The following is a 137,297-nucleotide window of genomic DNA, read 5'->3' as shown; positions in this document are numbered from 1 at the left end:
CCTGTGCCATCAGAATGTCTCATAAATTGGACCAGTGAATGACTTTAAGTATAATCATGGTGTTGTCTCCGGCCTCTCACCTGGGAACGAACCCCGGACATTATCAAATCTTCTGGCTCACGCTTCTCTGCAGCAGTGTGTAAAAGATGATAGGCACGACAGATTTCCAATCTTCATGTGTGTCTCCCTCTGGTAGGCCTCTGATCCTGATGTTATACCTTCTCGCTCTATTATCTAGTCCTGTGAGATGCATAATGAGAGTTGTTAGTGTCTGCTGCTGGGTATATAGCTTATCTTCCATGCTTTTCAATGCTTTGTGGAGATTTGCTTGATCTTCCTCCAGAACGTTAATCCACTGGCCCTGTTGGACCAGGTCAGATTTTAAGGACACAGCCCACTTATTTGTTTTTTTCTGGTTTTCCTAATAATCATAATTTAATAAATGGAGTTTGAAAACCCATCTTAGATTTATGTAATTTATTGTGGGGCTAATAGTCACCTGTTTGTATGCTTTCCTTTTTATTTTAGTCCATCTAGTACCTGAAATTTGCTGTGTATTTGCCCACTAGATGGTGCTATATCATAGTAGTTTTCACTTTTTGTCCAAAGTATAATTTGAGTTGTCCTGAATTTCACATGCTCCTATAATGTGTCCACGAAAAAAGAAATGACTGACATGGACATCCCTATGTGCGCACCTTTAAAGAGGTCCGTATTAAAGCATAGGTACAATTTTGCTATGCAAATCTAAATGCAGAGCAGAATAGCTGCTGAACCTTGGACAAAATATGTGCACAAAATACTCAACCAAGCCAATAAGGGTTTTCAACATAATTTATCTAATTAGGAATATCTTGGAAACATTGACATCGATATAGATGTGCCTTTACCAAACCTTACGTTGTAACTATTTGGATACTATTTAATACCCTGTAAGTGGAAGTTTACAGGATAGGTGCATCGGCAACTCAATGACGTCATTATACCCCTGAGCAATTCCTCGTATGCATGCATAATACATAGTAAAACAGTGAGAATTTTTGAAAGCCACTTCATTTAATGAACGCTGCATTATGCAGGACCTACTCTAGGAGAAACCTGGTAGAATGGACCTTTTTTAGTAATTAAGTTCTCCTTCAAATTCCTTGTGAAGGGCTGCTTTAGCAAGTAAGCCCTCATGGCTGTAAGACGGCTACATTGCATTTTTCTACTAGACTGGCTGGAAGCTGCTATGCATTGAGAAGTAAAGGCTAAATCCTTCTTCCAAAAATGGTCTTCCTTTATTGCGGTTATGGACGAATCCATTAAGCTGTCCCTCCACAATACGTTTTGCTCCACTAGTTGGTTCTGCCTTCAAACGCTAAAGGGGTAACTGGATTTTCACATGGTTGCTTGTATTTTTTTAGATGTCCTATCCACTTTTCGCGCCTTCTGTACCGACGCTACTTCTATATTTTGCTCCCCTACTACCATCGGGGCTGCCGGTATGTGTGCCTTCTATGTTGGCTCCTCTTGTATGTCTTTTTTATGCATGCGTCACATATGTCTTCCTTACTATCAATATGTACCTCTCAGGACTCCTATGATACTAATGCATACTTATTGTCCTTGTATGCTGTATTTTGGTTTGCCCTTATTTCCTTTTCTGTCCTGTACTTTACATGTGCAATAACCTCTTTGAATAAATTGTTGAAAAGGAAGTAAGCCCTATGGTGAAGAAATGATAAAATCTTTGGGTATTTTTTAAGGATCAGAAGCCACTTATTGTGCACCTACTTCATGCTATTACTTTCGTAATGTACTGCACTTTTGCAGCTCCCTTTTATTGTACTGTAAACTACAAAGCGTTGCGTGTGTCTACTGGAGTGGTTAATATAAAAATATACCTACATTGACATATATAAATCTCTTTATTGCCACATACAGATCTGTGACAACAAACTCACGCAAGTTTTGTTTCCTTCAGCAATTTAAACAATAGTCATAACATAGCACTTGAGGCCCAGTAAACATTAGGTGTTTGGCTAATTACCTACAGTATAACGAATATCCTGCTGTCACTCAAAGACTCACCTTTGTCTAGGCACTGGGGGCTAGACAGGAATGTTGCCAGGGAACATTAGTCTGTCCCACCCTCATGGATTGTCGCACAAAATAACCAATTAGTTGGAAACTACAAGAATGTGAAACAAAAATACAAAAGCCAGATGATACCCGAATACATGGGTGGATTGTATTCTCGGCTGCATTTAATTGATTTCACTGGATATAAAGGGACAAAATTAAAATTTGTCCCCTCTGTACCCAAGGGAATAAAAAGTTTAACAGTCTCCCGGGAATAATCACCCTCTTGGCATGGGATGGTGCGTCACTCTGTCAGGCCAGTTCAGATGATGTGTGGACTATTGCCACAATATAGTCCTCACTCCTTTTTATGGAGATTATGCAAACAGAAGATTGTTTGCAAATGATCATATCTCCATTGCCCTGCTAGTATTCACGTTAGGAGAGTATTAATCCTGCATCAGATGACCCTGGTTGTGGATTCCCGGGAGGAATGCAGTCAGACATGTTAAACATAAGCTGACATTGAGTTGTAAATGGATGTAAATGGACCTGGCATGTTTGTTGATGGCTTTGTATAGCTCATGAAGCCAGGATGAAAGATACCTGGTGAGCAGTGACAGTCGTATCATATGTGCTCTGGTCATTTTTGCATATATTGGTTATCAAGTGAATCTTCAACCCAAATAATTTCACCAGAAGTTTTACCAATACATCGACTGCCTGTACAACTGGAGAATTGGTGTTTTAGCAAAAAAAAACTCACAGTTTTTTGTTAATAAGTTTTCTTTTGGGCTTAATGGGCGGATGTCACATCTCTTTCCCCCACACACAAGGTTAGATTTTGCTAGCACTTTTGTATAAACACCTCACCCTCTATGTAAAGATAACAACGCACTTTCACCAAGTATATTCAATTTTGTACGTGACAATCTAAACATTTTGTTCTATTTAATGTCTTTTATTGAGCATTGTGACAAGAATTACAGGTTTATATAGAAGCACCGGAATGCTCGATTCATGTACATTTTTATGTACCAGCTATCCACCTATTCTCTTTTTGTGACACATACGTCATATGTATATGACTTCTGTACTGTTTTGCTAAAAGGCTTTAAACAAAATGAAACAAAAACATTAAATATTATATAACATTTCAAATAACTTATAAGATTTTGCTATGAAGTATTAAAGTTCCTGTAAAATGATTTTCAGAAAAATACTGTATGCAGAGTATGGATAGTTTATATATTTCCATTTACATGTAATGTATGACCATTGTTGGTTTGAAGGTTTACATTTTTATTAAATAAGGATATTTTGTCCACTAGGTTGCTTTGACTCCCAACACCATCTATCAAGCATAATTCAATATGTAAAGAGACTTTGAAGAAATTTCATTAAATGAAATATACATTATACAAAGCCAGCCAAGCTCTTCCTGCAGCAGAAGCTCACTGGGGCTGAATCTTCATTATATATATATATATATATATATATATAGAGAGAGAGAGAGAGAGAGAGAGAGAGAGAGAGAGAGAGAGAGAGAGAGAGAGAGAGAGAGAGAGAGAGAGAGAGAGAGAGAGAGAGAGAGAGAGAGAGAGAGAGTAGAGTCCTGCAAACTCTCCTGTTGACTCTCCCTTTTGTGAATAAACCAATCTTTCATTTTTCAGTATTTCATTCCATGACTAGGAGAATGTACAAAATGGGCAAAAGCTGGGAAATAAACATCTCTATATATAGTACATAACCTACTGTTATAAAAATTACACCTTTCACTAGTTTTGGCCACTAGCTTTTCTCAATGATGTTTTTTTTTCCCACAAAACAATATGGGAAAGCAAAGGTTGTTTTTTTTTATGCGTGTAGCCTATATTTTAAAACACCATAATTTTTTTTTTAAAAGGTCATACATGAAAAGGATATTTCGAGGTGGTGGCATAAGCTAAACAATTCTTGCACACAAACATTTTTATGAGCCTTTAAACTATATAGGAAGTTTTATATGTTCCAACAAAAAAAGTTAAATGTGCCATACTAGTCAAGTGCTAAATATTTTTTTTTTGTAATTATTTCCTTATTTAAATGTCCATGCTCACAGAGAAACACACTTCAACACATGATCTTATAATTATGGACATTGCATTTCTGCGAATGGTAATTAGGTTTATTCACTAAAATATGAGTTTAAAAACTTTCATTCAGGATGTGTGAGTGTATGCGAGTCAAAAGAAGTAGGCAGTTTACAAATAAAACAAAAATGAAATAGTCCATTGCCCCCTTTCTTCACCCACCCTATAGGCTGCAGTGTCAGATAGACATGTGCCTGGAGGCCTCCGATCCCTGCAGGGGGCTGCTCAATAATAGATAATTTGGCTGCTGCAGGAACACCGGCTGTATACCAAAAGCAAAACTGTACGGGGTACTGTAGCTGGGAACCATGCACTAGCACAGCAAATCCCACTGTGTGAACTGAAAACAGAAGTCATGCCTGAGACTGCATTTGTTTTATAAATGCCCTTCTACTGCATTATGTGGGGTGTTAAGCACATTGGGAGAGCATGTAAATACGCAAAACATCTAAAAGCTGAGAAAAGGCTGAATCAGACTGGATTCATCTTGCTCACCGTCTGAGAGAAGTCATGTTCATGACTGGAAAGATGCTAATAGGACCGACTAGCACTGTGTAGTTCTTGGTTCATGTGATCGGCTGCCCGAAATTTTAGGAATGTTATATGACTTGTCATGCCCGTTTACAACATTGTTCCAAAGCATGGGCATGGCCATCTTTTGTTACAGACATACCTGGGAACTTTCCAGGTTTGACCCAGAGTCCACGAATAAAGTGTTGCGTCCCAGGGTCTCTAGTCACACACATTCCCTGCCCACTTGCCCTACTACCTAATGGTATCTGGGGCTTGCCCTGCCCTTATGTGCGGCTAGCCTCACTTACACTGCTGCCTAGCTCTGACTTTCACAAGAATCCTTCCCAAGAACAGGGAAAGGTGAATAGCACATGAATAGCATTGCATTTTTGCTGCATTCTAACCAATAGGTCTTAGTAAAAACCCAAATAAAGATTATAACACCATGTGGTATACATGACGTAATACATTAAGTAATACATTAGACCCATGTACTTCTGCCCATGTCTTACATACTGCAGATATTTTGTGGTTAGTGTTGATGTTGATTTGATAAAGAGAAGTTGAAGCTTTTTGTAAAAGCAAACAAAAAAGTATTCAAAAAGAAGTATTCAAATGTATCCAAGGCCAGTGTTAAGTCTATATGATTGTCCATGATATTGTATAAAATACAATTTGACTCTGACCTTTCTATTACATGTGTATTGGTCATGGATTCTATCTGATGAGTCTAATGGAATGGAAACCTATGGAATGCAGCTAATATTATTCAGGTTCTAAAATAATGTATTCTGTCATAATCTGTTATAAACCCATGAGAAAATCACTTTTGAACAGAAAACTGAACAGACAAATAGAAAATGTAAACACTTTGGCTATGGTTCTTGAGAGTTGTTATTTAATAAAAGCTGTTTGATAAATAAATCTGTTTGGGACATTGGACAAGTGTGAGGTGTGTGATTCACTGGATTGTATAAGGGATGTTCAATGGACAGGTTGACAACAGGCAAATTATTGCCTTGGATATTCACTAAAAGTAACCCAAACCTAACTTTAACTTTAACGGGAACCTATTAGAAAGCCTTCTTACTCACTGTTATTCCTAAATAGAAAGAGTTCCAGTAGCTTCCAGATTTTCCTAGGGGATGGAACTAGACGAGAATGGGAGACAGTTGTGCCTTGCTGTGCAGTCAAACTGGCTATCACTGCACAATTTCTGTAACAATAATTATTTTTCTAGTGCTCCTGCCCTTTAACTGAATTCGAAATCACCAACAGGCCAGAAATGTAATGATAATGGGGCTCTGGGAACCTCCACAGCCCCCCTGTAATGGGCCCCAAAAGTGCACACAGCAATAGAGCCCCTACTACCTCCTCATCCCAGTTGTACAAGCTGCTGACTAGCCCAGCAGCATTTAAAGAATAAAAAGTGCTCGAATGTGTTGGCACAGGTGTTCTCACCAATCCTCCCTTGCGCAATAAGCATTCTGGGGGTGCTGAGCAGTGGGAAATAATCAATTTCTTCCTTAAATGGAGCAGCTGTTGTGGGACCCAAAAGAGGATGTGCTTCAACTGACACCAAGTTAGCTGCTAATTTGTTGGCCACATAAATACTCTATTTTTGAAGGAGATATTGCTTCATGGGCCATGAGGTTCTATTGACCTGCGCTGTATTCAATTAGGGTCGGGATGGTCCAAGAATGCAGACAAGGGTAAATATTTCAGTTGAGCTGAAATTGTGAGTTACCAATGGTATCTACAAACAGTGTCAAGTTTATTAAAAACTTTCTTGGATTCATCCAAGTCAAAAGTTGCTAAGCATCCATTGTTCTGCTATGTAACCCTTAGGCATGTGGAGTTCCCCTACTGTACTTGACAGACCAGTTCTATTGCTCAGAAGTATTTTGTTCCTATCTACTTATCTTGGCTGCATCAAAATGAAACGGAACAAAATCACAACCAAGGCTGATGAATAATGGTACAACTGAACAAACAGGTTGTAGACAGTAGAAACATTTCATAAAAAAATGAAAATGCCCAACCTTGTACAGTGCATAGTGTGGAAAGCTGGCCAATCTTACGTAAAAGCCTGTTGACTTATTAACAAAATGATCTTTATCTTTTCTGCGGGTGGAGACACAGTACAGGGGACCCAGATGTCAAGTCTGAAACAAATGACAATGTCCTCAAGAATGTAATGCTTCAGCAAAAAACAGAAATGAAAATATCTGAGAATAACCATGCTTATATTTAAAGTAGGTTTAATGAAGTCGCCTATTTCATCAACATCTCTATCAGCCAGCTCAACCTTATGTTTTAGGTACTTCAACACCATTACATGAATTTTACATCTATACTTGCCTGCTGTTTTAACTTTTTCTTTTCCTGTTCTGAGCTTTTGGCTGGGCAGGTTATACAAACAGTTTGTTGTAGTTTTCTCCCTAAAGTACTATTTTAAAAACTTTGGGCTCAGATTAATATAAGCACCACATGTACTAAGGTAGTATAATTTTAGTATAAATTAAGGTTAATAATAAGACTATAATAAGTATATAAAAATAACACAAGTGTTGTTCTATATTATTAATCATCTCCATAAAATTAAAACAATAAAATGTCACTGTTATTAAATAAATATTATCTTTTTTTAATATTGAATCCAATTTGTCAGAATGTTTTGGGATGATTTTGCCTTTTGATTACCTCTCCCGAGCTACTTTGTTGCATTATACACATTTTATGAAATAATATAAGCAATGCTAGTGATACAAATTGGCAGCAGATAAGCACCATTCAACCGATCTAGTCAGGCTGTTTTTCTTTCTTTTAAAGCTCAAACCTTCATCAGTCCTTGTCATAGATTCAGGATAGCCATATGACTATCCCATTCATCTTTAATTTCCCTTGCTGTGATAATCACTATTTCTACTGGTAGTCTGTTTCATGTATCTATCACCCTCTGAGTAAAGTAAAACTTACTAACATTTACATACAAGCATTTAAATGTTTCTGAATCATACATGTAAAGAATACATAAAAAACAAATAGAAGAACATGCATTGTATCGTATCCGTATTACTTAAGCTATGTGTAATCAAATACCTTGGGATATATTATTTAATAAAACACTCTATTCTTTCTTTTTTGCGTTGCGTCTCCCAACATCTGCATAGCATTTCTATATGAAACACTCTGAATGAACCAAAGCACTACCCTTTTTTTTTACCTTGAAGGTGCATTAGCACATATAATAGACTAACATATCAGTGGTACATTGCAGGATGATTTGATCTGAAACCCTTTCTGCTAAGAAAGTGGGTGCACGGAAGTATCCAGAATACATATGTATCTGGCACATATGTCAGCCAAAACAGAGATGCAATTATATCTTTCTAACTTCTGCACTGACAGATACATTTACAGTTTCTGTTTACATGCATTGGGTTTTTTAAGATAATAATGAAACTATTTTGAAACATTTTACTGCACCATAAACCCAAGTAAACGAATTGATTAAACGTGTATTTTTTATGTATTGGTACATTATATCTGATGGATATTTGTCTGTGAATTCAAAGAGGGCCATGTAGTCAATGGTATGTGTGTTTTTTCCAATGCTGGTTTTGTATCACTCTCCCTTACTGTATAATTATGTTATATTTATAAAATGATGTAATATGTAATATAATAGTATAAAATATGCTTATCTGTATTTATAGTATCTTCTATTTTCCTTAAAAATTATCAGCAGGTTACCTCTTCACCACTAGGGCCAGACTGTGGAGGACAAGCTGGCCCTGGATATGTGTATCCGTGAATTTCTATGTTCATGTAGCATGCTGCTGGCCATATCCCAATGTGTCACTGAAGCAGCAGATCAAGAGAGTAAAGGGTACAGTTTGCCAGCAGAGCACCAAGCATTTGCCTGTGTGCCAGATAGCCAGCCAAGGCTTCTTTACAACAATGTAATGGGATAAAGAATCAAGGCACTGTATGTGTCCAGTAAAAATAACACAGACAGAACATGCACAATATACAATTGTCTGAAAACATTATATTATGTAAAAACTAAAACTCCTTAAAGACTTTTGGGGATGACCACTCTTTTGCAAAGGCTTCAATGGCTTTCCACAAGATTTTGCTGTGTTTCTGTGGGAAATTTTGCCCATTCGTCCAGTAGAGCATTTGTGTGATCAGGCACTGATGTTGGACGCGAAGGACTGGCTCACAGTTGAGGTCAGGGCTGTGGGCAAGCCAGTCAAGTTCTTCCACACCAAACTTATCCCACCATGTGTTTATGGGCCTTGCTTTGTGCAGTGGGCATTGCATTGTCCAAAATGTCTTGGTATGACCCCTTGAGCATTCCAAAACATTTTGGGCAATGCTATGTTTTCAACAGTTTGGTCAAACCTTCCCACAGAAACACTCCAAAATCTTGTGGAAAGCCTTCCCAAAAGAGTGGGATAGCTGCAAAATACTTTTGTCCATATAGTGTATGTTGTCTTCCTGCAATGACCAGCTACACAACTGAAAGTGTCAAGTGCATCTATTAGACTGATGTCACATGGGTGTAACATGAGGAAAAATTACCCACAACAAAACTTTCTGGAAAGGATTAGCGAACAATAAGTCTCTTGATTGACATTTGGCTAATTAACACTACATCATTTATTTTAAATGCCCTTTTCATTACTGACCCACCACTCCCTACTCCCTCTCTTTCACACTATAGAACTGATGGGAAGGGAATGTGAAAATGTTGTTTTTTTTTTCACTTTGCCAGCATCTGCAATCCTACCATATAAGCTTGTTTATTATTGTGTTTCGGCTTTTAAAATCCTCTTTGAGAACAGTAATTTTTAAACAAGTTACCCAACCCAGTATTATTTGCTGGTCTGTTTATTCATCCATTGAATGAATAAATACCATGTAATTATAGAAACCTAAGTTGTAGCTTCTGTAAACTGAGTTATTTAATTAAAATAGTCCGTTAGGGAATTTGTGGGCTGGCATACTGTTACATCTATTTGACAGCCACCCATAGAAACTCCTAATATCTTCTTTAATTACCTTTCTTCCTGTTTGTTCTCATATATGTAGTAAATTATTCATCAGAATTAAAACATTAGGTCAATGGTCAAACCCCTAAGGACCTACTTAACATGGCCCTTTAACACTTAATGTATAGTAGCAGATTTAGAATAAAATGAATACTGTATATTTCAATTTTTTATATATTTTATATATGTAAAAAAATGTCACAATTTGTATTCTTAGTGTAATCATATGACGATGATGTGAGCAGTGGAAAACTTTACTCCAGCTATAAATAGAATGGTAGAAAACAATGTGTCCCTTTTGTCAGAAACAGACACATGTACATTCAATGCCACTCAGGTACAGAGGAACAAGGAAATTCTTGTAAAAAAAAACATTTTACAAACGCCTCAATGAGCTGAATACATTTTGAAAGGCACGTTGCCTACAATGGGAAATTGAAACTAATATGGTGTTAGAACGAAATGTAGTTTGAGCAAAAGCAATTCTTTGTTTTTTCCGGTTATACTGTAATTGTTGCCATTCATGGAAGTATTGCTCTTTTGTGTCGTGGGCACAATATATTACAAAATAAAATATCTTTACTAATAATTAAATGATTAAAAGGGAACAAGAAAAGTAGAGTCCTTATAGTGGACAATGGGTACAGTGGTTTCATAGTATGAAAATCAGTTCCAGAAGTACAACATAAGAGACATCTTCACCCCAACACAACTATATGCTTATTAATTTATCTTGTATCCAAATCCTATATATCTTGCTATAGTGCATTATAGTCCCTGACCCATGTTAACAAACAAAAGGAGAGGCGTCAGCTATGCCTAAATTTTAAAAGCAGCCTTTTGTGTTTTTTTCCTTAGTACTGTATGTAAATGGATCATAAAAGTATATCTGCTGAAACATAAGGGATATATTAGGTTGCCAGCTGTACTGTTTATATGTTTCAATTTTTTTGCCTGTTTCATGTTATATACAGATGTTTTTCCCAGTTTGTTTGTGTTATTTATCATAAAGCTCTAACAAACGAAGGAAACCATACCCAGCCAAACATTGCAGGTAAACTACAATGGATAGTGTGACGTTACCCAGCACAGTGCCACACGCTGTATGGGCATAAAAACGTCACTTGGGCCATTTGACAACCACTGACCTTAAAGTGCTAGGGCCACTTAGCCATTTGGCCCTGAGGACTGCTCTAGTAGTTTATGTAATACACATACAGTATATGTTTCATCAAAAGCAGCCCAATACACAGGGTCAGTGATAACATAGATAAAGGAAGGAACAGCACAGTTTAGTACCTTGAAACTAATGTAGTATAGATAGTTAGACATTTTCTGGCTACTCCGCCATTATCTATCTTATTTCAATAAGAATAATCTATAATACTCTATCTATACAATATATATATATTGTGGCGAAACCAGCTGGTGTTTTCAATCATAAACGGGCTTCATACATACCCAACATGTTGCTGTAAATTCACTTGCTGTGCAGTTACTGGGAAGTCACAGTGAGGAACCACCGAGCCCTACATTCTTAGTGTTTCTCTCCTGGTGGTGTCGTTATGCCATCACCCATGGGGGGCCCACAAAAGTCAAGTTGCCCTGAGCCCTGCAACCAACTGGAGACGGCCCTGATCATGAACAATACATCAAAAGGTAAACAAGAATACTTACTAAAATAAATTAAAGGTTGGTCACTATGGCACCTTATGCCAAATAACAACACTTTTTACTTAATAAAGAAGGTTGGAAATTACCATTAAAAATAATTATCAGATAAAAATACACTTACAGGGTATTGTCCTAATTTCTAACAGTTCTACTTTTGAGTACTATAATGTTTTCAGACAGCTACACATTAGTCATTTTGTGTCCTAGCTATGTTATTTTAGCCCACTCTACTACACAAACACCCTGAATGAATCACAATGTCTACGTAGAAAATGATTCCATTGTTCAAGCAGGACCTTTTTGCTTTTGTTATAAAAAATGAGCTTAGTGTGGTGTTTAAGGAAGGAAAGTTAGCCAAAATATCAAAAGCAAATGCTAAAACGCAAGGGATTATTTAGTGTGGAAGATCAGGATAGATCAGTATAGATCATACATTATTTGTCACCAATTTCAATTTTTCTAATCCATTTTGATGAAACGATGTGTTCAATTTGTTGACCCCCCCCCCTACTAGATATAATTAACACTGTTCACTTGTTCTAAGATAACTGGTCACATAGCTGTCAATCTGTCAATCTTACTTATGGCAGCTAGCCCACAAAATCTCATAAATCACATTCTGCAAGTGTGCTTAAAGTGTGCTATTTATAGAACATTGCCTAATGCCCTTTTAAATATTTGAAGAAAGAACCAGTCAGGGTTTAACATCCTTGTTATGCTAAACACTAGGGCAGCTATAAAGCAAAAATAAAGTATAGAAAGTGGCCATAAACCCCCAAATAAAAATAACCCAAGCCCATGCAAAACCCTTCGATACAGTGGCAAATAAGTCACTAATGAACTTTAGGGGAAGAAGCATTAAATTGTTAAAACAGGGGTCAGATGTGAAAATCGGAAGAGTAGACAGTAGCCAATTAAGTATTAGAGACCACAACGTTATGAGACCACAAAGCCATATGTGAAATAACTGAAATAAATACATTTTAAAAAATGCATATGTTTTGGTTTACAGCACATTTGCTCTGTATAGCATTTTCTCCCTTTAGTAAAATTCCAAAAACTGTTATTTTAACAAAGATTCCTACAACTGTTAGAAAAGTAAATATTACACCCACACAACAATGCCCACACAACAATGCCCACACAACAATGCCCTTTCTTCTAATTCTATTGTGCTTAGGAAAACAAAACATACATAATGGTTATGCACAAATGGTTTTCACATCTTTATTTCTCTTCAGTTCTGATGCAATGTTCCTTAGACTGCATTCTCGGGTAAATCTACTTTACATGAAGAATTTGTAGGTACGGACAACTAACTTATATTATAAGTTATAAAATAACCTATAAGGAAGTAAAACAGACATATATTTTAGCACACTATTTATGGTTTAGGCTGTGATCCTGTTTTTGATAAATAGTCCGTTGCTAACAAGATGTCACATCATACTACAATAGCTCAAAAGCAGGAAATAAACTTTCCATTTAGTCTGTCCAGGTTAAAATATGATTGACAGGCAATGTAATTTTAATGATTAATCACCCGGAAACAAAATAATTAAAATATTTCTGTTGTCCAAGAGTCAGACACAAGAGCAGAGGGGTAAATAGATTTTGCACAAACGTCATAATTTCTATGTTTGTTATAAGTGTATTATTCTAAAATAATTTCCCGTCTGCTATAGCTTCCTTATTGGTAACATTATGATTGATTACTAACGCTAACTGTGAAACTGCATGCAAGGTGAACACGCTTTAGTGCAGACAGGCATTGTGGCAATAGAATACCTGAAAAAAGGGTATATATATACACAGCGCTCTACCCACTCACCAGCTGCCATGTGAACCGGTGTAACCCCTAATGTCACTAATAAATGAATAGTCAAGAAACAAAAGAAAGTGGTTCATGTGCTGATGGTGAAAAAAAGTGACACAAAGTATCTTATAGACACAAACTGTAACAAAAATAAATAAATATCTAAATGTGAGGATTGACCTGTCACTGTATCAAACTTCACACTCCGGGACAAGTCCTCCGAATAATTAAAGTAGAAAAAAAAGAAAAAAGAAAGAAAAAATATAGAGTGTAGTAATTTTGGCATTCTTTTTTCTGATAAATAAGCATCAATTTATATGTAGTTCCAAAAGGATGAGAGGACTTTTCTCTCAATATCGTGCCAAAAAACAATCAAAGTTTATTTTAGGCATCCACAAGAAAAATAAAATAACATAAATAAATAAAATAAAGTTACTAAAAAACATTCATTAAATAAAATCCTTCGGTCTCCAAGAAAGTTCAGTATACCGTCGCAATGCGTTTCGCTCTGTGTAGGCTTCTACCAGGGGTATACTGAGCTATTCCATGATCTTCTTTATAGTTACCATCCTAATTAAGGTACTTCCGAGTTCTTAATAACGGAATGCTTTGACGTGATCATGTTACCAATTGGATGCTTTTAAGTATCTTTCTCAAAAAAGGGACTTGTGTAATCATTAAGAACATATATGTAGATGATGAATCAATAAATATTAAAAAAAATGTAATAGATATTAAATATAACAATGTGCACATACATTTAAAAACAGTCAGCAATAAAACCACAAATAATTTGTGTTACAACATCTATATATAAAGTTCAGAATGCATACATCTGTACACGATAATGTAATCTTAGTATATTTATACATTATAAAAAATTCAATAAATCAGCATTTAACCCCTTAGGTTGTAAGGTCTCAAGATCAAAAACCCATTTAATTTCTCTTTTTCCCATATCCTATAAATTGTTACCTCCTCGCCAATGTTTTCTTTTGCTTTTTTCAAAAGCACAAAAATAATATTATTTGGATTGTGGCAATCTAGTTTTTGAATAACGAGTGCTCTGTGAAACCCTTCTTGAAATGTTTCTGAAATGTTCATATAATGTTTGTTTCAGTGTTCTTGAAGTGCGTCCTATATGTTGGTATCCACAAGGACAGTCTAACATGTTAATCACATTTGTAGTGTTACATGTTAGAAAGTGTTGTATTTTAAAATATTTGCCGCTGGTGTGTCAAAAAATTTCTGTAATTGGATATTTTCTATTTTTTACTAACTTGCATGCGTACACACTTTACATCCGTAAGGATGTAAGGAAGGGACTTTTATATTTATTGCTATTTATTGTTTTAGTGTAACTTTTAGTCAATTTCCATTTTATATTTGGTTCCCCTCTGAACACGACCATAGGGTTTTCAGGTAAAATGGATTTTAGAGTATCATCATTTACTAGTATCCTCCAATGTCCTCTCCCCTGTACTCATCCCCAGAGTCCCTTTGTCCCTCATTCACTAAGCCATACCTCTCCTTTACTTAATCCCCGCAGTTCAGGTATAGATCAAATAAACACATGTCAACAGCAAGACATAAAAACTCTGTATTTGCAGGTACACATAAATAATGTATGGAAACATAGCATAGCAGATATAGATCAACAGAATAACACAAAAAACAGCTTTGCAGGTACAGATCAATTGGAATTCACACAAAATCTCCTCATTAAAGGTATAGATAAAACTCCCTAAATTTCAGGCATAGCTCACAGGTTGGACATCCCAAAGCCAGCCCTGGCATCCACACTGCCCACATAGAACCTGACCAGCACGCAGATAACACACATAGGATTTGCAATCTTTGTTCCCAAACAGCCCAGCATATGACATCTTTGTCTCCAAATGGCCCACCCTGTGCCATCTTTGTCCCATAAACACGCTACCTGTGCCACCTTTTATCCCATAAACACCCTGTCCATGCCATCTTTGCCTTTCCAAAAATTAATTATTATTGCATCTATAATACACACAGACACTTTTACAGTCACTCACTAATTCACACAATCATTAATTCTCTCACTCTTTCACACAATTTAGTTACACATATTTATTAATGCATTCTCACAAATTCATTAATTCTTTCACTTATTCACACAATTCTTCCACACATTCATTCATTTATTCTCTAACTCTTTTACACAATTCATACACAAATTTGTTCATTCTCTCACTCATTCTGACTTTATTTCAATATTCTTATTACCTTCTTTTGTCACTACCCCTCCCCCTTCTCACTATCTACCCCTCTCCCCTTCTCACTATCTACCCCTCCCCCCTTTTCTCACTATCTAACCCCTATCCCCGTCCTTCTTACTATCAACCCCCCTCTCCCCCTCCTTCTTACTATCTACCCTCTCCCTCTCTCCCCTTTGTAGTTCATCTACCTTCAGATGTCCTGTGGTGGGAGCGCAAGGCTTCTGTCTTCAGTGTCTTCGTTGTGGTGCGCACTGCTTCACTGCTGAGCGCCGGAATATGACATCATATTCCAGTGCTCAGCATGAAACGCCGGCACCGCTACAAAGACACTGAAGATAGAAGCCTTGTGGAGGAGAGTGAGGGGCGCCGATCGGTTGCTGAAAACTTGAGCGACCTCTTGATGCCCCTCTCTCTCCTCCGCGTCTAGCGCTTCCTCCGGGCTGCAAAATAACCCCCAACAAAAACCGGCGTTTTAATTGGGGGGGCAAGCATGATGTAGGGCGGCCATGGCCCCCCCTGCCGACGCCATTGACAGGATGCGAGTATTTGCATAACGTCCTTTATTCTCACCAAAACTGCTTAACATAAGAGAGCAATAACTGTGAAGAAAGGTGTTACAGGGTCACCGTACCCAAGGCTGGGTACCCCTGTTTAAGGGCTGAGGAATCACCAGTCAGTACCCTCATACGGATAGCTCCTGCTATCCACGGATCAGTCTGACCACCATTCGTGCAGTAAAACAAGAACAACCTTTATTTCAAACACACAGAACTTAGAATATAGATTCTATCAATGTTCCTTTACCAGAAGTTGTCAATACACACAGAGCCCACCCCAAATCCTATCAGCTGGGGGAGTACATAGGTAATGGATAAGGTGAAGGGATTAAGGGATACAATGGTTTGCCCTGCCTGTGTTATCCCCCCCTGCATTGAGTCTGCCGTCTGGACAAACAGGGCTGTGCAGGCCGATTAAGAGCCAGGTTACAAGATTGTCCCTTTGAAGGGCTGGAGCTGCAGCCACATTCAGTCTCTGGGGCCGGTTATAAAATAAAACACATTATAAAATATTATTGGGTCATGGGATCAGAAACAGGACACAGACACGCTCCATGACCCGGCTAAACCGCACACAAATCCCCATCAAAGACCTCCAAAACACCCTCACACAATAAAACCCCCAGACAACCCAATTCAGAGTTCCACCAGAATGTCTGTCTCTGCCCAGGGACAGGAGGTCCGTGGGCAACTCCAGTTAACCTGGCCCTGTCACAAAAGGGACGAGCGTACAGAGGACGTGCGTGCCAGGTAAGAACGAATGCACCTGGCCACACACAACTTAGAGAGACAGCTGTCGAAATTGAGTCTGCCATCGGACTCTAGAACGAAGTCTGGCTGAAATAAACATAGCAAAGCCACCATCGAAGCTCCTGACGCGCTTCCTCCATCAGACGTACCGGATAATCGTACGATAGAGCCCTCCTGAGGTGTTGAGCTTTGAGGCGTTGCATTGCGCGATAATGAAACAGGCATGGGAAGACTGCCTGAATAGCGAGGAGGCCCACCATTCGAGCAAGACTTCAGAGAGGACAAACTTCCTTGCGGATCTCTTTCTTGACAGCGGAGATCTTGGAAGCTGGGAAAAACAGCATGGAATCCAGAAATTGGATCTTCTGACGTGGAATGAATTCTGATTTGGCGGAGTTGACCACGAACCCCAGTTTATGAAGTGAACGGACGACAAAGTCCGTCTTTTCCAGAAGCGTGGCCCTCTCTTGAGCGAACAGGAGGAAGTCGTGGAGGTAGACGGTAGACTGAATGCCTTGCACCCGGAAAAAGGCCAAGACCGGCTTGAGGAGCTTGGTAAACCGCCAAGGGGTGGAACTGAGACCAAAGGGAAGAGCCTTGAACTGCCAAACGTGACCTTGCCAGAGGAACTGGAGAAATCTCCGATGATCCCAATGGATGGGGACTGCTAGGTAGGCGTCTTTCAGGTCCAATCTGATAAACCAATCTCTGGCCATCAGCCAGATTGATGCCCTCCATCTTGAAATGGCACTACGCCACAAATGTGTTAAACGCCCTGAGGTTGAAAACCGGGCGGAACTCTCCTGACCACTTCCTTACCAGAAATATGGAACTGATAAACCCCGGAGGGCCGGTGGCCCTCTGAATCACACCTTTCTCGAGAAGGCTACGAAGCGCCTTGTCTACCAGATCCAGGTCTGCGCGACTCAGTAGAGGAGGTTGTGCCTGAAAGGTGGAAAGAGACAAAGTATATCTGGAAACCCCTTACCGCTTGGAGGATCCAAGGATCTGATGTAATCCACTCCCAGTTTTGGAAAAATGGAGATCCTGCCAGCAACCTGCGGGAGAGAAGAATGAAAAGAAACAGTAGTACTCACTATTGTGGGATCGTCCCCTCTGAAATGGTGCAGCTTCTCTGCCACGTGAGAAAGACGTGCGTTGACCAAAGGAAGCTCTAAAGGCGAGCGCCTGTTGCCCGAAGTTCCTGGAGCCTGGTGGTTGGTAGCGGCTGGAGACCAGGCCCCGCAGTCGTCCTGCCGTGGTGGAAAAACATGGGGCCTCTTGGAATACACGTCTCATAGAGGACTTGGCCTTGTTCCATGACATCAGCTGGAGACAGCAGCTGGAGGACGTTTTGGCCAAACTCTGGGGTGACTGCAAACTTATCTTTATATAATTGGCATTTTAAATTTTATATATTATTTATAAAACATTTACTCTGCACTATTTTAGGGTTGTGACTTTTAGGGCTGTAGAACAATTTACCCTCGTTCCCACAGTGAGGCTCTCCCTTTAAATTAAGACATTACATACTTGACTGACATTTCAGTTTGTGCAACCTTGAAAGCCTCACTTAAATTATCTGTAGATTCTATATCTAAAATTATTTTATTAATAGAAAATATTGATTTCTTATTAGAAAATTCACTTTAGGGAAAAATGACTTACTGAAAATCCATTACATCTAAGTAAATGTTGAGCAAGTTATCATCATTTTCTACATCCTAAAAGGTGAAGTTGTCACACTAAAATAACATTTTAAAGTCAAGGTGGGGTAGAAGGAATGCTGTCTAAGAAAACAATGTTACTGATCTTTTGCATGCTTGAAAATAAACTCAGGTTGCCATTAGTTATGGCATATTCTGCTGTAACACCCCTGTTTTTCACCTGGTATGGTAATTTCATAACTTCTTATCTACCCCTGAACCCCCTCATCTTCTGCTGTAACACCCCTGTTTTTCACCTGGTATGGTAATTTCATAACTTCTGATCTACCCCTGAACCCCCTCATCTTCTGCTGTAACACCCCTGTTTTTCACCTGGTATGATAATTTCATAACCTTGGTGTTCCTCAAGGCTCAGTTCTTGGGCCTCTGCTATGCTCCATCTACACTTCCTCCCTCGGAAAACGTATTTCTTCCTTTGGTTTCCAGTACCACCTATATGCAGATGACACCCTACTCTATATTTCTGCTCCTGAGCTTTCCCCCTCTCTTCTAACTCGCCTCACTAACTGTCTATCAGGAATTGCATCATGGATGGCGTCCCGTTACCTACAGCTCAACGTCTTTAAGACCGAACTCATGGTAATCCCACCATCTGCTATGTCCACTTTTCCTGACATCTCTATTACTGTTGATAACTCCACTATCCAACCAACAGACCAGATTCGCTGCCTTGGTGTCACCCTTGACTCTGCTCTCGCCTTCATCCCTCACATCTGGTCCCTCACCAAATCCTGCCGCCTCCACCTGAAAAACATCTCCCAAATCCGCCCTTTCCTCACACAAGATACCACCAAGTTACTAATCCGCTCCCTTATGATATTCCGCCAGGATTATTGCAACTGCCTACTAACCGGTCTCCCCCTCTCCCGCCTTTCACCGCTTCAATCCATCCCCAACATTGCAGCTAGATTAATCTTTCTCTGCCGCCGCTCCTCATCCGCTGCTCCACTATGCCAATCACTTCATTGGCTCCCCTTACCCTTCAGAATCAAATTTAAACTTCTAACCCTGACCTATAGAGCCCTCAACACTCAGGATTTCACCCGTGCCGCTCCCCTCCTGTGGAATTCCCTTCCCCGTTACGTCAGACTTTCTGCCTCGTACGTGACTTTCAAAACCTCTCTGAATACCCACCTGTTCAGGGAAGCGTACAACATTCCTTCCCAGTACTCCCAACCATCATCACAATCAACAGCTTCAACACATCATCGGAACCAGATGAACTCATCCCCATCCAAGCAGTCCTCTCCTATGGTCTCCCTGCCCTCAACCACCGACTAGATTGTAAGCTCGCAAGAGCAGGGCCCTCTTCTCCTTAGCACCAGTTTGTTATCGTATGTGTTTATAAATTGTTCTACTGAATGTTACAGCGCTGTGGAATTGGTCGGTGCTTTATAAATAAATGTAATGTAATGTATATGAATATGGTGGACTACAGAGATTCTATGGAAAAATAATTAAAAGTAAAAATGTAAAATATATAATTTTTGCTTGGAGCAACCAACTCCAAACACATTGCCACTTTCTTTGTATAATCCATTTCTAAATGCATTAGGGTTGGGAGAGGTCTGGCACCTTTGGGTCCGGTGGGGCAGATGAAGCCAAGTGTATGCAGCCATGTTTTTACCCCATGGTCATGGTTCACATGATCCTGCCTTGTTCTTGCCTCCATTTGTGTGTCAGTCCAAGTCACATCAGCCATGGGTTCAATGTGAACAAGACCTTATACAAACTGCTGGGTAAACTTTTTATTTCTCAACTGTTGTCAATTAATTTAGGAAGGCGTTTATCTGAGTGGTCATATCATTGGGCATTAATGTAATTCCTGGTATTTAAATGCAGTTCATAGATGCTATGCCCAATCAGATCACTATCGCAATTATAGGACAAATGATAAACAAAAATCAGACGTGGTTGCATTTTTCACAGAGGTTGCTGGAAACGAAGACATCAGAATTTTGTTAATTTAGTAATATATATATATATGCAGTGTGCACAGCAAGCACTCCCAAAGCTGACTTAGCAACGCACAGAAGGTACAGAAAATACTATAGGGGTACAACTGCTTGTTTTGGTTTATCCATGCTTTTTTCCCAATGCATAATAAAGTCTTAATACATTGCTGTGCATGAACATCTCTATTTTTAGTGGCACTCAAGTGGTGTGTCCTGGTGAGAGGAGCATTATGGAAAAATGTAATGGCTCCTTGTTTCCATGGTAAGAGCCATGAAATCTACAGTTTTGCTATGGGCCTTTTCAATTTAGGAACATGGTGTTTTAACTCAAGAATGCAACAATAACTACATGTAGCATGAAGGGTGAACATTGTTTTGTAGAATTTAGGAGTCAAAATGGAACGTTTAGGATCCAGCTTGCAATTTTTTTATGTGTCATGAACAGACACTAACTGCCTAAACGGCATACAGTCAGGTTTTGCAGAACCAAGTTTAGAATATATAAATGTTTGAATTGGGTAAACTTGTTAAAGGGAGCAGGGCTTCCTTTTTATTGAAGCCAAACCAAAATGTTTTAATTGTGATTTTTAAACAAGATGTCCTAGTCCCCTGGATATTCGCCCCTCTGGAGGCGGACTATACCTTCCCTGCATGCATGAGATAAGGTTAACCTAAACATAAGATAAGACCAAGGGCCAAGATTTGAGGTCTTAAAGCAGGGAAAGTGAGTGGGCCATGTGGCTCAGCTGTCGATTCAAACTCATATAGAGTCATTATCTATTTCGTGTAACTGAAATAACTAGAAGGTATCCTACTGCAAAGTGCAGATAATTCACAAACTGGATAGGAAAGACAGTCTGAAAAGGCCAGTAAAATTTGCTCATCGAAACAACCCGTGGCTATGTTTGAGGTTTAGTATCTGCTAACAATGGTCCACCTGTACACAGAAGGGAGTATGTAAGCTGTCAGAATGGAATGTACGACTACTTGAAGGCAGGCAAATGTTTACAGCCTCGACAAGTTTTGAATAGCTGTTCCTTTTTCTTCCTCAACATTTGCAAAGGCCCTAGAATTTATGAACTTAATCTATGCAATTTATTCCAAATTGAAGATTAAACCTTTAAGGCCTGGTCTGTCCCTTTACAATACACAAAGGCAACCATCAGGACTTCCTGCATTCCACCACCATTTTTGGCCTTTCATTGTGCCACATAATTAGGGAAACTCTGAAGGTGACAGGAATAACACTCCACCAGTCCCAATATAAGATGACAATGTTTCCTAACAATCACTCATCCTTTACCCTTTGGCGCCCAGTTGTTGAAATGAATACAGGCTTATTTGGAGTTGTTGGTATTTAAGATTATTTTCTCTGAATCAGGGGCTTTGACAGTTGCTAAATCGGAAATTGACATACGAAAGTTAAACTTTGGCTTTACATCTAACTCTAACATATCAAATACCTATAAATAAACATATCCCCTAACAAGTCCTGTATATTTTCCAGACACTATCTATTTACCTGGTCAACGCTGACTTCCATACTTTCAAAGAAGACTAGACATGTTCTTTTCGTTCAACAAGAGATATTGGATAGTGAGAGCTATCATATTTTGCCTTAGTTATTAGCATGTCATAAATGTTGCCCAACAGACAATAAGAACTGAGCAAACTCCCATTTTAGCTTTTTTGAAAAGCTACATTAAAATGAAGTTAAACAGATTTATATTCATTTTTGTATCAGCAGCTTCTGCTGAAATCCTATACATCAGTTACATTCCAAGTTGCTAAGTCAGAGGCAGACCTGCTGTGTGCTCTTGATGATGTTGAGTGGTTTGTGACCTCCTCCGAGTTAGCCCCCAATATTCAGAATATTAACAAAAGATCATTCCATTTGTTAGATCTTTGTTAGATCAGAAATAGATCAACTGTGTTTTTGTTAGTAAATATACAATATTAACACTCTTTTTCAACAAAAATGTAAACAAACTGTTACTGATTACGATAGCTCCGTGTTAGATCAGACATTTTTTTTTAGATCTAGTCTAATTACTGAGATATTGCATATTTAATGAAGGGAGTGGAAATACATACGGGTTGCCCCCCCCAACTGAATTTTTTTTTATTGATTTTGGTAGCTATTCGTTAGATCCTGTAAGATCAACTGTTTTTTTCATTAGATCTATTATGCAGGAGGGAGTATTCACAATCATATTTTGTGTGTGAGGGGTGGAAATACATATGGGTTGGCCCCCCTCAACTGAAAGTTGGATTTTTTAAAATTGATGTTGTTAGATATGCATTAGATCAGGTTAGATCAACTGTTTTTTTCATTAGATCTATCACGCAGGAGGGGGTATTCACAATCCTATTTTGTGTGCGAAGGGTGGAAATACATACGGGCTCAACTGACATTTTAATTTAATTTTAATGATTTTGGTAGATATTTGTTAGCATTGGTAAGACGGTATTCACAATCCTATTTTGTGTGTGGGAGATGGGAATATATACGGGATTGCTCCCCTTAACGGAAAGTTGGATTTTTTTTTATTGATTTTGGTAGATATTTATTAGATCCGGTAAGATCAACTGTTTTTTTTCTTTAGATTTATCATGCAGGAGGCGGTATTCACAATCCTATTTTGTGCGTGGGGGATGGGAATACATATGGGTTGGCTCCCCTCAACTGAAATTTGGAATTTTTGTCCCGCTGAGCTCTACCTCTGTTCCGAATCCTGCAGTCCTGATTGAGTTCTGTGAGTATTCGCTGGAGCATGTCCTGGGTGTGAATTCTGAGTGCTGGGTGTGCAATCTGGGTGCTCTGGCAAGACCTGTGGGTGCCATGGGTTCAAAGTGGTGCTGTGGCAATTAATATGGTGCAATTAGGCACTATGGGTGCAAGGAATGTGGGGGCAATAATGAAAGGAGGGCAGGAGAAATAGAGTGAATGGGGGCAAGTAACTATAAACAAGGATTCTATTTTTATCTGAAAAATTATCTGAAAACTATACCTTGCCACTACCTGTGACAGGTAAACTGGGGGGAGCACCACAGTGGTGGCCCGCACAGGGCGCCTGAATATCTAAGGCCAGACCTAGGAACGCTATACAAAGCTAAAAGATAGGAAATAAAGCATATAGAGAAATAAAAACCTATCCCTCCCACACAAAATAGGATTGTGAATAAAACCTCTTGTGTGATAGATCTTACGAAATCTTACCGGATCTAAAAAATAGCTAAATAAATAGAATTCCAAATTTCAGTTGATGGGGGGCCAACCCATATCTATTCCCATCCCCCGCACAAAAAATTTCAGTTGGGGTGCCAGACACCCTCATTAAATATGCAATATCTCAGTAATTAAACTAGATCTAATAAAAAATTTGTCTGATCAAACCTAATCTAACCCGGAGCTATCATAATCAATCATTTTTGTTGAGGGGGGCTGGCTACGGGTTTGCCCCCTGAAAAAGATTGTTAATATTACATATTTTAGAGTAGATCTAAGGAAAAAAAAAACTGTTGATCTAACCTGATCTAACAAAGATCTAACAAATGGAATGATCTTTTGTTAAAATTCTTAATATGGGGGGGCTAACCTGGGGGAGGTCTGTTTGTGTGATAAACAGGCACACAAAATGCCACTATTCTGTATACTGCTCCAGCTATGAGGTGTCATATTGGCCTGACCACCACAGATCTATGTTGGAGGACGTGTGGTCAAGAAGATATATGTATGTATTTGATGGCCTTGCCCTTGATTGCAGTCACCTTAACCTTTTTTCTAAACCAATTTATTTGTGCCCATGGACATTTCTTTTATTTTAACTATGTACAAATAAATAGAAAGGATCTTCTGTCACGGACATGCCTGGCAGCCACACACACTTTGGCAAAGGTCTGGTTGTAAATGGATCCAATTAACTTGACAATAGTCTGCCAAAACAGCGTGGACAACGTGAACATGGGAACATTGATGGTACTTGTCCACTAAACCTCCACTGCTTTCCAGAAAGCTTGGGCCCCATGGATTGATAAGTGGTCATTGAAGATGTTAATTTTCAGAATCCTCCTATGTATTGTGTTGACTCTACACACATTATTTCCCTTTCATTGTTAATTATATAGGAAAATGACTGTCTTTTTTTAAAGGTTGCTTTTTTCACTTTTGACCAGGCACCCCTCCAAATGGGATGGATGATGAAGGTCTCCAGTAGCAACCATTTGTCAAATAACACACTAAACGAGCACTATTCGGTCATGTCCAGAATACATTTCCAGAGATGAAAAGCATAGACAACACATAAAACAAACACAAAAAGGGTTCAGTCACTATGTAGATGCTGCCTGAAGTCCTCGTGACTGTATATAGCACAGCAAATAAAATACACAGTAAAAGCTTCAGGCAGTGGCCCTAAATTTTTCAGTTGGGACAGCTCTTGCCCTTGCCAGCCCTCCCATGCCTGGAGTATGAATTCAGTAATGTGAGTTTACATGTGGTCAGGAGTGGCAGGAATGGACTCTTTATCACTGACATTTAAAAGAAGGTATTTTAAGTTAAATCAACAAGCATTATAGTGTGACTTGTCTTTAAACCCAAGGAATGTTATTAAGATAAACTTGACATTTAGTAAACAAAAGTACCATATATATATATTGTTTGTGAAAACACAAGATAATAATATGTTTATTTCTCGTTTTTAGACACTTGTCATTTGTTTATACTAGCAGTCTCAAAACTTTTTGAAAGAGGAAAACTTTTGTCCTCAAAATTAATTTTCTTTTTGCAAGATAGCAAAGTAGAGAATGTAAAAATATTTTAAAAATACTTCAGCTTGATTTAGAATAGCCAGGAAAGGATACATTCATAAAAATTTCAAAAATTAAATGAAAATTTGGAAAAATTGAAAAAAATCTAGGAGCCCTCTTGTGATTTTACTCAAGCCTGCATCTCTATATACAGGATACTTGGTATACTCAGGGAATGACTGGCAAGGGGGGTTACCTAACAAAAGTGAGAATGCAAATGGGGACATCTTAAATTTAACACTGTCTTACAAATAATCCTTGTTTCATATGTGAGATATCTGTGTGAATGCATGTATCTGTGTATGTGCATGTATTTATGTGCATCACAGCTTTGTGCATATGACTGTAGCACCACGAGGACAGAAGCAGCTTCCATGACAAATGTCAACATTTATTTATTATACTGCCTTTTCACATGGGTAATTGGTTACGCATGCTAACTTGTCTCCCACCTCACTGTGCACTTTATGGTGAAGATGGCAATATGTATCAAAAAGTCCAACCAGCCAACAAAACATTGTTGATCTCTTTGAATCAAGGAAGAAATGCATTGGTATAGTCTGCAGGTATAAATACAAGACATCCCTGCTAGCACCCCATGCTCTTCCCACAACCCTACCCCATGCTTTTCACACCTGGGGCTATCAGGCCCTACAGTACAGAAAGATGACCTCAGGGCCCCAGTGTCAAGAAAAGGGCCACTTAAATCCCAAGGCCTGCAGGTACCTGATGCAGATAGTGGGCTGCGAGGACCCAGTCCAAGGTTTAGCTGTAGTGGGGAAGCTAAACCTTGGATATAGGGCAGGTGAGATCCAAAGGGTACTACTTATCCTAGATCATTTGTTTTGCTCATCCTGGCTACTCCAAAGCCATAATATTAGCACAAGGCAATTTTTATTCCAATGTGTACTTTTATTCAATGTAAAAATAATTATGCAAACTATAAAAATGTAAAAAAATAAATAGCATTTCCATTTATGTTGACCCATGAACGACCCATGACTCGCCCCTTTTTAACATGTTTAAAAACACAGGGATATTTTGAAAAATAATTTCCTTCCAGTGATTATACATCTTATGAATAAAGATGTGAGTCATGTATGGGGGGAAGCAGCACATATATTATACCCATACTGAAGAAACTCGAAAGGCATAATCATGTAATCTTTGCTCCAGGGGTGTAACTAGAAACCACAGGGCCTGATGTGAAAATATCCCTGGGTTCCCCCAACTTCACAAAGCAACATGTCCCATAGTGTCACCTTTATCCCCAAACAGCTTTTGAGTGCCACCTTTGCCCCCAACATCTCATCAGTACCATCCTAACCCCCAATACCTGTCATATTTGTCCCCTAATAGCTGATCTGCACCATCATTGCCCTCAAACAGCTTGTCTGTGCCTTCCTTGCCTCTTGCAACATACACTCTGACACACATACGTAACCCCACAAATTTACATCCCTCTCACACCACTTATATATACACATGCTCACACGCAAACACTACATATACACATCCATCCATTAGCTATCACAAACACTTACACACTCATGCTAACACACACTACATCTCACACCACTTACACATACATTCTCATACACAATTACACATACATATCCATGCTAACACACAAACACTTTATGCACGTACAACTCTTTCACATACAGATTCATGTTAACACATACTTTTACATACACATTCATGTTAATGTACACTTATACATAGGCATTAATGCTTACATGCCCTTATACATAGACATTCATGCTTGTATTTACATATACATAGACATTAATTCTCACATACACTCATACTCATGCTCACATACATGCGATCCCTGTAGTTATGCCACTGCTTTATGCCACTGCTTTGTTCTTTAGTAAACTTATCATGCTTTGATGGTATGATTGTTGTTTTTGGGGGTCAGAACACCAGTAAGGAGGCATCATTGATTGTGGCAAGTATATTAAGCGGCCTTCTGCTTCCTGTATATTCAGCATCAGTAAGGTTCTAGTTGAATGATGTGCCACTATATCCGTTGATGACTGCATGATATCCATATATACCATATGACATCTCATATGTTGCTGCTTAGACTTCCTAAACTAAACAAAATGCTGCTGTAACCTCAACTATGCCATCAATATATGTCTTCTAGATAACCAAAGCTATTGTCCTTTTTGTGGTATGCTTCCACCCTACCCACGTATTTACATAAAAACAGAAAAAAACCCAAAATATTCCAGTTGGAAACATACAGGAAACATACGCAGTGTCCACATAAGGGCATGTTACATATACATGACTCAGTCTGTCATGACCCTTATTATTCAAGGTTGAGCAGGAGAACAAACTTGGTTTTTATGGGAAACATTAGCAATTCATTGAAACTGGAAGAGTCTGAATACTTCGAATATTTTTGGCTTGGAGACACAAGCAAAGGTGATCTGAAAACATAAGGTATAATGAAAGGGATAGGCTAATGCTTTAAACATTAACCCCATAAAGACCAGGATTTTTTTATATACAAAAATAGATTTGCTAACTTGGCCTGATTTGGAAACCTATATTCCTATATAATTGTAATATTTATTTTTACATTATTTTCATTTTAATTTTTTTTAAAAAATATTTAACCCCTATCTAACTCTGAACCTAACTCTATTTAATTCCCAACAAACTAACTCCTGTCACCCCCGTAGAAGTTCTTCAGCCCTGAATCACCTAGCAAGAACTTGAGCTAAGAGGACAGGGGCTAAAATGAGAAGACACAGGTGTAGGCAGGTATTTTTTTTTAAGTTTTTTATTTTTATTTAAGTTTTCCTTTAAGCTAAATATGGTTTAAGTTGTCAGTAGACCACTACTTACTCTCATATCCTTTTAATTTTGCATCTTCCACAAGAAAGTTCTGTGTTTTTAAATCAAAATCCCATACACATACTATGAAAAATAAAGTATACTCAACTGGCATTGCTGCTAACATTTCAACACATTTCACAGCTCCACAAAAGCTATGAAACTGCCTTATGTAAATATATGCCTAATTACCCTGATGTATTTCACTGACGTGGGTGGAGGGCAAGGTTAATGTAAGTTACCATGTTCCTCCTCTTTTGAAGTAGTAAGGTAAAGTGAACAAAGTTGGCTGCATTTACCTGTTTTACGCTCAGTAGACAGCTTATCCTTGTAAACATGTGCTAACACAGAGTTGTATTAACAATTAAACTGTCGAATGGAGAAAATGCAGAGAATAACCTGGACCTGTTTGTTCTACATCCTGTTGGTCGGGAACGATGTACTGTCAGCAGGTAAAAACTATTTGATTATTAATTAACGACAATAACCAGGTATGTTTGATTAGGATTCTTTTACTTGTGGTACATCTTATGTCCAAACTTAAAATAGAGAAAATATTTTAACATTGTGTATTTTTTCATTAAGATACCTATATATACTGCAGGTATTTACTAAGAGGACAATGGTACATTACAATTATTCTCATAAACCTGCTTTTTAGTCAGGTTTTAGAAACTAAAACTTTGAACATTAATTGTTGTTCTAATGTTCTCTAGCCATCTTATGCACTTTAATGGATATGATAACTGAGTGATCCCTTTATACTTTCGTGGTGCCCCCCTTGCAACTGCATGGTGGGGAATTTGCATTTGCCCTTTTCCTGCCCCTTACTACTGTACTGTGTAAGTGCTTTACATGCCACAAGGATTCTGCCTGGGACACTGGAGTTTCCCCTTAAAGACCCAAATTATCTGCTTGTCTTCTGTAACCAAAACATAGCATTTTAAAAAAGCTGTGTAAGAAATGTGCCGTCCTGTTATTGAAAGAGTTTTAACTTTGGTCATTTACTGATTTGAGGGATTTCATTGTCACAAAGAGTTTGTATTTAAATTATGTAGCTTTGTTTTAATTTAAAATATACATGTTTATTTTATTAGATTGTGTAACTTTTTTGGAGATCTCTATGTTAGAATAGCTTAAGGCATGATTTATCGTTAAATCTGATAAAGCATCCTGTGCATTTGTATTGGTTACCAGGAAATTCATCAGTTTAAATGATCTTATTTAACAACCTTAGCCTAAGGCAACAACTAGTGCATGGAGTGTGTAGTGTGTAATGTATAGTGATGTATAGTAAAGTATATTGTATAATAATAATGTCATATAGTGTGTGTGTGATGTTTAGCTACTAAATTTATCATGATGGAGTGTCTATGAATGCCTAAACTGTCCATAATTACAAAGGAAAGAACATCCAGATGGCACAATCTAAAACTAGAGGGTCAGAGGCTTAGATGCAATGTAATATAAGGAAGCTTTACTGTACCGAGAGGGTGGTAGGTAAGTTGAAATGCCTCCCAGTAAAAGTGACAAAAGTCACATAGTCATATTGACAATGAGTTTTATGGTTGTGTTGCTGACCCATACCGCACCAAAGTATGGGAGAGTATATTGGATGACACGGGTAAAGGTATAGTTATATTTACAAAGTTTTCAAAGTGGTCTTGTTAATATAGCAACCAGTGAAATGGCCCAACCAGCAGCAACATTCTATTGTTCATTAAGGTGGTTTCCCTGCTTTTAAACTTTGCTCCAGAATCTCTATTCATACACAACTTCCTTAATGGTAGCGATGTAGTGGTATATTTCAACGGTTGTGGACACATTCACTGATACTTGCAGACTGACTGTAAAACTGCAAATGCTACTAATGAGGGAACTCTGGTGCAAGAATGTATGACGTGTTATTAGTCAATATGTGTTGTACTGGAATGGTTAGGGTGCAATGGGCATGTGATATGACACACAGGCCAGCCAGCCATACCAACAATCTGGTCGTTTGATCCATCACCCATGCTTTGGTCAATACTCATAAATTCTATTTAATAATGGTGTCCCATTACAGTGGGGTATCACAAGGGCAATGGAGTACTCAAGAACACCTGAATCCTAAATTGATTTTATCAGAAAAAGTAATTGCCTTATTACGTACTAGAGTAAGACATCCACTGAAGAATAAGTTGACCTGATGTCACCGATTTAAGGACACAGTGACCAGACTTATTTGTCCCCCGGATTGTCCCATGAATGCCTCTTTTTACACCTTAGGGTGAAGTTAATGCCAATAGTAAGAAGATTACAATAAATATAAAGCGCGCTCAGTATATATCTAATGATAAAAAAAAAATAAAAAAAAAAAAAATTGATATATATATATACACAACCTGTGTGTTATTATGTATGGTATCTTGGTATAGTATATCTTAAAATAAAACAGAAAACAGAAAACACATAATAGTGTAATATGTCAAGGAATAATATATTGATCAGACAACCATTGCACTCACATGCTTAATAGTAAAAGCAGGCTCCTCAAAGGGTCTTTTCCGGGGGTTTGGTCTCCAATGGATCGTGCAGGATCTGCAAACTCTGTCTCAAAGAGCAGGTTCCCGCATCTCCAGACCTCCGTGATAGAAATGAAAGAAAGACCGTACTCGGAAATAAAAGATAAATAAATATTTATTCCGATAATTAAAAAGTTATTTTTATCATTAGATATATACTGAGCGCGCTTTATATTTATTGTAATCTTCTGGCTGTGTGTAATTTTCCACATTTATATGTGGATGGGAAACCACATAATTAAGGTGCTGCTGGTATAAAAGGGAGAGCGCAGGAACAGTCACTTTGTGTTTTTTTTGTTTTTCTTTTGTGACATTAAATTACAAATGCCAATAGTAACTCTGACGTTTACTTTAAATGCTATACAATCACCAATGTCAAAATAAAAACTATACAATTATCTTATTGAACACCATCTTACAATAGTACATTAATTTTACACAATTTCAGAGTAAGTTTGAATTTCAACAAAAATTTGCTGCAGCTACCACGCCACTTTCTGTTCCAAGTGGCCAAGATGCATGCTGATGACTATATTTAGGTATAAATTGTAATAAATATGTTAATGTATTTTGGTTAAAAAGTCTCTTCAGTTTATAGCAGGGAAAATTATGCACATTTTTTTAGCAACAGTATTATGACCAGGGCCAATTTACTAATTTTTGCTACTAATGCCTCCAGCTATACGACCAAGCACCATGCTTGGGTTTTCTGATGCTTTGTTAAATTGCTTGTCCTCAGAAATAAAGCTGGAAATATAAAGACTAAATCAATTAATTGCAAAACGATTAAAATCACAAATCCTGATTTAAAGAGCATTAATCAAACCTTAAATTTTCTTATATTCTTCAGCATGACCATGGCATATGTCTTATGGTATGATTTTTATGTTATTATGTGCTTTAAATAAGAATTAGAAAACACTTATTTTTTTATGGTTATTATTATTATGGCATCTAATTTGAGATATTATTTTATAGTTAGACACAAATGCCAAAGTGACACTACTTTTCAGTTACTAGTTTTGTGTTTCGTTTCTGCTCCATTGATTTTAAGTGAAACTGACAAAATAAATAAAGCATTAAAAAAGACAGCTAATGGATGCAGTAACTCACATGGGGTGGGTAAGTGACATGCTAAACAAACCAGCTTTGCCACAACTAAGACATTCTAAGTCATGCTAGTTCATGTGAAAGTTAAACATTGGGGAGAAATTACTTGTAAAAAGGGAAACTAAAGTCACCCTTTATAATTTATGTCCCTTTGTGATGATTTTGACAGTATATATATATATATATATATATATATATATATATATAAATATACCACAACTACTATAGGTTGTACTTGATTGAAGAATAATAGAACACATTAGAACACACTCCAGTGAAAACAATGCTGTGATACATATTTCCTCCTTTGCTGTAATACATGTTGGCAGTACTAAGGTTTTTTTTAAACATCTACAGGCAGCTTCTAGAAAACATTCAAATGCAAATGTTTGTATGTCTGTTAATAGGAAATGGTGTATTTTGACAATATTGGGATATTCTTTGTGATTCTACTAAAAAAATAGTGGTTTTTTTTTGGGGGGGGGCTTGCAACTAACAATTTCAGTCCCTAATGGATAAGATGTAAGTGGGTGTAAATCTTTTTGGTTATAATGATGACATATATTATTTATTTCTCACTTGAGAGATATAATGTTCATGTGCAATATTCATGTATGTAGAACCACATACATTTGACAAATGTATTAATGGTGTCAATTTAAAAAAAAATGTAATTTCATTTTGTACCGTTGTATGATTAGCCTTAAACATTTACAGGTAGCTTAACTTGTCCTGAAGAGACCAATATCTAAGGTTTATGTAAAGTGTAAGTTGTTTAAAACTCTACATCTAGAAATAACATGAGCAAAACTACAAAAACTTCCCCAGCATCCTAGGGCAAAAAATATGTCTAGATCTAAAGTAGTGAAAGAGTAAATAAAGGAGCAGAGCAATCTGAAAAGTTTGCAAATTGTCGAAATAGAATATCACATTTTGTCTGATTTGTGGAATCATATGCTTTGCATGACTGTTATGAAAGTTTAAGGCAAAGTATACAACTTTTGGAAATGTATAGGGATGTATGAAAAAAGGACGTGGGACTGTTCATATTTGCCCTATAATTCTTGAAATTCTTGTCCTAGTACAAAGCAGCCACAGCCACATTTGGTCACATACAAGTTCAATGCACAGTCCTGCTGTGTCCAAAACACATTTGCAGATAGGGATTTAATTGAATATCCATAAAATATGCACAGATTGTGACATTGTCACTGCCTAAAGTCCTTGTCACGCTACGTACCCTAAGCTCTATTCAATGACCCGTCTACAGTCCCAGCCTGGCTTACTGGGAAAAGTTTGCATCCAGTGTGTGTATTTGTGTGTATTTTTAATCTCTTTAGGGCATGCTTTCCATATATGTGTGTGTTTGTGTGTAACTATTTAACCTATCCAATGCTGGATCATCAGCAGTATCCATGAAGCATTTACTGCATTTTTGTGACAAACTAAAGGGTAATACAACAGGTGATGTAAAACATCTATATAAAAATCTTTAGAAACATAGGACAGCACGTTCATATGACTTTGAAATTCTTTCAATATGTGTCTATTGAGAATAATGCTAGCTGTTATAGTAATAAGAATATTGTATATAAATGTACTGCTCACCCTATTCACTTTAAAACATACTAGTTTTCCAAAATGTGCTGCTAAGGGATATGTATATATTCCGGTAAGGTGAGATGACTTTTGATGATATGACATGGATATTAAGCATGTGTGTTGCTGAATATAGTATTTGTGGTTGAGATCGGTCTAGTGCCTGAAAATAATATATGTGTGGCTGAGAGTGATGTATGGGCATATCCAGGTGTGGGGGCAACCTCTCAAGAAAAATGGGTTGTGACCCTGCAATAGTAGACAGGCTGAAGTTTCACCAAGATTGTGTGAAGTGAATTGTGTGTGAGTGTGTGTCTGGGTATGTTAGTGTCTGGGTATGTTATGGTGTATGTGTGTGTCTTAGTATGTGTGGCTGAATGTGTTAGTGTGAGTATCTAGTTGTGTTAGTGTGTATGTCTAGGTGTGTTAGTGTGTTTGGATGTATCAGTGTGAGTATCTTGGTGTGTTAGTGTGTGTCTGGGTGTATGTGTGTCATCATGGGTGCCTGGGTGTGTTGGTGTGAATGTGTGTGAGTGTCTGTGCTAGTGTGAGTGTTCCTGGGTATGTATGTTAGTGTGAGTGTCTCTGTGTGTGTGTTAGTGTGAGTGTCTGGGTGTGCGTTTTAGTATGAATGCCCCTGCTGAAATCAGTCTCTGGATCTGCATCTAGAGTGATATGTGTGACTCATTTCTCAATTTGAGTTGGTGCTCAACTTCAAATTTGAGTTGGTTTTTGAGCTTTGTCTGGAATTGTTTAGACACATCTGCTGCTCACTAATATATTACTAAACGTATGTTCAAATATATCCTTTATCTCATCAGAAGTGCAATGCTTTGTTTTGATCTAGACATGCTAAACGTTTCCATGCATCTGGATGGTTAGCAATTGTTTTGTGGCTTTGTGTTAGTTAAATTGTTTACTAGTCTATACAATTTTCAGCTTCCATAAGGTTCTTCAACTTATTCTGAAATTTAGCAAAAAGGATTTAGCCCATACTTTTCTAGCATCTTTATTGCATGTTTAGGTTTTGAAAGTGTCTTTGGGTCAAGCCCCCTAACATATGGAAGCTCGGGGGTGGGCCTAAATCAGCTTTGCTGTCCCTCCCCTAAATAAATATACATTAAGATATTTCACATTAAGTGTGCAAATGGCCTAGACAGTTTACACATTTGTAACATACTTCATTCTGCTGCAGACCAATCTACAACTGAGCTAAGTTCAACACCAGAAGCAACAGAGGCAAGATCTACAGATGATACAGCATTAGACATAAGTACATCTGCAGCAACTGAACTCAACACAACTGCAAAAGGATCAACTTCAGAGATACAGTCTACTAAGGCACTTGAACCTAGTACAACTGAGGAGAAATCTACAGCTCAGACAAGTTCTACTGTGGCACCAGAACTAAGTGCAGGAGTAGAAACATCTGCAGAACCAAGTACAACAAGATGGGAATCTACAGTAGAGATAATGTCTACTAGGGCAGCTGAACCAAGTACACATGAGGCAGTATCAACATCTGAGGTATTTTCTACTGAACAAACTGAATCCAGTACAACTGTGAGGGAATCTACCGCTGAGATAAGTTCTTCACAAGAACTAAGTACCAGAGAGGTAACTTCTGTAGCACTGGAGCCCACAACAACAGGGGAAGGACCTACAACTGAGATAATGTCAACTAAGGCAGCTGAATCAAGTACACATGATGTAGTATCAACATCTGAGATAGTCTCTAATGTACAGACTGAAGCTAGTACAATTGCAACAGAATCTACAGCTGAGATAATTTCTTCACAAGAACCAGGTACCATAGAGATAACTTCTGTAGCAGTGGAACCCACAACAACAGGGGAGGAATCTATAAGTGAGATACTCTCTACAAGGGGACCTGAACCCAGTACAACAGAGGGGAAGTCTACAGCTCAGATAGATTCCACTGTGGCACCAGAATTTAGTACCACAGTAATAACATCTGCAGTACTTGAACCAAGTACAATAGGGGAATCTACAGTAGAGATAATATCTACTAGGGCAGCTGAACCAAGTACACATGAGGCAGTATCAACATCTGAGGTATTTTCTACTGAACAAACTGAATCCAGTACAACTGTGAGGGAATCTACCGCTGAGATAAGTTCTTCACAAGAACTAAGTACCAGAGAGGTAACCTCTGTAGCACTGGAGCCCACAACAACAGGGGAAGGACCTACAACTGAGATAATGTCAACTAAGGCAGCTGAGTCAAGTACACATGACGTAGTATCAACATCTGAGATAGTCTCTAATGTACAGACTGAAGCTAGTACAATTGTAACGGAATCTACAGCTGAGATAATTTCTTCACAAGAACCAGGTACCATAGAGATAACTTCTGTAGCACTGGAACCCACAACAACAGGGGAGGAATCTATAAGTGAGATACTCTCTACAAGGGCACCTGAACCAAGTACAACAGAGGGAAAGTCTACAGCTCAGATAGATTCTACTGTGGCACCAGAACTAAGTACCACAGTAGTAACATCTGCAGTACTTGAACCAAGTACAACAAGAGGGGAATCTACAATAGAGATAATGTCTACTAGGGCAGCTGAACCAAGTACACCTGAGGCAGTATCAACATCTGAGGTATTTTCTACTGAACAAACTGAATCCAGTACAACTGTGAGGGAATCTACAGCCGAGATAAGTTCTTCACAAGAACCAAGTACCGGAGAGATAACTTCTGTAGCACCGGAACCCACAACAACAGGGGAGGGATCTACAACTGAGATAATGTCAACGAGGGCAGCTGAATCAAGTACACATGACGTAGTATCAACATCTGAGATGGTCTCTAATGTACAGACTGGAGCTAGTACAATTGTAAGGGAATCTACAGCTGAGATAATTTCTTCACAAGAACCAGGTACCATAGAGATATCTTCTGTAGCAGTGGAACCCACAACAACAGGGGAGGAAACTATAAGTGAGATACTCTCTACAAGGGCACCTGAAACCAGTACAACAGAGGAGAAGTCTACAGCTCAGATAGATTCTACTGTGGCACCAGAACTAAGTACCACAGTAGTAACATCTGCAGTACTTGAACCAAGTACAACAAGAGAAGAATCTACAGTAGAGATAATGTCTACTAGGGCAGCTGAACCAAGTACACGTGAGGCAGTATCAACATCTGAGGTATTTTCTACTGAACAAACTGAATCCAGTACAACTGTGAGGGAATCTACAGCAGAGATAAGTCCTTCACAAGAACCAAGTACCAGAGAGATAACATCTGTAGCACTGGAACCCACAACAACAGGGGAGGGATCTACAACTGAGATAATGTCAACGAGGGCAGTTGAATCAAGTACACATGACGTAGTATCAACATCTGAGATAGTCTCTAATGTACAGACTGAAGCTAGTACAATTGTAAGGGAATCTACAGCTGAGATAATTTCTTCACAAGAACCAGGTACCATAGAGATAACTTCTGTAGCAGTGGAACCCACAACAACAGGGGAGGAATCTATAAGTGAGATACTCTCTACAAGGGCACCTGAACCCAGTACAACAGAGGGGAAGTCTACAGCTCAGATAGATTCTACTGTGGCACCAGAACTAAGTACCACAGTAGTAACATCTGCAGTACTTGAACCAAGTACAACAAGAGGGGAATCTACAGTAGAGATAATGTCTACTAGGGCAGCTGAACCAAGTACACGTGAGGCAGTATCAACATCTGAGGTATTTTCTACTGAACAAACTGAATCCAGTACAACTGTGAGGGAATCTACAGCAGAGATAAGTTCTTCACAAGAACCAAGTACCAGAGAGATAACTTCTGTACCACCGGAACCCCCAACAACAGGGGAGGGATCAACAACTGAGATAATGTCAACGAGGGCAGCTGAATCAAGTACACATGACGTAGTATCAACATCTGAGATAGTCTCTAATGTACAGACTGAAGCTAGTACAATTGTAAGGGAATCTACAGCTGAGATAATTTCTTCACAAGAACCAGGTACCATAGAGATAACTTCTGTAGCACTGGAACCCACAACAACAGGGGAGGAATCTATAAGTGAGATACTCTCTACAAGGGCACCTGAACCCAGTACAACAGAGGGGAAGTCTACAGCTCAGATTCGTTCTTCACAAGAACCAAGTACCAGAGAGATAACTTCTGTAGAAGTGGAACCCGCATCAACAGCAGGACCTGAACCCAGTACAAGAGAGGAAAGATCTACAGCTGATAACATTTCTACTGCAGCACCAGACCTAAGTACCAGAGAAGAAACATCTGCAGCAAATGAACTGAGCACAGCTGCACATGGATCAACAGCTGAGATACAATCTACTAAGGAACCTGAAACTAGCACAACTGAGGGGGAATCTACAGCTCAGATAAGCTCCACTGCGGCACCAGAACTAAGTACGAGACTAGTAACATCTGCAGAACTTGAACCAAGTACAACAAGAGTGGAATCGACAGTAGAGATAATCTCTACTAGGGCAGTTGAACCAAGTACACGTGAGGCAGTATCAACATCTGAGATACTTTCTACTGAACAAACTGAATCCAGTACAACTGTGAGGGAATCTACAGCCGAGATAAGTTCTTCACAAGAACCAAGTACCAGAGAAGCAACTTCTGTAGCAGTGGAATCCACAACAACAGGGGAAGGATCTACAACTGAGATAATTTCTACTGCAGGGCCTGAACCCAGTACAAATGAGGAAAGATCAACAGCTGATAAAATTTCTACTGCAGCACCAGACCTAAGTACCAGAGAAGAAACATCTGCAGCAACTGAACTGAGCACAGCTGCTCATGGATCAACAGCTGAGATACAGTCTACTAAGGAACCTGAAACTAGCACAACTGAGGGGGAATCTACAGCTCAGATAAGCTCCACTGCGGCACCAGAACTAAGTACGAGACTAGTAACATCTGCAGAACTTGAACCAAGTACAACAAGAGTGGAATCGACAGTAGAGATAATCTCTACTAGGGCAGCTGAACCAAGTACACGTGAGGCAGTGTCAACATCTGAGATATTTTCTACTGAACAAACTGAATCCAGTACAACTGTGAGGGAATCTACAGCCGAGATAAGTTCTTCACAAAAACCAAGTACCAGAGAAGCAACTTCTGTAGCAGTGGAATCCACAACAACAGGGGAAGCATCTACAACTGAGATAATTTCTACTGCAAGGCCTGAACCCAGTACAAATGAGGAAAGATCTACAGCTGATACAATTTCTACTGAAGCACCAGATCTAAGTACCAGAGAAGAAAAATCTGCAGCAACTGAACTGAGCACAGCTGCACATGGATCAACAGCTGAGGTACAATCTACTGAGACACCTGAAACTAGCACAACTGAGGGGGAATCTACAGCTCAGATAAGCTCCACTGCAGCACCAGAACTAAGTACGAGACTAGTGACATCTGCAGAACTTGAACCAAGTACAACAAGAGTGGAATCGACAGTAGAGATAATCTCTACTAGGGCAGCAGAACCAAGTACACATGAGGCAGTGTCAACATCTGAGATATTTTCTACTGAACAAACTGAATCCAGTACAACTGTGAGGGAATCTACAGCCGAGATAAGTTCTTCACAAGAACCAAGTACCAGAGAAGCAACTTCTGTAGCAGTGGAATCCACAACAACAGGGGAAGGATCTACAACTGAGATAATTTCTACTGCAGGGCCTGAACCCAGTACAAATGAGGAAAGATCTACAGCTGATACAATTTCTACCGCAGCACCAGACCTAAGTACCAGAGAAGAAAAATCTGCAGCGACTGAACTGAGCACAGCTGCACATGGATCAACAGCTGAGGTACAGTTTACTGAGGCACCTAATACTAGCACAACTGAGGGGGAATCTACAGCTCAGATAAGCTCTACGGTGGCACCAGAACTAAGTACGAGACTAGTAACATCTGCAGCACTTGAACCAAGTACAACAAGAGTGGAATCGACAGTAGAGATAATCTCTACTAGGGCAGCTGAACCAAGCACACGTGAGGCAGTATCAGCATCTGATATATCCTCTACTGTATTGACTGAATCTAGTACAACTGTGAGGGAATCTACAGCCGAGATGAGTTCTTCACATGAACCAAGTACCAGAGAAGTAACTTCTGTAGAAGTGGAACCCACATCAACAGCAGAAGGATCTACAACTGAGATAATGTCTACTTCAGGACCTGAACCCAGTACAATGGAAGAAAGATCTACAGCTGATAAAATTTCTACTGCAGCACCAGACCTAAGTACCAGAGAGGAAACATCTGCAGCAACTGAATTGAGCACGGCTGCACATGGATCAACAGCTGAGATACAGTCTACTAAGGCACCTGAAACTAGTACAACTGAGGGGGAATCTACAGCTCAGATAATTTCTACTGTGGCACCAGAACTAAGTACAAGAGTAGTAACATCTGCAGCATTTGAACTAAGTACAACAAGAGTGGAATCTACAGTAGAGATAATCTCTACTAGGGCTTCTGAACCAAGTACACGTGAGGCAGTATCAACATCTGAGATATCCTCTACTCTATGGACTGGATCCAGTACAACTGTGAGGGGATCTACAGCTGACATAAGTTCTTCACAAGTACCAAGTACCAGAGAGGTAACTTCTGTGGTACTGGAACCCACAACGACAGGGGAGGGATCTATAACTGAGATAATTTCTACTGCAGGACCTGAACCCAGTACAACAGAGGAAAGGTCTACAGTTGATACAATTTTTACCGCAGCACCAGACCTAAGTACCAGAGAGGAAACATCTGCAGCAACTGAACTGAGCACAGCTGCACATGGATCAACAGCTGAGAATCAGTCTACTAAGGCATCTGAACCTAGTATAACTGAGGGGGAATCTACAGCTCATATAAGTTCTACTGTGGCACCAGAACTAAGTACGAGAGAAATAACATCTGCAGCACTTGAACCAAGTACAACAAGAGCAGAATCTACAGTAGAGATAATCTCTACTAAGGCTACTGAACCAAGTACACACAAGGCAGTATCAACATCTGAGATATTTCCTACTGAACAAACTAAATCCAGTACAACTGTGAGAGAATATACAGCTGAGATCATTTCTACTCAAGAACCAAGTACCAGAGAGGTAACTTATGTATCACCGGAACCCAACACAGCAGGGGAGGGTTCTACAACTGAGATAATTTCTACAGCAGGACCTAAACCCAGTACAACTAAGGGAAGATCTACAGATGATTCATTTTTTACTGCAGCACCAGACCCAAGTACCAAAGAGAAAACATCTGCAGCAACTGAACTGGGCACAACTGCACAGAGATCAACAGCTGTGATGCAGTCTACTAAAGCACCTGAACCCAGTACAACTCAGGGGAAATCTACAGCCCAGGTAAGTTCTGCTGCAGCACCAGAACTAAGTACCAGAGAAGTCACATCTGCAACACTTGAACCCAGTACAGTTGCAGGAGGCTCTACAAATGGGGTCATCTCTACTGCACGAACTGAGAGAGGATCTACAGCTAAGATCATTTCAACTGAAGCACCAGAACCCAGTACAAAGGAGTTATCATCTACAGCACCTGAACCCAGTACAGCTGCAGAGGGTTCAACAGTTAAGATCATCTCTACTGCGCAATCTGAGCTCAGTACAACTGTGAGGTTACCTACAGTAGAGTCTACTAGAACACCTGCCTCAAGTACATCTGTGGGGGGATTTACTACTACTACTACTACCACTACTACTACTACTACTACTACTACTACTACTTCTTCTTCCAGAAATGCTACTACTGAAGGCTCTGTTTCCTCCATGCCGCTCACTGTTGTATCATCAACACCATCGCATCTTTTAAACACTTCAGCAAATAGAAATACAATAACACCACTTGACATCTTCAATACTACAACGTACTCTCCTGTAACCTCATCATCGTTACCAGTGAATTTTACAGCAACACAAGAAATCATTACTAGTACAATTACAAAGTACACATCTTTAGGACCAATGCATTCAACAACAATGCAATATACAAGCATTACAAGGCCTGGGATTTCCACTACTATCCAGGAATACACAACAGCCTTCAACAATACCACAAAGGGTAAGTACTCTATTTCATTACTCTAACAAGCTCTATTTTCATAAGGATAGGATATTGATTAGATATGTTAGTAACATGCTAATTGACACCTTATGCCACAGATCTCAGATATCTTAAAGTGAAATGCCTACTAACTTTTAAATAAGATATCCCCAAGCAAATTACACTGATGTGAAAATGTACACGTTGTGAAAGAAAAAGGGCCCTCTTTGGACACATTTTCTTAAGGTTGACTTGATTCCAAAAATTAATCATATGAAAAGTGTCTGAAGGTCTTAGCACTAGATAGTATTATAGGTCTTGGTACCCAAGTGTACCGCTAAAATTAGGTGTGAGTTCTATCCCTCAATGATCATCTGTAAATTAAACAAGCAGTTTATTTTGATCTAAAAGTTGTTTTTTTGTTTTTAAGCTCCTGTGCTCTGCAATCTGCTGTGCAATAACGGCAAGTGTTATATTAAGTCTGATACATCTACTCCTGTATGTACATGTAACAAGGGCTTCAAACCTGACCAGAATGAGAGATTATGCGTGGGTAAGTGCAGATATCTTACTGTAAAACATCATCTTATTTGCCCAAAGACCTTTGACCAATTCTTTTTTTTCTAGCACTACACTTGAAACATCTTACTTTAAGTTGAATGTTGTCGAACTCCAAGTTATTGATGTGTAAAACCTCGATGTTCTATTATGTTACAACATTGTGCAGCCCCCCAAATATCTAAGACCCATAGGCAACCCCATGAGAACACTGAATGTCAATATTTATATTTATACAAATCACTACATTATCAGTGTAAGTGCTGCAAATATATATGACATCACAAGGATCTTTTATCAAGACGGGGTCCGAATCATTGAGTTTCTGTTATGATACCCACTGTTATAAAATCAATGTCTTGCAGATATCAATGAATGCGATATGAGCATCTGCCAGCACCAATGCTTTAACACAATTGGAGGATACTCATGCTCCTGCAGGGATGGATATGAACTAGACAACAGCAACCTAAAAAATTGCATTGGTAAGAAGAAAATTGAATTTTTCTCTATATCCACCTTTCCGACACCATCATCAATTTATTATAACAATATTACTCCAGCATCAGAATTTTATATGTAAGCGCATAAAACTAGTGAATAAAAAGTTCTGGTGAATCTTCTAAAATCTATGATATACCTTATAATTTTGGGAGTCCTATTTTCTGAAATATACTGTACATGCCAAGTTGCATTATCTTAGTAGTAAATTGCATTTGTTTCCCCACTGCTAATAAAATAATTTATGATTACCTGCATAACAATAATTACATTTGTGAAATGTTTTGCAGAAATTGATCACTGTATTGGCTCTCCTTGCATCAATGGACAATGCAAAAATCATGTCTATGGCTATACATGTAAATGTAACACAGGTTGGGAGGGACAGAACTGTGAAAAAGGTAAGGTAAAGGTACATTTTTTAAAAGAAAGGACATATTCCGGTATCAAGTTAATGTTTAATAGTTGCTGCACAAAACACTAAAGTGACAGTTTACTGTTCCTGAGCTCTGTGCTCTGTGAGCACTTTAATGTGCATTCTTCAAAAAGCAAAAGGGCAGCTAGTCCAAGGATCCTTGCTACTGACTAGCTGCTTGAAGAGTTTAAGCAGTAGAAGAACTGAGTTGTGTTGTTGGTTTTTATTTCATCCAAACAATGTACGTTATATTTTTTATATAGCCCCATCAGATTCCGTAGAGCTGTTACAATCACACACAAACTGGTACAAAAGGAGAAGAGGGCCCTGCTCTTGTGAATTTATAATCTAGTTGGGGGTTAAGGGGGGAGTGAAACAGTAGGAGAAGACTGATACGATGGTGGCCAGTTGATAGGGTTCAGATCATCTGTTCAGAGGGGTTCAGAGGGGGATCAGTTTCAATAATAATATCATTCCAGGTGAAAGACAAAGGGTTAAAGCATGAGATGTGGAGTTCAGAGGGGGATCGGTTTCAATAGTAATATCTTACCTCTAAGAGAGGGAGATATGGTGGAGATTAACACAGATGGCCAGGTGTTTAGTTGAAAGAAGTCACTCCCTGAACCTTCACAAATTTATACTGTATATATACATCCATGATTTCCACACACAACAAAAAAACAAACAAACGATGATTAGCATGATCAAAAATGCCACAGGTTTTCTTTTCTTTTTAAAAGATGTGAACGAATGTTTGAGGAACAATCCTTGCACCTCCAAAGGGATCTGCAGCAATACACAGGGCTCGTTTACATGCAGCTGCAGACGAGGCTGGAAAGGAACAACTTGCTCTGAAGGTGAATATGATATAAGAGAATGATCTTGACATGACATGATATGCGTGAACTAACAATACCAGTGCTTTGTGGATATCATATAAGATTATTTAAAAACATATTAATATTATTATTACACATATGTTCTAAACACTAACATATTGGGTATGTGATAGCTTTAAATATTCCATCCAGGGAACTATATCAGTTTTGTCCGGTTCTACATACTGTGGGGGTCTAAGAAAAACTAGCATTATCTTAAACAGTTACTAATATAAGTATCATACTATACAAAGAGAATAGTTAATATATGTAATGTTTCTATTGCAGTATTTGTTGCATTTTGTAGTTTAACGCTTTAAAATTACCCTAACCTGTAGCATGTAAGTAAGCATTCAGATTGTTTATGTGGTTATACTTCATCTTTATCCCTGACTGGTAAGACTGTGGTTTTTTTTTTAAAATGTAGATATTGATGAATGTGCAAACAACGTTTGTAAGAACGGAGCTTGCAAGAACTCTGAAGGAAGCTATTCGTGTAGATGTGATAAAGGATACAGTGGTGACAATTGTGACATTGGTAAGCAGACATTATACGTAACATAATATTTTATATTTTTAATACGATCTGTGCTTCACCTATTTTCACAAATGTTTAGTTCTCATATGGCTATGTTTGTCATAAATTGAGAACAATAATATTAAATAGATAGAAAGTACATCAAAGAGACAGTAAAAACAAATCTGTAAATACCTATACACAGTACATGTTTCAAAAATGCATAACTGTGTGTATCAGAATTCCAAATGATAGTTTTGATACATGAAAAAATCTATGGTACAATCAGAAGGCAGGATTCATTGTCTTAAGAGAGAAAAACTAAAAACATAAACTTTAAATCACTAGTAGTGTTAACCTAAAATTAGTATTTTTGTATCCACCCATATATCTACAAAAAAGTATTGATAATACAAAAACACAAAATAAGCATTTATTTTTACATAGATAACTTTTTTCATTGGATAATCTCAGTGTCTAAGTGAAACACAATAACACCCACCCAGTTTTTGGTGGTGTACCGAACACAGACTTAGAAACATAGAATTCGATGACAGATAAGAACCATTTAGCCCATGTAGTAAGCAGATTTTTCCTGCTGTAAAGACTAAAACCTTAATCAGTCCTTGGTCTCATCTTTGTTTCAGAATAGCTTTATGCCTATCTAAGGCATGTTTAAACTCACTGACTATATTAGCCTCTACCACTTCTGCTGGAAGTCTGTTCCACTTACCTACCACTCTGTAAAATAAAAGACTTTGTCATTGGCTAGGTCGGTTAACATGAAACAAGTTTGATGTGTTATTGTATTGCAAATGGAGCACTTTGTCAGTTTGTAAAGAAAATGAAATGAATGATTAAACATTAAGCTTTAATATGTAACTAGCAGTCCAGTCTGCTATTGTGATTTCTGCTTTGCCAGATTCTTGTTTTTTTACTCTGTGTACGCGCCTTATTTTATTGAACATACTGTAAATTTTGAACTTCCGTTTAATACAGGCAAGTCCTTTCTTTTGAGTGATAACATCTTCTGTTCTAATACTTTCTGTTCCCGCAGATATTAATGAGTGTCTGAGCAACCCATGTCGAAACGGTGCCACCTGCAAAGATATGGTCGATGCGTTCTCATGCACTTGTCGGCCCGGTTACACCGGCAGGTTCTGTGAGACAGGTAAGTTATGCCAGATGAACATTACCATAATAAGAAAGCCAACAGAATATAGAAATGTCACAATAACATACATTTCACGATGTAACATCGGTGGATATGGGCCCAGACTGGCCATGTATATCATCTATCCATCCATCTATCCATCTATCTATCTATCTATCTATCTATCTATCTATCTATCTATCTATCTATCTATCTATCTATCTATCTATCGATGTGTGTAGATAGACACAAATTAATTACATGCATCTTTTTCAGATATAAATGACTGTACCAGCACCTCATGTTTCAATGGAGGAATCTGCATCGATCTAGTGAATGATTTTTCTTGTATATGTCCTTCAAATTATGAAGGGAAGAGGTGCACCAGTGGTAATACTTCTGTTATTTTACTTGTTTAAGGAATACAGTGAGGATTCAAACAATCCTTTGTTGTTGTTGTTTTGTTTTTAGCTATATATTATTATTATATGTATTATTATTAAGTACTTGCATGTACACCTACAGCACTAGTTGAACAGTGAGAAATTGTGTTTTTGCCTTAAATGAGAACATATGTCTTTCAGATGTCGATGAATGTGCAACAGGGCTCAGTCGCTGCAGCGTCAACGCTTATTGTACAAACACATATGGATCATATACCTGTACTTGCAAAACAGGATACAAGGGAAATGGATTTACTTGTAGAGGTAAAAGCTTCTTGTGGTGTAGTTATCAGCTAAAGCAGTGGTCTTTAATGATTTTTTCTATTGGTGATGAACATTTAGGTGCTGTTCTAGTGTCTGTACAAAGGCAATCTTTTTGATAGGATCCAGGACTCCATAATGTACCAGAAACCACCTCGGGTGGTGGCACATGACTGGGCTGGTGGCAACATGCATCCACTGTGGCCATACAGCAAAATGCTTTGGCAAGGAGGCCACTATTAACCATTTCCTGAATGTGCTGTCAGTTTATTGTTTAAATTCAATGTAATACTATATTTACCTAATTCTTAGTGGAGGGGTTTTCCATCACAATCTTTTCCCCACCATACCTAATTTGATTTGTATGAACCCTGGGATCCAGCCGCAATCCTTAAAGCCAGTATCACAATCTCATGCCAAAAAGTCTCATTAAGGATGAAGCAGCTGTCTATGAGTGGTAATCTGGCTACTGTACCTCTATCCCAGGCTTTGTTTAAAAGCTATCTAGAACAGCAGATATTTGCTCTAAAGCGAACCATGTATAACGTGGATATAGAGGCAAAAAAAGTGATCATTGTTAACCTTGTGTGCATATCCCTTCACAGAATCACTTGCAGTGGTTGCAGCACTATGAGATTTCTGCGGGAAAAACAAGTCTTCTGACTTGTCTGGTGGATGTAGACGAGTGTTTAATAATGCCTGCTATTTCCTATTGCAGGGGTTTCCGTCAAACTTTTTTCTCGTTCCATACCTAATTTGATTTATATTCAATATACGTGGCTACTATATACCGTATTGGCCCGAATATAGGCCGCACTTTTTTCCCCCACTTTAAGTCTTTAAAGTGGGGGTGCGGCCTATATTCGGGGTCTAGCGCCCGGGCAGGCAGCGGGGTTAGGATACAGATCCCCCGCAGCGGTGCAGGGGACCTGCATCCTACTGTCTGATACGCTCAGACAGCCTCCCGTGCCAGCACTTCCCACGGGGGGGAGTACCGGCACGGGAGGTTGTCTAAGCGCATCGCACGGACGTTCACCGGCAGTGGCGATGCGCCGTTGCCGGTGAACGTGCGCACGATGCATTCTAACCCCCCCGACTTACCAGGGCAGACTCCCGGGTGTCTTGCAGGGCCGGCGGAAGACATCTACGCAATACGCGTATACAACTTCCGGTGCCGGCACTTCCGCTGAGTGCCGGCACCGGGAGTTGTATACACGATGTGCATAGATGTCCCCCTCCGGCCCCGTAAGACACCCGGGAGTCTGCTCTGGTAAGTCGGGGGGGGGGGGAAGACAGAGTGGCAGCATAAGACAGAGTGGCAGAAAAAAACTTTTTCTTTAAAAAAGCACCAAACTTTTAGGGTGCGGCCTATATATGGGGGCGGCCTATATCCGAGCCAATACGGTAATACCTTTCCGCTTGCTTTATGACTGCATGCACAGTGCCTATAATCCTAAACCTACATCATCATGTCTTTTTGTTTTTCAGAGAAACGGCTTTTTGATTACAGATATAACAACAATTATATAATAACTCAGAGGTATAAGGACTTCACCTCTCCCTTGATCAATGTCCCCATTGGCTTTCCTTTTGGGTCTAAATTTTATAGTTCATTATATGTAAGTTACATATCACAAATATGTTTATATACTTTCCTGGAACCCAAGTGTACAACTATGTATTAAAAGATATTTAGTGAAGGACATAATGAAACACAATAACCATAATTATAACTTGACAATACAAGACTTGAGCAATACATTGGCCACATTGCCATTCTCTGTAGAAAACGCATTGTACAATAGCAATCAGGGACAAGGTACATATTTATAATACATGACTACAGTAATACATCTGTCTGGGCAAGTAGTAGAATGTACAAAACTAAACAAGACTCCAGATATGATATCGCAATGTGCATTATAATGTGGAAAGTAGCAGAATATATGTAGTATATATATAGCTTGGAGGAGGGAAAAGAGATGTGAGACTTTTAAATACAAAAGGGAATTTAACAATCTATAGCAAGGGGGTTTATTTGAAAGGAGAATGTTAGAACACTAAAGGGTCAGTAGATGTCATTTAAGAAAGTTTTTGTTTACTAAGAGGGTGGTAGATAAACGGAACAGCCTCTGAGAAAAGTGGTAGAGGCGCTAATACAGTAAGTGGATTTAAACATGCATAAGATAGACATATGGCTATCCTGAATCTAAGACGAGAACAAGGGCTGATAAAGGATTGAGTCTTTAAAGCAGGTAAATAACTGACCAACTAGATGGGCGGAATGGCTCTTACCTGCTGTCATTTTTATGTTTCTCATTTAATCACTCAGAATTGAAATGTAATTAACAAGTCAAGTTTGTGCTTTTATAAAGCACGTTTTTATACCTTTGTGGATTCAGCAAGTCACTCATTCTAAAATGGCTCAATGTCACAAGAAAAGCAACCCAGGGTGAAATAAGAACTGATTCCGAAAATGACTCATCAATGTTGTATGGAGTCTGATTTCACAGTCAATCTCTGCTCTTTCTTGTTTTGCAGTTCACAGACAATGGAGTGATCATTTTTCAACGTAATCCCTATTCTCCCATGTACACGTACAGTTATCCCTACAGCCGTTTCTACGACTATGACTACTATACACCTCCCATGATTGCTGTGTTCTGGGCAGATGCCGATTTTTCTCAATTTGGAAATGTATACTATAAGGTGAGGCCAGCTACTAAAAGACATTTCAACCTTACTATAAACAAAGTATATTTGAACCATTCATTTATTTTTCCTTATTAGCACATTTTGTTACCTAGAGTAACCTGAAATATAGCAACATATTAAAAATTATCTCATTTAGGAAATAAGAGACTTTATAAAACTGAACCGATACATTTACACAATTAAAATAACATCTCTTGACAAAGCCAGATTTGGCAAGCCATTTTCCCTTTTTTCTCTGCTTTCTGCCTCTTCCAGCCTTTTTCTTTTCTGTTTTATCATTTCTTCCCTTTTTGGCAATTTCTTACAATGTTCCAGTCACTTACAAATTCATAGTTTAGTGTTAAACACCATTGTGTAATGCTGTGTGAGTGTAGTTTCTGTTTTCTAACTGGAATAAAACCAAAAAGGCTGCCCTTTTGAATTTTTCATACGCATTGTACAGACTACTTTGGTGACACCGTACTTGCAAATAATGTGTATAAATAATAATAATAATAATTTTTGTGGTCTGAACATTTTTCTTAAATTGGGGAAATATTTACAATTTGTTTTGTTCTTCAGACATATGACTTCCTCAGCTCCCCTAATATGGATGTTAGTTTCAAAAATACTATTCAAAGTGAAGTAAAGAGTTACTTTAATATGGATTTTCAAGCAGCATGGGCGATAATGATCACATGGGAAGAAGCTCAACCCTATCCTGCACAATTCTTCTCTACTGCACAGGTAACCTTCCAAATCAATGTACAAATACAGTACATTGATGATACGTTGTGGGTCGGTCTGATACATGAAATAAATGTATTTCCTTTTGCTTGATATACTACTTACAGACAAACACTTTTCAAGCTGTACTGGTCACGGATGGAATCTATTCCTTTTGTTTAACACGCTTTGATGATGGAGGAATGAACTGGCCATACTATGCTCTACCTAGAAATTATCCACCAAAAATGGGCTATTTGAGGTATACGTTTGTCTTTTAATTGGATGATTTGGAAGTTAGTTCAATGAAATCAATGTTATTAATATGGAGGGCCATATTGTGCGTCATTGAGAGACTGGAGAATGATATGGATGTTATTAAATTCTAAGATGTAATACAACATAACCTAAATACATTTTTTTTTAACTAGTGATCCTACTTACTACAGTAATTCGCCTAATTTCCCGGCATTCAATGATCCTCAAACAGAACCATATGTTAATATCCAACAGAGATATACTCCAGACCAGTCTGTGGGATACAAAACCAGTAAGTAGAATAATTTGTTTTTGGAACCTATGACTTATCGCAATATATGCGTAACTGGTTGCAGTTGTCCTTCAACTTACATACTCTTGCCTGGAACTTACAAAATGTAACTCACATATAAGTGGAAATATGAGTTGTTTTTTAAGTGTTAACATACAAGGGTATGTAAACTCAATTGAGTGTGAACTTCATGAAAATGCCCAATTAAGTGTATTTGTATTCCTGTATCTACCAACCTCTGCACTATTATTCATGTATTTTAACTACTCATGTGAGCCTCTCCATATCATTCCGTGGCACAAAAAGAGCTGCCATTATCTATCACTCTCTGGAGTATGTTATAAAGATAGTTCATTTAAGTGAGAGGCTTAATGCCACTGGTATGTCAATTCTGTTTGCATGTGCTTGCATTACAAAACCCATCTAGCAATGTATATAGCCAGTAACAATCAAATTGCATTTGTAATTACATTTAGATTAACATTTAATTATTTCATTGCCTTTTAGGAATATTGATATGTTTCTTCATATTTCATTGCTTTATTTAGCAGGGACAAGATTCAAATAGTTGTCTGCACTGATTCAAAGGGTCCCCTGTATTGTAACCAGGGGATATCAGGGAATGTGTTAGCTCAGGAAGCAATACTAGTCAGTAGAGATGCTTTATAACCTGTTTAGGCATAGAGAGGGTCAGGGCCAGACTGAGAATAACTCAGACACCCTGGCACTATAAAGCCTGTGGCCGCCAAATTACTTGAATGCAACTGCAAGCTGGAATGGAGTGGCCAAACAATGTTTTACAGTATATGGCTGTGCATATACAGCGGTTAAGAGTGGGGTGCTATGAGCCAATAGCCTACTGGGATTTTGCCCGGTGTGCCAGATGCCCAATCCAGCCTTCACAGAGAAGAAGAAGACCTCTAACATAAACTAGCACTCACTATAGATTACAGTTGGCAGAAATTGTACCAGATTCCAGACACGTGGTTGCCCACAGTTGTTAAAATAAGACGAGCTTGAGTGGTATTTGCCTATTTATCATGTTTTCTTTTGAGTCTCATGGTTTTTATGCAGCAATGTATAAATGTAGTAAAGAAGGGTATGCTGCATGGTATGGATCAGAATTTATTTTTTGTTTTTTTCCTTTTTTTGCAGACAAGAAAGGCCACTGGGCTTATCGACTGGAGAATAATGCAGCAAACACTAAAAACCCTATCCAACAATGCCTGAAGTGGTACTACAATGAACCAGTGTGGTCCAACTATGTCAGACCTTGTCCTTGCTCCTCCTGGCAGGCTTTTTGGGATTCTTCATTCACACCTTCCAGCAGACTATGGTGGTATGATTTCCAACAGAAAAATCCAGGTCAGTAAGCATTTTTTTTTTTCAAAACATCACTTTTTTTTAAAAAAATTTAAGCTGTATCAAGATTTTAGAGTCCCTAAGTGAAATGAGTTTTGGGTTTCCATTAAAGCTATGGTAATTAAGTGTATGCAATCACAATGTAAATACAGATTTTTATCCTTGCATGGTCTATACAAAATCCCTTCCGAAGTACATATGGTCCTGCAGGAGACCAGTCAGACATCTATTGAAACATAATGATGAGCAAATGTTCTTTGACAGTGTGATGCCTGAGATATTGATAGGTAGATTCTTCATAGATCTATGATTTTTTTTTATTTCCACAGATATATATAATTCATACCAGAGCTCATCTCGTTCCTGGTTTGGAGGAGGCACTAGATGTTACTACAATATATGGGGAGGTCTTATGTATGGAGAGAAAGAACGATTCTTGCCAGCTCCTTGGGAATATGATAACTTATGGCTTCGATGGTGGAATCCAAACTCATATTATTATTATTATTATAATGTGCGACCAAATATTATGACAGCATTACAAAATGAATATAAAGGTACATTTATTCCAAAACCAGAGTAAACACTCTCCAAAATAATAGCCAATATGTTATATGTTAGATTTCTACTGCAATTAATGTAATCATAATAGGTACAGGTCATATAGAATTTTGTGAATACATTCTAAGCAGCTTTCATTTTCACCTTAATGTTTACAACTACCCTAAATTGAATCTATTTCCCATGTTCTTGTCTCATTTGGCATAGACATATGGTTTGCAAAATACTATATTGAAGTGTCTCTGGTTTCGTAACATAACACAATTTCCTTTGGCATTTTACTGAGACCTGTCTTTATTTTTCTTTTCACAGTTAATGAGGTAGATCCTTACAATAACTGTTGTAGGGATTCCGGTTCAGCAACCCTCTGCGCAATGTATAGACAGAAGAGACCCCTAGATTTCTGCTTTGGATACATCCCACCATTTATAGGTAAGCATCGGGACACCAAGAAGGGCATAAATGGCTGACATTTATAGGTAACCACATTTCTATGCAGAAAAGTGTTATATGTGCTCACAACTCACAACTCTGTTCCATTTTCTGTCTAAGGATTTTTTTTTGGAGACCCCCACATCACCACACTTGATGGACTGCGATACACCTTCAATGGCTTAGGAGAGTTTGTTTTGGTAAACGTGAAAGACGAGAATGGTACAGTGATTTTCAGACTACAGGGACGTACAGCTAGAGCTGGAAATGGAACATCGCAAGCAACCAACTTTATCGGTCTGGCTGCCATGATACAAAATGAGACCACGGTAAAGTTCAGTGCTTGATAAATATAAATACACAGCAAGCTGCGTATAATCAGTTTGACAACTTGTAAAAATATAAGCTACATCCCTTTTAAAACTTTTAATGCCACTGGGCTTGGTTTAAGGTATGGTCCTACCAGAGGGCACATGCTGCACTCTGATTGGTCCTTGTCTTATCCAACATTTTGATTCCCACTAGGACTAAGTATCCAGTGTTGCCTAGTGATGGTAAGTTCGGATCATTAAAGTGAATCGGATCATTTCGACTCGTTCATTGAAATGAGCCGAATCTTCGGATCATTCAGTATGACTCACAGGAGTTACTGTTTCCCAGTCCCTCCATGCAGTCACACTAACGATTGGCCCCGCCCCTTTCAGTACAGTCAATGAACCCTCCTGCCTGCCTACTCTAGTGATGTCACTGAAGGCAGAGAATCGTTCAAAGATTCGAATCTTACAGGGATCCGAATCTTACAGTGATCCGGATCTTACAGGGATTCGGATTTTACAGGGATTTGGATCTTACAGAGATTCGACTCATTCAAAGAATATCACTGACACCATACTTTTATAAATAAATACATTAATAATCTTCACTGCCCCCAGGATTTAGATTCCCTTTAGTTTGCCCCCCTTTACCTCTAACTGCACCTTAAGTTAACCCAGTCCTCAGCATTAAATTATCTCTAAACACCCCATCAACCATAACTGCCCCTAAATTAACCCTAAAGACCCCATTAACCACAACTGCCCCTAAATTAACCCTAAAAACCCCATCAACCATAACTGCCCCTAAATTAACCCTTAGCACCCCATCAACCATAACTGCCCCTAAAATTAACCCTAAAGACCCCATTAACCATAACTGCCCCTAAATTAACCCTAAACATCCCATCAACCATAACTGCCCCTAAATTAACCCTAAACACCCCGTTAACCATAACTGCCCCTAACTGAACCCTAAACACCCCATTAACCATAACCGCCCCTGCAATTTGGCTTGTTCCACCAGGAATGTGTACTGTATTGAAGACCTTTGTATCACCTGCAAAAAGACATACACAGATATGCTTCAAAAGCACAACCATATCTGTTCCTACAGATATATGTCACATAAACACATACATACATGATAATGTATGGCAGGGAATTTTGGTTGGCAGATTTCTCCAGCAAAAGACCAGAGGTAGCCCTGTATAATGTATAATACATTGGGAGATTTACATATGCACTTTCTAGGACCAGTCAAGAGCTTCTTGTAGGTGTAGCTCATTGGAATTTGATATTCATAATGCATATTGAAGTAAAGGTGCTAAAACCACATATTTCCTGTAAACTCTCAAGCCAATTCTCATTTTGGTGGACAAACTCCACAGACTTCCATAAACACAGATCCAAGACCTTGCACAGTACCTGCACAATACCTATTTTGTAATTGCAGCTTCCTAGCTCTGAGACCCTAAAACATAAATTCAAAGTCTATGCAACATCCAGCATTACTGAGTGCAACAAGTACCTAAAGGGACCCCTTCTGGGCTCACTCACCACCCAGTTTACCCATTTTGCCCCATTGTTAATATGCCCCTGCTGATTCACCATGATACATAAGGTCTGTGAATGGATGCAGACCTACATGAAAAAAGCAACCAACTTCCTGGTCCTCAATGTTTCACTCTCAATGCACAAAACCATAAAAAAAGCAGTCTATGAGCTTTTCACTCGACTATATTGTGATGTTTAAATATATCTTTTTTCTTTCCCAGATTGAGTGGAACCTGCGCAATGAAAATTCCACAACTGTGAAGATTAATGGGACTACATTTGAAATAGGAGGTAAAATGCAAAATTAGTATAATTTGAGAAATACATTAAAAGTTCTGGGGAATGTAATAACTGTTAAATTCTTGTCTGGGATTCTAATTACTAAAGATATCATCATGTTTGTCTTTTCCTGTTTGTTTTTTCCTGCTAACTAGAAAATGCCACCTATATCAACAAGTTCACTTTAGAGAAGACAAGCAAAAACGAGACCCAAGCCTCATTTGATGGTGGAATATCAGTCACAGTGTCTGCCAAACTGGGAGCTTTGAGCTTTGTCACATCATTAGATTCTTCATATCAGAAAAGGACAGAAGGACTTCTGGGTAAGGAAATTCTCGAAATTCTCTGAGCTGTCATCACTTTGTGGGATCTTCTGCTTGGCCAAAGAACATTGTGAAAGCATATTTTGTCTGGGTCTTTTTTACATTGTGTAACAATGGCATTGAAGGCAAATGGCTATTTGAACTGCAGACACTTACAGAACATGTATTCATTGTGTCATCTTTTAACAAATTCAGAATTATATTCCAAGCCAATTGTTTATTTTATGTTATTTCTATTAACATATGGTGTGTATAGTTATTTTTATTAACATGTGGTGTGTGTTTATATGTAATATTTCAGGTGTGTTCAATGGGAATAAAAGTGATGATTTAGTGGCTGCCAATGGAACTGAGTTGACATATAATGAAGAAAAAAGTCCCAATGATTCCCAGATTTTTGAAATTGGAATGACCTGTAAGTATTTGTGTCAAAGCTAACGTTAAATTTCTTTTTTCTACTTTTTTTGCTGTGCTAGTCTTTTTATCAGAATTTGCTTTACGTCTGATTATCCACAACGTTAACATGCTGTTGTTTTTTTAACAGGGAAAACAACTCCCCGAAATAGTATCTTTATCTACAACACCACAAATGGTGAATCCTGGTACACCTACAACAACAACAGCTTTGTGCCCTTGTTTTACGATGAGTTACTTTTAACCAAGAATCCTGATACTGTCAAGAAAGCAAATGAGACCTGCAAAGGAAATGATGAATGCATTTTTGACATCTTGAGTACGGGTGATTTTGCAGTGGGAGAAGCAACATTGGAGACATTCAACACAGTACAAGAACAGAACAACGCTATGAGTAAGAACTTTTAAATATGGCTTTCCCAGAGTCCTCATGAACTTACACAATAGTTTGGATTGTTTAGTCTGACAAAACATTATTTCTCATTTATGTAGCATCTGATCAAATTAAAAAATATGCTGTAGATTGTCTTTAAATGTGACTTAAGGTATGGAAAATGTGGTATTTCCTAATATATTACCTTTTACCATATTTAGTATGCATACATTAAGAAGTAATAAAGACATAAATATGGTCAGAGAAATGAAAATATACTGATACGGAGATTATGAACCATGTAGCATCTTTGGGGCTCAAAAAACTAATTCAACTAAAGAACAAATAATTACTTGTTTACAGTATCACCCCACATCATACAGTCAAATTTGGTCCATTGTTCGCTTTAGGAGGTAGGCGCTTGTATTCTGAACCAACTAATGGCTTTTACACCACATAAAAGCTTCAAACGCAAATTTGATCCATTTTTCTTGTCTGTAAACAAAATGTTGATTAAACTCACACAAGTAATAATTATCTTTACAGACAACTTTCCACCCAATATAACTGGACCATCCACCATTAGGACAGAACTCTACAAATCTGTGACGGTGAATTACACAGCCTCTGACCCAAACAATGACACAGTGACATTCTCCCTGTTAACAGATTCAAGCGATGTTTCCCTGGATGGTAAGGATATTAAATGGAATCTTAAATGATTCAGTGAAATGCTCCCCAATGTAATTACTGGTATTATAATGGTCAGTGCTTCTTTGTTAAATGTTATCCATTCAAGATGTTTGCCTGTTAATTTCTGATAGACTGTAATACCGGTATATCACATTTATTTATATAGTGCCTGCAGATTCCATAGCACTGGTACAATATTGGATAGTGAAAATATTTAACCAAGTCAATTTCAAATGCAGAAGGAGAAGAAGGCCCTACTCTTGAGAACTTACAATAATATTATTTATGATTATCTATTACATGTAAAATAATCCAAAACATAGCAGTGGGGTACTGTTCTGTCAGTGACAACAGAAAAAAAGGGAAGGAAGATGCAAGCAGAGTGCTGGGTTGTAAAGTGAGAGAGATTAGAAAGGAAGCGGGATGTGGTGCTGCCACTTTATAGATCTCTCTGGTTAGACCTCGTTATGGATATTGACGTTAAGGAGAGTGCCCACATGGTGCCAAAATGGTGAATGATTTGCAGAATAACAATTATCAGGAAAACCTAAGGCATCACAATATGTATTGCTTGGAGGAAAGCCTAGAGAGAAGATATGCGAAACAAGCAATTAAATACATACAAGGGAGTAACAAAATACCAAAGAGGACATATTTTAGAACAAGAGGCCATAATATGAAACAAAAGGGTCACAAGGGTGCTTAGGAAGTTCTATCTTACTGATAAGGTAGTACAAATGTTCAGCCAGCAGAAGTGTTAGTAGCAAGGTAATGTACACATGCATGGGACAAGCATAACCCTTTTAAGGACTGAGTAGGGTCTGCGTCTTTACATCAGGGTAAATATGCGACTGGATAGGCTAAATTGTTCTTATCTGTCATCAGATCAGTGATTCTATATTAATACACAATCTTAGTCTACAATGAAGAAATATGTTCTTTCTTTGCATCTGAATAATTAAATAAAACTTTACTTCACTTTTTACTATGTATTACTTTCTCTTCTGCTATAAAGCTAATGGAGTCCTGGTGTGGAATCCGACAAGTTCTAATCCTGTAAACGCCACTGTCCAGGCAAACGATTCTAAGGTTACCACTGAAATAGCCCTGACTTTGGTTCTGTGCAACTGTACCAACAATGGCAGCTGTATTTATGATGAGCCAACAAGTATAGGAAACAACACAAACTTCATGGTAAGTGGAAATAAACAACAATTAATAGACTTTTGAAATTAAGAATACGGTATAATCCTGAGGATTTTTATTCAATTTTATCACTATTGGTGATAGGGTGTCCAGTAGAATACAGCTCATATTACCCTGTATCCTGATAAAGAGACTGGATTAGAGTCTCAATGTGTCAATACACTCATTTTCCATTGGTACCAGATGAAGTTAACATGCTCCAAAACTGTCTTTGTCTTTTGAGTAGCATTTTTTTCCACCTTTGTGAACCACAGTCACAGTTAATTAAAACAAAATTAGTTTAATTGCAATTGACGAAATATGGTATTTGAAAAGATTGTTTGGTGCTGTTACTAATGAAATCAAAACTATGTGTGCCTGCTGGCGCATAACCAAAGTTTGAACTGTTTTTGGGCTATAGTAATTGTAAACCAAGTAGTCAGGTAGAGTTGTGGCTCTACGTGCTGTCAAGCTTGCATTAGGAGTGATAACATTTTCCACCTGTAGATCAAAACTGGCCATTATCGTGTCAGCATCTCTTCAACCTTATTCCATCCTTTATCAAATGTGTCAATGCATTGTTTGTTGTCTTCATATCAAACAGGTGTAAACATGCTGCAAATACAGTGAATTGGCTGTACAGTGTATACAAAAACATAAACTTCCTACGCTTTTCACCCTAATAAAGTTGGCAACAAATTTATAAACATAATATAGATGAGAGGTTTTGGTTATATGAATTGGCCAAAGCATAATTAAGCTCACCCGCCACGTCAAGGCACACTCTAAAGAGGGTGAGAACCTACTCTCACCTCCTACATAGTGGGCACACAAAGGTGCTACCAAAACCTTATAAATAACCAAAACCTCTCCTTTATATTATGTATATATATTTGTTGCCAACTTTATTAGGGTGAGAAACAGACGGTTTTTGTTTTACACATTTGTATTATTTGAGCCTGGAACTAGCTTAGCGCACCAACATTTTTCTCATCATACATACAGCTAATGGTAATAACTACAATGTGATTTACTTTATTACTTTTATTGTAATGTTGCTTGCACTCGCTAAGGATTGCAACACAATGCTTGGCATCACAACGCTGGTATCTACACAGGTGAAACATGCTTCAGGTTCCTTTTCTTTCTCCAATACATACTTTCTCTTATCATATTAATGACGGGAATTTCCTAAACATTCTGTCATCTCTCCCAATCCACTTGCAGTTTGCAGGTTGTAACTGCTCCCGGGCATGGACAGGCGCTTACTGTGAAGAAGACCTGAATGAATGTCTACAAAACCAATGCTATAATAGCTCTACATGCGAAGACATGAAAGCTCCTTTAGATGGATTCAGATGTGGACCATGTCCCGAAGGACTTGATGGAGATGGGATTAATTGTAATGGTAAGGACACTCAGCTGTTTGTCTAGCAACCTCATATGCCATATATTTTCTTTTAGCAACACAGTTCAAACAAATATATGTGATGGCATGCATGTATTTGAATGACATTATGAGCTCTCATCTATTTCCATTGGAGTCTTCCAAGTCCTACTGAACCTGCCAAAATTAGAAACATGTGCCCTTTATTTATAGCAGGGCAACACTCAGATTACTTTATCAATGAAATATTGTGATTATTTTAATTAAACAACTTTTGTTAAGAACATTTATAACAGTAGTATTTATAGTAGAAGTACCGTATTTGCTCGATTATAAGACGACCCTGATTGTAAGACGACCCCCCAAAATCTGAATATTAACTTAGGAAAAAAAGAAAAAGCCTGAATATAAGACGACCCTAAAGGAAAAAAGTTTTACCAGTAAATGTTAATTCATGTAAACTATTTTTTTTAATAAAAGCTATGATTGAGAAAAATATTTTTTTTTTGTTTTTATTTCTTTTATATTTTCTATTGTATTTTCCAACCTGTCCCCCAGTTACGCACATCTGCCCCCAGGCTTGCCACACCAATATGGCACTGTGGCCCATGATATGCCTTTTAACCCTCTATATGCCACTGTGCCCCATGGTATGCCTTTTGACCCCCTATGTGCCACTCTGCCTCCAGAAATGCCTTATACCCCTATATCCCATTCTGGCATTTAGGGGGTTAAAATGCATATTATGGGGCAGAGTGGCATATAGGGAGGTATAAGGCATTCCAGGAGGCAGAGTGGCATTAAGGGAGTTAAAAGGCATTATATAGAGCACTCTGCCTCCAGAAATGCCTTCTACCCCTATATGCCACTCTGGCATTTAGGGGGTTAAAAGGCATATTATGGGGCAGAGTGGCATATAGGGAGGTATAAGGCATTTCAGGAGGCAGAGTGCACTATTAAATGCCCCCTTAACGCCACTCTGCCTCCTGAAATGCCTTATACCTCCCTATATGCCACTCTGCCCCATAATATGCCTTTTAACCCCCTAAGTGCCAGAGTGGCATATAGGGGTGTAAGGCATTCCAGAAATGCCCTACACACACACACACACACACACACACACACACACACACACACACTTACTTACCGGTGCTTCCAATTTCCTGGTGTATTGCCGGGGCAGCGGGTTGACGTCTCATTCCGCGGCAGCCGGAAGGAGGTGGAGTTGGCAGCGGGGGTTTGTATGCGTCCGTCGCAAATACCTTCCCCGGCTGTCAGAGATCAGGAACTCTGGAACAATGATCTCTGACAGTCGGGGAAGGTATTTGCGACGGACGCATACAAACCCCCGCTGCCAACTTCACCTCCGGAAGCACCGGTAAGTGTGTGTGTGGGGGGGGGGGCGACGACAGGAGGATCCAGGTCCCCTGCAGCGGTGCGGGGGATCTGGATCTTAGTCTCCTAATCAGACCTCTATTTGAGGTCTGATTAGAAGACGACCCCGATTATAAGATGAGGGGTATTTTTCAGAGCATTTGCTCTGAAAAAAACCTCGTCTTATAATCGAGCAAATACGGTACTTAATAAATATTTTGTGTTTTTTCTTGATTTGTAATTGCTATACATTATTTTTTATTTCAGATATCAACGAATGCCTTTTAAACAAATCAACCTGCGACCATATTTGCATTAATATCTTGGGTGGCTACAACTGCAGCTGTGAGGATGGCTATAAAGTTAACAACCTGAACAGCTCCAAGTGTGATGGTAATGTGTTGTGAAGCATAGGTTGTAATGAGTTGTGTATTCTGTTCAGGACCCTCTTTAAATTTGGGCCCTGCGGAAACATGGTCTTTGGCCACATACATATAATTTATGTAAATGCTCGCGCCATCACATAAAATTCCATATCAAATCTTGTTTCTACAGAGTTACCCCATTGTAATGAATCAGCAGCAGACATTATGACCAAGTCTCAGAATAGGCACGCTTGTGCAAATATATGTATGCAGTATGTTTATGTGCCAATATTTTTTTTTTTATAATCATCATAGTTTTTTGTTTCAGAATAATTAAACTCATATTACCTACCGCACTAAAACCCCAGGTTTACTTGTGTGGCGAAAATACATAGTTTCTAACCACAATGCTTAAAGAAGTATACATTGCCATTATTTACAGCTATGAGAATAGCAGACAGAGGACATTATCCATCCCAGCGACTTACAGAGATGTGCTCTTTGTTATTGATGGATAAATGTTTGTTGTTGAGTCATACGACACATCAGAGGTGAAATACAGTACAGAATATCTGCAATACACAGTTTAGTGCAATCACAGATTAATCATGCTATAAACTTGTAATGCCAGTAGGCAGGTTGTATTATAACATAAACATTTGACACCTCGTCTTATGTCCACTAGATATTGATGAATGTGCCAATGTCACATCTCCATGTGGTCTGAATGCTCACTGTACTAATGAGCCTGGAAACTACACATGTCATTGCAAGCCTGGTTATGATGGAAACCCATATCAGCTGTGTGTTGGTGAGTTTAATAAATTAGCTCTCTAAAGCCTGTTTACTGTAATTATAAATTTAAATGGCTTACCTTTTGCATAATTGAGTGCAGTGGCATTCGTGGCAAACATATGTGTTGGTAATGTAGGACTTGAAATCCTAGCTTATCAACAATGCTGACCTAGTACAATTTATTAAATTTGACTTTAAAGGACACATGTTTTTGAGCGATATCAACAAGTCATATAGTAATAACAAAACCAGATCATCCTTTTAGTTGTATAATAATAAACTCTGACTATATTTTCACTTATAGCACCACAAAGTGCCGTATGTGGCTAAATGATTTTCTTTTGCTTTTATCCTTACAGACATCAATGAATGTGCGGTAGAAAACACAACTAATTGTCCCACACAATCCATCTGCATAAATACAAACGGATTGTTCACATGTGACTGTCTACCAGGGTATGCAGGGAAAAACTGCACAGGTAAGATGAAACCACTTTCCATCAGTGAGGAATAATATGTCACTGTATTTCAAACATTTACTTGTTTACTGGTTTAATATTTTATGAATTCTTTTAACATACATTTGTCTGTGTGTTGATCATTTCTTTAAATAGCTTGAAATAGAACCTCTCTATTAAAAGAAACACCCGAGATGTATGTAAAAAGTCTAACCAACTAAGCCTTGCTTCTGCTGTGCCTTGTAGTGCAGTTGCCCTGATTTTCACTTTGAAATATTCTAATAATAAATGACCTTATTATCATTTCAGATGTTGATGAATGTCTGGATAACTCCACCATTTGTCCTGTGCATTCTGAATGCACCAACACGCTTGGTTCCTATCAGTGTAACTGTATTGTTGGCTATGAGGGTACAAATTGCACAGACATTGATGAGTGTTCCAGAGGTGAAAACAACTGTAGTTTATGGGCTGAGTGTACCAACACTGATGGCGCCTATATCTGTGTGTGCAGAAGCGGATACGCTGGTGACGGCATTCAGTGTGAAGGTAAGAATTCATTTGCGCCTAGTGGTTGTGATAGTAAATGGTTAGGAGAATGGCGAAGGAAGAGAAGGATACAAAAGTACTATAAAACCAATTTATATACATATTATTTACCAACAAAATTTCCACAGAATTATGGATTAATACTACAGTCTGGAACATGTATGTTGCCAATCTGGCATTTTTCTTCCAAAAATTATATTTATACATTTCTTTCACTCATCTTTATAAATACTATTAAACTCAGAAGTAGGCGCAAGAACACAGCATTACATGACCGTATAATGGTGGCACTGGAAGCAGGGTTTAAGTCAGGCTACAAGTAAGACTGAGTATATGTATGTACATATGTATAAGCAGGGTGTGAGGGGCCGGTATGGACCATTATCTTTACTTGCTCCCCCTGAGCTATAAGGTGGCAGCCCGCCTCTGAATTGCTCATTTCATTATATTAAATTAATTATAACAAACTACATGGAACCTGAAATAATGAACACACTGCTTTGAACTAATTGAACATATTGAATGTCTTACAGATATCAACGAGTGCCAGCTTAATAGCAGTATATGCGGCATAAACTCAGATTGCACTAATACCAATGGAAGCTATGACTGCCAGTGCAAACAAGGATATAAACGTGAAAATATAAGTGACTTCTGTGTAGGTATGTAGAACTGTCCAACTTAGAAATGTACTAAAAGATGAACATCCTCCATCATGATTATGAACTGAACACATTATACATATTGGGTATGTTCCCATAGCTACAGGATTAACCCTACGTTAATCATTGTTAGAAAAAAATGCATCCGATTTCTCCAAATACTACAAGTAATGTTAGTCAAGCTTGAACCAGGTATGATCCAGCTTCCTGTGTTTGTGTTTTGGCTAGCAAGCGAGTTTTCAAGCAACCGCCTCGACCAATAGAAAGTCTGTGCAGCATCCTTAAAGGGGCACACAGGGGTCTATGTTTTTAAGAAAGAACCATGGCTTGTGAAGCTCTCAGGCTTCATACCTGGCTTGGTATCGGTTATAGCTTTTTTCCTCTGTTTCTCAAGCTTATCCATCTCTCTAAGTATTAACTAGCATTAACTCAGCTGTAATACCCCACTTTGTGGGTACGGACATTTTCAACCTCCATTGACAGCTGTTTGGTAGGGTAATATGCAGAGTCCAGGTGAATAAGATACATTGAAGCTAACTCAAAATAGTGAATAGTGATGTCATATAGTTCTGTTTCTTCTACTGGAACCAATTTCCCCTTTATTTTCCATGCCTGGATTAATAGTTAACGCACATATCTTACAGTATCCAATTTTCATGATATTGTTACATATGAATATACTTATATTATAGTGAATCTGATGCTATATTTTGAAAGCAGTCTTGTAATACCCAATGGAAAGTTCTAATTAGGTCATCATTTCTAAAATGTACACATTGTTTCTTTTACTGTGTTACTGTTTAACACTTTGATAATCTGCATTTTTTACAGATATCGATGAATGCAGTTCCTCTGAATATTGCAGAGGTGATCAGCAAAGCTGTAAGAACACTGATGGCAGCTTTATATGTGAATGCAACTCAGGATACCAACGAGAAAACAACAGCTGTATAGGTAGTGTAAGAAATTCCACTTTGTACAATTTACATTACTAAACATTTTTCTAGTTGTGTTTTTTTAATTTGAATAGAGATAGCGAGAAATACTGTTTGTGTAGTCTTTTCAATATCATTATAACACAAATTGTTTTTATGGAATTCTTCACACAAAGATGGAATGTAAGTATATTAGTTATCCAATTATAATTCATAAAGTTTCTGCTGCCCACCTCTTCCAGAAGAAGCACGTTTTGAGATATTTTACTAGATAGGAAATAGTGATAAAAACAATAATCCATTTGATAACCATGTACAGCATGTTTATATAGTTATATAAATATTTAGCGCCATGATTTACATTTTAACAGTTGGATGATATAAGATCTGCTTCACAGATCAATTGGTGAGACAACCTGCCTACTGGCATTACAAGTTTATACCATATGACGTTTAAGCTAGTGTAGATTTTAAAAAATAAATAAATACAAAAATAAAATGTATTTATCTGTGACATTTTTTTTAGATATTAATGAGTGTGCCCCAGGTTACGCCAACAACTGCTCAAGCAATGCGATCTGCTCCAACCTGGCCGGATCATATTACTGTCAGTGTACTGCAAACTACACTGGAGATGGCATAAATTGCACTGGTAAGGTTGAGATAACAAGATAAAGGTTCATGCAAGATCCATGATTCATCCATTTGTCACATTTAGAAAACTTGAGAGTCTGAAATCACTAAAGCTGTTGTGTTTTAATTATGGGTGATCTGTAGATCTAAATATGCTGCAAGCTGAGTACTTTCTCGTTTCTCATGTTTTCAGTTTATATTTCTTGCAGTTATTGATGAATGCAAGCTCAACATATCGAAATGCGAACAAATTTGCAGAGGTTTCCTAGGTGGACACATCTGCAGCTGTGAGGATGGTTATGAAGTGAATAAACTGAACAGCTCCAAGTGTGATGGTAATAAATAGTACTTATTTTTGTGAAAAATGAATTACTATAGGGTATACACTGAATAATTGCTTAAATATTCTTATAAATATTCTTATAACCTGTTTTATCCCTTAAAAAACAAACAAAAAAACAAAACTTCCAGCACATATTTAAGGGATTCAACTGAATTTTATAGCATACACTTTGTGGTGGTGAACTCCACATCTTTGTTTTTCTCACTGTAAAGAACTGCTTTACATAAAACACCTTTCTTCCAGTGTTAGCAGATTACACCTTGTTCTTTGTACAGCACTATTAACAGGTCACCAGAAAGTTCTTATATATATTTATATAATGATACTAAGTAATCATTTGGGTTTGAAGTCTATGTTGTGTCCTGTCTTTTAATACGGTTTGGTCCCTTCAAAAGTGTCCCAGAAATTGCATGCAAATACTTCCAAATAGCAGAACGGTGCATGAGAAAAATAATAATGATGGAGTACTATAAATAGAGAAAGCTAGTCTTTCATGTGACTTCTCTTCTCATCAGACATTGATGAATGTGCCAATGTTACCTCTCCCTGTGGACTGAACACCGAGTGTAAAAATCTACCTGGAAATTACTCATGCCACTGCAATGCCGGCTTTGGAGGAGACCCTTACACCGGGTGTTATGGTAAGTTCATTGATATACTTAGTCAAGAGCTGGCCATCACCATGAAGACATCTGGCTTGTATCTCCTTGCTGTTGTACCTTTTACATAAACATACCTTTTCAACACACTGGGTGATACAGTATATGCTGTAGATTGAGGATAATGCATAATTATAGGGTATACACTAAAGAATTGCTTAAACATGTGTATTGAAGCGTTAGAATGTTGTGCACTGTGCTGTGTATGATATTGCTAGGAACTGTAAGTGTAAACATTTCCTACAAGTTCATCCTGCTATTACTTTGCCAGTCAGCAAAATGTAATGCCTGTGTAGAAGGTTACTGCATCACTACTGGTTAAAGCCTACATTTAACCAACATTTAAAGACTGTGTGCCAAAAGTTGAGGAGATACTTATGTTTGAAGGGTTAGCACTTTTTACCACAGCAAAAACAGACAAGAATGGGACCGCATGGCCCACCGGGATACAGTATACAACGTCTGAGGAGTTCAAAAGTAATATTAAGTAGGGCGACTTATGTAGGGCTATTTTTTTGAGGAGTCTTATATTAAGCATGTTACTGACCAGCAGAGCCCTGCAGTAAATGGGTTGTATAAACTCACAAAAGGGATCCAGTTATTATTACCTTTTATTTATTAAGCTTCAGCAAATTACTAAGCACTGCACCAATTAAATGAGGCAGTTAAAATGAACAGGGGGGGGGGGTGTGGTGGAGGAGGGTGTGTTAGCGCCTGGCTTTTGTTGGTAGTAAGCAGGCTGTTTGTTATAATGCAGGAAAGCAACAAGAGGAGAAAGAGAGAGTTCATTAAGAGAGAGAAAGTCTAAAGTTTAAAACAGGGAGGCGTTATGGCTGTAGGAGGCTAGGGGGAGAGGGGATCAGGGCACATTAATGTGCAAAAAAGGCAAATACCAACATTTTACCAAAAAAGAAAAAATGTCCCCAAAATACAGTTTTAGTATGTATACCCACCATTTTATCCCATCAACATTCTTATGACTGTCACTCTTACAGCCACTCACCCATTGCCCCATAGCAGACAATAGTAAGCAGGGATATTTTATTGTCTATTAGATGAACCTCTAAGCTTATAAAGGATGGATTGTGTGGTCTTCAATATGTGGAGCAGTAGCACCAATCAGCGATATGAACTCGAGTCGCTGCAAAATACTAAACCTGTGGTGACGTTCCTGTACCTTATTTGCTTTTCTTTCTGTACTTCCTTTAAAGTATAAAGATTAATGAAATATGATTTACAAGAAAAAAGCAAAACACAGTATTTAAACGTTACTGTTAAAACCTTACTTAATGCTATGTGAATATTTGTTTTTCCAGAAACAAATATTTCTACCACAGCTACTCCAGAATTAACAAATGGAACATCAGTGGCACCAGTTATCCAATCAACAAATGGTACATCAGTGACACAAACTGACCCATCAACATCAACAAATAGTACATCAGTGACACAGGCTTTTCAATCAGCATCAACAAATGGATCATCAGTGACACACAGTAACCAATCAGCATCAACAAATGGATCATCAGTGACACAGTCTATCCCATCAGTATCAACCACTGGAACATCATCAAAACCAGTTATCCCATCAACAACAACTACTGGCACATTAACCACAAACACATCAGTGTCACCTGCTGCCCATTCATCATCAACAACATTGACAGAAGATTTCCAATCAGCATCAACAAATCAATCTTTAGTGACACACAGTAACCAATCTGCATCAACAAATGGATCATCAGTGACACAGTCTATCCCATCAGTATCAACCACTGGAACATCATCAAAACCAGTTATCCCATCAACAACAACTACTGGCACATTAACCACAAACACATCAGTGTCACCTGCTGCCCATTCATCATCAACAACATTGACAGAAGATTTCCAATCAGCATCAACAAATCAATCTTTAGTGACACACAGTAACCAATCAGCATCAACAAATGGTACATTGGTTGCAACAACTATCAAATTCTCTACATCATCAACAACCACAAACACAACTACGTCTACAACTACTACCACTTCAACTACCAGTATTACTACGTCTACCACTACCACTGCTAGTACTACAATACCCAGTAACGAAGGTACGTAATACATAGAACTTATGTATAAAACCTGTAGCATAATTTTAAGTAAACAGACGGAAGTATCTTTCAATAAATGCAGTAGCCATGTTCGATGAACTGGTGAAAACATGACACAATATATAAATTAAGGCTTTAAACACATATAAAGGACACCGAGGAACCCTGGATCAATTGAAATCATCATAAATCATTGCTCATACTGGGCAGAAAGGCACACAGATGTTTTGAGGCCCAGTGTCTCTTTTTCAATGTGCAAGTGCTCCCCTGTGAAATCATCACAATGTGTTGCACATATCGGGCGGAAATGCACACAGATATTCTGAGGCACAATGACTCTTTTAAAACGTGCTGGTGATCCATCACAAGAGGCATTGTTCCGTGAAAAGTCTGTGAGCATTTTTGCCCAGTACAGGTAGTGCAATAAATTGTGATGGTTTCACTTGATCCAATGCGCCTCAGCATCCTTTCTTCTTTACTTGATACGTTGTTGCCAAAAGGGAGTAGAGGCGGCGTTTAGCTGACAGCTGCACATAACGGAATGGAGGAAAGTCTGCTGTACGGACCTAATATTAGTTTGGATTTGAATTATGGTTTTGGTGAAGAATATATCAAAAGAGTAAACAGGGGCTCACACACAATGTGGGGCACATTTTCCTGAAGTTACGTCTCTTCAACTTGCGTCTCTTCAACTTGCATATTAAATTTTAAAAAAAGCTATATTAAAAATAACAACTTTCACATTCCATGTGATCTGGTTATGAAACTAAAATTTGCAGCAATAATCTAAATGAGTTCTCTGTGTGTTTTGTAGCTGTCAACCTTTATCCATATGGAATGGAAAATGGAGATATTCAGTTTGTCCAATCAAACCCTGACTTTACATCCCCCCTGTTCCAGCCAGAAATGGGATTTCCGTTTGGTAACAAACTAAGGACTTATATTTATGTGAGTATATGTTTGTGTAATCATAGTGCATTTATTGTGTGCATCTTGGTGCAAAAAATCATATTTTACATATCTTTTTTTATAGTACACAGACAATGGGCAGATTATCTTCCCTGTATCTAAAAACAATGTCTTCTCATACACCAACCCACCAGCCAGTGGATTCACTAATGATTTTAATGTGGCCATGATCGCTGTCTTTTGGGATGATGCTGATTTCTCCAGTAATGTTGGAACAACGTACTATCGGGTTGGTATATCTGTTGTGTCTCATGATTTGCTATAATGCATTGCACCAAAAGAAAGTACATAATCAAAGGTTTATATATTGAATTTTCTGCATTTTTATTATTTTTTTTAAAAACATTTCTTAATCAAAGACGTTAGAAGGTAGAAGCACATGCCCAATTCCTGCACCTAGGCTATAGATTCTGCCTACTCCATTCTGCAGTAGCAGCTATTGCTAGGTATTATATGTATGCAGTTTTCCATCACCACCTATTTGTAACCCTTCAAGGAATGGAGCTTAATGGGACTCAGAGAGTAGAATTGACTGCCTAACACTAAGACATACAGCTTTTTCTAATATTTATTTTGTATAAATATATATCATTTTTGGAGCTACTGATGATCACATGACTCTTGCTACTCTTACCCAAGCAGCCCCTCGCCTTCTTATTTCCCACCGGCCTTATTTCCCATCAGTATTTGTATACTGCTAATCCTAGAGTAATTGTTAATGTTAACTCTCTCTATTTTGCTAGTTCTGCCCAAAAAGGTATCCTTTCCTTTTAGCCCTAACCAGCGGTTTTAAAAATGTCAAATCTAATGTGTAACTCACAGGTATATGACAGCAGTGCTCGTAATGCTTCTGTGGTCCTGGATGTGAAATCAAAAATCCAGAAGTATTTTAACAGCAGTTACAATCCTGAGTGGACCTTGAAAATAACTTGGGAAAATGCTCCTTCCTATCCAGCGAAGAACAATAATAACAGGGTAAGCAGATCAGATCTATCTAACTTCCAGAAACACTCCAGAAAGGATTAAACTAGTTTATATGATTGCAAAATTAACATTACAAATTTTATATTTAGACCAACACATACCAGGCTATTCTGACCACCGATGGTTATGTTTCATATGTCCTGATGCTCTATAAAGATGGCGGAATGAACTGGGATGTATCCAGTCGCATTTCTAACCTTGTCATTGGCTATAGCAGGTAAGATTGTATTTGTATGAGATTGTAATTTTATTTTTGCTCACCTCATTTCTTTCTGCTGTCACTTATAATGTATACTGACAGTTGTATTTATAAGGAGCAACCATGGTTTATCCATTTTTAATACACAGTGGTAGCGTGATATCACATGATATAGTATATCCGCCCAACTACCTTTACTGGATTAATTCACCCTCACACTTCAAAAGCGTACATCACCGTATTTGTATACCATGTGGATAGAATTGTAAATTCCAAATTACGTTTCTTAAATTGCAGACTGTGCTTGATCTCTGCCCCTCATTAGTGATTGTCCTATTCTCAGACTCTTGTCTACAATAGGTTATATGCTGTATATTGTCTTAATCAGCACATTAAGTACATGTATCAAAATTTCACATTTTCTTTAGAAATTTGGAAAATACATTTAAAAATAAGAAACCATTTTCAATAGGGAATTTAAAATATCTGCAGCGTAACTATTTTTCTATTAGTGTGTTAATAATACCCATTCAATGTGTTAATAGCCATATGTACAGCTCAACCATCTCTGTGCAATAAAAGTATATGGGGGAACTGACTTTAAAGCTATTAGAAATCAGCTCAGCGTGGTGATTAAGCATGGAAAGTCACCCAAAGTATTACATGACGAACAACAATGGTATTATCCAGCACAGATGAAGGAAGATTATTGTAAACAAATGAGATAAAACCAAGGTTTTTGATAATGCTTTTGTCAAAGCTAACCTTTATTTTTTTTAGTGGGTACAGGGATGGATTTTTCAAAAATGATGATATAATGAAAAAACCTGCTGCAGAGAAATATCGCCCCTCAGCTTACGTGGGCACCGGTTCAGGTATGAAACTGTAAGACGTGAAAAGCTTATTAATAGAAGAAGAGATATAAGAGATGGGCATACAAACATACAAGTTGAAAAATAGATATGAGACACATGAATTTTTTTTCATTTTACTTACCAAAGCCCAATGTACTGCAGAGTTCCACTATATTGGCTCAAAATGGAGATTACATTTTTCATTTGTCTGTCCTTAATACTGTATATATCATTACTTAATGCGACATGGTTACACAGACAGGTGTATTCCATAAAGTGGGCAACAAATAAAAAATAAAACTCTACCTATATATCATCACGTGCAGGAGATGCTAGTTTATGCAAGTGTAAAGAAAGCAGGCAACATGCAAATTCAGAAGTCTGTAAATTGCCTGAAACGTTTGACTTCCAAGTTCCCCCACTACATTGAATATAAAAATAAATAATAAGACAAAGGAAATAGAGGTCCCCGTGACCCCCTATTAGCCAAGGGAGTTGATGTTTGCCACCCTTCTTCCCCTACCTTCTTCCACAGTAGGGTGGGGTAATTAACGTACCTGGCGGGGATGTGGCCCTATATACCCCCTCTCCTCCATCCCTGCTATTTGGAATGGGTGAGTTAAATAAAATACTAAAAGCCTAAAGGAGTCACAGACACACAGCCAGTTCCTTGTAGGGTGGGATGGTCCTGTGGGATAGAGTGGTTAAATAAAAGCTAATAAACACAAGCCACCTTTAATAATAAAAAGAGCCAGTCAGTGATGACCAATGAAGCCCTAGCCCTTCTTTTAAGTAATCGCCATCATCACACATGGCCAAAGGGAATGTTAGTTTTAATCCTCTCAGCCCAATAGGTGTGGGTTGAGGGGGAACCATGGGGGAACCATGGTTGGGAGTACTTGCCATATATATATATATATATATATTGTGACAAACCCTGTAGCACAAGGGCCATAAACATCACAGTTAGGGGTCTTAAGCACAGCCCTCTAGGGCAATCAGAGTCAGGAACAACAGTTTGAAGCAAAACAGCGCTTTATTTTTAATCGCTCAAACCCCAAAACCAAATCATAAAAACAAAACCTAGCTCCCAATTGGAGCCCTTTCTAACTAAACTATGCTGGTCCTGACTGACCAGCCTAATCACCCACTACCTCAACCTCCCAGCCAGACCCAGCTACGCCAGGCTCTGGAAAACCTCCACCAGACAGCACACAAAATGTCCAGGCAGGTATTGCCTCACTTGGCTCCGGGATGGTCCTCTTGTGCAGGGCCTCTCCTTGCCCTGGGAGCTCAGGGAAACTTCCTCTTCCCCCAACAGTCTCCCTGAGTATCAGGCTCCAGGGGTTTTTAATGTCCAGCACCTGTGCCTGATGCCGGCCCCATAGGAATCCCGGACCGGATCCTGTGGACTTCTTGCCTCCTGGAAAACCCGGCATGGAATTTCCACAAAATGGGGAAACGGAGCATTGGCCCACCCTGCTCTCCAATTGCTCCACCCCAGGGACCCATATTTACGATCTGGATAGCACCTGTGCCCAAATGCCACACTAAGCATCTCCCTGGGGTTTACACTGTCACAATATATATATATATATTATCTAAGCTCCCCATCCCTATTAACAGGAGTGGTATATAGGGCTATATATTCTCCAGGTAGTTTGATCACCCCCACCTTGCACAGGATGAGGAGGAGAGATGCCAATTGTTAGGGTTTTTTAACTTATTTTTGCTATAATTTAAAGTCGCAGGCACTCACATGCTCATGCAGAATCTTGTGTTAGCATGCAAGGTCATGCGACTAAAGTTAAGTCCGGTTGCTTGAGTTATCCTTTAACTTCACTGACCACTTGACTTCTTAGTAAAGTTGTTTGTAATTCTTTTTAAATATATTTTTTCACACGTCGATGGAAGTTTCACCAAGGGCAGGAGAGATGGGGATGCGATGTTTGTTTCAAAGTCGGTCCATTATCTGTCTACTTTGTAGAGAGGGGAGTTTTTGTTTTAGTACACAGATTTCTATTTGTTAGAAATCCCACATGCATAGCTAACACATCACATCGCTATGTTCACAAACAATACAATGCAAACAGATCCCTTACTATGTTTATGTATCTATACAATCAGTTTGCATCCATAGGATAATATTTAAGGCATCGCTCTCACAATGCAAAGGACGTAGCTTCCCGGGACCTGATGGCTTCTTTACTGACCCGACGTCATTGAGTAATAATAAAATTACGACTGGCTAGATGTAATAGCCGCATATCATGGTTTTCTTATGCTTGTTTTTGTAGATTTACGAGGTCTCTTTATGTATTCACTGAACAATCTTGCTCTGGACAACAACCAAATGAATTGTCTGAAGTGGTACAATTCTGAGCCCGTACCGACGACATGGAATACAAACTTACCATCCTGTCCCTGTTTATATCAGCAGGGGGTCTCAGATTTCCGCTACAAACAAACTAAAACAGGTGGGAAGCCTCTCCTGACATATTCTTTCTGAACTTCATGGATTGGGGCATTAGCAAATGTTGTATTGAGCAATAGCACACAGACTTTCTGTAACTAAGAGTTCTGCTAGATATATGTGTCAGGTTTTGTAAATTTTAAAAGTACTAGCTGAGTTTGTGTTCCCTATACTGTTATTTTGACATAGTATCGCTATTTACAGGAGGGTCTGGCAGTACCAAACTACTTCGCAACACATCCCCAAATCGGTTTAATGCTGGTGTGAGGTGCGTGTACTACAAGGGGAATCAGTTTCTAGAAGGTTTTCAGGAGAAACATTGGAGCTCACCAAGCAGTGGTAAGTAATTGTCGTACTTACTTGCCTTACAGTGCGTTTTGAAAAAAAGACCTAAGTCCATCAAGCTCAACCGTTCTACCTATACTTCCTGCTTTTGATCCAAAAAAAGGCAACCTCCCTCCCCCAAATTAATCACATTTTGCCACTTAGGGGGAAAAATTCCTTGACTCCAAAAGGCAATCAGATTTCTCCCTGGATCAAGAATCTTTAAAATATTAAAGTTCATTCTATCATTTCTAAACCTGTCTGTTCCATGCATTTTTAAATGATTTTGCTATATTAGTCTCTACCACCTCACTTTCCTACATTAACCTCCTAAAAAGATAAATCTATATTACCAGACTCCAGCAGTTTCATCGATGTGTATATATAAATATGATATTATATATAATTATATATATATATTTAATCTTTTCCTCACTTAACATACTTTCTGGATTTATGGTTTTTACCTGTGTCGTTATTATCAAAAAGAATAGCATTGAATAATATTATTGTCTCTCTAAATGCAGAGATAGATTATTATGATGTCTGTTGCAATAAAGTGGCAAACCCCCAGTTCTGTTCAAAGTACAGAGAGAGGAGACCTCCAATCAATTGTAGGACCTATAGGCCTTTATTCCCTGGTAAGTTGTTTATATATCTACTGCTAAGAACACTTGAGTGAACTTCCCAAAAGTCTTGTTAGGGAATGTATTAGTGGTTGGAAGTGTTGACCAGGTTCTCATGTACATTACAGATATGCTTGATCCATTTTTGGTGGATCCTATGCAAATGCACAAATTGACCACAGGATTAAATGACACTTAATTATAGAAGTTAAATGACAAGTGGGACAAAGGGTTGTTTTTTTTTTATCCCATTTGACACTACTGAGGTGTCTAAAGTATCTAGGACTTCAAACTCCATTTGCACAGGGATTGGATCCTTTCAGTGGGTTGTTTGTTTATAGGTGCTTCTTGAAAATGTGACTTGCAAATGTGTTTTGAGGGTTCTATATTATTTTGATGAAACATTGCCAACCTCCTTTGATCTGCACTAACTATAGGATTATGTCCATCGGTAATGCAGGGTACAATGTTTCAGACAGGCGCCATCGTTGTATTGAGCATAATGATGCCCTTTTGTCCACAGGTTGGATGTTCGGTGACCCGCACATTACCACTCTGGATGGATTCAGTTATACTTTTAATGGGCTTGGAGAGTTTCTCCTCCTTAACGCATCAGACTCAGGCATCTCCCTCATTCTACAAGGACGGACGGTACAGACAGGGAATGCAAGTGCCACTAACTTTGATGCGTTTGTTGCGCAGTACACCTCCAGCACTGCAAGTGTTAAAGTGAGTATGTGTTTTTTTTTTTTTAAATTAATGTAAGTCCAATGTAAATGGATAGAAGATGCATTTGACAGAGTAGATTCCATGTAACTTATTTGAATTGTGGCTTGCTTAGTAGTGAGAAATGTATTATGGGTGTTATAATAACAATATGGAACTTGTTTATGTTAAAGGTACTGTTCATCAAACACTTTATGGGGTATATTCACCAAAGGGAATGTTGTCGTGAGGGTATGCAGTAGTGTTGTGGTTTTAACTCTCTTACTTTACTATTCATTATGAAGTCATGATTAGTAATATCATATATATATTGTTTGCCCCTACTGTGTTTTGATATGTTTCTATTGCCTCAGCAACTTCAGGATGATTTCAGAGTAAGGTTTACTTTTGTTCTTTTTCATTAATGTCTAGAGGTGCCCCTCAAAGCTTAAGTACTGGTCTTTATGTAGGAAGTACAGTTATGTATGTACTATTTTGTTGTTTTGCAGGTGGAGTGGTATGTCACAAATAAGGAGACAATAACAACTTTTATAGACAACAATATTGTTTCATTCACATTTTCAGATGGTAGGTCATGCATTTGTCCTATATTTAATTAATTGTTTTTACAGTACAAATGACCTGCTGATGGATATGTTTTAACTGAGTAAGTTATATACAAAAATAATAATCCTTAGATTTGATTTATGAACTCATTACGTTTTTTTACTTTTAACTGATAGGATGTTTAGGGCTGTAAAACACTGAAACACGCTCATATCCTCCAAACATGTTGAACCTTCCCAAAAAGGGGCATGTGAGGGGAAATTTAGTGTCCCTTCTAAAGAAGGACAGTTTTGAGGTATGCATGCGGGCCTTGTGTTGGGTATAAGTTCCTTGTATGATAAGGCAATAAATGTTGAATAGCTTTGAAGCTATTTTATACTGTTGCTCCATAATGGAAACACAATATGCGTGTTTATCTTGCAGTATCATATAGTTGCATTGTCAAAGGACAGTGTGTCAAAGACATGTAAAAATGGTGGCATGATTAGATTGACAGTAATCTGTTTTGTATAACTTCAAACATATGTGAACAATCCTAACAATCCTTTTAATTTTTATTTCTAGATATGGACACACACATTAACGATTCTAACCCTGCTGTCTTCCTACTGAAGAATGACTCAGTCACAGCAACATTTGAAGGCCTTCTCTCTGTGTCAGTGTCAGTAAGCTTTGGAATGCTGAATGCCATAACTGGCCTTCCAACCCAATTCATGAGTAAAACTAAAGGCTTGATGGGTAGGTTATCAATCACAAGTTGTTATTTCATTTAACCAGTACAAGGAGGAATGCGGATGCGCATTTATATCCTAAGTGCATTGATTACTAGTACACTTGCTCACCGCTCTTCTTTTTCCTTTAGGTACCTGGAACGATAACCAGACAGACGATTTCCTTAAACCAGATGGTACAACCATTCCCATCCAAAGCACAGAAGAAGAAATATTTAAATACGGGATGGCATGTAAGATAAACATAATAAATGTGTGCCTGTGCTCAAATATACGTATATAGTAGTTATATAAAAAGTTGTTGAGAGTATGCAAAAAAAAAAAAGTAAAAAAAATAAGTAAATAACCAAAGAGATACTTATACACTACTGGTCAAAAGTTTAAGAACACCCCATTATTCCAGCTTTTATTAAAATCAGCTTCAGTAAGTTACCTGAAATGGTACACAGGTAAGCGGTAAAACTGCCAGTGATGAAAAAAACAAAGTTTAGGTTAACAAAAACTGAAAAATAATGTACATATCAGAGTTATACAAAAAGGGGCTTTTTCAGGAAAGAAGTAATGTAACAAATTAAGGCTTGAAAGTTTATGCTAACAATGCCTACAGGTGTCCCAACTTTTGTTGATTACTTACAAGCCCACGGTATAAAAGCAGTGTTGGAACACACTGAGTTACTACACCTCTTAAGCAATATGTGTATAGTAATGTACTACAAGACGCTGCGACCAATTGCAGCGATTGCAGCAATTTTAAAGCAGCCCGTGTATGTACAGGCTTTGTCGTGAAGGGGTTAACAATGATCACCTTTTTTGCCTCTATTATCCACTTTATACACTGATCCCTTTAGAGCATATCTACTGTGCCTCTTTCCTAGGCTTTATCAAAAGGCTGTCTTAAGCTATCCAAGAAAAAAAAACTATTCTTTATTCCTGATTTAAACGACACAGTAATCTTACTTATCTGTTAAAAGGACATTACAAATCCATGTTAAAGAGACCGAAAAAATATTGTATCCAATTTAAATGACATAAATTATACAAAAAACTTTTATATCTTTTAAGATTTTCTATATTTGAAAAACATTCTTGCACACATATAACATAATTTCCATTCAGTGTATTTTTTGGCTAAGCTGATTCACTTTGTAAAATGCCTATAGAAAGTATTAAGAACAATGTGGATTTAACACTGATATATATCCTTATACAAGTAAATGATATTCAGTAATATATAAATTGGGTTGTATTTACTACTTGTATTTAAGTAAGTGTCTTATTTTACAAAAGTGTATGAGAATGTAATAGAAATATTTTACTATTCAACAGGGAAAGTTGAGAACAGTTTCTTTTCTAATGGAGTACCATCAGTGAGAAGTTCAAACTCTTTTACACCTGTCTTTCTAAGTGATTTGAGAAATCGGGACCCTGATAATTATAACAAGACGTTGGGTCTGTGCCAAAACAACATAGAGTGTGTCTATGATGCTTTAAGTACCAACAATACCAACATTGGTCTATCGACCAGGCAGACGTCTCAAATATTCCAGGAAACCAAGACCATTTCGAGTAAGTGCCCTTATTGTTTTGGCGTAGTGAAAATATTGTCATGAAACAATGGTGTTGTATTACACCTACAATGCAGTAAATTGTCTTGGACAATGACAGTTACTCTTCCACACAGATGTCACACATAAATAAATGCAGATGAATGCAACTCATCAATATATGTGAGTCTGCAGAAGCCAACTGAATTTTGATTCATATTAAACAATATTAGACTGCAGTCTGAAAAAACATCAGCTATGGGATTTATATGGCTCCCAAGATGACTTCTGGTTGCCTTTTTATAGAGTCCAGGCTCCTTAATTTGCCCAAAGAAATGGTTCTTCCCTGTCCCTTCCCTATCTGCACAGAATGCAACGGGGGGGGGGGGGGGGGTGAACGATGAGTGGGCTCTGTGGCTCCCATAGGTTCCTTTTGTTCCCACTGGACATGGGGTGTGTGGTTGGATGAGACACATGCGGGCTTCTTTCTTATCTTACCCACTATTCTACCAAACACATTTTGTTTTCTTGTTTTTTTAATTTATCGGTATATAGTTTTATTTAAAGACTGTTTTTTCCATAAAGTTTTGAGTCTCAAGTGAAGACATGCAAGTTGTTATTCTACTAATACAATAGTAGTAATTATCTAATATACAGTTTCTTGTGAGTAGATGAGAGTGCATGCAACATTAGATATGACTAATGACTTTATTTTAACAGAAATTTATGACGATGAGTTGCAGGAGAGATATGTTAACCTTTAACTTGACTTATTACTGGGCTTTTCATTAATATATATATATATATATATATGTGCTAGTAGCTTTTTTGTGTTAGTTCTCTATTATACTATGGTATAAAATGAATAGATTTTTGTTTCCTACAGTTTGGTTAGTTATAATTAATCATGCTAAAAATTCTCCATGCTAAAAACCTACACATTGTCTAATTTTATGGGTTGCCAACTCAAGGTCACACCCATCTATAATAGAAAAAGGCTCCAGGCACTCAATGAGGTCTTTATCAAGTAGTCATTGTGAGGTTGAAACGTTGTTGTCCCTCTCCTTCAATAAACCTGCCTGAGTGGAACCCTTGAGTGCCTGGAGCCTTTTTCTATTTTGATTTACTGGGGAGCTGGCCCTTCCTGGCACAGCTAAGCACCTGAGTTCCTGTGGGGAGTGAGTGCAGATTCCTGATTCTGGTGACTTACCCATCTATAATAGGCATAAAAGAAACATTTACAAAATCACAGTTTTGGGAAATCTTACATTTCCAAAAAAGGAAATACCACCTCATTTTCAGTGTTGGTTGAAATTACTGGAGATAAAGCAGTGTTGAATTGCCAGCTTTTATTTCATATAACTTTTTTTTCAGATTTGATCCCTCCATTTATTTATGGCATTGGAACTCTCCAGACCTTTATGAGAGAAAAAGTTCAAACAGAATTCACCACCAATGGAACTAATGTCACTTTCAGTACTGATATTTCTCATAAAGACATCAACGTCTCTGGTAAGTATTTCACTTTCACACATGCTGATTGGTTTGTCAATTAAATACACATTTATATGTGCGGACTGGGCAGCCAAGCCACTCCAAAATTCTTTTAAAAATGGGCCGATTAGACTTGGACCAGCTCATTTGCGGAGACAGGAAAGCAGCAGGGTCAAGTAACACGAGAGGGATCCTGCAGTGACATATCGTACACAATGTGCGAGCAACTAGAGAGAAGTTTCCAGGAAGGTAAAGGAGGGAGACAATAAGGGATTTAGGAAGGGAGTGAGCGTGTATGTTTGTATGCATGTATGTTGGAGTGAATGTGTATGTGCTATCATGAGTGTGTGTAAGTGTTAGCACGAGTGTGTACGTGTAAGTATAAAGCATGAGCGTGTATGTGTGTTAGTGGGAGTATATGTCAGTGGGTGTAAGTTTGTGTTAGCATGAGTGTGTGTATGTAAGTTTGTGCAGTGTGACAGTGTGTAAATTAGTTGCTTTGAGGGAAAGGAAGTTGCTGATGGGGCTACTTGGCTTTGCCTGCCCCTTGGAGCAGAACGTGCATGGTCTCCGCTGCAACCTGCATTGCTGAACATAAAAATTCCTAGAATTTACTTAAAAATAAAAACACTGTAAAGTAAACTATTATAGTTTATATAATCAATTTATTTACTTTGGTAGACTTTGGTTATTTACTTTTCTGTGACAGGCATATAAACATCCACGTGGGTTATGTGTCTTTCTGATCTAAAAAGCTCTGCTTTATTCCTTTTCTTGGTGCAGCGAATGGCCAACTAAGCTGGACCCCAAACAGCACAGATGGATTTACATTAAGGATTATAGCCACAGATTCTCAGAACCTCTCCTCTTCTTTGGAGCTTCAGTTGATCGTATGTGATTGTCGCCTGTCCATTGAATGTGACTATGCACAAAGATCCAGAGTCAACAACACTTCTGTTTATGTGAGTTTGAAAGTTGATTGGGACATAATGCTGACATTAGTATCTATATTCTTCATTTTTTTTAAACATGACCCACTGGGTAGGAGTGCTTTAGTCATTGCCCATCATGCTTGAAATTGGGCCAAATTCTTAATATAGCATAACCCCGGTTATTGCACTTTAACTATTCAGTTGAGTTCTAATTATGATATGCCACATTTGTAAGCCGGGTATCTTTTAATAATGTTAAACAGGTAGCAAGCTGTAATTGTTCTGGAAATTACTCTGGACCTTTCTGCAAGACTGCTCCAGATCGCTGTCTTCAAGGATGCTTCCCTGGAGTAGCGTGTGACAACAAAACTGGATGTGGTGCCTGCCCTGTTGGGTTCACTGGAAGTGGGCTTCACTGCACAGGTAAGACATGGGAAAAAGTAAAGACTGATATAAAAAAGAATCCATTGCTTATATCATTTTGCTTTACAATTGCATTAGGGTAGACCAAATATAGATAAACAACCAGGGAGTTCAATTACGGTTTCAATCTTGACCAAATGTAGTCAAGATTGTTTGGCCATGTTAAAAGTTGGCTGTGCCTATGCTTACCACTAGTGGATTAGTGTGCATATCTTCCTTCAAGGCAAATCAGTACCCAGAAACAGTATAAAAAATATACAAATGGTAAAGATGTGCTTCTCTTAAAATACAATAGAATTATGTTGTCCCCACCATGTGACGTATATAGGAAAGGATACATAAAAAATACTTTTTAAAAACAAGTTTTAAAAAAAACTTGGAATGTCCTCTGATTTGCAAAAATCCATTGTTGTAATATCAGGATCTGTATGCAATAGAAGAGAAAACACAATAGTGTAGATTGTCAAGTAAACATATAAGTGTTATACAAGATAATATATTGCACTCACAAACATAGGATAGTGTTCAGCCTTGCGTGCAATATAAATGGTCTTTCTGTAGGTCTCTGTAGGGATCCTAAGTAGATGTCTTGAGCCTTCAAATAAAGAAAGAGCCCAAATCAGCAAATATGCAAGCAGTATATAAGTTAATAGTAGCAAATTCCTTACATGAGGGTTTGCAGAAAAAAAGTGCAGCATCAAATCAACAGGTCAGCAACACATTACCCCCGTCGCAGCAGGCTTCCTTTAGGCTAAACATACCCAGAAACAGTATACCTCTGCCCTTGCCAGTTAAATAAAGGAAATATGCCATATCTAAATAAACTGTAACAGATTAAAATCATGAAAAAGACACCTATTATAATGAATTACGTTTCTGCTGCCCATATCTTCTAGAAGAAGCAAGTTTTGCGATCTTTTGCTAGATCGTCCTGGCTTTTAATATGGTTTGGTCCCTTCAAAAGTTGAAATTGCTTGCAAATACTTCCAAATAGCAGAACTGTGCATGAGAAAAATAATAATGATGGAGTACTATAAATAGAGAAAGCTAGTCTTTCATGTGACTTCTCTTCTCATCAGACATAGATGAATGTGCCAATGTTACCTCTCCCTGTGGACGGAACACTGAGTGTAAAAATCTACCTGGAAATTACTCATGCCACTGCAATGCCGGCTTTGGAGGAGACCCTTACACCGGGTGTTATGGTAAGTTCATTGATATACTTAGTCAAGAGCTGGCCATCACCATTAGGACATCTGGCTTGTATCTCCTTGCTGTTGTACCTTTTACATAAACATACCTTTTCAACACACTGGGTGATGCAGTATATGCTGTAGATTGAGGCTATTATTCATGAAAATCGTTTATGAGCTTTCATAATATTTGTGAAATATGAATTGACTTGAATTGTGGAAAATACATAACTATAGGGTATACACTAAAGAATTGCTTAAACATGTGTATTGAAGCGTTAGAATATTGTGCACTGTGCTGTGTATGATATTGCTAGGAACTGTAAGTGTAAACATTTCCTACAAGTTCATCCTGCTATTATTTTGCCAGTCAGCAAAATGTAATGCCTGTGTAGGAGGTTACCGCATCACTACTGGTTAAAGCCTAAATTTAACCAACATTTAAAGACTGTGTGCCAAAAGTGGAGGAGATACTTATGTTTGAAGGGTTAGCACTTTTTACCACAGCAAAAACAGACAAGAATGGGACCGCATGGCCCACCTGGATACAGTATACAACGTCTGAGGAGTTCAAAAGTAATATTAAGTAGGGCGACCTATGTAGTCAAAATTGTTTGGTCGAGTTAAAAGTTGGCTGTGTCTACGCTCACTGCTAGTGGATTAGTGTGCATATCTTTCTTCAAGGCAAACCAGTACCCAGAAACAGTATAAAAACCATACAAATGGTAAAGATGTGCTTCTCTTAAACTACAAAACAATTGTGGTGTCTCCACCATGTGACGTATATAGGAAAGGATACATAAAAAATACATAAAAAGGTACAACATTTTAAAGAACTTGGAATGTCCCCTGATTTGCAAAAATCCACTGTTGTAATATCAGGATCTGTATGCAATAGAAGAGAAAGCACAATAGTGTAGATTGTCAAGTAAACATATAAGTGTTATACAAGATAATATATTGCACTCACAAACATAGGATAGTGTTGAGCCTTGCGTGAAATATAGATGGTCTTTCTGTAGGTCTCTGTAGAGATCCTAAGTAGATGTCTTGAAAGCTTCCCAGTGTGGTAATAAGAGAGCCTTCAAATAAGGAAAGAGTCCAAATCAGTATATATATATATATATATATATATATATATATATGTATATATATATACAGTATAGAATTTAATAGTAGCAAATTCTTTAAATAAGGGTTTACAGAAAAAGGTACAGCATCAAATCAGCAGCATTGTTAAACAGGTCAGCAACGTGTTTCACCCATCGCAGCAGGCTTTCTCTAGGCTAGACATACCCAGAAACAGTTACCTCTGCCCTTGACAGTTACAAAAATATATTCCATATGTAAGTAAACTGTAACAGATTAAAATCATGAAAATAGTGATAAAAAACAATAATCCATTTGATAACAATGTACAGCCTGTTATATATTTATATTTATATAAACATTTATAATTAGAACCATGATTTACATTGTAACAGTTATTAGTTGGATGATATACTGGCATTACAAGCTTATACTACATGGCCTATAAGCTACGCTAGAATTTTTTTTTGGAAAAAAATATAGCCCATATTTAAAGGATTCAACTGAATTTTATAGCATACCCTTTGTGGTGGTGAACTCCACATCTTTGTTTTTCTCACTGTAAAGAACTGCTTTACATAAAACACATTTCTTCCAGTGTTAGCAGATTACACCTTGTTCTTTGTACAGCGCTATTAACAGGTCACCAGAAAGTTCTTATATATATTTATATAATGATACTAAGTAATCATTTGGGTTTGAAGTCTATGTTGTGTCCTGTCTTTTAATATGGTTTGGTCCCTTCAAAAGTCTCTCAGAAATTGCTTGCAAATTCTTCCAAATAGCAGAACTGTGCATGAGAAAAATAATAATGATGGAGTACTATAAATAGAGAAAGCTAGTCTTTAATGTGACTTCTCCTCTCATCAGACATAGATGAATGTGCCAATGTTACCTCTCCCTGTGGACGGAACACTGAGTGTAAAAATCTACCTGGAAATTACTCATGCCACTGCAATGCCGGCTTTGGAGGAAACCCTTACACCGGGTGTAATGGTAAGTTCATTGATATACTTAGTCAACAGCTGGCCGTCACCATTAGGACATCTGGCTTGTATCTCTTTCTTGCTGTTGTACCTTTTACATAAACACACTTTTTCAACACACTGGGTGATGCAGTATATGCTGTAGATTGAGGATATTATCCATGAAAATAGTTTATGAGCTTTCATAACATTTGTGAAATATGAAATGACTTGAATTGTGGATAATGCATAACTATAGGGTATACACTAAATAATTGCTTAAACATGTGTATTGAAGCGTTAGAATATTGTGCACTGTGCTGTGTATGATATTGCTAGGAACTGTAAGTGTAAACATTTCCTACAAGTTCATCCTGCTATTATTTTGCCAGTCAGCAAAATGTAATGCCTGTGTAGAAGGTTACTGCATCACTACTGGTTAAAGCCTAAATTTAACCAACATTTAAATACTGTGCGCCAAAAGTTGAGGAGATACTTATGTTTGAAGGGTTAGCACAAGAATGAGACCACATGGCCCACCGGGATACAGTGTACAACGTCTGAGGAGTTCAAAAGTAATATTACGTAGGGCGATGTATGTAGGGTCACCTCCATGGCTATTTTTTCCAGGAGTCTTACATTAAGCATGTTACTGACCAGCAGAGCCCTGCAGTAAATGGGTTGTATAAACTCACAAAAGGGATTCAATTATTATTACCTTTTATTTATTAAGCTTCAGCAAATTACTAAGCACTGTACAAATGAAATGAGGCAGTTAAAATGAACGGGGGGGTGTGGTGCAGGAGGGTGTGTTAGTGCCTGGCTTTTGTTGGTAGTAAGCAGGCTGTTTGTTATGATGCAGGAAAGCAACAAGAGGAGAAAGAGAGAGTTCATTAAGAGAGAGAAAGTCTAAAGTTTAAAACAGGGAGGCGTTATGGCTGTAGGAGGCCATTGGGAGAGGGGATCAGGGCACATTAATGTGCAAAAAAGGCAAATACCAACAAAACGTCCCCAAAATACAACTTTAGTATGTATACCCACCATTTTATCCCATCAACATTCTTATGACTGTCACTCTTACAGCCACTCACCCATTGCCCCATAGCAGACAATAGTAAGCAGGGACATTTTATTGTCTATTAGACGAACCTCTAAGCTTATAAAGGATGGATTGTGTGGTCTTCAATATGTGGAGCAGTAGCACCAATCAGCGATATGAACTTGAGTCGCTGCAAAATACTAAACCTGTGGTGATGTTCCTCTATCTTATTTGTTTTTCTTTCTGTACTTCCTTTAAAGTATAAAGATTAATTAAATATGATTTACAAGAAAAAATGATTTACAAGAAAAAAGCAAAACACAGATATAGTATTTAAACATTACTGTTAAAACCTTACTTAATGCTATGTGAATATTTGTTTTTTCAGAAACAAATATTTCTACAACAGCTACTCCAGCATCAACAAATGGAACATCAGTGGCACCAGTTATCCAATCAACAAATGGTACATCAGTGACACAAACTGACCTATCAACATCAACAAATAGTACATCAGTGACACAAACTGACCTATCAACATCAACAAATAGTACATCAGTAACACAGGCTTTTCAATCAGCATCAACAAATGGATCATCAGTGACACAGTCTATCCCATCAGTATCAACCACTGGAACATCATCAAAACCAGTTATCCCATCAACAACAACTACTGGCACATTAACCACAAACACATCAGTGTCACCTGCTGCCCATTCATCATCAACAACATTGACACAACCTTTCCAATCAGCATCAACAAATCAATCTTTAGTGACACACAGTAACCAATCAGCATCAACAAATGGATCATCAGTGACACAGTCTATCCCATCAGTATCAACCACTGGAACATCATCAAAACCAGTTATCCCATCAACAACAACTACTGGCACATTAACCACAAACACATCAGTGTCACCTGCTGCCCATTCATCATCAACAACATTGACAGAAGCTTTCCAATCAGCATCAACAAATCAATCTTTAGTGACACACAGTAACCAATCAGCATCAACAAATGGATCATCAGTGACACAGTCTATCCCATCAGTATCAACCACTGGAACTTCATCAAAACCAGTTATCCCATCAACAACAACAACTACTGGCACATTAACCACAAACACATCAGTGTCACCTGCTGCCCATTCATCATCAACAACATTGACACAACTTTTCCAATCAGCATCAACAAATCAATCTTTAGTGACACACAGTAACCAATCAGCATCAACAAATGGTACATCAGCGACAACAGCTATCCCACCAGCTTCAACAAATGGTACATCGGTTGCAACAACTATCAAATCCTCTACATCAGCAACAACCACAAACACAACTACGCCTACAACTACTACCACTTCAACTACTAGTATTACTACATCTACCACTACCACTGCTAGTACTACAACACCCAGTAATGGAGGTACGTAATACATAGAACTTATGTATAAAAACCTGTAGCATAATTTTAAGTAAACAGACGGAAGTATCTTTCAATAAATGCAGTAGCCATGTTCGATGAACTGGTGAAATAATGACACAATATATAAATTAAGGCATTAAAGAAATAAAAAGGACACTGAGGAGCACTGGATCAATTGAAATCATCACAAATCATTGCTCATACTGGGCAGAAATGCACACAGATGTTTTGAGGCACAATGCCTCTTTTAAAACTTTTTTGTGCTGGTGATCCATCACAAGAGGCATTGTTTCTTGAAAAGTCTGTGCGCATTTCTGCCCAGTACAGGTAGTGCAATAAATTGTGATGGTTTCGCTTGATCCAATGCGCCTCAGCATCCTTTCTAGGGAGTAGAGGCGGCATTCGGCTGACAGCTGCACAGAACTGAATGGAGGAAAGTCTGCTGTACAGCCCTAATATTAATTTGGACTTGAATTAGGGTTTTGGTGAAGAATATATCAAAAGAGTAAACAGGGGCTCACACACAATGTGGGGCACATTTTTCTTAAGTTACTTCTCTTCAACTTGCATATGACAGTTCATTCATTTTTTTTAAAAAAGCTATATTAAAAATAATATCTTTACTAGATCTATTTCCATGTGATCTGCTTATGAAACTAAAATTTGCAGTAATTATCTAAATGAATTCTCTGTGTGTTTCTAGCTGTCAACCTTTATCCGTATGGAACGAAAGATGGAGATATTCAGTTTGTTCAATCAGAATGGGACTTTACATCCCCGCTGTTCCAGCCAGAAATGGGATTTCCATTTGGCAACAAACTAAGGACTTATATTTATGTGAGTATATGTTTGGGTAATCATAGTGTATTTATTGTGTGCATCTTGGTGCAAAAAATAATTTTTACGTATCTTTTTTTATAGTACACAGACAATGGGCAGATTATCTTCCCTGTATCTAAAAACAATGTCTTCTCATACACCAACCCACCAGCCAGTGGATTCACTAATGATTTTAATGTGGCCATGATCGCTGTCTTTTGGGATGATGCTGATTTCTCCAGTAATGTTGGAACAACGTACTATCGGGTTGGTATATCTGTTGTGTCTCATGATTTGCTATAATGCATTGCAACAAAAGAAAGTACATAATCAAAGGTTTATATATTGAATTTGCTGCATTTTTTATTTTAACTTAGTGGCATTTTTGTGACATACTTTGGGTGTACAAATTTGAAAGCAAGTCACAATGATATAGAAAAAGAGAGGCCAGTCAAGACAGAGACAGGCACATTCATTTCTAATAAATAGTTAAGAACATAGAAAACATACTATTTAAGATATGTTCGTATATACAATTCATAGAAAATACAGCAAGTAGTTATTTTTGGTCTGTAGGTGAACCATTGATCTAAGTAGCTTAAAGTGCCTTAATCAGAGAAGTTAGAAGGTAGAAGCACATGCCCAATTCCTGCACCTAGGCTATAGATTCTGCCTACTCCATTCTGCAGGAGCAGCTATTGCTAGGTATTATATGTATGCAGTTTGCCATCACCACCTATTTCTAACCCTTCAAGGAATGGAGCTTAATGGGACCCAGAGAGTAGAATTGGCTGCCTAACACTGACATACAGCTTTTTCTAATATTTATTTTGTATAGTTATCATTTTTAGAGCTACTGATGATCACATGACTCTTGCTACCCTTTCCCTTATTTCCCACCAGCCTTATTTCCCATCAGTATTTGTATACTAGTGTAATAGTTAATGTTAACGCTCTCTATTTTACTAGTTATGTGCTCTATAGAGAACAATGTAGTAATAATAATTATATTTTCAGATACATAATAATCTGCCCAAAAAGGTATCCCTTCCTTTTAGCCCTAACCAGCTGTTATAAACATGTCTAAGTCAAATCTAATGTGTAACTCACAGGTATATGACAGCAGTGCTCGTAATGCTTCTGTGGTCCTGGATGTGGAATCAAAAATCTGGAAGTATTTTAAAAGCAATTACACTGCTGAGTGGACCTTGAAAATAACTTGGGAAAATGCTCCTTCCTATCCAGCTAAGAACAATAATAACAGGGTAAGCAGATCAGATCTATCTTCCAGAAACGCTCAAGAAAGGATTAAACTAGTTTATATGATTGCAAAATTAACATTACAAATTTTATATTTAGACCAACACATACCAGGCTATTCTGACCACCGATGGTTATGTTTCATATGTCCTGATGCTCTATAAAGATGGTGGAATGAACTGGGATGTATCCAGTCGCATTTCTAACCTTGTCATTGGCTATAGCAGGTAAGATTGTATTTGTATGAGATAATAATATTTTTTTTCTCACCTCATTTCTTTCTGCTGTCACTTATAATGTATCCTGACAGTTGTATTTATAAGGAGCAACCATGGTTTATCCATTTTTAATACACAGTGGTAGCGTGATATCACATGATATAGTATATCCGCCCAACTACCTTTACTGGATTCATTCACCCTCACACTTCAAAAGCGTACATCACCATATTTATATACCATGTGGATAGAATTGTAAATTCCAAATTACGTTTCTTAAATTGCAGACTGTGCTTGATCTCTGCCCCTCATTAGTGATTGTCCTATTCTCAGACTCTTGTCTACAATAGGTTATATGCTGTATATTGTCTTAATCAGCACATTAAGTACATGTATCAAAATTTCACATTTTCTTTAGAAATTTGGAAAATACATTTGAAAATAAGAAACCATTTTCAATAGGGAATTTAAAATATCTGTAGCTTAACTATTTTTCTATTAGTGTGTTAATAATACCCATTCAATGTGTTAATAGCCATATGTACAGCTCAACCATCTCTGTGCAATAAAAGTATATGGGGGAACTGACTTTAAAGCTATAAGAAATCAGCTCAGCGTGGTATTTAAGCATGGAAAGTCACCCAAAGTATTACATGACTAGCAACAATGGTATTATCCAGCACAGATGAAGGAAGATTATTGTAAACAAAATGAGATAAAACCAAGGTTTTTGATAATGCTTTTGTCAAAGCTAACCTTTATTTTTTTAGTGGGTACAGGGATGGATTTTTCAAAAATGATGATATAATGAAAAAACCTGCTGCAGAGAAATATCGCCCCTCAGCTTACGTGGGCACCGGTTCAGGTATGAAACTGTAAGACGTGAAAAGCTTATTAACAGAAGAAGAGATATAAGAGATGGGCATACAAACATACAAGTTGAAAAATAGATATGAGACGCATGAGTTTTTTTCATTTTACTTACCAAAGCCAAAAGTACTGCAGAGTTCTATATATTGGCTCAAAATGGAGATTTTTCATTTGTCTGTCCTTAATACTGGATATATCATTACTTAATGCGACATGGTTACACAGACAGGTGTATTCCATAAAGTGGGCACAAAATAAAAAAATCCCCTACCTATGTATGATCACGTGCAGGAGATGATAGTTTATGCAAGTGTAAAGAAAGCAGGTAACATGCAAATTCAGAAGTCTGTGAATTGCCTGCAAAATAATAAGACAAAGGAAATAGAGGTCCCCGTCACACCCTGTTAGCCAAGGGAGTTAATGTTTGCCACCCTTGACACAGCCTTGCCTGTAAGCCTCACCCAGTTACTTGTTGGGTGGGATGGTCCTGTGGGATAGAGTGGTTAAATAAAAGTTAATAAGCACAAGCCACCTTTAATAATAAAAAGAGCCAGTCAGTATAGACCAATGAAGCCCTAGCCCTTCTTTTAAGTAATCGCACATTGCCAAAGGGAATGTTACGGTAGTTTTAATCCTCTCAGCCCAATTGGACAGGAAGTGTGGGTTGAGGGGGAACCATGGGGTCCATGGTTGGGAGTCCTTGCCTTATATATATATATATATATATATATATATAAGCCCTCCATCCCTATTGACAGGAGTGGTATATAGGGCTATATATTCTCCAGGTAGTTTGATTACCCCCACCCTATCTTGCACATGATGAGGAAGACAGATGCCAATTGTAAGGTGTTTTTACTTATTTTTGTAGTCATTTAACGTCGCAGGCACTCACATGCTCATGCAGAATCTAGTGTTAGCATGCAAGGTTATGCAACTAAAGTAAAATCTGGTCTCTTGAGTTATCCTTTACTGACCACTTGACTTCTTGGTACAGTTGTCTGTAATTCTTTTTAGATAAATAAATGTCAAAACGTATTCTCATAGTATAAATCACCAAGGGCATCTCTCTCACAGTGCAGGAGAGGTAGCTACCCAGGACCTGATGGCTTCTTTACTGACCCAAAATCATTGAGAAATAATACAATTAAAGCAATTAAAACAGAATGGCCTTATTATGACTGGCTAGATGTAATAGCCGCATATCATGGTTAAATGCTCTAATCTCTGTTTACAGTTGATGTCCATTGTGCTTGTCATATGTTATTTTCCAGTATGTTATCTCTCATTTTCTTATGCTTGTTTTTGTAGATTTACGAGGTCTCTTTATGTATTCACTGAACAATCTTTCTCTGGAAAACAACCAAATGAATTGTCTGAAGTGGTACAAATCCCAGGACGTACCGACGACATGGAATACAAACTTACCATCCTGTCCCTGTTTATATCAGCAGGGGCTCTTAGATTTCCGCTACAAAAAAACTAAAACAGGTGGGAAGCCTCTCCTGACATATTCTATCTGAACTTCATGGATTCGGACATTAGAAAATGTTCTATTGAGCAATAGCACACAGACTTTCTGTAACTAAGAGTTCTGCTAGATATATGTGTCAGGTTTTGTAAATTTTAAAAGTACTAGCTGAGTTTGTGTTCCCTATACTGTTATTTTGACATAGTATCACTATTTACAGGAGGGTCTGGCAGTACCAAACTACTTCGCAACACATTCCCAAATCGGTCTAATGCTGGTGTGAGGTGCGTGTACTACAAGGGGAATCAGTTTCTAGAAGGTTTTCAGGAGAAACATTGGAGCTCACCAAGCAGTGGTAAGTAATTGTCGTACTTACTTGCCTTAGAGTGTGTTTGGACTTTTATACAAATACATATACATACAGTAACATAGCAATTTAGGCTGAAAAAAGACCTAAGTCCATCAAGCTCAACCCTTCTACCTATAATTTATCACATTTTGCCACAGGGGGAAAATCCCTTCTTGACTCCGAAAGGCAATCAGATTTCTCCCTAGATCAAGAATCTTTAAAATATTAAAGTTTCTTCTATCATTTCTAAACCTGATGTCTAGTAACTTCTTATAACAGTAACAGTTTTATTCACAAAATGATCAAAACTACATTCACTTAGTACTATGTGCTCCTGGGTAGTATTGTGGTGGACGTTCGCATTAACAGGAACAGCATTTGATGGCAGATAAGAACCACTCCACCCATCTAGTCTGCCTGTTTTTCCTTATGCAAAGACTCACTTGTTCAGCCCTTGGTCTTGTCTTAGATTCAGGATAGACCTTTGCCTGTTCCATGCATTTTTAAATGATTTTGCTATATTAATCTCTACCACCTCACTTTCCTACATTAACCTCCTAACAGTGGTGACTCTAGAAACACATAAGATACCACAGTCAAAACTGTGGGGGGCATTAATTTCCTACATTCCTACATTAACCTCCTTACAGTGGCGACTCTAGAAACACATAAGATACCACAGTCAAAACTGTGGGGGGCATTAATTTCCACCATTAAAACATATTACTGAAACAGCATATATACATATATATATACATAATACTTGAAGCCACAATTTAGTGTGACTAATCCTTCAAATAAATATTATAGAGTAAATGACACAATACCTTTTCTTTTCCACTATATGATTTCAGGGCCTCAAATGTTTTGTCCCCTGAAGTTGCTACAACTTCAGGAGGGCGTTTTATCTCTGGATACGTAAAAATGAAATAGTTCCTACTGTAAATTAAGTGCCAGGAAATAGGCCAGGACAGGCTTTTCCACACTGACACCCAGACACACAAACAGAACAGGCTCTGCCACACCGACACCCAAACACACACACCAGGCCAGGCTCTGCCACACCGACATCCAAACACACACCCCAGGAGTGGCTCTGCCACTCCGACACCCAAACACACACACCAGGACCGGCTCTGCCACACCGACACCCAAACACACACACCAGGACAGGCTCTGCCACACCGACACCCAAACACACACACCAGGACAGGCTCTGCCACACCAATACCCAGACACACACACCAGGACAGGCTCTGCCACAGCAACACCCAAACACACACCCCAGGACAGGCTCTGCCACACCGACACTCAAACACACACCCCAGGACAGGCTCTGCCACACCGACACTCAAACACACACCCCAGGACAGGCTCTGCAGCACCCACACCCAAACAGACACAGGACAGGCTCTGCCACACTGACACCCGAACACACACTATAGGACAGGCTCTGCCACACTGACACACACACACACCAGGACAGGCTCTGCCACACTGACACCCAGACACACACACTAGGACAGGCTCTGCCACACTGACACCCAGACACACACTAGGACAGGCTCTGCCACACTGACACCCAGGCACACACACCAGGACAGGCTTTGCCACACTGACACCCAAACACACACACCAGGACAGGCTCTGTCAAACCAACACCCATGCACACACACCAGGACATGCTCTGCCACACTGACACCCAGACACACACACCAGGACAGGCTTCATATTCCGGCGCTCAGCATGAAATGCCGGCACCGCGACGGAGATAGAGGCTTCGCGGAGGAGACTGAGGAGCACCGAGCGATTGCCAAGCGCCCCTCTGTCTCCTTCGCGTAAAAAAAAAAAAGAGCGTTTCTATTCATGCTGCCCGGGACCTGGGACATTTGGTCACCCTAGGTCGGGTGGTTCCAAATTCGGCTGGTGGGCAACAGGGGGGGGCAAGGAATAACGTAAGGGGGGCAATTGGCCCCCTGTAGCAACGCCACTGCCTCCTAAAAAGATAAAACTATATTAGCAGACTCCAGCAGTTTTATCAATGTGTATATATAAATAGGATATAATATATATATATATATATATATATATATATATATATATATATATATAATATTTTCCTCACTTAATATACTTTCTGGAGTTATGGTTTTTACCTGTATCGTTATTATCAAAAAGAATAACATTGAATAATATTATTGTCTCTCTAAATACAGAGATAGATTATTATGATGTCTGTTGCAATAAAGTGGCAAACCCCCAGTTCTGTTCAAAGTACAGAGAAAGGAGACCTGCAATCAATTGTAGGACCTATAGGCCTTTATTCCCTGGTAAGTTGTGTATATATCTACTGCTAAGAACACTTGATTGAACTTCCCAAAAGTCTTGTTAGGGAACGTATTAGTGGTTGGAGAAGGAAGTGTTGACCAGGTTCTCACGTACATTACAGATATGCTTGATCCATTTTTGGTGGATCCTATGCAAATGCACATATTGACCACTGGATTAAATGACACCTAATTATAGAAGGTAAATGACGAGTAGGACAAAGGGTTGATTTTTTATCCCATTTGACACTACTGAGGTGTCTAAAGTATCTAGGACTTCATTTGCACAGGGATTGTATACTTTCAGTGGGTTGTTTGTTTATAGGTGCTTCTTGAAAATGTGACTTGCAAATGTGTTTTGAGGGTTCTATATTATTTGGATGTTTTGTTGGGTTAAACATTGCCAACCTCCTTTGATCTGCACTAACTATAGGATTATGTCCATCAGTAATGCAGGGTACAATGTTTCAGACAGGCACCATCGTTGTATTGAGCATAATGATGCCCTTTTGTCCACAGGTTGGATGTTCGGTGACCCGCACATTACCACTCTGGATGGGCTCAGTTATACCTTTAATGGGCTTGGAGAGTTTCTCCTCCTAAACGCATCAGACTCAGGCATCTCCCTCATTCTACAAGGACGGACGGTACAGACAGGGAATGCAAGTGCCACTAACTTTGATGCTTTTGTTGCGCAGTACACCTCCAGCACTGCAAGTGTTAAAGTGAGTATGTGTTTTTCTAGACTAATGTAAGTCCAATGTAAATGGATAGGAGATGCATTTGACAGAGTAGATTCAATGTAACTTACTTGAATTGTGGCTTGTTAAGTACCAGATATTATATGGGTTAATTTAACGAGTAGTGAGAAATTTGTTCTGGGTGTTATAATAACAACATGGAACTTGCTTATATTAAAGGTACTGTTCAGCAAACATTTTATGGGGTGTATTCACTAAAGGGAATGTTGTAGTGAGGCTTTGCAGTAGTGTTGTGGTTTTAACTCTTTTACTCTACTATTCATTATCAAGTCATGATTAGTAAGTTTGTCCAGCAAGAAGGTCTGAGCTAGCCTTGTATAATGTGTAATTTAATGTATAATGAGACTTGAGAGTCTATAGCCTATGACTATACATGATACAGGGCCAGCCAAGCTCTTCTTGCAGCTAAAGCTCACTGAGGTTGACTCTTCATAATGTAAAGTAAAGGATCTTTTCTCATTGTGCCTAAATGGCAACCACACCTCACAGATGAGTGAAGGCCATAACTTACGGGTTCTCGGTTCCCTTGTGCGCAGGATATTAGCCTTGCATTTTGGGTCTGGACTGCCCATAGGCAGGATTAGATTGATATACTGATGGAGATTTTTTACCCTCAGTGGGCATAAAACAGCCTATATATTGTTCTGCCCCTACTGTGTTTTGATATGTTGCTATTGCCTCAGCAACTTCCGGATGCTTTCAGAGTAAGGTTTACTTTTGTTCTTTTCCATTAATGTCTAGAGGTGCCCCTCAAAGCTTAAGTACTGGTCTTTATGTAGTAAGTACGGTTATGCTGTATGTACTATTTTGTTGTTTTGCAGGTGGAGTGGTATGTCACAAATAAGGAGACAATAACAACTTTTATAGACAACAATAGTGTTTCATTCACATTTTCAGATGGTAGGTCATGCATTTGTCCTATATTTAATTAATTGTTTTTACAGCACAAATTATTTTTAGTTGTAATTTATTGTATGACCTGCTGATGGATATGTTTTTACTGAGTAAGTTATATACAAAAATAATAATCCTTAGATTTGATTTATAAACTCATTCCTTTTTAAACTTTTAACTGAAACACACTCATATCCTCCAAACATTTTGAACCCCCCAAGGGAGGGGGGATTTAGTGTCCCTTCTAAAGAAGGACAGTTTTGAGGTATGCATGTGGGCCTTGTGTTGGGTATAAGTTCCTTCTATGATAAGGCGATAAAAGTTGAATAGCTTTGAAGCTATTTTATACTGTTGCTCCATAATGGAAACACAGTATGCGTGTTTATCTTGCAGTATCATATAGTTGCATTGTCAAAGGACAATGTGTCAAAGACATGTAAAAATGGTGACATGATTAGATTGACAGTAATTAATACTTTGTTTGGTATAACTTTAAACATAAGTGAAACCTAAAAATCCTTTTAATTTTTATTTCTAGATATGGACACACACATTAACGATTCTAACCCTGCTGTCTTCCTACTGAAGAATGACTCAGTCACAGCAACATTTGAAGGCCTTCTCTCTGTGTCAGTGTCAGTAAGCTTTGGAATGCTGAATGCCATAACTGGCCTTCCAACCCAATTCATGAGTAAAACTAAAGGCTTGATGGGTAGGTTATCAATCACAAGTTGTTATTTCATTTAACCAGTACAAGGAGGAATGCGGATGCACATTTATATCCTAAGTGCATTGATCACTAGTACACTTGCTCACCGCTCTTCTTTTTCCTTTAGGTACCTGGAACGATAACCAGACAGACGATTTCCTTAAACCAGATGGTACAACCATTCCCATCCAAAGCACAGAAGAAGAAATATTTAAATACGGGATGGCATGTAAGATAAACATAATAAATGTGTGCCTGTGTTCAAATATACGTATATAGTAGTTTGCAAAAGTTGTTGAGAGTATGCAAAACAGTGGAAAAAATAAGTAAATAACCAAAGAGATACTTATACACTACTGGGTTTAAGAACACCCCATTTTTCCAGCTTTTATTGAAATCAACTTCTGTAAATAACCTGAATTGGTACACAGGTAAGCAGTAAACTGTCAGGGAAGAAGTAATGGGTTAACAACATACAGTTGTTCTGCAGCAATGTAAATAAATTAAGCCCTGAAAGTTTATGCTAACAATGTCTTCATGTGTCCCAACTTTTGTTGATTACTTACAAGCCCACGGTATGAAAGCAGTCTTGGAACAGACTTCGTTACTACACCTCTTAAGCAATATGTGTATAGTAATGTACTGCAAAAAGTAGTATATTGCTCTCAAAGTGGTGAAAAGGGGGCAATAAAGAAAGGAAGACAGACAGACCCTTAAAAGTCTAGTCTTTCCTTTAGAGAAATTGCAAAGAAAACCAAGGTGTCAGTGAGCACAGTATCGTAACCCATCAACTTGGAAACTGGTCTGGCAGACCCAAAGCCATAACAGAATAAGATGAAAATTTTCTGAGGGTCAACAGTTTGCATGACAGGCGGCTGACAGCACAACAGCTTCAAGCGCAGCTTAACACGGATCAAAGTGAGCAGGTTTAAATAGTCAAGTGGCAGTTAGAAACCTATTGCTAAGATGGCATAAAAAGAAAAAGAGGCTTGCCTGGGCAATGAAGCCCCACCAGTAGACTACTGAAGACTGGAATCTTCAGTTCATCATGCAGGGTTTTTGTACGCTGTCAAGTCAAAACAAGGCATAAGGATGGTTCCTCAGTGTGTGACACCAACTGTCAAACATGGAGAAAGGAGCGTGATGGTCTTTTTTTGTTGGCTCCAGAGTTGGTGACTTGCACAGTGAGTGAGTGGCACCCTGAACCAATACCACTACTGCATCATTTTGCAGTACCATGCAATACCTTCTAGTCCATGCCAAGTTGGTCAGGAGTTCATCCTACTGCAAGATAATGACCCAAAACATACTTCCATGTGTCAGAACTACCTTAGAAGAAAATAACATGGAATATCATGGAATGGCCAGCACAGACTTAAACCCCATTGAGCTGGTTTGGGATGAACTGGACAGAAGGGTGAAAGCAAAGCAACCTACAAGTGCAACACATATTTTTAGATGTGACGCTTGTGTTTGCTCTTCGTAGGCATTTCAGCAACACCGATTACGCTTTCCTCCCAATGTCCTTGGCTAGCCTCACTTGTGAGGCTTCCATGGATGCTGCAAGATCGCCAATTGCAGCAATTTTAAAGCAGCCCGTGCATGTACTGGAATTTTTACGAATGCAATGCATTAAGAGCCTGCACATGTACAGGCTTTGTTGTGAAGGGGTTAACAATGATCACCTTTTTTGCCTCGATTATCCACTTTATACACCGATCCCTTTAGAGCATGTCCACTGTGCCTCTTTCCTGGGCTTTGTTAAAATGCTGTCTTAAGCTGTCCAAGGGAAAAAACTATTCTTTATTCCTGATTTAAACGACACAGTAATCTTACTTTTCTGTTAAAAGAACATTAAAAATCCATGTTAATGAGACCGAAAAAATATTGTATCCAATTTAAATGACATAAATTATACAAAAAACTTTTATATCTTTTAAAATTTTCTATATTTTAAAAACATTCTTGCACACGTATAACATATAATTTCCATTCAGTGTATTTTTTGGCTAAGCTGATTCACTTTGTAAAATGCCTATAGAAAGTATTAAGAACAATGTGGATTTAACACTGATATATATCCTTATACAAGTAAATGATATTCAGTAACATATAAATTGGGTTGTATTTACTACTTGTATTTAAGTAAGTGTCTTATTTTACAAAAGTGTATGAGAATGTAATAGGAATATTTTACTATTCAACAGGGAAAGTTGAGAACAGTTTCTTTTCCAATGGAGTACCATCAGTGAGAAGTTCAAACTCTTTTACACCTGTCTTTCTAAGTGATTTGAGAAATCGGGACCCTGATAATTATAACAAGACGTTGGGCCAATGCCAAAACAACATAGAGTGTGTCTATGATGCTTTAAGTACCAACAATACCAACATTGGTCTATCGACCAGGCAGACGTCTCAAACATTCCAGGACACCAAGACCATTTTGAGTAAGTGCCCTTATTGTTTTGGCGTAGTGCAAATATTATTGTGTTATCCTTAATTTGCCCAAAGAAATGGTTCTTCCCTGTCCCTTCCCTATCTGCACAGAATGTAATGGGGGGGGGGATTAGTGGGCTCTGTAGCTCCCATAGGTTACTTTTGTTCCCACTGGACATGGCATGATACACATGTGGGCTTCTTTCTTATTTTACCCACTATTCTACCACAGACATTGTGAGGAAGATGGATGGAGTGGTGCATTTTGTTTTATATGTTTTATTTAAACAATATTTTTTTCCATAATGTTTTTGAGTCCCAAGTGAAGACATGCAAGTTGTTATTCTACTAATATAATAGTAGTAATTATCTAATATACAGCTTCTTGCGAGTAGATGACAACATTACATATGACTAATTTTAACAGAATTTTTTTTAAAAAATGATGAGTTGCAAGAAAGTTATGTTAACCTTTAACTTGACTTATTACTCGGCTTTTCATTAATATATATATATATATATATATATATATATATATATATGCTAGTAGCATTTTTGTGTTAGTTCTCTATTACACTATGGTATAAAATGAATAGCTTTTTGTTTCCTACAGTTGGGCTGCCAACTCAAGGTCACACCCATCTATAATAGGCATAAAAGAAACATTTACAAAATCACAGTTTTGGGAAATCTTACATTTCCAAAAAAAAGAAATACCACCTCATTTTCAGTGTTGCTTGAAATTACTGTAGCTAAAGCAGTGTTGAATTTTTTCAGAATCGATCACTCCATTTATTTATGGCATTGGAACTCTCCAGACCTTTATGGGAGAAAAAGTTCAAACAGAATTTACCACCAATGGAACTAATGTCACTTTCAGTACTGATATTTCTCATAAAGACACCAACGTCTCTGGTAAGTATTTCACTTTCACACATGCTGATTGGTTTGCCAATTAAATACACATTTATATAAGCGGGCTGGGCAGCCAAGCCACTCCAAAATTCTGTAAAAAAATGGGCCGATTAGACTTGGACCAGCTCATTCCTGAGACAGGAAAGCAGCAGGGTTAAGTAACAAGAGAGGGATCCTGCAGTGACATATCGTACACAATGTGCGAGCAACTAAAGAAAAGTTTCCAGGAAGGTAAAGGAGGGAGACAAAAAGGGATTTGGGAAGGGAGTGAGCGTGTATGTTTGTATGCATGTATGCTGGAGTGAATGTTTATGTGCTAGCATGATTGTGTGTAAGTGTTAGCATGTGTGTGTACGTGTAGTATAGTGTGTACGTAAAGTATAAAACATGAACGTATATGTGTGTTAGTGGGAGTATATGTCGGTGGGTGCACGTTTGTGTTAGCATGAGTGTGTAAGTGACACTGGTGTTTTAGTGTGTGTAGAATAAGTATGTATGTACGTAAGTTTGTGCAGTGTGACAGTGTGTATATTAGTTGCTTTGAGGGAAAGGCAAGTTGCTGATGGGGCCACTTGGCTTTGCCTTCCCCTTGGAGCAGAAAGTGCATGCCCTCCGCTGCACATTTATGTCTCCCCCGCAACCTCCATTGCTGAACATAAAGATTCCTAGAATGTAAACACTTTAAAGTAAACTATTATAGTTTATATAATCTATTAATTTATTTACTTTGGTAGACTTTGGTAATTTACTGTTCCGTGACAGACATATAAACATCCACGTGGGTTATGCGTCTTTCTGGTCTAAAAAGCTCTGCTTTATTCCTTTTCTTGGTGCAGCGAATGGCCAACTAAGCTGGACCCCAAACAGCACAGATGGATTTACCTTAAGGATTATAGCCACAGACTCTCAGAACCTCTCCTCTTCTTTGGCGCTTCAGTTGATCGTATGTGATTGTCGCCTGTCCATTGAATGTGACTATGCACAAACATCCAGAGTCAACAACACTTCTGTTTATGTGAGTTTGAAAGTTGATTGGGACATAATGCTGACATTAGTATCTATATTCTTCATTTTTTTTAAACATGACCCACTGGGTAGGAGTGCTTTAGTCATTGCCCATCATGCTTGAAATTGGGCCAAATTCTTAATATAGCATAACCCCGATTATTGCACTATTCAGTTGAGTTCTAATTATGATATGCCACATTTGTAAGCCGGGTATCTTTTAATAATGTTAAACAGGTAGCAAGCTGTAATTGTTCTGGAAATTACTCTGGACCTTTCTGCAAGACTGCTCCAGATCGCTGTCTTCAAGGATGCTTCCCTGGAGTAGCTTGTGACAACAACACTGGATGTGGTGCCTGCCCTGTTGGGTTCACTGGAAATGGGGTTCACTGCACAGGTAAGACATGGGAAAAAGTAAAGACTGATATAAAAAACAATACATTGCTTATATCATATTGCTTTACAATTGCATTAGGGTAGACCAAATATAGATAAACAACCAGGGAGTTCAATTACGCTTTCAGAAACCGTTATGACCAAATGTAGTCAAGATTGTTTGGCCATGTTAAAAGTTGGCTGTGCCTATGCTTACCACTAGTGGATTAGTGTGCATATCTTCCTTCAAGGCAAATCAGTACCCAGAAACAGTATAAAAAATATACAAATGGTAAAGATGTGCTTCTATTAAAATACAATAGAATTCTGTTGTCCCCACCATGTGAAGTATATAGGAAAGGATACATAAAAAATACTTGGTAAAAAAAAAAACTTGGAATGGCCTCTGATTTGCAAAAATCCACTGTTGTAATATCAGGATCTGTATCCAATAGAAGAGAAAGCACAATAGTGTAGATTGCCAAGTAAACATATCAGTGTTATACAAGATAATATATTGCACTCACAAACATAGGATAGTGTTGATCCTTTGCGTGAAATATAGATGGTCTTTCTGTAGGTCTCTGTAGAGATCCTAAGTAGATGTCTTGAAAGCTTCCCAGTGTGGTAATAAGAGAGCCTTCAAATAAGGAAAGAGCCCAAATCAGTATATATATATATATATATATATATATATATATATATATATATATATATATGCAGTATATAATTTAATAGTAGCAAATTCCTTAAACAAGGGTTTGCAGAAAAGAGCATCAAATCAGCAGCATTGATAATCAGGTCAGCAACGTGTTTCACCCGTAACAGCGGGCTTTCTCTAGGCTAGACATACCCAGAAACAGTATACTTTGACAGTTACAAAAATATATTGCATATTGCATCTAAATAAACTGTAACAGATTAAAATCTTGAAAAAGGTGATAAAAAACAATAATCCATTTGGTAACAATGTACAGCCTGTTTATATATTTATATAAACATTTATAATTAGAACCCTGATTTACATTGTAACAGATATTAGTTGGATGATATACTGGCATTACAAGCTTATACTACATGGCCTATAAGCTACGCTAGAATTTGTTTTTGGAAAAAAATATAGCCCATATTTAAAGGATTCAACTGAATGTTATAGCATACCCTTTGTGGTAGTGAATTCCGCATCTTTATTGTTCTCACTGTAAAGAACTGCTTTACATAAAACACCTTTCTTCCAGTGTTAGCAGATTACATCTTGTTCTTTGTACAGCGCTATTAACAGGTCACCAGAAAGTGGTCTGTATTGTTCTTATATATATTTATATAATGATACCAAGTAATCATTTGGGTTTGAAGTCTATGTTGTGTCCTGTCTTTTAATATGGTTTGGTCCCTTCAAAGGTGTCCCAGAAATTGCATGCAAATACTTCCAAATAGCAGAACTGTGCATGAGAAAAATAATAATGATGGAGTACTATAAATAGAGAAAGCTAGTCTTTCATGTGACTTCTCTTCTCATCAGACATAGATGAATGTGCCAATGTTACCTCTCCCTGTGGACTGAACACTGAGTGTAAAAATCTACCTGGAAATTACTCATGTCACTGCAATGCCGGCTTTAGAGGAGACCCTTACACCGGGTGTAATGGTAAGTTCATTGATATACTTAGTCAACAGCTGGCCATCACCATTAAGACATCTGGCTTGTATCTCCTGGCTGTTGTACCTTTTACATAAACATTTCAACACACTGGGTGATGCAGTATATGATGTAGATTGAGGATATTATTCATGATATTATTCATGAAATATATATATATATATATATATATATATATATATATATATATATATATATATATATATATATATATATATATATATATATAAATGGAGTATATAATTTAATAGTAGCAAATTCCTTAAATGAGGGTTTGCAGAAAAAAGTGCAGCATCAAATCAGCAGCATTGATAAACAGGTCAGCAACGCGTTTCATCCGTCAAAATAAACTGTAACAGATTAAAATCATAAAAAAAAGACACCTGGAATTTGAGCTCAAATAACTCAATAAGCCTGGTCCTCTCCTCCACTATCTCATGCCCACCCAAGTGTCTGTAGTGTTTCATGCTACATACTTATTTTCTTAAGAAACATATTGTAATACCTGCATTACCTCGCATACTAACTAAGGGGATAATAGGCAATATAATATAATATATATATAATATATAGGCAATAATAGGTATAAAATTAATATTTGAAAGCACAATGTTAGTTCTTGGTTACATCGGAACAATGGTGGTGTTTTGTGATCATCATTTTGCCCCATCTCATCACTAGTCATTTGTGGATCAATGTATTCTTTTTTTTTTTTTTTAGATATAGATGAGTGTATTAATGCAACACTTTACTGTTCTCCATATGCCATATGTACCAACAATGTTCCGGGCTACAATTGTAGCTGCAGGGAGGGATATATTGGTGAGTATCAATCAGTTAATAAGCATTCAGATCAATATTTATGTGCACATATGTACATACACTATACACTAGCTTCCTCCCATGATAGTCTGGGAACCTTTTTGTTCTTATCTATCTGCTGTGAGTCACAATAAAGAGGACAATAGAATAAAGTTTAATCAATATATACAGGGGTCTACAAATATCTGATATGTAACTGTCAGGCTGGTATATTATATACTTGCAGACAGATGTTATTGGTAATATATTTGACAACACTGTCTTTTTTTAAAATGTTATTGCACAAGAAAAACCTTGTGATAGATCCATGGCATTTACTTCAACTTTTCATACCGGGCATCCCTGTTGTCTACATGACCATTGACTGAATAAAAATGCCTTGACAGACCTCCATACATTTTTACTTATAATGGGGGAGGTCTTTGGTAGCTTAGACCTCTCCATTGGGCCACTATAGATGTTCCACTGCAACAAATTAAAGCAGAGCATTGGATCTGACCTCATATGGTATGGTCTGTGCTGGCAGCTGTATGAATAAAAGACATTTGTCCACAGCCAGTTATAGCAAATACAAATAGGGTTACATACTACAAGAGGACATGTTTCTTTAGCTATAGGCTGGAGTTCCAAGACTGAAAGACAAGGGGGGGGGCATTACTTACACATCTCACTTCTTGGAAAATTAATCATTTGCTGAGGACTTTTAACTGCAAAAGCCTGAGCAAAAAAAGACCAGGGCTCAGATGGATGGGACAGTAAGTGCCCGAAATAATGCGCAAAGAACGTGTGGAAATCAGATTTACAGAAAATTAAAGCCTTGCTGTAGGGCTCATTGGTGGATGGAGATCAGGTTTCTAGTCCTACTGATCAATTTGTAAGTACTACTGTAAATTTACAGAGGAGAATATCACAGAGAAATTGTAGTTTAGAAAAGAAAAATAAAGTATATTTTGATGTAGTACATGTTCATTATAGTTATTTGCTTGCATGGGAAGTTATCATCACACTATGGCCCTCTGGCCCTCAAATAGCAACAAAACGAAAAATCTCTGAATTTCTAAGGGCTAAAATGGTGATGTATAGTTCAGATTAAAAATGATAAGACGTAATTAAAGAAAAAGGGGCGCATGTACATAGGGAAGAAAACAAAACCAACCACAATAGTGTAATAAATCTTAGAAATGGGGAAATGGAAATGGATTGCACTCACAAACAGCGATGGATTTCAAGCTCTTCAGATATTTTTAAAAGAGTTTCTTTAATATTCTTTATAATCTATAAAAAAAAGGCCACAATAATGCAGTATATTTTATTATTAAAAGCATAAAAAACAGGGATCCACTTACAAGATGCATAGCATAAACAGAATGTTATGCCAATGAGCCCAATATGGATCCAAAAAAGGTTGTATAGAAGCCGATAAAAAGTGACCAAAGACGATTGGTTAGTCCTTCTAGTCCGAACTCTCGACGCGTTTGGCTGGTATTGTACCGGCTTCCTCAGGAGAATCAGTCCATTTGGATATCACCATCGTCATTGGACACTTTTTATCGGCTTCTATACCACTCCTGAGGAGTGTTTGTTGAAACAAGGAATAACATCACATAAGGACATAGCCTTACGGAAACAAAAGATGAGAAGCCCCAAACAAAACATTTAAGTCTATAAAGACATGTCTTAGTCAAAGTGGTCTATTCAGTTAACTGTGAGAGCTTCCAAAATGCAAAAAAAAAATGTCTAACAAATTCCACTAAAGCTTATTCACATTAACACTCACAAACAAATCACTCACAACTAACATACACACTCCTAAATCGAGTAGATTCAAGTTGAAAAAATAGCAACTTGCCGATTCATTAAGATAAGAGTTTAGATTAACCGAAATTATGAGTTTCAACGTGTAAGTATCACCATGAATCCCCAGTCATTTGTAAGTTTTTCATCTCTGCTGCATTAAATACAGCCCTTATTGAGTCAAAGCTTACATTCAGCCACTCCACTAGCCTCTTTGTGTACCCATAATAAGAAAACTTTAGTGGTACTAAATAGCTGTATGGAGCAGTAGAGCATGTACATGTACTGCTGAGAGGAGGCATTAGATTCCAAGATGAAACTAAAGATAAGAACATTTTTGATATACTTTTTTCTTGCTCATAGGTAATGGTACGGTTTGTGAATGTGGTTCCTGTGAAGCAAGTTACTGCAACAATGGTGGAATCTGTACCAGGAATGGGCCATCATGCACCCAGCAATGCAAATGTCACCCGGCATTCAAGGATGATAGATGTATGATTGCTGGCAACAATTTTCCTGCAAAGCTAATTGCAGGTAAGGTCACAACTGACTTTTCCAACTTTTATGTACAACATACATTGGAGCAACTTTTCATGTTAATATAAAAAATAAAAAATATTTTTTTTTCATTTTGTTTGGGTTTTACTAATTATAAATTATTTAATTTATAATGAGTGCCTCTGTTTCTTACATCTAAATTTTAAATATGCTTTAAACATTTTATCTGCAGGTACTAAAAATAGGACCTTACGATTAATACTTCAGTCTTCTCAAAATTTCACTTTTCGGGATGCTTATGACAAGGTATGTACATTTTCAGTCTACTGCATAGCTTTTTTGCTTGTCCTACAGTAAAGCTTCATTTTGTTCCAATAAACTCCCTTTATCTGCAGACCTGGAGGCTACAGTTATTTTCCGTCATTCTTAAGGTTATTAGGCAGAGAGGCCCAAAAGGCGAGGAGGCAGAGTGTGTAGTATCAAGAGGTGACCTGACAGTCCATTCTTACATAGACTTTTATTAGTCAGAGTGCCCGACTGGGCCATCCTGTTGGTTTCCAAGTATGATAAGGAGTTATCTAGTAGATTGGGATAAAATAACATAATAAGAACACATACCAATTGCTCACATGCAGATTCCTGAAAACATACTATAAAAAACTAGAACTATTTTAATACTAGTAATAGAAAATGTGCGTGTTCCCTTTTAACAATTGGTTTATTGGATGTCTGATAACTTGTGATAATAAAAAAAAAAACAGTTGTTTTCCATAAAGGCAGAAAGCGATTGACCAACGGCCTATTAATATTTCTGCATTTTATTGTAGAAGTTAAAGCGACACTCCATCCATCAAATTCACTTTAATGCATATGAAAGCAGAGAGGTCCCTTTAATTTTCTGTTGTGTCTCTTTTGCAAATGCATAGGGGGATACTGCAAAATCCCCCATTCATATTTGCCTCTTCGCCTCCCAGTTTTTTTTGTAGAGGTGTTGAGTAAAATTAATCTCCTTGCAATGTATATGCTTACTGTCAGTCAGCTCCAGCACTTTAGCTCAGCGAATGCTAGAGCTAGAGCTAGAGGTCTACTTAGACTCCTGTGCACGTGTGCATAGGCATAGAAGCTTTTCCAATCAGTGCTTAGAATTGTTAGAGTATGGAAGGGCATGCGGCTTCCACTTCAGAAAAATAATTCAGTTACTTATGTACTCATGTGTACTGTAATATGTATTCTTCTTTAATGAGACTCTTAGGAACAGTAAACTGTTAGTCCTGCAAGGTTAAGTATTAACAATAAACTTTTGATAAAGTGTAGACTTCTGAGTGCTTGTCACAATAAATATTGTATTTTTTTAAACTGGTGTTTTTCTTTCTTTACAGGTCAAAAAATTAACAGACTTCACAACTCAATTTAGTAACATCACCAATTTCACCATATCAGAGCGAGTGCAGTATGTTTTCATTATTGTGTTGTATATAATAGTCCGACCTTTTGTTGCCATGCACATCACTGGTGTGAGAGGCCCAAGGGTCCAGGGGGGGCCCCCAACACCACCCCGCCAAACCCCTTCCCACCCCAGTCCAAGCAGAACTTTAGGCCACACTCCTTACACTACCCTGAATCTGAGTGCTGGGATATGATATCACTTCCTGGTGCTCTGACGTAGTTAGCATGTGAGGAACAGAGGAGCTGGTGAACAACAAAGGCAGGAGGGCGGGAAGGGTTTGAGTGTGTGTGTAAGTATGTGTGTACGTTAGAGTGTGTGTTTGTGTGTGTGTTAGTGTATGTAAATATGTTACTGTGTGTGTGTATCTGTTAGTGAGTGTATATAAATGTGTGTTTAATTTATGTTAGTGTGGGTGTATGTTGGTGTGTGTAAGTGTGTCACTGTGTGTGTGTGCAGATTAGTGTGAGAGTAAGTATGTTACCAATTGTGTCTGTATAAGTACATTACTGTATATGTAGGTATGTTAGTGTGTATGTTAGTTACTGTGTGTATGTGTTACTGTGTATGTGTTAGTGTGTATGTAAGTATGTTACTATGTGTGTTACAGTGTGTTAGCGGGTGTCAAGGAGCAGCTTTGGGGCCTCACCATAAGTCACACAAGGCAGTCCCAGGATTTTTCATTACATCACTGATGAACAGGTGTTGTTCATCATGGAGCCCGCTTCGTATTCGTATATATGACATGAACTATGCTGTAGGTATTCAGCTTCCCTTGGATTGTTTAGGCAAACAGGAACTTAATTTAGTCTTCTGCAGGAGGAAAACATCTAAAATAAAACATTTCTTTTCTATACAGAATTTAAACTGCCAAATTAAGTTATTTTTGGATAAGTGTTTGAATACATCTATATAGGTTATTTTTTAATTTCCAAAATGTAGTACTGTCTCTTTTATCTTCAGCATACTATATTGTTTTTGCTGTACACTGCTTACTAGTATAAAAATCAACTTTTATGTTTTCTAGAAGTGGCAGTTCTGTCTTTACCGCAAACACCACAGCGGAATTTACTTACACTGCAAATCTGTCGGTGATAAAACTTTTGAATGACGAATTAATAGACAAGCTTATAAAACGGACGTGGTTAAACCAACGTACAGGATCAGACTTAAATGTGACAGAAGTTATCGATGGTCAGAAATGTAAGTGTAAGATTCTGTTACAATTTATATACAGTTATATTTATCTTTATATATAATAATTGTACAATCACAATGACATGGGTTGTAAAATGTATGGATTTTGTACAGTACTTGTCTTGTGCCAGTCATTTTGTTACGGTGCAAAAGTATTTTACTCCTATCTGAATACATTCAGTGTTAGGTCAATAGACATGTATATATGTTGATGCGATTTTGTCTCCTTACATGCGAGTCTAAAAAACCTGGATTGCTATATAGCTATACTGTATATAATATATATATGTGTGTAATATATATATATATATATATATATATATATATATGTGTGTGTGTGTGTGTGTATATGTATATATACACAGTACATGTGTTATGGACCTGATGGTGGTTTTAGTGAATTAGTCTCATAAAGTAATACTTATGTGTGTAAGAACCATACACACTACTGCCATCCGTCATTATGCTCCATAGTGTAGGCTTGTTTGAGGAGGACCCCCCTGTTGTTGCTGTAAGTCAACTTGTTATGTTATATATTACTTGTTATGTCCTGTTTACCCATTGTACAACACTGTGGAATGTGATGGTGCTATTTAAAACAATAAATAATAATAATAATAACTAATCATAATGGGGTTATGTAAAGAGTTATTTTAGAGCAAAATTGTTCTGTGTTGGTGTCTCACATTCTAATGATATTAAATGGTGATAAGATTAAACAAAAAGCTTTGGAACGACTTTCATAGTAAGCTTTGATACTATTTGATGACAAAATATAGCGATTGAGTTGGTATTGTCATGCCCATTATCATGTCAGAATGGAGGTATAGTAAAAGTGCAGCGTTATAGTTTTTCAGGGAACCAGGACTGCTCTTTATAAATGTGTGTGTGCCTCCATTTTTATGAGATTTGCCCTTAAGAAGGATATAAGGTATATGTTCTTATTGGTATATGTAACCATGTTTTTCCTTAGTGTCACTGGAGGAGCTGAAACAATTACTTATCTGTGATTTAAATGGATATAGTTATACACTGAACAAAGACACCTTAGAATGTCAGTCCACCTGCCATGATTACTGTAAGAATAATGCTGTATGTGAGCAGATTCTGAATGAAACCTACTGCAGGTAAGTGAGCACGCTGGCAATTTTTTTTTTTTTAAACTAAAAAGAATAACAGAAAATTACATTTTCATGAAAAAGGTCAAAGTTGTTTTTTTTTTCTGTGAAAGATAAATCCATAACAGAAATGAGTGATTTGGCACTAGAACTATTATCGGAACTCTACTTCACAAGGTCGACGTTGCCTAAACATTTATTCAGCGTGCTACAAAAAGTCATAAAACCTTCCAGGAAAATGTTCAGAGTGGAACAAGTCAAATGGCAAATTATTTAAGTAGTAGTAGATACATGGAAGGGTCTCCCAGCAGAAGTGATGGAGGCTAATACAGTGATGGAATTTAAACAGGCGTGGGATAGGCATAAAGCTAACCTGACTATGGGACCAGACCAAGGACTGTTTGAGGTTTGAGTCTTTACATCTGGAAAAATGGGCAGGCTATTTGTGATTGTCAGCAGGTGGTACATGTTAAGAATATCTATAGAATATTCTATAGATTATTGCTTGGCTTATGCTATATAATCAGTATAATAAAAAAAAAGTCTACATTTTAAGTGAAAATAAGAATATTTTATGTAATTTTCAGTGTGTATTTCGTTCAAAAGTAATATAGAAGTGATACACGTTTGTGGAAGTCAGACTACAATACCACATCAGATTAATTCAGCTCTTTTCAATGCAATGAACAATGTCACGCAGCCCAGACTGGCCATCTGGCACACTGGGTACATGTCTAGTGGGCCAGTAGGGCCGCATATCATATTTGCTGATACTCCAGCTCTCTGGTGTCATGTACTCCAACAACAAATAAATAGTGTAATAATCATATTGAGCACTCTATCGCTTCATCATTAATTGTATTTTTAGCAACATTTTCAATTTCTATTTAAAAATATTAATAAAATGAAGATACCATAAATTCATCATAGTACATATTGTAAAAATAAAAGAATTTTTGAATGATTGTTGCACTCTGAATTGTGAGAACAAATGTATGTCTGAATATGTATACCTAACACTGTACCTCAGCTACTACAGTTAGCCTAACCAGTTGGTTTTGTCCTTACTAAGGTGTGAGCCCTTTAGTATATACATGACATCTGGTCCCAAGTGTGAAACCCTCACCATGAAACTGGATGCCTTCTTTGGGATACTGTTTGGAGCTCTGGCATTCCTTTTCCTTCTTTCGTTGGGCATTGGAATTGGAATCTACTACTGTCGTTGCAAAGAGAAAGATGACTTTGGTGACACTGAAAGGTGAGGGACATATACTATATGAATAAACAATTCATGTCTTTTTTGAAAAAAAACCAAAATGTACAAACATAAATTGCGTCTGCAATCTCATCATGAAAATTAGAAAGGATACTTTACAAAATCCTTTTCCTCCATGGGAATGCAACCTATGTTTTTAGATTGAAGGGTGCAGCCCTTAAGGCTGATCTTTCCACCCACCCAACACAACCTGAAACATTCACACAAATGATTAAAATCGGAAATTTAAATTACCGTAAATGAGACAGCCATTTGTAAAAGCGAAGATCACACAAAAAAGGCTCTAATTAAAATTTGACTGTACATCTAATCAAATATACAGTATTTGGAATTATTGTGTTTGGTTACAGTATCTCCTTCGTGTCCCTCTTAAGAACAGGTAGTCCATCTTTGAGAACCCAACCCAAAGTCCACTTGCCCTTCTTTCCTCTCGTGATATATCACATGAGGTTTTGGAGGGGTATGACTTTATTATACTGTACTACATCCATAAAAGTGACAATAATGTGTATATACATAGTACAGATGTGTCCATTATTTAAACTGTGTGAAGAAAAGACATTCTTTGTATTCTCAATATAGCACAAATTGATCTCTCACAACACTATTTCAAATTATTCACTGTGCAAAATGATTTTTGTCCACAGAATTCACCATACAGAGTTTAAATGGAGGAGTTCTCCATTCTCATGTGAGTAGTGAATAAAGACTTACATATTTACATATTCATCTATTCATGTGAACGTTGTTTTTACATATTTCATTTATGTGTTCCAGCTTTTACCAAGTTGAAAGAGTCATCAATACCATCCTTGGAGACGAATAGTGTAGTGCCAAACCTAGTTAGCTGGAAACCTCACCTGGAAAAAGTTGACAGCTTCACAGAGGTATAATTTATTTTTTCCTTGAGGTCACTCACAGGTCATTCAGGTATATGGAGAAAGTAACTTCATAACTGTACCCAGATATATACCTCTTCTGGAGATGTGACAAGTGTGTGGGGATGGCTGTATGCCGAGGTAGTGGAAGTCTTTTGTGAACAAAAGCTTGACCAGGGCAAACACAGCTAACAGCAAACACACTCTTTTTATACCCAGGCAACCAGTAAATGCTGGAACCTGATGATGGGACTGTGATTGCTGTTAGCTGATTGCTGTTAGCAATCACACTCCTATCATGCCAAGTCAGCCAGTACATGCTGGTACAGGGTGGCTGTAAGTGCAGACCCCATACTGCTGGCAGCATCAATACACAAGGGGGGGCAGCTAGCCAGGTTTCAGCATGTACTGGCTGACTTAGCATGATAGGAGTGTGATTGCTAACAGCAATCACAGTCCCATCATGCCTAGGTTCCAGCACTTACACATCCATGCTATCACACACACACACTCATTCATTCATATACTCATTCATTCACACATTCATTCCCTCACAGGCATACTCATTCAAACAACCTCCCCCACCCCCTTACCTACTACAGCTCTCGATGCCGCTCACAGACTTCAGCAGGGGGCGCAGCCTCCCTCGTTCTCCCCACAGAGGAGGCAGGACTGGAGCAGAGAATAGACCCTCCCACAAGTAAGCGGCAGGGCTTGTGATCCTGGCTGCCGATCTCACGCGGGCCACACCTCGAGGTCACGCGGGCCGCATGTTGGACGCCCCTGTTATAAATGATACACCAATAATTAGCAGATATTGCCTGCATGTGGCCAGCATTGTAACAACTTTTTTTTTTTGTGCAGGTGAAGATTAAAAGACCAGACATGAAAGACTGACCAAACTAAAAAGAAAAACATTTTCAATGACGTTTTAGATGGTTCCCTAAAACTGAGATTACAAATATGCCCACTAAGGCAGATTTGTTCAGAGGTTTAAAACATTTAATAGAAAACAATGTATTCTCTCAATGACATTTATGTATGTTAAATTCCATTAAATTGTAGTTTTTTCTTACTCAACTCAGGAAACACAACAGGTCTACATCCAGCTGCTCAAGGCTAAAGAAAGGTAGCTTCCGTGTGCAGTACATGTGCCAGTACTTTTTACTTATGCCTTGTTTTACTTGCTTTAATACTTTCAAAAAGACCCAAAAGCTACTACACACAATATTATATGTACTGTTTCTTTTATTTTCTAATGTGAATAATTATGCGTTTTGTAACAGTGTTTTTTAATACATTTTGATTGTAGAAATGTAATATTTTAACAGATTAAAATCTATTAATTTAACAAATTTTAAACTTGCAGAAGTATGATAACATGTAACCTGTATCCAAGTTTTACGCAATATTTTTATAAAAAGGAAAAACTGATGAAACATTTTGACGTATTTTTATATAATTGATGCTTTAAATAAATGTATTCTCCTTTGTATCAGTGTCATTCATTAGTTCATTAAACCTGATTAAAAGTGTTCAGGGGTTCAAAGCATTTCTTAACTAAATTTTTATTTTTCAATTTATCTTTCTATAGCCTTTTTATTTTTATAATGATATAAACTTAACTTAAACTTAACTTAATTAAAAGGATAATAAATTATCATAACCAAGCAGCATTCTCTACTAAAAAATAAAGCAACCTTTCTCACAGTATGAGCTGTAAAGCTGTGGAATACACTATGGCAAGTACTAACAAGAATGGGTATTTAGTGCCCATGTAATCCTGAATATGTGATTTATCTAATTTGATCATGTAATTTACAATGCATTTTGCCTTCTCCTGGGTCTAAGCAATCAGGTAAACCTTGGAAAGACTCAGCCTGTCTTTTTTTAACCTTATCATTGTACAATGCAGCTGTGATTTAATTTACAGGGCACTGCTATTTACTCTTGCATTGTAAATTAAAGCTACAGTATTAGCTTAAAATGCTGTTCTGTCCTAGACTAGAGGAACATAGACTAAAGGAACCTTGGCACCAGAAACAATCTTTAGTGCTACAGGTATAATCACAGTCTGTTGGGAAAAATGCATGTTGGGTAAATGAAGTCTGTTGCAATGTCCTAGTGACTGGGATTTTAATGTAATGCCACACACAGATTATAAATTGTTTTTTTTCTTATGACTAGTAGGGTTTTCTTTTAAAACCTTACCCTTATGTATAAACTGTATTACAAAAATAACATTTGAAGTATTTTTGTACTTTTAACTAGACTTGGGCACCAGGGGGCTCTTCGTGTTCGTCTTCGTGCTCGTATTGGGGAAAAAAAAAATCTTCGTATTCCGCGAATATTCGCCTGTTCCTGTCTTCTCTTCGGGCGAATATTCGTGGACATTCTTCGTGTTCGGTTTTTCTTCGTTTTTTTTCGGTTAAGGGGTTAATACGGGGTTAAGCGTACCGCAGCAGCTCTGGCGCCAGGAGTTTAAATGTCCGTATGAGCAACTCTATTGGTCGTCAGCAGGGGGACTCTGTTGGTCGCTCGTACAGACTTTTAGGCTCCTGGTGCTGTAACTTGTCCTGCAGATCCCACTGGTCTCCCTGTTCTATCAGTTAAATGTCTGTACGAACGACCAATAAAGTCGCTTGTACGGGCATTTAACGGATAGAACAGGGAGACCAGTGGGATCTGCCGGGTAAGTTGCAGCGTTGGGGTTTTACAAGACTGTACGAGCGACTCTAATGGTCGCTCGTACAGACTTTTAGGCTCCTGGTGCTGTAACTTGTCCTGCAGATCCCACTGGTCTCCCTGTTCTATCGCACAGACATTCACCAGCTGCCAGAGAGGAGAATCCAGGTTCCCTGCAGCGCTGCGGGGGATTTGGATCTTAGTCTTAAAGTCAGACCTCTATTTGAGCATTTGCTCTGAAAAACCTTGTCTTATCGAGCAAATACAGAAATATTCAAATTTTGTGGGGCCGTCTTATAATTGAGCAAATACAGTATATATATATATATATATATATATATATATATATATATATCCTTGAAGAAGAATATAGTCTGGATGCTCATGTGAATGTGAATAGGTTAAAATTTCCCAGGAACTAGATATGTAAAAAGGTGTGGAAACTGCTTACTGAGACCAGTCCTACCAGACAACCTAGTTATTTTATATCTTAGTAAGTAGGTGTACATGAGAGGATGGAGACTTAGGAGACATAGGTTTCCCAGGACACAGAGCATGTTCTCAACTGAGCTATTCACACCTTTTTTTGTACATAACCCTATGCACCACTTGTCACTTCTCTTCCTACAATTGCATTGTTCTTCCAATGTAACTAGGAAGAGGGCGAGCTTAGATGGTAAGGAATAAGTGCTGGGTGGCAGTATTTGAGAAAGGAATAAGACAGAATTTGATTGAAACATTTCCTCAGCCTGAAAAATGTCTTTGGTAACAACTTGCCGTACCCAAAGCCTCTAGGCCAAATTGAGAGATTTACTAGATTTGTTACCAACCGAGTGCATATTCAGAAATAGTGACACATTCCTTTAAATTTTTAACTTTGGTTCTAAATGCATTTTCATGAGGTTGTTGAGATTAGAAGCTGATGCTATCTAATGGTACATTTTTTACATTCTAGAGCACAGGACAATGAAGACTGCCTGTAAAACTGTATGACCATAATGCTGTAAATCAAAGACTCCTAATGATCCTTATTATTAGGGCCTGTTAAAAGTAGACAGAGTGCTGTGGCTGTGAACCAGTTTGACAAGAGCATACCAGTCTTCAGGATGAATTACTGCATTCCTAAGTTAATGTACCCCTCATAATCACAGACAGTGACGTCATCTACCATATGTGCAGAATCATAGTTTAAAAACTTAATGCCAGTAAAAACACTCTGAGTCTCTGATCCACCTGATTTAAACTATTTATAATACCAGTACTCATTGCATCTTGTTGTACAAATTCCACTCCATAGCAATGAAATTCCACGAATAATTATATATATATATATATATATATATATATATATATAAATATATATATTCACCATACATAGAGGTGATGTTGTAATGTTAAATATGAATTATTAATATTAATATTCCAGGGGATTGTCCATGTGTCAAGTTGCAGGTCCATGTACACTCCCCCTCCGTATCCAATCTACAGCACAGAGCATTAGCCGTAGCGTTAGACCATTTTGTTAATGTGGGACAGTAACATTGACAAGACATACAACATTAAAGGGTCATACTCATGCATGTCACAAAATTTTGTATACATGATTCAATCAGGGGAGGGCTGGCAGCCTAAGGCCTGGGGGGCAAGTCAAGTGAAGTGGCTCCGCCCCTCGCACTCACCTTTCACCCCTCACGCTGCTCCCATCACTATGTGGCCATCAGACTGCTAGAAAACGTATCTAAACGGCCGCTGGGTGCTGATGCCACCGGCCGGAGCTAATTTAATCCTTTTTTTTTATTTATTTAATATGCCGGATCGGCTTGCCATATTAAAAATAAATAAATAAAGTATTAACCCCTTCAGGACCGGGATTTTGATACTAACGTGTCGCTAAAGGACCGGAGCCGTTTTTATGTTTTTGCCATGTCTTTCTTCAACTGTAATTTCTCTCTTATCAATTGGTGCACCCACACAAATCATATATTGTTTTTTTCAGCACAAGTAGGGCTTTCATTTGAAACCATATTAAGCTGGGTAGTACATTGTTTTGTTTGAAATAAACTGGAAAAAGTGGGGAAAAAATGAAAAAAAAACATTTTTTTACAGTTTTGTATACATACAAATTGTACACACATTGAACCAATGGGAAAAAATTATCCCAAATATATTCATTAAGTTGTCCTGATTTGGAAACCACCCAACATGGCCAGGATTTTTATCTATTTTGACCAGTATAGGGCAAATATTGCAAGGCATGCATTACGTTTTTGAAATGTAATTTTTTTCAAATTTGGCATGGTAGTCTAATAACTGCAATAGTTGTCACAGATACTGATTATCCCCCAAAAATTATATGTTTATGAACAGTAGATAAGTCAAGGTGTACAACTAGGGTCATTTTGACACTTTTCAAACAGGGATTTTATCGCCAATTGCTGCCAAATTTTGATTTGCATATGTTGCAATGTTGCTTTAGATTTTATATTATATTTTGTATAGAATATGTGCAACTGCAGAACAAAACACCAAATTGTGTTCACCAACATCCCCCGGTTCCAACAAGGCCTCACATGCATGGTTCATGCATTTTTTGAGGAAGCTTTCAGGGAAGGGGGGGGTGTTGAATGGGTCCCCACACAAGTGTGGGGACCTGATCCAACACCCCCCTGCTGCCTGATCGCTCCATGAGAGCGTCAGTGCAGCGTTAACCCCTTCAATGCCGCGATCGCGGCATTCAATGCTGCGATCGCGGCATTGAAGGGGTTAATTGCCGTTTTGTAGGGGGCTCTGCTGCTGGTGGTCTGCCTGGAAGCCCAGGCAGACCAGCAACAGCAAAAACGACCCCCCAGAAGTCCTCTGATCAGTCTTGTAGGACTGATCAGAGAGACTCCTCCCCTACAATCTCCAGTCTATTGAAGATTGTGTCCCAGCTGCCAGAGGCAGCTTCAGGGACAGGGAGACGGGGTTCTTTGGTCTCCACATGAGTGTGGAGACCAGCCCCCCCACCCCCTCCCTTGCTCAGTTAACCCCTACCCCCCCTCTTCCTCAATTAACCCCTTCAATGCTGCGATTGTGTATGACCCCCCATCGCAGCATTGTAGGGGTTAATATTAGTCCCCACAAGCTTGTGGGGACTAAATATCAGTCAATGCTGTGCTTCAATGGAGCATCAGCATTGAAAGAGTTAAAAAAAATTAAAAAAAATAATAATAATAAAGAAAAATAAAAAAAAAATAAAAAAAAAAAAATAAAATAATTTTTCTGCAATCGCTGTTTCTGCCTACAAAATCACTCCGTGGGAGTGATCGTAGGATTGGGGGCGGGTTTAGACAGACTGTGCTGTCTGCCCAGGAGTCCTGGGCAGACAGCAGCAGCAGCGCCCCTACGATCACCGCGATTGTGGTGATGTGGGGGCGTTTTTTGGAGGAGACGTACCTGGTACGTCCCGGTCTACCGGTGACTGTTAACCAGGAAGTACCAGGTACGTCCCGGTACGGAAGGGGTTAAAGTAGCGCCGGCCGGCAGCATCAGCACCCAGGGGCCGTTTAGATTCGATTTCCAACAATCTGATGGCCGCAAAGTGATGGGAGCAGCGTGAGGGGTGAAAGGTGAGTGCGAGGGGGCGGAGCTTTCACCCCTCACGCTGCTCCCATCACTTGGCGTCCATCGCATACGGCCGCTGGGTGCTGATGCCGCCGGCCAGCGCTGCTTTAATACTATTTTTTTTTCATTTAATAGCCGATCCGGCTTGCCATATTAAATAAAAAAAAAAAAGTATTAAAGTAGCGCCGGCCGGTGGCATCAGCACCCAGCGGCCGTTTAGATTAGATTTCGGGCGGCCTGGGGGGGCAATTGCCCCCCTGCCCCCCGGCCCAGCCCGCCCCTGGATTTAATGCACCAAATGTACAATAGGGTGTGACATCTGTGAAACCTGCCAGCAACTTAATAAAAGGATTAATCTGCACAGATACTCCATCAAACATCATGATGAAGAAAACGTTTGCACTCCAGTTGGGCACCACTTCACCCAAACAGGTCACTCCATATTTTTATGATTGCAAAAACAGAGGACTTAATGTGTATTTGAGCTTCTTAGTACATTATTGAGCTACAGGGCAAAAAAACACCCTTTGGGTCTAGCAAACCCTGTTTAATTTGCATTAAGTTTGCATTATGCTGCCGATGCACAATGCTGAGGTTTACTATACTGTATATTACACATGTGCAAATGGGCCTAAAACGATTCAGACACATTTTTGGGTTTGTTTTTGGCCCAAACTTCTGCCCCACTTCTGTCACTAAAACAGCCTGCCTGTGGCACCTCTGCCCCTTCAAATACTCACTCATCAATTTTCAATTTATGATGCCTGTCTTTCATGTATTTTGCATAATCAGGCAAGCATTACCTTAGGATATTCGCAACAAACTGCGAGACACCTTTCTATCAGAATCACCATTTACTTTTTTAACAATTTAAGCTACAGTACCGCATCTGTTGGATCTGAGTACACGGCCCCCATGTGTATCTATGAGCCTTGGCCACCCATGACCCTGTTGCTGGTTCACCACTTTTCTGCTTCTAACATCAACTTTGAGGACAAAATGCTCACTTGCTGCCTAATATATCCCACCCCGTGACAGGTGCCATGATAACAAGATTATCAGTGTTATTCCCGTCACCTGTCAGCGGTCATCATAATGTTATGGCTGATCGGTGTGTTTTGATATAGTTCTTTGCCTTGTGGTTATGTGTACCCGCTTTTGAGAGAGATTTCCACTTTACCACTATGGTAATAGGTCACTCAAGAAAGGATGCCTCTTAGTTTCTGAGCACTTGCCTCGGTTACTGTGGCTGGCTAGTTAAGCTCCACAGTCGGATAACTCCTGGGAAACCCCACTGATGGTAGTTCACAGTCTCACTCCTGGTCTGCTCCTGCCAGGATCAATCCCTCCAGACAGGCCTCATGCAACCATGGCACAGCTTTAGTCATCAGCATGGTCCTTCTCTCTTTCACTCTCTCTCCCCAACATGGAATATCTCCTTCCACTTATGGATTGGGTGACCTGAGTTAAAAATAAAACCCATGCAAAATCATTCAAAAATGATTGAAACACAGGGGGTGTTACATATATAAAATATCATACAAGACAACACTTAATTCTGCCATGTTAGACAATTACAATTTTGAGGGAGAATATTAGAACTAGATAAAATATACAAAAGTTATTGACTGGTAGCTCGAAATGATGCAAAGTGCTTTGGGAAGATGACTTGGGTTTAAACACATATCTCCCAACGTCATGTAATTTCTGGGTCTCTTTGTCCAGTCAAATCACTATTTTGCTGGGAAAATATTATTTTTCCCTAATTTTTTATAGCCATAATATTCTTGAAATGCTACCATTTTTTGTTAACAAGAAGTCACATGAGTGAACAGCATCCATGCCCCACCTCTTTGGTCACTTCATGCTATGGTTTCCATGGGAGGCTATAAAACAGACACCTGTTACCTGGTCAGTAACAGTCTTTTAGCCATGTTCTGACTAGAGGAACCTGTATTTTATGTAAAGCCACTTAATGGGAAAATGTTAGGAATCACTTGGATCTGTTTGCTCTGCTGTCTATGGGCTAATGATGGATATGCATCAGGAGGTAAGGAAAATTTTATAAATTATTTTTATATATATATATATTTTTGTATTAGATTATATTACATTGAAATATTGTAATAGTAGTTTTAATCCCCGTACATGTCTTTCTTTGAGTTATATGACACATTTTTAAAACACTGATTTTCTTTAAATTATTCATACAGAACTATCTAATATATAAAATGTATGAATATTTTGTAATTTCAAAAAATTTCAATTTGGCTTCTCCATACTAGGTTGTACAATTAAGTTATGTTAGTAGATATTTTAAATCCTTAACACAAATCAGCTTGTGTGAATATTTATTGGATGTGCTGTACTAATTAAACAACATTTTTAAATATTTTGATATTTGTTATATAGCTATAAATATGTGGTAATGGAGTTTGAGACGGTCGATAGACTGTTGCAATAATAGGTGCAAATATAAACAGAGGGTGCTAGAGTTTGTCCATAGTTTGCTTAATAATGTCTGGTAAGAAAGCAATTGTTTTGCAGTCTATGCTAACTTTACCATACCCAAAATATTTTGGCAGGTTTTTTTTTTTCTTGCGTGATAGCGAACATTAATTTAAATATGTTTTTTGTTGGTGTGTGCTATGAAAGCGGTTGGCTAATATGGTGATAAAACATTAACAATTTGTTTCGTTTTTGGAAATATAAAAGCTTGTGTCCTTAAAAAACCTTTTTTGTGTCAAGGTTTTCTTAAGTTAAGGTATAACATCTCCAAAGGAAGCAAGAGCTGTTTATACAAACTATCATTATGTTTACATAACGGGCCAGATTTTCCTGCTTTTCTTCAACTTTTCAGCCTAAGGCATCCCTCACTACGAAATTTAGCTATACAAAATCTACCTAAGAATGTTAGATACTTAGTTGACTGAGCACCTTAGAGGTTGCTTTTTACATTTAATTTAAAAACACGGTGTTGAGGATAAATCAGGCCTTTTTTGGCATAAAGGACACACATGCATTTGATTTTTCAACATGAAAAAAAAAAACTTCTAACAGAGTGATCCCTTAAATCGCCAATATAAATGAAGAAAAAGCCATTTGCGCAATATATAACTTTTAGTGCGTATTTGGTAAGGGAATTGGGAAAATATTTCACACATATTCACAATTGGCATTTGACTATCCATTTGCTTTACCTGTGTATTACTTAACAGTGTGCAATGTTTCAAAAAACATGTCTTTGCTCCTGCTGGAGACACATCAAAAAGGGATGGAGATGTAAAGTTTCTCAAATTTAACCGATTTTATAATTATATAATTATAATTGAACCACTATTTTAACCTCACTAATTATTTATTTCACTGTTGAGTGTGCACCCTACCCGATATTGCCTCTTACACTCTATTTTGTTGCTATTCCTAAAAGCTGATTACATTTTTTCCTAGCCACATGCCTGGAACTATTCATATGTGGATGATAACTAACATTAAATTAAACCCTATTTACATATTGTTAAGGGTTTGTTAGTTGATTACTTTAATTAAAGCTATGGTTTTAGTGTTAAGAATGTTCCGGTTGCAACATAGATACTAAATTTCTAGCAATATGACACATTTTAAGTATGTGTTCACTGCTTATGCAATGGTGCTGATTACTGCACCTGTCAATTTGATTGATTTAGTTGGAATTTTGGAACTGTATTCATCAAGAGGTACCGAATCCAAGCTGTATTAGGAATCCAAGCTGTTTGTTGTGTAAACACTGTCTCTACCGACAAAAGCCCTTTCGTCTAATCCCTAACAAGGTTGCTCAGTAATATTGAAAAGATACTTTGTCCCAAGGTTGGACTGGCAGTGGCGGAACTTCCGGGGTCGCGACCGGGCCCTCGAGTTCTGCCAGTCAGGGGGGGCCCCAAGGGGTGCCGAGCGGTTGCTGAAAACGACCGCTCGGCAACTCTTGGGCCCCCCTGAATGACAGAAATCCAGGATGCCTCTGCTCCCCGCCGCTGCCGCCGTCGCCGTTGCGCTGCCCAGAGTGCAGTATTGGGAGCGTGAGGCATTTGTCTCGGGTGCCGGCACTTCACGCCGGCACCCGAGACAAATGCCTCACGCTCCCAACACAGGAGTTGACGGTAAGTGACCTACAAAGGGGGGGTAGGGAGGGGTAGTGGGTAGATCGTGAGAAGGGGGGTAAGGAGGGAGTGGGTAGATTGTGAGAAGGGGGGGTAAGGAGGGAGGGAGAGGGTAGATCGTGAGAAGGGGGGTAGGGAGGGAGAGGGTAGATCGTGAGAAGGGGGGTAGGGAGGGAGAGGGTAGATCGTGAGAAAGGGATAGATGGGTTGGTGGTGGGGGGGGCCCTTAACAGATTCTCGCACCGGGGCCCTGAGGTTTATAATTACGCCCCTGTGGACTGGGTATGACTAGGTGCCCAGTGGTTGTCAAATGATGCATGTATGGCCACAGGTGGGACACCAGAAGCCCTGCCGTAACTTTTTTTAAAATCAGGCAGAATGTGGCTGCACATTTCCAGCCGGTGGCAGCACACTGTAGAACCCAATCTACAGCTGCAGTGCAGCATTAGTAGTAGGTATGGCCTGGCCTTCTTGGCTCCATATATGTCAGGTGATATTTTTGAAGTGGGCCGCAGTTTTGCAACACATATTATCAGTGGTAACTAGGGTGACGACATTTTATTTCAGGGAGAAACTATGAAGTGCATGAGATTACAGACACAGGTATATTATATATATATATATATATATATATATATATATATATATATATATATATTAAAAAGTTAGGTGCTTTTTCAAAGAAAAAATTAGATTTTTTGAAAAAATACACATCAGTGGAATAGTAAAACAGTATTCTAACTAACACACTGTATTTTAACATTTTTGGTATCTATTATGCAGTAAGTCAACATATGTTACATACAAACAGAAAACCAATAGCCATTTTAATGCAACTTATAGATAACTTATAGATATGCCCCTCTGCCCCCAGATATGCCACTCTGCCCCCCCGAGATATGCTGCCATTCTGCCCCCCCGAGATATGCTGCCACTCTGCCCCCCCGAGATATGCTGCCACCCTGTCCCCTCCAGATATGCTGCCACTCTGCCCCCTCCAGATATGCTGCCACTCTGCCCCCTCCAGATATGCACCCCCCTAGACTTACCAATGCAGACTCCCGGGTGTCCTGGACATCTGCGCGATACGCGTAGACAACTTCCGGTGCACATCGAGCAGACGTGCCGGCAGTGGAGGTTGTTAACGCGCATTGCTGCAGCTGGTGAACGTCTGCACGATGCGCTTAGACAACCTCCCGTGTTGGCACTCGCCCCGTTGAAAGAGCTGGCAGGGGAGGCTGTCTCAGCGCATCGCATGAACGTCCACGGCTGCCGGAGAGTAGGATCCAGGTCCCCTGCAGCATTGCGGGGGATCTGGATCCTAACCCTGCGGGCGATACGAATTGCGCGTTCCTGCACTAAACCCCGATTATAGGCCGCACCTACACTTTAAAGACTTAAAGTGGGGAAAAAAAGTGCCTATATTCGGGCAAATACTGTATATAAATATTAGACCCACCCCTGCTGCCGATGCTGATATATATAAATATTAGACCCTGCTGCCGATATATATAAATATTAGACCCTGCTGACAATATACAGTATATATATATATTAAGACCCTGTTGCCAATTCATTTTACATTGACAAAATTGGGCTCTGCTCCACGCTCCCTAGCATGCAATCACTCCCTTTTTCCTGCACCAAAAAAAATAAATATTTGCCACACTGAATCAGAATCAGACATACAAATCGTGTTTTTGCAGTTCTGTGAGGGGCAAATGAATAGGATTAGTGGAACGGAGAACCAAAGACCCAGAGAGGGTCCATTGGGTCTGAGGTGTGCCATGACCGACGTACCAGGTAGACCTATAGAGGGCCACCCCGTAAATAGAAATGAAAGAAAGGATAGAGGAGAAGAGAGGAAATTAAAAGGAAGGAAATTAATAGGGGGGGCAAGGGAGGGCAACGTTAGGAGCTGTAACGTAGCTGTGGAAGGGAGAGGCGTTGGTTAAATAACCATAGCCCCTCCCACAACTACAGGCTAATATACATCAGCCTTCACATTTGTGTGAGGGGCAAACGAATAGGATTAGTGGAACGGAGAACCAAAGACCCAGAGAGGGTCCATTCGGTCTGAGGTGTGCCATGACCGACGTACCAGGTAGGCCTATAGAGGGCAAAAAGAAGAAGACACAAAGTTAGTCATACCATAACATGACAATATGAATGACCAAGCTTATTAAGCGAGTGACGTGAAGGCATTACGCATTCCCGAGATTGGTTGTGAGATATAAAGAAGGAAACACGAGGAGTTCCATCTGCCTAGCTTTTAGTCACCTGGGCTGGAACTTATTCTTAGACGCTGCCCCGATTATGCGAGCGGGTTAAGGCCAATCCTGGTACGTAATAACCTAACATATCTGATAAACATGACTGACGACAACGGCTCCCTGGGGAAGGGCAAAAGAAGACTGGCTTTCGGTTTCCCAGTCAAAAAACCAACAAGGCTCCCAGGACTGCAACTGGGCACCAAACTAAGTCGGTAAGAAAAAACGTAATTCGTGTACTTAGCCGGACCGATTCGTTTTCGTATGACCGAGGGACAGAACGAAATGATCAGCAACAGAACACAAGTCCGAGACTTCAGAGATGACGAAGAATAAAGCGTAATGGCCAGTACCCTCGGTCGCATGAACCAACGAAGGCTGACTTATAAGGCTGAGTAAAATAAGGACTGCAACTGGGCACCCGGGGACATTGGTAGGAAGAAACAGTGTACTCGGACCGGGTTTCGTATGACCGAGTGACAGCTCGTAATGATCAGAAGAACCGAAGCTGAATTAAGTACAGTAGCCAGCTCACCAAGCTGCCTGCATCCGAAAAAATTACATGGAAGCTTAAGCACTAAACATGTACCAGGACTAAACAGGATGTCCATTAACATTAGCAAAGCTCTTACTCGCCATCCATTGATAAATTACCGGGGGACTTCACTGGCTTGACCTTGCAGACCTCTAATACGTTATATCCGGGTGAGAAGAAACCAGAGAGGTTCTTTAGAACTACAATATTGATCTTCTGTTAGGAAAAGCTTCATCGCTAAATGAAAAGGCTTAACTGTGCTCACCGTGAACTAATAGCGGATACGGTCAGATTGGCAGCTCTGAGGGACAGTTTGCGTATAATCGTCAATGTGTGAATATGAGTGGATGATGACAGTCGCTGAGCGAGACCAGAAGGCTCACACTGGATCCTTGCTCTAAACGTCCCACTCACTGGAGCTAGAGCCTGAGAAGCAGACATGTAATGGACACACGGATGCGGAGCCTGAGAAGCAGACATGTAACGGACTCATGGACACGGAGCCTGAGAAGCAGACACGTAACAGACTCACGGACGCGGAGAAGCAGACACGTAACAGACTCACGGACGCGGAGAAGCAGACACGTAACAGACTCACGGACGCGGAGCCTGAGAAGCAGCCATGTAACGGACTCACAGACGTGGAGCCTGAGAAGCAGCCATGTAACAGATTCACGGACATGGAGCGACAACCATGGTCTTACAACCCCCCCACCCCACCCCCACATTGACTCTGGCCTGAATACCCACAGAGGCGCATTTAAAGGAAAACTCATCAGCCGGAATGGCTGTACGAAGGTATTCCAAGTTGCGATGATCGGTGAATACTGTGATGGGGTATTGTGCTCCCTCCAGCAGGTGCCGCCACTCCTCCAAGGCCATCTTGATGGCCAGGAGTTCCCGGTCCCCCACATTGTAGTTACTCTCGGCTGGGGAAAGTCGTTTGGAGAAGTAGGAGACCGGATGGAGTACGAGGATCAGGGAGTACGAGGATGGGGGCTGTGGTGAACTGCTGTTTCAGCATGTCGAACGCCTTTTGTGCGGGTGGTGTCCACTGAAAATTGGTGTGTTTCTTGGTCAGACTGGTGATGGGGAGGACCAGGCGAGAGAACCCCTTGATGAACCGCCTGTAGAAGTTGGCGAAACCGATGAACCTTTGGACTGCCTTGACAGAGTTCGGGATAGGCCACTGGTGGATCGCCAACACCTTCCTTGGGTCCATCTCTATCTTCCCAGGGGTGATTATGAACCCCAGGAACTCCACCCTGGTGGTTTCGAAGGTGCACTTGGACAGCTTGGCATATAGGTGGTTCTGGTGGAGCCGAGTCAGTACTAATGCCATGTGCTTTCGGTGTTCTGTGAGTGAGGATGAGTAGACGAGGATGTCGTCCAAGTAGACCACAACACATGACTCCAGCACGTCCCGGAAAATGTCGTTCAAGAAACACTGAAACGTGGCTGGGGAATTACAGAGACCAAACGGCATGACCCTGTACTCGTAATGTCCGTATCGGGTACGAAAAGCCGTCTTCCATTCGTCCCCTTTCCGGATGCGAACCAGGTTGTAGGCACCAAGGAGATCAATCTTGGAGTACACTTGCGCCCCCCGAAGGCGGTCCATGAGTTTGGGAATCAAAGGCAGGGGGTACTTGTTTTTTATGGTTATGTGGTTTGATTCCCTGTAATCGATGCAAGGTCGAAGTCCTCCGTCTTTTTTCCCAATGAAGAAGATCCCGGCGCCGGCTGGGGAAGTAGAAGGTCAGATGAAGCCTCTCCGCAGGTTGTCCTCGATGTACTCCTTGAGGATCCTGAGTTCGGGTTCCGAGAGGGGAAAGATACGACCGAACGGTATGGGAGCCCCCGGAAGGAGATCTATCGGACAGTCATAGGGTCTGTGTGGTCGAAAACGGAGGCAAAACAACGGTATGGGGCTGGTAGCGTAGGAGCCCCAGCAGAAGGAGTCGACGAAGACTCGAGAAGAGAGAGCGTAGCACCCGCAATACAGTGTTGCACACAAAAGGCCAAACCAAACGTGACTTTTCCTCACGACCACTTTATTGCTGGATCATGTTTACAGAGCCAGGGAAGACCCAGGATGAGTGGCTACGTGGAGGTGTGTACAAGGTTGAGGACCATTGTCTCGTGATGTGCCGTTCCGACGGTAAGGCGAAGAGGGACGGTCTCGGTGGTAACCGGTCCGGATGATATCGGTCTCCCGTTCACCAGTCGTACTTCGAGGGGTTGGTCCTGGAGACGTGTGGGGGTGTGTAGGCGGTGTGCTAGGTCAGTGTCCAGAAAGCTTTCGCTGGCCCCGGAATCCAGGATGGCGCGTAGGGGTACGGACTTATCGCCCCACTGCAACAACACCGGAAGGGAGAGGTGAGAGGCCGCACCGTTGAGACATAGAGAGGTACGTAAGGACGTGACCTTACCTCGAGGTGGTGCTAGGGGGCATACACGAACCAGGTGCCCCGGCTTCCCACAATACATGCACAGGTTCTCGTTCCTCCGTTTGGTTCTTTCGGTTGTCGACAAGGGTCCTCTTGCTACACCGATTTGCATGGGTTCAACGACATCAGAAGAGGAAGGACCCGGAGTCGCAGTCAGAGGACGGTTGGTGAAGCCAGGACGAGAGAGAGGTTGAGGACCCCGCTCAACGCGACGTTCCCTGAGACGGCAATCCAATTGAGTGACGGCGTGGATCATGGCCTCCAGAGTGGCCGGGGGGTCTACCCGGGCTAATTCGTCCTTGAGGGACTCAGCCAACCCGAGCCGGAACTGATAAAGCAGAGCAGGTTCATTCCACCGTGTCTCTGTGGCCAGACTCCGGAACTCTGAAATGTAGTCCTCCACCGGCTGGCGTCCTTGCCTGAGGTTATGGAGGAGGTTCTCAGCAGTCCCCCTTCTGTGGGGGTCCGCATATAAGTCGTCCATGGCCTGGCGGAACAGTACCCAAGTCTCTAAGGCAGGGTGTTGCGTGAGCAACAGGTGATGGGCCCAGATCATGGGTCCATTGGACAGGAGGGAGATCACCAAACGCACCTTGACAAAGTCCGTAGCGTACGTGCGGGGCTTTAACGCAAACAACAGTTCACACGAGGTCACGAACGCCTGGTACTTGGTGCGGTCTCCGTCAAAGACAGCAGGCAAACGAACAGGGGGTTCAGGGTGGGCCCCAGCCCCTTCCACCACTGGTTCCCCAATGGGTACGGGAAGAACATCTGGGGGTGGTTGGGGTATGGCCCCTTGGATGACTTGGAACTGTTGGCGGAGCAGGAGTTGATTCTCCTGTAAGTCCATCATGTTTTGGGCCATAGCCGCAATCTGCTGGGTCAGGGTGTGGAGTGCATCAGCAGCGCCTGCAGGCTCCATATTGGCTTCTTTGTTTTGTCAGGTGGGGGGGGTGCGGAGCGTGGCGCAGGCACCACTACACAAAGTCCAGCACGCAGTACAAAGAGGGGCAAATCCGTGAAGAGTCGGGGTCACGGTCCAAAGGTCAAGGCAGGCAGAAGACAGCATAAACGTGGGACGAAAGCCAAATAGTCAGGATACCAGGGATTCAAGGAATACAGAGAGGTTATACGCTATGATGAAGCTTAACAAAGAAGCATTGGTGTAGAGGCTTGTGGGGATTATATAGGGGCAGGTAATGAGTTATCCACCCCTAGCACCTGATCCCCTCCCACACTAAGTGCTTGTTCCCCTCCCTGCTACTACACCTGAGTGGAGGGAGACAGAGCAGTGTCTATCTCCTTCCCCTCCCTCTGGTGGCTGTGGAGAGGGAGGTTGCATCAACGGGGCTAAGCCCCGCCCCTTCCTCTCCGAGAGCGCGGCGCGTGCGCGGCACTCTGTGCACGCAGACTGCGAGGCCGGGAGCGCGGCCTGCCAAGAGGCAGGGCCGCGCCGTGATCGGGAGGTCGTTGGGCAGGAGTAGACCTCCTGCCTGACGGTTCCCGCGATGCGGGACCCGAGACTCGGCATGGCGCACGGTCCTGGGACTGTGCGGCCACGTCACGAGGAGGCCGGCCGACGGGGAGCATGGTCTGGGCGGACGGACCCCGCAGCGAGGTAGGTGGTCCCCGCCGGGTCTCACAGTATGGAAACATAGCATTGCAAGTATAGATCAACAGAACACACAAACCCAGCATTGCAGGTATAGATCAACTGGAAATCACATGTAAACTCAGCACTGAGGGTATAGATCAAATAAACACATGGAAACAGCATTGCTGGTATTGATCGAATAATTAAGACATACAAACCATGTATCTGCAGGAATACATAAATAATGTATGGACACATACAGTGGCAACTCTAGAAACAATATAATGGGGGGGCACATAAGTTACCACAGTCAAAACTGGGGGGGCATTAATAATTTCCACCATTAAATCATATTACTGAAAAAACATATATATACATATACATACATAATACTTGGTCATTCAACATGGGAAGACTGAAGCCACAATTTAGTGCGACTAATCCTTGAAATAATGTTTTGTCCCCTGAATGTTTTGTCCCCTGAAGTCACTACAAATTCAGGAGGCGTTTTATCTCTGGATAAGTAAAAATTAAATAGTTCCTACTGTAAATTAAGTGTCAGCAAACAGATAACCAAACACACACACCAGGACAGGCTTTTCCACACCGACACCCAAACACACACTCCAGGACAGGCTCCGCCACACCAACATCCAGACACACACACCAGGACAGGCTCTGCCACACCGACACTCATACACACACCTCAGGACAGGCTCTGCCATACCAACATCCAAACACACACACCAGGACAGGCTCTGCCACACCAACACCCAGACACACAGACACCAGGACAGGCTCTGCCACACCAACACCCAAACACACCCCAGGACAGGCTCTGCCACACCCAAACAAACACACCAGGACAGGCTCTGCCACACCGACACCCTAACACACACACACACACACACACACACACCAGGACAGGCTCTGCCACACCAACATCCAAACACACACACCAGGACAGGCTCTGAGCCACCAACATCCAGACACACACACATCAGGAAAGGCTCTGCCACACCAACACCCAAACACACAAACACACAAACACCAGGATAGGCTCTGCCACACCGACACTCAAACACACACCTCAGGACAGACTCTGCCACACCGACACCCAAACACACACTAGGACAGGCTCTGCCACACTGACACCCGAACACATGCACTAGGACAGGCTCTGCCACACTGACACCCAGAAACACACACACCAGGACAGGTTCTTCAACACCGACATCCAAACACACACCAAGACAGGCTCTGCCACACTGACACCCAAACACACACACACACACACACACACACACACACTAGGACAGGCTCTGCTACACCGACACCCAGACACACACACATCAGGACAGGCTCTGCCATACTGACATCCAGACACACACACCAGGACAGGCTCTGCCACACCAACACCCAAACACACACCAGGACAGGCTCTGTCACACCAACACCCATACACACACACCAGGACAGGCTGTGCTATTCTGATAACCAAAAACACACAAACAGCAGGACATAATCTACGACACAGACATCTATACCAGGATGGATTTTCCACACTGCATTGTCGTTGATACCCCCCCTTAGTGTTTTTGCCCCTTGTGTATTGATGCCTCAGTCAGCACCTTTTTAGTATAGATTAATGTGGTGCGCCAAGGCCCTTGTATGATCGCCTCCAGCCAGCACTATTTGTAAAGCCCCATCACATGGCCCCATCACATATATGCATTACACATGCATTTTTAACTACATAATAAGTATTTATGTTCTTGAAATTGAAATATGATTTCAAAATACCAGCTGAACTGGCAGTTTCTTTAATATAAGACCCTGCTGCCAATATATATATTTAAATATTAGACCATGCTGCCAATATGTATTAATATTAGACCCTGCTGCCCATATATATTAATATTAGCCCCTGCCGCCAATATACATATATATAAATATTAGACCCTGATGCCGATAGCAGCTATAGATCAACACATTAATACACAAACCCAGCTTTGCTTGTATAGATCAATTGAAATTCACTTGTGAACTCCGCACTGAAGGTATAGATCAAATAAACAGAATCAGACATACAAATCCTGTATTTGCAGGTATACAATAATACTGTATGGAAACATAGCATAGCAGATATGGATCTACAACATTAAAGGTATAGATAAAACCCCTAAATTACAGGCATAGATCACAGGCTGCACACCCCAAAGCCAACCCAAATTATACACATAGGACTTGCCCCAAACAGCCCAGCACGAGTCAACTTTGTCCCCAAAGCCTGCCTGTGCCATCTTTGTACCATAAACACCCTGTCTGTGCCATCTTGGTCCCCATGGCTCCAACACCCTGGTTGTGCCATTTTTGCCTTTCCACAATTATATACCAAACACGTTCACAGTCACTCACTAATTCACACTTTCATTCACATAATTCATTCACACAATTATTTATTCTCTCACTCATTCACACAATGCATTAATGCATTCTCACAAATTCATTAATTCATACTCTCACTCATTTAGACAATTCATCCACACAATCATTCATACTCCCATGCATTCACACAATTCATCCATACATTAATTATTTCATTTTTTCATTCATTTACACAATGCATTCACACATTCATTCTCACACTCATTCTCACTCTTTATTTCAATATTCTTACCACCCTTTCTCACTATCTACCCCTCCCCCTTTTCACTATCTATCCCCCTCTCCCACCCCTTTTCACTATCTACCCCCTCTCCCTCCCTTCTCACTATCTACCCCTCCCCCTTTTGACTATCTATCCCCTCTCCCCTTCTCACTATCTAGCCCTCTCCCTTCCTTCTCACTATATACCCCCTCTCCCCCAATTCTCACTATTTATCCCACTATCTACCCCTCTCCCTCCCTTCTCACTGTCTACCCCTCTCCCTCCCTTCTCACTATCTACCCCTCTCCCCACTTCTCACTTTCTACCCCCTCTCCCCCACGTCTCAATATCTACCCCACAATCTACACCTCTCCCCAACTTCTTACTATCTACCACTCTCCCTCCCTTCTCACCTCCCCCTTTGAAGTTCACTTACCTTGTAGAGGTCCTGCGGTGGGAGTACAAGGGCTGTGTCTCCCTGCTCTGCCGGTACTGCGACCGAGCTAGAAGCCTCGCGGAGGAGACTGTGGGGCGCCGAGCGGTTGCTGAAAACTTTATGAGCGACCCAAGTGGTCACCCTAGTCTGGTAACTTGTACATTTTGCAGTGCTTGTTATACATACAAACACGCTAACTGTGTACTGCCATAAGTAGTTGTGTAACACAAAATGCTGCTCCCTTGTAAGCTGTGTTGAAAGTGTGTTTCTGTTTTGGATCTAAATGGTTGTGTTCCAGGAACATGTCATGCCAAGTTATGCCCCTGGTTATTAGACTAATGACCTCAATAAATCTCAATGGTACCCCTCTGTTTTCAATTTTTCAGTAACTTTTCAGGACAATAGTAATATAATGGCACATCAGTGTTTGTAAATGCATGCTAAACAACACTATTGGGATAATTAACCTAGACATTATCTGCAAAAAGTAAAAAAGCTCTCCACGTCCATTCCTATTCTAATTAGTTTATGTAAGAACTTGTTTAAAACCTTTTTACCTAATTAAAATAATGTTTACATTTTCAAGCCATGAATTATAGTCAAACTTTTTTTTTCTAAAGCATAGTATATATACTTTCCACGTCTGAATTACCTTATCAGTAGCGTATCCTTTGGCCAGCCAGCTTCTGCATGCTAGTGAATGTAGTAGTTTTTCTTCTGAAACTAGTTTCTACCTTCATGCATTGTAAGCAACAAAGTTTCTCTCTGCTCCATGTCTTCCTTCAAGCAAAGATTATATATATACTTTTTTTAGACATTTCTATTACCTTTATAATTTTACTATTTTACCAGAAAACCTACAACTAGCGGGCAGCATTTGTGCCAGTATTATCATTAATTGTACAGCAGTAGTTTGCATTCAAATTTAGTTGTGATAATATGTATAGAATAACACAAATGTGTGGTGTTTATAGTGTAAGGTTCAATTATTTTCATATTTTTTTGCAGAGGATGTATAAAACAGCATGGAAACCAATGTATAGAAAATGTGTTTGAAAAGCCAAAGAGTGCTCTAGCTTAAGGAGGTTTTTGGGTATATAGTGTTTTACAGTGATCAGTGTTCCCAGAGTCTTACTAAGAATATAATATAATTCAAATAGTGAGGTCCCCCTTGGGCATTCATTTTATATATAAAAAATGAACGGGTAACTCTTGTCACAAAAATTAAGCGGATTCAGGTATACCATTGCATTTTATGCAAAACTGCCTTTAATATGTAATAATGGTTTGAGAAGAAGCTACATATAAAAAGATGTACATACTCAGTTATTTGACTACCCAACAGAAACAAGTCATTTACTACAGCCCTTGATATTACTAAACCTCCTACAGTGTTTCATAAAAAGAAAGTGAATTTAAAATTAATAATTACTACATGTTCAATTATTAAAATTAAAGAGTTTTTAGAAGGATAGAACATTTTAATATAAGAAGTGCAGACGTTTTGCCTAAGGAAAACAAACAATCTGCAAGAATCATTATAAATTAATATTTAAAGTACTTAAGGTATTTAATGAGAATGTATGAAGGTAACTTATATTTTTTTTTAAATGTTTTATGACCCACTGTGGTGTTTTACAGATAATATTACATCTACAGATAATCCTAGTGCAAGTGAAGGAATCTACATAACTGAAGTCACCTCTTCTGTTGCATCTGAACTAAGTACAAGCACCTCCACTTCTACAGGCACAACAGGGGGAAAGTTTTCAAAAGAAATCAGTACCACACCTACACGTGAACCAAGCCCAAGCAAAACAAGCTACGTAACTGAAGCTAGTTCTTCTGTTGCATCGGAACCAAGCACATCACAAGGAAGTTCTCTTCCTGAAATCAGCTCTAGCGCTGTACCTCAACCAACTATAGGGAAAGAAGTTTCCTCAAGTGTGTTTAGCTCTAATAGTACAGATGCAACCATCACAACATTTGGAGTCTCTTCTGCAGAACTTGAGTCAGGAACTATAACAGAGAGCTCCACAAGCAAGATTATTCCTAGTTTAACATCTGAGCTCAGCACATCTGCTGGAATCTCAACCGTGGAGATCAGCAGTGCTGTAGCAACTGAACCCAGTACATCAAAGAGGACACCTACTGGTGAAAGTACTTCTACTGTAAAATCTGATCCAGTTTCATTACCTGAGATCTCCACAACTGAAACTACTTCACCTATTACAATCAACTCCACTTCTATAGGCACAACTGAAGGAAGTTTTTCAAAAGAAATCAGCACCACACCTACAGATAAACCAAGCCCAGGCAAAACAAGCTACATAACTGAAGCTAGTTCTTCTGTTGCATCGGAACCACGCACATCACAAGGAAGCTCTCTTGCTGAAATCAGCTCTACTGCTGTACCTCAACCAACTACAGGGAAAGTAGTTTCCTCAAGTGAGTTTAGCTCTACTAGTACAGATGCAACAATCACAACATTTGGAGTCTCTTCTGCAGAACCTCAATCAGGAACTACAACAGAGAGCCGCACAAGCAGGATTAATCCAAGTTTAACATCTGAGCTCAGCACGTCTGCTGGAATCTCCACTGTGGATGTCAGCAGTGCTGTAGCATCTGAACCCAGTACATCAAAGAAGATACCTACTGGTGAAAGTAGTTCTACTGTAGAATCTAATGCAGTTTCATTACATGAGATCTCCACAACTGAAACTACTTCCGCTATTACAATCACCTTCACTTCTATAGGCACAACTGAAGGAAGTTTTTCAAAAGAAATCAGCACTACACCTACACAGGAACCGAGCCCAAGTAAAATAAGCTACATAACTGAAGCAAGCTCTTCTGTTGCATCGGAACCAAGCACATCACAAGGAAGTTCTCTTCCTGAAATCAGTTCTAGCGCTGTACCTCAACCAACTACAGGGAAAGTAGTTTCCTTAAGTGAGTTTAGCTCTACTAGTACAGATGCAACAACCACAACATTTGGAGTCTCTTCTGCAGAACCTGAATCTGAAACTACAACAGAGCACTCCACAATCAAGACTATTCCTAGTTTAACATCTGAGCTCAGCACGTCTGCTGGAATCTCAACCGTGGAGATCAGCAGTGCTGTAGCATCTGAACCCAGTACATCAAAGCAGACACCTACTGGTGAAAGTAGCTCTTCTGTAAAATCTGATGCAGTTTCATTATCTGAGATCTCCACAACTGAAACTACTTCCACTACTACAACCACCTCCACTTCTACAGGCACAACTGAAGGAAGTTTTTCAAAAGAAATCAGCACCACGCCTACAGGAAAACCAAGCCCAGGCAAAACAAGCTACGTAACTGAAGCTAGTTCTTCTGTTGCATCGGAACCAAGCACATCACAAGGAAGCTCTCTTGCTGAAATCAGCTCTAGTGCTGTACCTCAACCAACTACAGGGAAACTAGTTTCCTCAAGTGAGTTTAGCTCTACTAGTACAGATGCAACAATAACAACATTTGGAGTCTCTTCTGCAGAACCTCAATCAGGAACTGCAACAGAGAGCCCCACAAGCAGGATTAATCTAAGTTTAACATCTGATCTCAGCACGTCTGCTGGAATCTCCACTGTGGATGTCAGCAGTCCTGTAGCATCTGAACCCAGTACATCAAAGCAGACACCTACTGGTGAAAGTAGCTCTACTGTAATATCTGATCCAGTTTCATTACCTGAGATCTCCACAACTGAAACTACTTCCACTACTACAACCACCTCCATTTCTACAGGCACAACTGAAGGAAGTTTTTCAAAAGAAATCAGCACCACACCTACAGGAAAACCAAGCCCAGGCAAAACAAGCTACGTAACTGAAGCTAGTTCTTCTGTTGCATCGGAACCAAGCACATCACAAGGAAGCTCCCTTGCTGAAATCAGCTCTAGTGCTGTACCACAACCAACTACAGGGAAACTAGTTTCCTCAAGTGAGTTTAGCTCTACTAGTACAAATGCAACAACCACAACATTTGGAGTCTCTTCTGCAGAACCTGAATCTGAAACTACAACAGAGCATTCCACAATCAAGACTATTCCTAGTTTAAAGTCTGAGCTCAACACGTCTGCTGAAATCTCAACCGTGGAGATCAGCAGTGCTGTAGCATCTGAACCCAGTACATCAAAGAAGACACCTACTGGTGAAAGTAGCTCTACTGTACAATCTGATCCAGTTTCATTACCTGAGATCTCCACAACTGAAGCTACTTCCACTATTACAATCACCTCCACTTCTATAGGCACAACTGAAGGAAGATATTCAAAAGAAATCAGCACCACACCTACAGATAAACCAAGCCCAGGCAAAACAAGCTACGTAACTGAAGCTAGTTCTTCTGTTGCATCGGAACCAAGCACATCACAAGGAAGCTCTCTTGCTGAAATCAGCTCTAGTGCTGTACCTCAACCAACTACAGGGAAAGTAGCTTCCTCAAGTGAGTTTAGCTCTACTAGTACAGATGCAACAATCACAACATTTGGAGTCTCTTCTGCAGAACCTCAATCAGGAACTACAACAGAGAGCCCCACAAGCAGGATTAATCCAAGTTTAACATCTGATCTCAGCACGTCTGCTGGAATCTCCACTGTGGATGTCAGCAGTGCTGTAGCATCTGAACCCAGTACATCAAAGCAGACACCTACTGGTGACAATAGCTCTACTGTAAATTCTGATCCAGTTTCATTACCTGAGATCTCCACAACTGAAACTACTTCCCATATTACAATCACCTCCACTTCTATATTCACAACAGGGGGAAGTTTTTCAAAAGAAATCAGCACCACACCTACACGTGAACCAAGCCCAAGCAAAACAAGCTACGTAACTGAAGCTAGTTCTTCTGTTGCATCGGAACCACGCACATCACAAGGAAGCTCTCTTGCTGAAATCAGCTCTACTGCTGTACCTCAACCAACTACAGGGAAAGTAGTTTCCTCAAGTGAGTTTAGCTCTACTAGTACAGATGCAACAATCACAACATTTGGAGTCTCTTCTGCAGAACTTGAGTCAGGAACTATAACAGAGAGCTCCACAAGCAAGATTATTCCTAGTTTAACATCTGAGCTCAGCACATCTGCTGGAATCTCAACCGTGGAGATCAGCAGTGCTGTAGCAACTGAACCCAGTACATCAAAGAGGACACCTACTGGTGAAAGTACTTCTACTGTAAAATCTGATCCAGTTTCATTACCTGAGATCTCCACAACTGAAACTACTTCACCTATTACAATCAACTCCACTTCTATAGGCACAACTGAAGGAAGTTTTTCAAAAGAAATCAGCACCACACCTACAGATAAA

The 137,297-nt window shown here is 39.0% G+C and overlaps 1 protein-coding gene across 1 annotated transcript; it reads left to right on the top strand.

Annotated features, from left to right (window-relative positions):
* The first annotated feature begins 34,973 nt into the window (after positions 1-34,973).
* On the top strand, positions 34,974-113,143 carry LOC128484763 (uncharacterized). The gene is made up of 79 exons (XM_053461299.1): positions 34,974-41,548; positions 41,961-42,083; positions 42,454-42,573; positions 42,880-42,990; positions 43,745-43,861; positions 44,310-44,420; positions 45,457-45,570; positions 45,829-45,942; positions 46,137-46,259; positions 47,745-47,875; positions 48,798-48,965; positions 49,533-49,697; positions 49,805-49,938; positions 50,108-50,226; positions 51,382-51,591; positions 51,918-52,145; positions 52,462-52,581; positions 52,702-52,910; positions 54,671-54,740; positions 54,884-55,051; positions 55,353-55,466; positions 55,596-55,859; positions 56,385-56,531; positions 57,547-57,725; positions 58,944-59,124; positions 60,745-60,870; positions 61,528-61,653; positions 61,997-62,116; positions 62,405-62,644; positions 63,178-63,306; positions 64,138-64,260; positions 64,768-64,893; positions 65,084-65,209; positions 65,733-65,858; positions 67,193-67,972; positions 68,787-68,920; positions 69,006-69,170; positions 69,764-69,916; positions 70,015-70,142; positions 70,905-70,999; positions 73,276-73,455; positions 73,656-73,790; positions 74,303-74,416; positions 74,925-75,130; positions 75,616-75,694; positions 76,238-76,411; positions 76,536-76,637; positions 77,731-77,970; positions 79,323-79,460; positions 80,226-80,404; positions 80,638-80,797; positions 81,877-82,002; positions 85,472-86,512; positions 87,216-87,349; positions 87,434-87,598; positions 88,444-88,596; positions 88,691-88,818; positions 89,580-89,674; positions 90,991-91,170; positions 91,371-91,505; positions 93,716-93,829; positions 94,346-94,551; positions 95,409-95,487; positions 96,020-96,193; positions 96,318-96,419; positions 98,398-98,637; positions 99,404-99,541; positions 100,378-100,556; positions 100,784-100,943; positions 102,444-102,569; positions 105,561-105,731; positions 105,928-106,001; positions 107,075-107,145; positions 108,167-108,342; positions 109,310-109,463; positions 110,527-110,712; positions 111,378-111,421; positions 111,508-111,617; positions 112,473-113,143. The coding sequence occupies exons 1-79, from the start codon at positions 35,110-35,112 to the stop codon at positions 112,503-112,505; spliced, it is 19,077 nt and encodes a 6,358-aa protein (XP_053317274.1). The 5' UTR covers positions 34,974-35,109; the 3' UTR covers positions 112,506-113,143.
* The last annotated feature ends 24,154 nt before the right edge of the window (positions 113,144-137,297 follow it).

Source organism: Spea bombifrons, chromosome 3 (genome assembly GCF_027358695.1).
Source record: "Spea bombifrons isolate aSpeBom1 chromosome 3, aSpeBom1.2.pri, whole genome shotgun sequence".
In the NCBI taxonomy this organism is placed as follows: Eukaryota; Metazoa; Chordata; class Amphibia; order Anura; family Pelobatidae; genus Spea; species Spea bombifrons.
This window is presented reverse-complemented; position numbering and strand designations above follow the sequence as displayed.

Coding starts and splice junctions, on each gene's coding strand:
- LOC128484763 (XM_053461299.1), top strand. CDS start 35,110: ATGTCAACTAAGGCAGCTGAATCAAGTACACATGATGTAGTATCAACA. Junction 77,971..79,322: donor GGAAACCAAGACCATTTCGA/GTAAGTGCCCTT, acceptor CTTTTTTTTCAG/ATTTGATCCCTCCATTTATT. Junction 100,944..102,443: donor AAATGGGGTTCACTGCACAG/GTAAGACATGGG, acceptor TCTTCTCATCAG/ACATAGATGAATGTGCCAAT.